The sequence below is a fragment of the Lytechinus variegatus genome, chromosome 8 (genome assembly GCF_018143015.1).
Source record: "Lytechinus variegatus isolate NC3 chromosome 8, Lvar_3.0, whole genome shotgun sequence".
Taxonomy (NCBI): Eukaryota; Metazoa; Echinodermata; class Echinoidea; order Temnopleuroida; family Toxopneustidae; genus Lytechinus; species Lytechinus variegatus.
In genome coordinates this window covers 13,172,091-13,316,269 of record NC_054747.1, presented here as the reverse complement: position 1 = coordinate 13,316,269, position 144,179 = coordinate 13,172,091, and the positions used below count along the sequence as shown (strand labels likewise).

Genomic DNA, 144,179 nt, shown 5'->3' with positions numbered 1-144,179 from the left:
TGATGTGATGATAATCTTGAAGAATCCGCCAGCTTTATATAGTTTGCAGCTATTCTTCTAGAACTCACTATTAAGGAAGGTTCTAGCATTTTCTTTAAAAAAACTTTCTCCTTTCAGGAGCAGTCAAAATCCAGAACACTCTTGAATGACCTCATTGAAATCAAGAGTGTCAATAGCATAGCTAAGCCTATTGTTCCTAATCTCTATTCAGAAATAACAATACAACTCCTTGGCCTTTTAAATAGGCAAGGCCTGCATAATGTAGTAAACTGGGCTTGGGTGGTAGTATGGGTTGGGGGTTGGGTACTCAGTCAGGAAAACCATAGAACCATAGACAAGAAGTAGGGGTGGGTCAGCCATTTATTGACAGCCGGTGGATCATGCAAAACAGGGAAAACAAACCCCTGTAAATAAGGGAACAATGAATATAAAAAATTAATCAATACTGATCCAAGATCACATGATCATCATATCATATCTTGATAAATGGTATATCATTAATCATTAAATTGTATTTCATTAATCAATTGCATGATTATGGATTTAATTCAATAACAATTTAATTCAAGTACCAGAAGAAATTATACAACATAAATTGTATGTAAGTATACATAATTAATTTCTTGCTCATAAGGCTATCACATTACTAAGAAGAATTATTGATCACTTTTCATTCAATGAAGTCTTATGTTCACAAAAAAATATATTCCAATTAACCAATGATAATAATCACAATAATGTAGCACTGATTTTAAATCATTCTTTCTAAGAACATTATATCATAGTATTTAAACAGTTTGTAATTATTATACATGTAAATCACAACAAAATAACCATAACTTGGCCATCCTGACTAACTCACCCTACTATAGGCCAAGAGAGAACAAGGGTACATCCACCAATCACGTACCTCTGGAGACCTCACTCGGCATCACTCATACATGGTAGTACGTCAATTGAAATTCCCTAAAAATGGACATAACAAAATTGGCTAGTATGGTTCCTTAAAACTCATCTAATTCAATCGAGTCTGAATTTCCAAGACTACTACTACCACTCGGCAATTATAATCAAAATAAACAAAGTTCATTCACTTTCTACGTACGGCGAAGGGGGGGGGTATACAAAACTGATCATGGCAAAGTACTGACAAGAATATAAACTTCGTCTAATGTACTCGATCTCATCATAGAAAAGAACATAATATAATTTCATTTTATAAACTGATCATAAGAAATCTTCACCTTGTAATGTGAAATTGACTATAACAATAACATGAAGCATATAACGATCATGTACCAGATATACAAAATTGAATTGACATATTCAACCCTACTCACTGTGATAATTGTTTTCTTAAGAATAATATCAACGTAGTCAGAATCTTAGCTGCTAAATTGATAAAACGATGTAACTTAGAATCAAACTTACATGCCTCCTTGTCGAACTTGACTTGGAAGAACGAACATAGTACCCCTAACGTACACTGTCGTCACAAATCGCTTTCTGATTTATCCTACCGCCGTAACAACATAAACGCTTATTCTTTCGCGCCAACTACACTTGAACGCTATCTGATGTAAATATCCTTCCACAACATCACAATATTTATGACATATCACTAGATTCAGTATAAATGAAAAGTATAATGAAAACAACTATGAATTTAACATAAACATCATTCACATCATGAATTTATGAGAATAATCAGCTATAAATCTGAGGAACTACTTTCACTTCTTTGAGTAATAACATCATTGACGTTACGTAACAGGTGAGTAACCAACGGAACATATCGACCAAAAAGAAATACACTTTCGCTTTAAATTCTCGTACGGTGTCTCCGCTAAGAAAAAATGATTTTGCAATAAAATTCAATTTACCACAATCCATCCTGACAGAATAACATTTTTTTTCCATATTACAAATAATATTCATCCTATTAGAATTTTTTTTTTTCAATTCTTCAAATAGACATACAATTTTTTTTTTTTTTACAAAATTGCATTTTTAACAGATGTATTATGTAAAATGCTCATATTATTATTAAATATTTAAATCTATCCTATACTTCAAGCAAAAAATCCTCATCTGAGTAGTTTTAATATCTCCAAAATGAAAAAATGTAAATATCCAACATCATGGAAAGAAAAATGACAGAAGAGAAATAGGAAAAATCATCTCACTGCCGTCCTGGGCAGGTTATAAGGGTTACTATGCATTCCCTTGGTTACTCTTGTCGAGCGTCGTAGTTGCCTCTGACCTACTTCCTCCCGTACTGGAAGTCTATCATTGAAGTTAGGGAGCATGATATGATTTTCGTCATCTTCATCATTACTAGAGGTGTCTGACATTTCATCATCTTCTACTGGAGGCCATAATTCTGGTGGATCCCCTTCTTCTTCAGGTTCTCTCGGGTACTCCAATAGATATTTCTTGTTTACTGTCTGTACTTTGCCTCCATGTAAAGGCCTGATGCTACACACATCCTCTTCAGGATTGATCCAAACTACGACATACTTGTCTCTATGATAATGATCAGCTAGTTTATGTCTTCCCTTGAATGCGGTCCTTCGCAATAATACATGTTGCCCAATCGTGATCTTCTTTTCCTTCAGCCCAAGATCATGCCTACTTTTGTTATACTCTGCTACCTTCTTCGTGTTGCTCTCTACTATTGCATTCATCTTAGTAAGAGCATCAGCTTGAGCTGCAACATAGTCTTGATCCCAGTCCCCTTGCTGCTGAGATAAGAGTTGATCAAGAGGTATTGATGGGACCCTCCCATACATCAGTCGGTAAGGTGAGTAACCAGTAACTCGGTGTGGTGTACTATTATATATGTACACCAAATGGAATAACATCTCTGGCCAGTGTCTGCGCTCACTAGGTTCCATCGACCTAATCATAGTACACAAGGTGCGGTTGAAGCGCTCAATTTGCCCGTTTCCCTCTGGGTGGTAGGGGGTGGTTCTGGACTTGCTGATATTGTACAACTTACATAACTCCTGTATCAATTTCCCTTCAAAGTCCCTGCCTTGGTCAGAGTGTATTCTCTGTGGTATACCATAATGTGAGAACCATGAGTCACGAAGCACTCTTGCTACTGTCACCGCTGTTTGGTCCTTACATGCAACAGCTTGGGCGTACTTCGTGTAAACATCAGACATGACTAAGATATCTTCATAGCCTCCTCTTCCCTTGTCAACCTTCAAGAAATCTATGGCCAACACTTCCAATGGTCTGAAAGCTATAAGATGCCTCATGGGTGTCTTCACTGTTGGTGATGGAGCTTTGGCCACATTACAATTCAAGCAGTTCCTCACATGACGTCTAACATCACCATGTAGACCAGGCCAGAAGCACCGTTCACGCAACAGGCTCAAGGTTCGTGTCACTCCTTGGTGTCCCCATCTGTCATGAACGGATTCAAGAATTGTCTTCCGAAGCTTCTCAGGAACTAACAATTGTAAGACGTTCTTCCCCATCACTTGGACCTGTCGATATAGTACTCCTTTCTTCTCAGTCAAACTTGTCCACTCTTTCAGCCAACTTCGCACCTCTTTACTATCTTCAGATATCACTTGACCTGGTTGCCATCCTTTCCGATAACAGTCCCAAATCACCCCAAGTGATTCATCCTGCTCTTGGAGTTTCTTCAGTTCTTCGAGGCTGAACGAAGGGAAGATTCCAGGGCCAATTGCTTGCAATGGCTCTTCCTGTAGCTCTTTCCTCTTGTTTTGAGGTTCAGTCGACAACTCCACTGGAAGAACTGAACACCTGCTAAGTGCATCAGCACACCTATTGGAACGCCCTGACCTATATCTGATTTCCAAGTCAAAGGGAGCTAGTTGGGCGATCCACCTCTGCTCCGTTGCTCCTAACTTGGCTGTCTGTAGATGGGCGAGAGGATTGTGATCCGTAAGTATCACAGTGTGGCTCCCAATCAGATAGTCCTTAAACTTCTCTGTGACTGCCCACTTTAGCCCTAACAACTCAATCTTAAAACTAGAATAATCTGAATAATTCTTCTCGGCCTTTCTCAAACCTCTACTAGCAAATGCTAATGGGTGTAACTTCCCATCATCGCCCTGTTGAGAAAGACAGGCTCCTAAGCCCTTCAGAGAAGCGTCGATCTCTACAACAAATTCACGCCCAAATACTGGATAGCTCAAAACTGGTGTCGATGTCAACAATCTTTTGAGTGTGGCAAATGATTTCTCTGCTTCATCTGTCCATTCAAACTTTGCTGATACGTCACCTTTCTTCTTCTGATACCGCCTGGACTTCTTCGATGACTTCTGTGCCTTTCCGACTAAGGCATGTAGAGGGGAGGCAATCTGTGCAAAACCTGTGATAAATCTACGGTAATATGATGCCAAGCCCAAAAATGACCGAAGTTCCTCAGGTGAGTTGGGGGTTGGCCAGTCCCTGATTCGTTCTATCTTCCCTGGATCTACAGATATGCCTTCTGCCGTCACCACATGACCCAGATGATTCACCCTTTCCTGAAGGAACTTGCACTTCTTCCCCTTGAGCTTAAGACCATTGTCAGCCAATCTGGTGAAAACAGCTTGAAGTCTCTCTATATGTTCCTCAAACGTGGTTGAATAGATAAGTATGTCATCTAAGTATATGATTACTTGTGTCATATTCAAATCTCCAAGGACCAATTCCATCACCCTCTGGAAAGTACTGGGACTATTAACTAAGCCTTGTGGCATCCTCTTGAACTCAAACAGGCCCCAAGGAACACGAAACGCCGTCTTGTCTATGGAATCCTTGTCCATGGCTACCTGAAAATATCCGTTAGCCAAATCTAGAGAGGAGAAATATGAAGCTCCTCCTAGGGCCTCAAGGGTTTCCTCTATACGTGGTAAGGGAAAGGAATCCCGAATTGTACGAGCATTCAACTGTCTGTAATCTATACAAAGCCTTAACGAGCCATCTTTCTTTCGCACTGGAACTACCGGACTTGCATACGGACTCCTGGAGCGTTGGATTATCCCTTTATCTAACATTTCTTGCAGTAACTTCTTCATCTCCGCAGCCTGATTAGGAGGAACACGACGGTATGGCAACCGGATAGGTGGACCTTCTGACGTCTGGATTTCATGCGGAATGACTGTACAGCAACCCAAGTCCATCTCCGATTCAGAAAATGCAGCCGCATTCTTGACCAAAAGTGAAGCAATAACATCGGCTTTCTCAGCTTCCAGTCCATCTAAGTTAACGCCCATAGGTAGTTTGAGATTGCGACCATCCAGGCAAGTGTGTGCTCGACTATCAGTATCTGGTCCGTCAACCGCATCACTCATTGGAGCCTCATCATTAACTGCGCCAGGCTCAACTTCTATATCAGTGACCATGACTTCCACTGTATTGTTCTGTTCTTGTAGTACTATTTCACTCTTTCTTTCAATCCTTGTAGCAGATGCCAGTGTCGTATTGGGCTCAATGACAAGTTGCTGCTCACTCCGGTTGGCTACTGTCACATGAAGTCTTTCTCCCTTCACCTGAGTGCAACCATCAAAAAGGTCAATCGAATTCAGTTTTGGACTGTCTTCTGACTCATCGCGTATAACTTGGACAAGAACATCTCGACCATCCCACTGGGCAGCATTGTCCACGTGACACTCTAATCTCCTGACAGTGAGCGGTGGTATCACCTCATCGTTATCTCCTGTCTTCAGCACAGTTGAAGTCTCCGGGTTCGACACAGGCTTAGGAAATGCCTTTAAGACCTCCGCAACCATCTGCCAGGCAGTTTTTCCACTCTGAGACTCATCATCTCCTACAAAGCTATAAAGAGCATTGGAGCCTAATAAAACTGGGTATTCCTTTCTCTTACTAGGGACTACATCCTTAATCACAAGGAATCCTACTTCGTCAGTCTTCCCATTGACTGTAACTGGTGCCCTGAAGTAACCTACGATTGGGACGGCTCCTGAGATGCCAGTCACTGTTAAACCGCTACCAGTGCCTTCGAGATCCCCAATGATCCCCTCTAAACATCTCTCGTAGTAACTCAGTGGAACCAGACTTGATTCGGCACCTGTGTCTAGAATACATCCAGTCTCTACTCCAGCTATCTTGACTATGGCTTTTGGACTTTCTGATACCAGCGATGAAAGATAATTTGAAGGGTTGGATACTGCGAGGACTTCAGCGGATCCTTCACTCAGTTGATTTCCAGGATTACCCCTCACCGTTTCCATAACCTCTGGACAATCTTTCTTGAAGTGACCTGGCTTGTCACAGCCATAACATCTAGGTGGTTTAACACAATTTTTCTGTACATGGCCCTTCTGTTTGCAATTAAAGCAATGTAACTCTCCTTTCTTCTTTGGCCTTTGTCGAAGATGAGGGGGGAGCTGTAGGGCCTGAATTTCCTTGACAACTTCACTAAGTCCCTCTTTAAGAAGAGATATTTCCTCCCTCATTGTTTTTATCTCAGCTGTCTCAGAAGATGCTTCGACCCTAGCAGTCTCTACTTCACATTCTCTCACCCTAGGTCTTGGGACCGTATCTGTGTCTTGAAACAAATTCAGGACTTCTTCTCTCATCGTCAGGAATGTCCCAGATCCGCTAGAAATTAGGATCCTCCTCAGCTCTCTCTGGATCTGTTTGTCCCGCACCCCTCTCACGAATTTTTCCTTGAGGGTCATGTCTCTCAATCTTTGCAGAGCCTCCTTCTCAGGTATGGAAGCGGCTGCTTCCATCCTATCATGCAAACGGATGAGAACACTACTGAAATCCGCAAGTGATTCTCCGTCAAGTTGGACACGGCTGTGAAGTTCACTACTCAAGCTTTGGACGCTCTCTCTTAAGCCAAACCGAGTCATCAGAACCCTTCTCAGGCCGGTCGGATCCTCACGAAGGCTTGCCTCCCTACACATGATTTCATCCTTGGCAGGACCACTTAGATGAGTCACAAGAACTTGTGCCTTCTCTCTCTCCGATAACTGGTAATATTGGCAGTATTCATCGAACTCATCAAACCATTCACGTACAGTCAAATCACCAGGCTTCTGTGGAGTACCCTTAAACTTAGGCAACTTCATCGAGGGCATTGACCTAGCCATGGACATACTTCGAAACGCGCCAGTCATAGAAGCAATCATGTCTTCGAGGCTAGTGCTAGGGGTCGCACCAGCCCCAGTCCCAACATTACCTCCAGGCATCCTGCTGGTTTATTTGGGGAAAGAAATCTATGACAATTCTGAAACAGTACAGCTTCTTACAGAATATAGTTACTATTTCTTAACTTGTTTCAATTATTTCAACCAAATTACCTTTCAACCTTAATATATCTTATATCTAATTGCGTCTTCTTATCCTCTTGACCTGCTGGCGTCCTCTGACGTAGTAGGGGGTTGCATCAATCTCAAACCGGTGATCCCACTTCTGACACCATTGTAGTAAACTGGGCTTGGGTGGTAGTATGGGTTGGGGGTTGGGTACTCAGTCAGGAAAACCATAGAACCATAGACAAGAAGTAGGGGTGGGTCAGCCATTTATTGACAGCCGGTGGATCATGCAAAACAGGGAAAACAAACCCCTGTAAATAAGGGAACAATGAATATAAAAAATTAATCAATACTGATCCAAGATCACATGATCATCATATCATATCTTGATAAATGGTATATCATTAATCATTAAATTGTATTTCATTAATCAATTGCATGATTATGGATTTAATTCAATAACAATTTAATTCAAGTACCAGAAGAAATTATACAACATAAATTGTATGTAAGTATACATAATTCATTTCTTGCTCATAAGGCTATCACATTACTAAGAAGAATTATTGATCACTTTTCATTCAATGAAGTCTTATGTTCACAAAAAAATATATTCCAATTAACCAATGATAATAATCACAATAATGTAGCACTGATTTTAAATCATTCTTTCTAAGAACATTATATCATAGTATTTAAACAGTTTGTAATTATTATACATGTAAATCACAACAAAATAACCATAACTTGGCCATCCTGACTAACTCACCCTACTATAGGCCAAGAGAGAACAAGGGTACATCCACCAATCACGTACCTCTGGAGACCTCACTCGGCATCACTCATACATGGTAGTACGTCAATTGAAATTCCCTAAAAATGGACATAACAAAATTGGCTAGTATGGTTCCTTAAAACTCATCTAATTCAATCGAGTCTGAATTTCCAAGACTACTACTACCACTCGGCAATTATAATCAAAATAAACAAAGTTCATTCACTTTCTACGTACGGCGAAGGGGGGGGTATACAAAACTGATCATGGCAAAGTACTGACAAGAATATAAACTTCGTCTAATGTACTCGATCTCATCATAGAAAAGAACATAATATAATTTCATTTTATAAACTGATCATAAGAAATCTTCACCTTGTAATGTGAAATTGACTATAACAATAACATGAAGCATATAACGATCATGTACCAGATATACAAAATTGAATTGACATATTCAACCCTACTCACTGTGATAATTGTTTTCTTAAGAATAATATCAACGTAGTCAGAATCTTAGCTGCTAAATTGATAAAACGATGTAACTTAGAATCAAACTTACATGCCTCCTTGTCGAACTTGACTTGGAAGAACGAACATAGTACCCCTAACGTACACTGTCGTCACAAATCGCTTTCTGATTTATCCTACCGCCGTAACAACATAAACGCTTATTCTTTCGCGCCAACTACACTTGAACGCTATCTGATGTAAATATCCTTCCACAACATCACAATATTTATGACATATCACTAGATTCAGTATAAATGAAAAGTATAATGAAAACAACTATGAATTTAACATAAACATCATTCACATCATGAATTTATGAGAATAATCAGCTATAAATCTGAGGAACTACTTTCACTTCTTTGAGTAATAACATCATTGACGTTACGTAACAGGTGAGTAACCAACGGAACATATCGACCAAAAAGAAATACACTTTCGCTTTAAATTCTCGTACGGTGTCTCCGCTAAGAAAAAATGATTTTGCAATAAAATTCAATTTACCACATAATAAAAAGACATTCTTGAATGTTCTTTACAATTCTTGGCTATCCTTAAAGGGAAATAACTAATAGATGAATGTAATTGCTTTTAAATTCTTCTACAATTATTCTTATATGTAACATTATCTAATTAAACTCATGTGAATCTGGTATTTATATTGTGGACAGATCTTGAATCCAGATATGCACACTATTCATATCTACAATTTGCATTATAGGATTTGGGCCCTACATTGCATCCATTGTTGAGCTACATATAGGCATGTAGGATGTGTGTAAATCCATAGGGCACTAGACATTAGGAGTAACATTAGAAATGGTCATTACATAACACATCTGTATATTTCATGCATTTCTTTGTGATAAAGTGAGTGTACAGATGTTGAAGAAAAGCCAGGAAGGTAAATTAAAAAGAAACCTTCATGTGCCATACAATACAGGTCTCACGGGCCTAATTACTAGTGGTAGGCCATAGATATTCATTCGAGCCAACCCATTGCTATTTTTTTTTATTTTGATATGGCTGATTGACAAAGTGTATGCATATGATTGTCCATCTAACACTGATTCTATTTTTGGTAATTACTGAACTTCCTTTTCCCTAATTGGGAAGAAATATCACCAATTTTGGACTATATTTTGACTGGCGGAAGGATTAGGGCTATTTTGCTGTTTGAGTTGATGAATCTGCTCCCCCCGACGGTGTCTTCAAACACGCCAATTTATTTTTAAAATGAGCCGGTCGAGGGACCCTTTTCTGGTCAGATATGGATTGCCAGATATAAATCCTATCCACTGGTAGTAAACATTCGATCCCCGAATTTCATCCTTATTTTTAATGAATTTTTAAAGTGCCAATTTAAAGAGAAATTCCAGTAGTTGCAGTTAACACTGATTTCATGAGAAAGTCTGTAAAACAAGGCTTAATTGCAAGTATATCATCGAGGATCTAGATCTGGTACAGTTACATTAACTGGACTTTGTGAAATCTTGAAATCTACGCTGAAAAATGTTCACACCGAAAATCCCCAACACAGATAAGCGCACGTGGGACAATGTATAATTATTGCTCAGGGCGTCGGGCCCGACGCCCTACCCGAATCCCGTGCTTATTTGCTGATTTCTCAGCAATTACACAATTTCTTCCAGAATCCTTTGGCACATGCGTTTTATTTATACAAACAGACACTTTAGTGGTCATTTCATTGGATTCTGTACGAACTCATTTTGATATCGTCACCAAAACTAGCATTTACCTTTAACACATGAGTCTATGGGGAATGAATTAGGCCTGTGAGACCACAAGTCCACTCTAACAAACAAGTTGATCTGAATTTTAACAAAATACAAGCATAACACCGAAAATTTAATCAAAATCCGATGTGAAAAAATAGAATTATGACATTTGAAATTTTGCCTAATTTCACATTTAGTTATATGCACATCAAATGAGGAGACTGATGGCGTCACCCCCTCACTATTTCTTTTATTTCTTATTTTATGAAATATTTTATTTTCCTCATTGTCAAGTGATACAACAATTAATTCCTCCCTGATCATGTGGAATTAGCATTTTCAATACTTTATGCTTCATCCAAGATGGTCCTTATTCAAACAATGAAAAAAAAAGGAAATAGCGAGTGAGTGACACCATCGACTGTCTCATTTGCATGTCACTGAATATTGTGCGTATCAGTGTTTTGTGAAAACTGAATCAGCGAAACTTTAAAATGTCATAACTTTCTTATTTTGCATCCGATTTTGATGAAATTCTCAGCATTATCCTTCTTTGATTTTTCTCTATTTATTCAAATCAACATTTTCTGGGGTGGGACTGGATTTGACCTTTCATTTGTTGTTTGTGTAAAATTTACAAAGATATTCAGATTTTTGTATGAGTTGATGTTCTCGAAAAATGTGATGAAATGGAAGAAATAAATGTTTATTTGAATTGAATTGAAAGACGCCCAAACTCAAACCAAGGTGAATATCACGTCGATTGCATTTATCGCCTTTTTTTGTGGGGTGGGGGGTTTCTAGGGGTTTAAATTAAACCCTGGTTCAAGTTGTGCTTTAACTATCGAGAGCCATGCAATTAGGGCACAAATCTCTAATAGTACACATCAAATTTATCAACTCGTACTATGACACTTTAATTGTCTAGGAATGATAACTGAAGTATTTTGAAGTATTTTTCATCATTATGAAAGCAAAAGGAAACAATATAGTAAACATAAGAAATATACATCATAACAGAATGTTAGAAATTTCGGCTCCCCTTAATGTTAGCACAGACTGAGACCATGGTTTCAGTTAAACCTGACTTCAGAATACGGGCCTTAATTAAGGTTAACAACCCTCTAATTTCGGTGATAGAGCTAATCAAAAATAAGGCTGAATGTATTTATGTACATAACATTTTTCTCACTCTACACATTTCAGTATAAACGCTGTTTAGAATTTTATACAACGCTGTTTACTAAATGAACCTAACAGAAGTTGTTTAACATTTTAAACAACCATGCTTAATATTCATTCAGAATTAAGTATTAAAATTTGAACTTTGTTGTTTAAGATTTTATACACTCGTTTCACAGTGATTACAACGATAATGTGAGGTTCATAAAGTAAACAACGTTGAGTTTAGGAATTTAAACTTGCAGCGTCTTACTGTGGTTGGTTCCTAACTAGGATAAAATTCTAATCGAAGGAATTAAGAGAGAATGCTTTCGGATCTTGTATCATCGAGTGGAAATATTCTTTGTCTTAGTCAAAGGAAATACAAGCTATACGTAATGTACCTGGGTAATCAAATGTTCAGTGGACTGGTGTTCAAGAGCTTATTGTGGCGGTGAAATGAAACTTGCAGAGCGCCATCTAACGGCAAACGCTTCAGCTACTGAAAGTTTAGCGGTAATAATAATGATTGTCAGTTCTGGTAAAGCGCATAACACATTTTGAATAACGTCTCTTTGCGCTTTCAATATACTTGGACATTATTACCCCGGCTGTAGTTCAAGCAGCCTTTCCAGCGCTCGGCATTTCAAGGAATAAATTCCTGCCAGGTACCCATTCACCTCACCTGGGTTGAGTGCAGCACCCTCCCTGTCCCACAGGCTGACGAAAATAAAATGCATTTCATAAAGGACGCAGCGGTCGAGCAAAATTATGGGGGGTGGCTCCATCCGTTTCCATCCGCCCCAGACGATGGACAAAATTTGCGAAAATTTTGCGAAAACATAACGGAAAGAACGGATATAGACGTAGCGCAGATGTTAACGGATGTTCATCGGAAACCTAGCCGATAGATGAGAGCTCCGTAGGGGTTAGGGTTTTGAATACTTTATTTACGATATACATACGTTTACATCATTTCTGTTTACGTGATACTAACGATGTACATGCGTTCCATGTACCTTATCTTTCCTCCCTCTTTCCGCTGTTCTGCTGCTGCAGTGGATCATGTGAGTTGCGAGGATGCCCAGACGATGCAGAGGGGAAACAGCGGACGTTTAACGGATGATAACGGACATGGAACGTTTGTTGCTCGTATATGTCGCGGATTTACATCGTACACGGGGGAAAGTTCACCCATTCTATGAGTTTTGTGCAGCTCAAAACTTCTTGCGCGGGTGAAATCACAATTTTTTTTGTTTGCAATTTCTTTTTCACCCACAGTAGGGTGTTTTATTCAATATATAATCAGTTTATATGTAGATCTGCTTGCACAATCAATATGGCTTCAGTTTACATTTGTTTTCAGTCAATGTACAAAAATAATCAGAAAGTGAGTGTTTAACAGTATAAAAAGCTGATAATACAGTCTTATTACAAAATGAATCATTTACGGTACCAAAAGCAAAAACATAGCTTTAATTTATGTAGAGAACGAAAGAAAAAGATGCAAAATTGTATCTCGCAAACCGTTGAAAATCTTTTCGACATTAGTTGACAATCTTTTCGACATTAGTCGAAAAGATTAATAAAATTTGACCAACACTTTTCAAAAGATGCTTGCTGCATATTTTCACATGAAATAGCTTTTTCGTACAAAAAATAATTCTTTAACTCGTTGAGGATTTTCTGTGACATAAGACGAATTCCAGCTAATTTGATTTTATATATCATCCATTTTATCCAAATAATCAGTGTATTTAAGGCTCTATTATATTTAATGGGAGTAATTCCAAAAAGAACATTTTCCATGGTTAATTTTAATACTAATTTGCATCTTTCAAACAGTCTCCTTTCAAAGTATGCCCATACTTTTTTAACTAAGTGGCATTCAAAGAACAGATGTTCAATAGTTTCAACTTGGGAGGTACAGAAAGTACAAGTACTACTTGCTTTAGCTTGGATTTTGCACAAATACAAATTCGTTGGAATAATACAGTTAATTAAGCAATATTGAAACCACCTGATTGAAACATCTGTCATTACTTGAAACGGTATAGAATTAAAACAACGCCATTTCTCCAGTGAGAATTGTTTTCCGATTCTCTCTTCCCATTTTTTTTTTCTTTGAAAGTTATTACATACCTTTTTTTTCACCAATGGAACATAAATATTTTTACAACCTTTATTTTGCTTCATCAATACAGTAATGACATTTGGTCTCAATGGAGTGGTTAACTTCACAAAATCGTTATCAGGTTGCGAAAAACTCTCTAACTTTTCACTGATCTCTTGTTTTATAATGAAATATGTAAGGTAATCAATGGAAACATTGTACACTTCAATAATTCTTTGTCTACTTAAAACCCGACCATCTGTTCCTATTAAGTCGTTGACAAATCTTAAACCCTTTTGACTCCAGTGCCTAAAGTTAACTAGATTTCTGTTAATAACTATGTCTTCATTATGACATAGGAGTTCAGAAAAGAATTCTCTTCTACTGGAACATCTATTTGCTTTCCGAAAAATACACCATGAGGAAAGTACATCTTTCCAAAAAGGGTTTGTTATTGTATTAACAAACTTTTCTAAATAGCCATGACTATAAAGTAAAAAATTGGAGTCTGAAAAAGGGATGGCATGCAAAAAAGAATTGAAACATATATTATCCATGAATCCATTATGCATTCTTCGTATCCAGGTTAATTTCAACGACATAAAGAAACATTCAATATTTACCATTTTCACACCACCTTCCATATAGGAATTACAAATCTGAATTCTTTTGATACGATCAGGTTTTTTATTCCACAAAAAACTGAACAGAACCCTTTCCAGCTCTTTTATAAACACAGGTGATGGATTTGGTAAAGACAAAATTAAATAATTAAATTGTGACAGAAAAAGAGTTTTAACAAGAGTTACTTTACCTAGTGGGGTTATGTTTCTATTTGACCAGACTTGAATTAGGCGCTTCACCCTGTTTAGGGCAGGTATGTAATTAAGAGATACAATGTTATCTAAATTTAAAGAAAAGTTTATACCTAAACAAGTGAAACAGCCATCATCGACCCACGAGAGTTTCATTTTTGTTTTAATTCTGTATGGGCTATATTTTTTCGATCCAATCCAAACAATTTTAGTTTTACCTTCATTAATTTTCAATCCTGAAAGTGAATAAAAAATCGCAATAACAGAAAGGGCACTGTTCAGAGATTCAACCGAACCATCTAAAAAGAGGGTTGTATCATCTGCATACTGAGTAATTTTCCGAATATTTCCTTTAATATCAATTCCTTTAATACAATCATTTTGACGAAGCATAACTGCTAAAATTTCAGCACATAACAGAAATAAATAAGAGGAAAGGGGATCACCCTGCCTACAGCCTCTATTTATAAAGAAACGTTCTGACAAATGACCATTTATGTATACTGAAGACATATTTTCATTATAAAACGTTTGAATCCACTGATGAATGGAAGGCCCCAAATTAAATGTTTCTAAGACTTTGTATAAAAAATTATGTGAAACTGAATCAAAAGCTTTCTCGAAATCGAGTAATAACAACATCCCAGGAGTATTCAATTCTTCAGTTTCATGGAGAGTATCATAAATAATACGAATATTTTCTCCAATATATCTATTCTTCATGAACCCTTTTTGATCTTCATGGATAATTTCATGCAATATATTTTTAATTCTATTGGCTATAGCAGAAGATGCAATTTTATATGACGTGTTCAAAAGAGTTATAGGTCTCCAGTTTTGTAAATATTGTCTAGGTTTCTCTCCTTTGGGTATTAAAGAAATAATTCCCAATCTTTGTGAATTTGAGAGCTTCTTTGTCTTATAAGAATAGTTAATTGCTCTGACATAAAAATGTCCCAATTCTTTCCAAAAACACTTGAAGAATTCTACTGTAAATCCGTCCGAACCAGGGGCCTTCCCATTCTTCATTTTTTTAAGACTTTCAGTCACTTCTTCATAAGTTTAAGGACCACCTAGTCTTTTCATGTTATGGTCTTTTAATTTGTTTATCTCCAAATTCTTTAACCTGTCATAAAAACTTTCTGTGTCTAAAGTATGATCTTTGTTACAATATAATTTTGAATAAAATTTTTTACATTCATCTGTTATTTCTTTTGGGTTGTCAACAACTGATCCATTGCTCAAAGTTATAGACGACATAGTTTTCTCAACATTTCTTTTCTTCTCCAAATTTAAAAAAAATTTGGAAGGTTTTTCTCCATATGCAATGGCGTTTATACGTGCTCTTATCATTTGACCTTTCAATTTCACATTTCTTATTTCTTGAAGTAGAATACGTTTTTCTAATACTTGTCTTTCTAGATCACTGTTGGGATTAAAGCTCAGTTCACTTTCTAATCTTTGTATATTCTTTTCTAACAAATCCTCTTCTTCAATCATGTCTTTTTTCTTCTTCACAGAATAAGATATTGTTGAACCTCTTATTTCCATTAGTAAGACTTCAAAAAACAACTGGTCATTTATAGTCAGCTGCAGGTCTTGACTTGGTATATCTTGAATTTTCTCTTTTATGTATGGAAATACAGCATATTGTTTTTTAAGATCAATAATTTTTTCAACTACTAAGTTTGCATACGCTTGATCTTCTAAGAGGGAGTTGTTAAATTTCCAGTATCCCTTACCTCTTGCAAAATCAGAGCATCTAAGACTTAAAGTGACCATTGAGTGATCTGTTCGATAACCAGGCAATATATCTGTTTCTTTTAAAATAGACAAAAGCTCTTTTGAACACAAAAAGAAATCTAAACGGGATTGTTTTACTGGAGATGTTCTCCTCCATGTAAAACGTTTAACATATGGATTTTGTTGTCTCCATGGATCAATTAATTCAAATTTATTTTTTAATTCTTCAACCACTCCCTTAGCTCTGGGGTTGTTTATGTTTACATAATTATAGTTATCCATATTTTGATCCTGTGTTAAGTTCCAGTCACCACATATAATGATATGTGGATTATCAAAATCAGTTACAATTTTCCCTATCTTTTCATAAAAATCAGGATTATCTTCGTTTGGTCCGTACAATGATATCAATGTGAATTTCAGTGAAACCATTACCAAATCCAAAATTACCCAGTTTCCTTCAGGATCTATTTTTGTTTGATTTACTGTAAAATCAAGTTTAGGATTGAATAGAATGGCAGTTCCTCTTGATTGTGTATTTCCAAAACTGAAAAATCCTTTTCCATTCCATTCTTGTTTGATTATGTCAGATAATCCTGCATCAAAATGAGTATCTTGTAAACAATAGATTGAGCCATTTTTACGGCATAAGTAATCAAAGACATCCTTCCTTTTATTCTTATCACCTAGTCCTCTACAATTTACCGTTATTATTTTGACATCAGCCATAATAAAACAACATTCTTGTTTCCTTATACAAAACACTCGATAGCTTAACATAAAATGTTTTCTGCAAGACATTTCTTCCTAAAGTTGTAACACATCTACTGTGGGTTTTTTCTTTATACGAACATAGAACAAAGACATCTACAAATTCATGTACGTAGACAATATATCGAACATACATGTGAAATCCTTCCATAAAACTTGACATTGTGACAAGGTATCCAACCCACTTAAAGTCACAACTTTTCATAATACTTTACAGCTGAAATAATAAGTAACTTTCTTAACTTCTCAATTCATAAGACTTTTCCAATTTCATACTGGCCTTCACATTGCAATATGCAGCAAGAAGGAAATGGTATGCATGTGTAGATAGACATGTCTAGAGTAGTTTACGTTTTGTCACTGCACAAGACATGTCATTAGTAATTTCAAATAATGTAAATTACATTAAAAACAGGTGAGGCCTGAAAAAGAATTTGCAAATATAGTATAGTCTCTAATGTCAGACCTGAAATATATTGAATACTTTTCACTGCATGCGTATACCTGTAGGTACTCCTTACCCATGCACCCATGGTTACTCCAATGCATAAGCAAAATAAATGAATAAATTAAAGCTAAAAATAAATTTTTAAACCATTGTTTTTCTTAACTGAAAACATGAAGTTATTTACTTCATACATATTACTTTAATCCTTTCACTAGTTTTAACAACTTGCTTCATACATGACATTGTTACTTTGGTCCTTTGACTAGCTTTAACAATTTTTTTACTTCATGCATGTTACTTTGGTCCTTTGACTAGTTTTAACACTTTTTTTCTTTTCATCTACATGCAGGCACACTGAGATGTACATGAACAGCAATAAGCAAATTTCAGTTTATTTGCATAAGTTTGTATAAAATCCCAGTTTGCTTTATTTTTGACCAAAGAAAGTTGTAATAAACCAGAATACACCATGCATGAGTCACATTTACCCGACCCACCATTAACTGCCCCAGCCAGAGCTTTATACTCTCCGGCCGAAAAGCCAACAGTGAATCAGAAAAAAACATGACCGATTTTTGATGTAATATCAAATGAAAGCAAAATATTATTGATATGGTTTAGAAATAATAAGTTCTTTCACTTTAAAGTGAATAATAGCTGACTTTGAAATTCAACTCAAAAGATATCAATAAATCTTGGTATAGTCTATAAAAAAGCGTCACGAAAATACTATCTATCCAGATGTAGTATGTCAGCTTATCGGTAGGCACAGGCTTGCCATAATTTAGTCAACATGTTTAACCCATGGTGCTTCTTTTTGGCCTTTGTTACGCGTTTCAAGAGAAAGATCAGTTCCTACTAGTCGAATTCTGGTAGATTTTCCTTGTTCTTTCCTAAGCCTATAAGCACTAATCTCCAACTTGTAACGCTTCTCTTTCAATTTGGGAGGAAGATCTGTGCGAAGAGTGAAAGGCATCTTGGTTCCAGGGGGAAGCTTTCGCTGCTGTTCGTAGTATGCTTGGAGTATGGAGTCACGGTCGAACATCGTTACGAATCTTGCGATGATCGGATCCGGTGTTGACGGTGTCGCATCAGATCGAGCCTTCTCAGCTTGAAATCTTCGGGGTATGCGGTGGGCGTTCACTATCGGGATATCCTCCGCTTGCTGGGGCGAAAATCCAAGCTTGGAAATGGCGCTGCGTAATTCGGTGACTGCTTTCCTCTGGGACTTGTTGGTGCTTGTGGTGGGGATTCCGTAAAACAATAGATTCTGTTTACGGTCATGTATTTCCAATGCTGTAATGGCATCAGTCAGTCTCTTGGCAACATCCTTTCCCTCTTTCTCAACATTTGGTATTTTCACTTGCTCTATTTCAGTCACTCTATCTGCTGTATCTTGTACTGAGATTTGTAAATCGGCTAGGGTTGAGTTAATGGTCTTAATCTGCTGTTGAATACTCAAAATGCCGCTACTCAATGTATCTAACTTACTTAGTACTTGCTGAGCGAAACCATCAAGATCTGTACGTAGACTCTTAAGCGCCTCCTCAGTTGTGTTCGTCGACGTTGAAGACATAGTGGTTGAATCTTCAGAACCAGAATCCGACACAACCGCACGATTTCTGAGCAAATATTGTTTACCATGTGAAGGTTGAGAAGAAGCCATTGCTATTATTCATCTTTACAAAATATTATCAGCTGAAATAAATACGATTCGGGTGGATTTTGTCCCGGGTTTGAGGGCCGAAATCAAAACAAGTCCATGCTGCTCTATGGTCGCGAAAAAAAAAAAAAAAAAAAAAAAAAAAAAAAAAAAAAAAAAAAAAAAAAAAAAAAAAATCACAATTAGTACTTAAAGGATTCATAGCGTTTTCCAACGGATGGCAAGATTTTTTCCGCTTTACATCCTCTTTGTATCCGTAAGTAAAGTGGTACTGAGCCTTAAGAACGGTTGGGCCAGCAGCGTTGGTAGTTCGACTGATTGATCAAAATATTGCTTCTGTTGATTGATTAAATCGTTATTTGTTTTATTTGTTTTTCATTCATAAACTGTTATCATACTCATTTAGTAATTATCTTTATTTTTGTTATTATCATTTCCATTAATGTTATTATTATCATCATTATCATTATTATTATTATTATTATCATTATTATTATTTTTATTACTTTTATTCTTATTATTACACTGTTAAAAATGAAGTGCTAATTTAGCACTTACAGTGCTTTTATAGTGACTGCACTGCGAGTGCTGATTTTTTAGTTCAAATTTCAACTAGAAAATCAGCACTCGTATATAGTGCAGTCATTATGCAAGCACTGTTAGTGCTAAATTAGCACTTCATTTTTTACAGTGTATTATTGTATTTATTATTAGTATCATTATTATTATTCTCACCATTATTTTTGTTGTTATTTTGTTTTATTCCATGTGTTTCGGTAGCGACAAAGTCCCGGATCTTGATGAGTGATCTAAAAAATGATTAAACTCGTCATCGAATCGATAAGCGAACCTTTATGTCATATAATAATCTATCACAAACTTGGATATGATCGATTCATTCACTCTATTGTAATGTAACGTCATAATTTCGATTTCCCATGTTTTTTAGTATATGAAGAGTTTAGTTGCAAAAGGGGTTAGGTCCACTTTTTCCCATACCTAGAAAAACCATGTTTTTTATTCTCACTTATTGCAATACTCTCATGAGAAACTAAATTGTCATGATGTACTACCCTATCGTGTAAACATAAAATTGGGTAAAAAAGAAATCTACCTGTCTTCAATTTGTTTCTATATATTCTTTTAAAAATTATCATCGTGGACCTAACCCCTTTTGCAACTAAACTGGAATGAATCCAATCTATTTTGATTAAAAAGGTAATTTAGTTTGCCACTTTTATTCACGTTTTCATGTGAATTTCAAATTTTCGTTGTTTTCATCAGAACTACTAAAAATTTAGAGGATTTGAGACAGAAAACCAAAAAAATTATGAACAATGAACCTTACCTCTTTTGACAAATGAGCTCTTCAGAATAGTTTGTTTGCAAAAGGGGTTAGGTCCACTAAAAAAAAAACATCTTTTTTTTATTCTCCCATATTAATATTCTTTTGCGAACCAATAAATGTTCGTGATACCCTACCATGAGGACATAAAATTGGGTATAAAAGAAATCCACCTGTCTTCATATTCTCTTAATATTATTATTTTATTTAATTATGTGTGGACCTAACCCCTTTTGCAAGTAAACTGAAATGGACCTAACCCCTTTTGAAAAAAAGTGATTTTTCTTTGCAATTTTAGATCACTTTTTAATGGGAATTTCAACTTTTCTTTGGTATTATCTTATAGAGCTACTAAAAATCTGTACATTGAGACAAAAAAAATCAAATTTGATGAAAAATGGACCTAACCCCTTTTGCAAGTGAGCTCTTCATATGTTCGTATGATTGTTGTATGTATATATGTATGTGCAGGGCCCTGATCACTGAACAGACTACCCTTGGTAAACGAGGCAAACAAGTAAATAAATAGATATTCCAATAAGGCATTCATACTACCATTTCTGGAAACTGTTTGTTCTTTGCAATCTTTATGATATGAACTCCATCCAGTGGCGTAGACAGGTCCTTAGACCTGGGGGGATGATCCCTAGCTGGGTCATATATATATATATATATATATATATATATATATATATATATATATATATATATATATATATATATATATATATATATATAATATATTATATATATTATATATTATATTATATATATATATATATATTATATATATTATATATATTTATATATATTTATATATATATACATATATATATATATATATATATATATATATATATATATATATATATATATATATATATAATTAATATATAAATATAAAGAATGAAGGAGATAACGTACTCGATAACAACAAAATATCATGGGCCAAAGCAGACGAGTTAAAGATAACAAAATAACACGATCTGCCTCATGGATTATCTCGTGTGTCTTTTAATCACTTTGCTTTCAGCAATAAACAGGGCATCCAGTAATAAACAAACTTCCTTGCACATTTTTCATGGCAGTAATCTTTTGTTTGATTAATGACAATGAGTAAAGATGATCATAAGAGAAATGTCATTTTTCGGATGTCTAGTTATCATCTTGGTCATGACAGTCCTGCTAAACATGATCTAGAAGATCTAGTATTCCTTATTTTACTAGTATAGTAGTATACTCTTTTAAAAGTAGCGATATTGTTAATGATCAAACGAATGAATCAACAACTAAAGGAATAAACAAATAAACAGCCAAATAACTAAAAAAATATCAATTACAATTATAGTAATAGGGGTAAAATAAAAAAAGCTCAACATTATATTTCTTATCCACGTGCAGATATGCGGACACTAAAATGATAAGCACACTCTGTTTAAAATTACCATGATTACAAAGGCTTGATTGAATTAAGTATGGAAATGAAATAAACTTCACCGGGTTGTCGGAAGTAAACTGTATAGATAATTTTTATCGCGTAAATGCGCGAGATGATTATGTTTTTTGTCCAAGGTCCGACAATGAACACGCTGAGGGTCGAGTTAGGCTTGTTCTGTGATCTTAGACCATAAATTAATCTTATCCATGGATTGATTCAATCTGCCTTCGTGAATTAAGGCATGTCTATATATTGGATGATTCTACCTTCTTTGAAAAGCGCAAAGTACTCTGAAAAAATTAGTGAAATAGTTCACTCTTTAAGGAGTGAATATATGAAAGAGTGAATATTGAGTGAAAAAAAACCTCGGATATCACTGAGGCCATCCAAAATTTGCACTTTCATTCCAAAATCATTAATTTACTAAATGTGTATAGGTAATTTCTTATTAATTCGTTTGAACAGTGTTAATGTGTTATGAAAGCAATTGCTCTGAAAGGGAGTGATTAAGCGACACTTTCTTAAATCTGTAATGAAATATTTTGAACTTATCTCCTTTGCAAATACATAATTATTATAAGGAAATGTACTTGGTGAAACTCTGAATAACGATCCTTAAATGTATATGACGACGCAAGACAGTTGTTATTACTTAAAACTTGCAAGTTGTAAATGCATATAAGATGATTGACTCTGAATAAAAGTCCAATTTTGATCATGTTTGTCATTGCTGTACGTTATGATTATTACTGCTATTATTGATTGATTTTAACTAGCATTCATTGCTTTATTACTGTATAGTTTTGCTTCTTCCCCCACAGAAACCTGGGGGGGATGATTGTACACACCATCCCCCCCACCTAAATTTCTGGGGGGATGCATCCCCATCCCCCCCGCTATCTACGCCCCTGACTCCATCTAGTGAGATGGGGGTAAACTAATGCTTTCAAATTGATCGGAGTGAAGAGACGCAGACGTGTCTGTCAATCAAATTTATGCCCCACCGCCACGGGGCTCCGCAGGCGAAGATGAGTCAAAAAAGGCTGGGGATTCCCCTAGAAACAGCGGATCACATGACCTGAATGACGTCACTAAAGTAATTATGCTTTGGCACGTGTCTTGCGCTCTCCGGACCGAAATCCGGGCAAACTGCGCATAACAATTACATCGACGGTCGGAGCTCGCTATCGAGGTCTTCCCCAGCCTCTCGGCGCGTGAGCTCATCCTCATACACACACTCGTCGCTCGTTCGCTCACCACAGACTTTCAATTCGTGTGTATCAGCAGAAGACGAAACACATAGGGGGTCCCTAGCATTGTGTGTGTTGCAACGCAGACGGTATTTTCTATGTTTTCCTTTTTCGCGATCTGCACAGCTGATTCGTCAACACAAAGACAACACATGACATGCGACGACAAAGAACATGCCAGGATTTCACTAAACCTGATCTCTTCGGCAGAATCAGACCTCCAAATGGTGCAATAGCAAAGGACTATCACTCGTGGATTATTCATTTTTATGCTGGCATATTTTGAATATCCATAACGCAGGTACTATGGCGGAAATCTCCTCTTTAAAATGTAGCTTCATTTCGTGGCGGATGTTTGTTATGATCTACGTCGGAGGTAAGTTATGATGATGATGCTGTTATCCTTTGTTATTGCTGTATCCTGTTTTTGTTAACCTAATTATGAGCTATCACTATTCATTAATTCGCCGTAGCATAGTGTATATGTGCTTATGTATACAACAGCATTTAGTGGATTAATCAAGTTTCAATCAATTAAAGCCTGAAACACAGATCCCGAATAGTATGTTAACAGAGCAGTGCAGTGTCGCCATATAAACAAAGCGCACAAAGAACCTGTGCGCACATGAGTTTCCATCATCAATCCTATATATGTATGTTTTCGGCAATATCTATTTGTTATATTTTCATCGTATATACTAATTCATGTCCGTGTTGTATTGTATTCACTTGTGCATCATTATGGTTGACACATGCATAAGTTGAATGCCTCGGCCTTGTCAGCAGGTCACGCGTACACGTGTGTTAATGACTTTGCCATAAATGTATACTGGGTGCATCCATTTTACATTCGACTGATGTCGTCCCCGGATGTCGCCCATCGGGAATTCGAGCTCAGTATCTGATAACCCCCATGATATCGTACTCTGTAAAAACTGTGGTATTAAAAAACTGACACCAATTGGTGGTAATAGAGGACCACACCCTGAGGTGTTAAAATAACACCCTAGAGATTGAACATAACACCAAAGAGTGTAAATGTAACAACCATAGGTGTTGTAATAACACCTATAGGTGTAAAACTGAGTAACACCACCAATTTAACAACGGTGTAACATAACTGGTGTGGTCCTCTATGTACACCGGTTAACACCGCATATCCCTGGTACAAGCCTATTACTCGAGGTTATGTTTTAAGAAAACGTCGATCACCCAAGAACCGATGTATTTATTTCGTTGTGCTCTCAAGCAGATGCTTGATGGAGCTTTTCTCTTGTTTACACGACTTGGTATTTTATTGTCTATTCATTCCATGTGTTTGTGTTTTTTAACTGCATTGGTAAGGAATCACCCCGGAATCACAGAACGATGTCGTGACTTAAAAGTTAACTGTAATTAACCCCCCTCCCCCTCCCAAAAAATAATAAAAAATAAAGAAAATGGGGACTATTTTTACGCCTATTGCCTAGAGCTTCACTGATGCTGATATAGTGTCCGTTGGTTTCGCAAATCATATTTCCTCAAAATCATATTATGCTGTTAACACTATGAAGATAAATCCGTACAGTGTAAATGTAGCAGGGGCTATATATTAGAGGGTTGTGTAGCTGTTTTAGAAATTGTATTATTGCATCCCAGGAAATTTTAAGACATGGTAAAAAATATGTCATTACCAATGTACCTCATTTGAGCTTTATCACATAATCATGTGATTAAAGGGATGCTCCAGGCTGGCAATATGATTTGAACTGATAAAGAAAAATCAGACAAACGAATCACTGAAAATTTGATGAAAAATCGGACAAGGAATAACAAAGTCATAGCATTTTAAAGATTTGAATTATTCCAGTGAAACAGTTCTAGGCATGTCTTCATGAATATTCAATAGAAAGGCTGATGATCTTTTGTATTTCATTATACGAAATTAGGTTTGAATTTTTACCTTTAAGATCTAAATAAAAGGAATGACAACTGATTTAGTGCATTAGATATTCAATGTTGTAATTAAAATTATTACAAGGGATACATATCATTCATACAATGAAAAAATGAAACTATGATGATTTCATGTAACTAATAACATAAGAAAAGGGAAAGTGGGAATGGTGAAATCATCAGCCGATCTAATGAATATTTATGACGACGTATATATTACTGTTTTCACGATATATTGCTCAATTACTTCGCTATTTGTTAGCAGAATTTGATGAAATTTTCAGCATATTGCTCTGTGAATTTTACTCTATTTATTTAGATATAAATATTGTCAGCCCAGATCCACCCCTTTAAAGCATGTTATTATTCCTGCTCTGACGTCCTTAACAAGTACTGGTTTCGACTTATGAAGTAATAATAATGATTTTCCCTGCTACTGCTAGTCTTGTCTCCAGAAGTATCCATATTTTATTCGAATGAATGCAACCGCAAGCTCAATGCGATTGGAGTGCAGCGAAATTGTGAATGCAATACCGTAAAAAAAATAATAAAATAAAGTAAAAACCTTATAATTATCCTACACAACAACCAGGGCCCGTCTTTCAAAGAGTTGTGATTGTTCCGATCAACGCAACTATGGACGGCCAGCAACGTCAACATCTATGCATGTTTGTTCTAAATATTTTCTAGCTATGATGTATATTAATGCATTCATTGTTTTCTTAGAAATTCACTGCGCTTCTATTTGCATACAGAGGACGTTGTGCTAGTTTATTGTAGAAAAAACAATATGACACTGATGGATGTCCATAGAGTTACGATTAACTGCATTAATCGTAACTCTTTGTATGACGGTTCCGTAACACAAAGGTTAACGATTAATCGTACGCTTGATTTTTAAAGATTAGTTGTACTTACCGTCTACCATGATAAGCTTTGTGTTGCGGACTCCAGATCTAATCACGGAAAAGAATCCAGAACTTATTGTCGAACAAAAATCGACTGCCAATTTCTTTTTTTTAATGTTTATCCTTGAACATCGAATTAGAATATTTTGGTGCCAACATTTCAGGGCTTTCTAACCACAATGTTAGCTACCGTGGGATTGAATACCAATTGGCATGAAGGTACATGAACTTTACACTAACCATGGAGCTAACTTTGTGCTAACAGACATTGCAATGAACATTTTGTCATATTGTAAACAGTATAGAACAGAAAATTAGTGAATTAATGTCAGGTCCACTCCCAGATATTAATGCTATTACGTAAGAAATTTGGCATGAAAGAGACGGAACTTCCATATTTTCCACATTGTAACCATTTTAATTTAGTAGAACTGGATCATGTTATATTATAGTATTGACTTAGCTTCAAAGGGAAAAATTTACATATTTTGTACATAAAGAATCCCCCTCTCCCTCTCTCTTTCTCTCTCTCTTTTAGGTACACATGCACGTTGGTTAGGGTTGAAAATGTATTTCTGTTTTCCGGTTACAAATAAGAATTGATCTTATTTGGAAGATTATTGATTTTTAGTCCAAAGACTTCGGTTACGGTTTCCCAAGAATAATTTATTGTTTCCTCTCCGAATCTTGCCTCAATTTCAACATATTGCGAAAGTCGAGGTATAATACCGTCCACATTGCACTGCAGTGACTCAGACACTCGTGTCATTTTTTTTCTCGTATTTCGCAAATGTAAATGCCCGTTTCGAAATTCAGTAAGCAAATTTACCTACCGCACCAAATGGGAGGACACTTTCACACCCGAACAAAGACACGAACAGCTGTGAGTCTATTGTTTGCTCGGTTGGATAAACTTGTTGATTTTGTGCGCCCACGATGGGTTCACCCAGGACAGCCATTTAGAGAGAACTACTGGACCGAGAATGGGGTAGTCTATAGATGACAGCCCCCTCCCCTTTCTCTCTTTATATCTCTCATGCTCCGCCACCCCCTTCCTCACGTGGGAAAGACTGTTTTTCACGAGTCTGCAGGCACAGACCCTGATTGAAACGTTGACCAACATGTGGGTCTCCACGCGTAGACTAGCACACGACGCCTTCAAGCACACAAGGCAATATAGGCTGCACATTCAGACCCTTCACTCGGGTGAAGGGTTTGTACAGCAGACTAGTTTTTCACAGCTTATACTAAGCAAGGATTCGTGAGTGTTACATAAGATGTAATAATATATGTATTCGCAGGGAGGGAGCCAGTTGAATTACAATCGCCAAACAAAGTGTTATGTTAGAATGGATTGGCGATATTTTGAAGTGTAGTTCAGGTATTGTTCAATAAATACAAGTATATACACGCCAACCATATAAGCCTCCAACTCAAACACTCCAAACAAAATGTTGGGCCTATATACTGAGGAGCTTTAATAGTCAGTGTATTGGTCGTATTCTGCATTATCATCGTTATTATCATTTTCTGCAAAATTGCAGAAACTTTTGATTATTTCCATGCGAAAAAATAACCCTTAATACGCGTGACCCTTTTTTGTGCCTGCATGAACAAACTAACACGTTTTTGTACTTTACCGTTCCTTGTTTTGTTCCATCGTGTTGTCTCCAAGTTTGTTATTTCTGGATGAATAGCGATTACGGTATAACGGACCGGCTATTGTCCTCCACCATTTATTTGCATACAATTACCTCCATCTTTATGCACTCTTTGCGGCCCCTGCATGTAAGTCATCTATTCACCTGGGGGATGTGTAACGAATAGATTGTGTGATTGTTTGCTGTTGTTATTGTTTGGGGATAATTTTGTTTGTCGACATAATAATTGAAACCTTGGTCATCCTTGGAACAAGACTAGACACGCCCGAGATCAACAACTGTAATTATTCGCGCGAAAACATGGAGAAAATAAAATAGGGTAGATTACATACCGTATATTTGTACCATAATAGCCTTGTTGTGAACAAGCAATTTGCAATCACATGATTTGGCTGCTTTTTGGCAGTACCCCTGCTAATGATAATTAACTGAGTAAAAATATGACGTCACATACATTTATGTCGGTGCCAGGTGAAAAAAAGGCAGAGGTAAACAATAGCAGAGGAAAAATCTGACAGGCATAAATAGCATGCAGAGGTAATTACTGCAGAGGTAATAATGGCAGAGGTAAAAATGGCAGGGGTAAAAATGGCAGAGGGTATAAAATGGCAGAGGGAAAAATGGCACAGAGGTAAAAATGGCAGAGGTAATAATGGTAGGGGTTAAAATGGCAGAGGTATAAATGGTAGAAGTAAAAATAGCGGCCAAAAATGACAGATAAAAATGGCAGAGGTAATAATGCCAGATGTAAAAATAGTAGAGGTAAAAATAGCAGAGGTAAATATGACATCGACGAGGAAAAGAGCCTTCTCCGTCATTCAGTTATAATTGACCTTGAACGGATTCTTCTGGACGAAATAGGCTTATGAGCTGATTATTATTATCATTTTAGGTCTATTGCTATATATCAATTGATGTAATTAAACGCGAACCTCTGCCATATTACCTCTGCCACTCTTACCTCTTAACATTTTTACAGCGAATCTTTATGTCACCCCCCCCCCATGCGCATGGGATATAATTTAATGTGATCTTTTTGGTTTTATTTCCGCATTGGTAAACTATAACTTTCATATAATCATTTGTCAATACATGAAATTGATAATAAAGGATCAAAGGTCAACAATAACAGGAAAAGAAAGAATCCACATAATTCATAAAATAATCATATGATAATGATGATTATGATAAGAATAATAAATAATTATAGTAATAATAATAATTATAATTATGATAATATCAATCATAGTTTTATATAAACACACGTTGTTTAAGTATGTCACTCTAGCAACAAGTTGTTCAGACTTTTTTGTACTTTTTAAACAACTTAAAAAGTATAAACAGTTGTTGTTGTTGTTATAGAGTGACGGGCTTAAACAATGGGCTTAACCGTTAAACAGCGTTTTTACAGTGGAGCTCATATTGCAATTAAGTCTCTTAGCGCTCTGCAAAGGAGGAATGATGAAGAAATAAACAAAAAGGAAAACGATCTTTATATAGCATGATATAGTTTTATAAAAATTTATCAAATACTATGTAGACACTACACAGTAAAAACGATGTTTACTATATAAACCTACAGTATTTTGTTTAACCGTTTAAACTATCATGTTTAATTTATTGACAATTAGATATTGAAAATTAAACTTTGTTGCCTAAGATAAACAATTACTGTAAGGTTCATATAGTAAACAGCGTTGTATAATTTTTCTTAACTGTGATATTTGCACATTAGTTATTTTGTAAGAAACTTATACATAGATTATCAAAATACACTTTGACAAGGAAATTTGGATTTGGGTAATAATGCAGAACCCAGAACAGACTAGCCTGCATGGCATGCAGTCATATGGATTTTAAAGGGTTACTGAAAATATCTATAAAGACTAGAGTAAAATTCACCAAGCGAAATGCTGAAATATCATCAAAATCTGAATACGAAGTTATTGAGTTTTATATGTAGCAATATTTTGTGAAAACAGTTATATGCACGTCGTCATATGGATGGACTGATGATGTCAAATCCCCACATTCCAGTTTATTATGTTATTACATGAAATCATAATTGTTTCATTTTTTTATACTGGTGTGAATGATATGTCTCCCTATAATAAGTTGCAACAATGAATATCTTAAGCATTAAATCAGTTGTCAATCCAATTAACATTTATATTTATTGAGAAAAAATGAATACATATAATTTCTCTATAATTAACATAACAGAACAAGTGGGGATATATACATTACGATAGAATAAGTTGCATCAATGAATATCTAATGCATTAAATCAGTTGTCAATCCAACATTGAGGGGGAAAAGTCCATGAATAAACATAATTTCCTATAATACATCACAGCAGAACAAGTGGGGATGTGACATCATCAGTTTACTAATTGAATATTCATGAAAACCTGCACCGAATTGTTTAACCGAAATAATGCATTTTGTTTTAATGCCATAACGTTGTTATTTCTGGTCAGATTTTGATCAAATTGTCAGTGTTTTATTTTGTCTGATTTTCCCCTCATCTGTTCAAATCAAATTTTCAGCCCGGAGTACCCCTTTGAAGGGGAAGTTCAAGGTGACAAAAAGTTTATTGGAAAAAAATAGCAGAAAATATGAAAAAAAATCAAAGATTAAGAAAGTAATTAGAATTTTAGATTTTGGATTTGTGACGTCATATGCGAGCAGCATTCCTATATCTAGCGAATGGTAAAAAAAAATCAATGAAATGTCAGTTTCTCAGAAAAATCGAAAATGGTTTTACTATACCTTTTGTATATCAATAGACAAATCATTTTCACACCGATCGTGAAAAAAAAACAAAAATGTGTCATTAAAAAAAGTCTAATTCATGCGTTTTATATTTCATATTGGGCACCTGCTCGTTTATGACGTCACAAATAAAAAAAAATAGAATTCTAATAACTTTTTGTTTGCGGATTTTCCTCAAACATTCACCAATATATTTATTTGTTGTTGTTGTTTTTGCGACGATCTGTTCTTCAGGGTGAACTTCCCCTTTAAGTCGAATCAAAACCATTATTTTGTCGAAAATGAAAACAGAAGGAAGGACCCTGGAAATACATAATTAAAGCAACGCAATGTGTGCTGTGTACTTATAAATGCCAAAAGTAAAGATGGAATGTGGATGTTGGACATTTAGGCTAAGATTCTGTGGTGTTACCTAATTACTGATATTGAAGGGAAAGTTTACCATGAAAATATGATTATTTCAATAAAAGTGTAGAAAAATAGAAAACATACTGTTGAAGTTTTTATTGAAATCTGCTAAGGAACCACTGAGATAATTATAAACAAAATTGTTCTTTTTTAACATTTAGTTACGCCACTGGTGAGTAGCAAGCTGTATGTCGTGTGATATAAATTTTTCGAAAATCCCATTTTTGAAATGTGAAAGTGATTTCTCTTTTGCGGCACACACACTCCTAAAAACGTAAAGCTAATTTATCTCTTAAAGAGCGTGTATAGTGACTGACTTCGGAGTGCGTATTTGTCTAGTTCATATTTTAACTAGACAAATCAGTACTCCGAAGTGCAGTCACTATACACGCTCTTTAACATGTTTAAGAGCTAAATTAGCTCTTCGGTTTTTAGAGTGCATACATACTCATACAGATAAGAATATAAAAGATCGTATTCCATTTAAAATATGAATTTCGAATTATGTTACATGATATATTTTAAGCTGCTTGCATATTATGACATCACAATAATAAACTTCAAAAATCTCAAACCCCTCTTTTCTTATATTCTTTAAGAATTCAATTAAACCTTCAGTTCACCAATATTTTATCTTATTTTGGTGTTTCTATTTGGACCAACTTGTCGGGGTGCACTTCCCGTATGATGAATTTGCTCATTAGTGGATTATAGTGCCATTTTTATTGGCATTACATAATCTTGTTTTTAAAAAGAGTACAGAGTAATTTACCACGATTCTGGAGATTACCTCCCATTGATTTTCAAAGTGCTGTTATATTCGATAACCACGTGCCTTTATTAAAGGATGTATGCGGGAACGTAATGTCTGAAGATTGACAGATAAGTATACATCCTGATTGATAATATGGATAGGCTAGAAAACTTGGTCACATGCACGGTTCTGAAGGTTATTTCAGGTATCATGACGAGGAAGTCATTTCAAATTAATATTGCCATGGATAAATGTTTGACCGAATTCATGATTCACCGAAATGATATGGGCCTACATATAGCGAGCAAAGGCTACACTGTAAAAACTGTGGTGTTAAAAGTGACACCAATTGGTGTTAATGGGGGACCACACTTAGGTGTTAAAATAACACCCTAGAGATTGAACATAACACCAAAGAGTGTAAATGCAACAACCATAGGTGTTGTAATAATACCTATAGGTGTAAAAATAACACCACCAATTTAACACCGGTGTAAAATAGCTGGTGTGGTCCTCTATGTACACCGCTTAACACCACAGTTTTTGCTGCGTATGAAAGGATGACTCTCAAAGACGGGATCGTCAGTGCATATTGCCAAGCCCCCCCCCCCCCTCCATTCACTCTAATTACAGGGATTTATTTGAAGTAAATCGAGGTATAGACGGCAGTTATGGACCACTCGAATTCTTTATTTAGTTTGTATCCTTCAAAAAATCGCTTGAACTTCGTCTCGAGGATTTGAACACAAAGCTTGAGATTCAAACTGAATCCTGAATTCGATTGGTCCCTAATAACTAGTCCAATATTTATTTCAAATCCTGCAAACAGTATTAATCGCATGCGTATACATTACTCTTCTTAAAGGTATTGTTTATCTTTGTGAGCAGCCGATTTAAAAAAATCTCAAACATAGATGAAACATGTGTACAAGTGCATGTATTAGAACTAATAAACCCTGAAAACAACCATTATTGAGAATGAAAAGCTAAAACTACAAGGCAAACCCCGATTTTGTATAAAGGCGTCTTGTAGACGCCTAAATAGTACACATAAGTGAATGAGATGAAATTAAGATGGTGTTTCCGGTCACTTTATATTTCAATTTTTGAAGCACTAAATAATTATTTTCGAACGCATTTTTTTCTGGGCTTCAGTTTTGTAACATATCACAGACAAGGGTGACAAGTGTGACCTTCTAGCTCAGATTTTTTTTAAATCAAACCAATGTTAACCAATCACTTTAAATGTATAAACACAGATGATAACTTAAATGGATACTCCGGGCTGAAGATGTCTACATTTCTGTTTCTGTTTGTGGTAACTCCCGTATACTCGGCAGGACATCATTTTTTGCTGGTAAACGTCAAGCTGGCATATAACCAATTACCTATGAAACGTTTTTTTCGTCTAGGTTAATGAGTCATAGTGGCTGACGTTATAGACGACAGATATCACTCTCGAGCCTTTTTATCAAAGTGGAGACGATGCCAGAGTTAATTGGGATTCGAACTCACAACCTTCCGATTATGAGTCCAATGCTCTAACCACTGGACCACACGACCCCACACGACCCCAACAATAAATAGAGTAAAATTCACAAAGCAAAATAATGAAGATTTGATCAAAATTGGATAACAAATAGCGAATTATTGAATTCGAATATTTGCATTATTCTGATGAAAAATTTTAGGCATGCCTATATGAATATTCATTAGGTGGGCTGATGATGTCATATCCCCCACTTCTTCTTAATTACGAGGTTACGATTAATATTTCGTTTGAAGGGAGTGGTTCTGTAATGTACTGTTGTCTGTACATTAATTTTGCTGTGCTGGAATAATTAGGTTTTGTGTCGCATATGAAAAAAACGATACTTCAAGTTTGATTAGTAAATCATGAACTCACATATACCAGCATGTCTTTATAGAATTTCGCTATTACCATGTTTATGATTTGATTATACTAAATCGATTTTATACATAGACACGTTGGGCCTGCATCGTGTCGTATACTATATTGCTTTTCCCCCAGAAACCATTAGTTTCTATTTTGCATGTAATATGATAATTGTGAAAACAAGATGTTTTGACGATATTCTATTCACTCGGTCTTCACAATGAATTTCCGGTATTCTCCAACATGTCCAAAGCAAGTGATAGAAAATGAAAGTAAGGAAATGGAGTCTTGTCTACTACCATCTCATGACACATCCGCACATAACAAAAACGCGAATATTTTCCGAATGTATATTAAGTCTTATCACGTAAATTCTTGTGAAATTGATAATTAAAAGTACAATATCACTTTACAATATCGCTCAATATCCTTTGTGCTAAACTACGTGGAATAATGATTGCAAAATTGAATGATGGATTGCACATGAAGTGCTTGTCACCTGGTATTAGTGTGTATAGGTGCGACTTTAGATTCTGTCATCAGTAATTGATGAAATGTAATTACATGGCGTTTTGATGATCACAATATGAAGCTTTCGATGGTCAAGAGAAGGTCCGGCTTTTGCATAAGAAAGGTCAAGTTATTTTAATGAAGTTCATAACCTTTGAATTGCCCATTGTATGGTTATAGCATCATTTGGGTAAAATTATGTATGGTTCAAGTAGGTTTGTTGTTACGGAAGAAATTTGGTCAATCCAGCTAAGTTCTATATGAATTGAGGTCACTTCGGACGGCAATACGAAATGTTGCTATTTGATATAGGAATAGAGTTGCTGCATGATGGTGATGTTGTAGTGTTGGTGATGTTGATGGTGAGGAATTTGAGATCAAGATGATGATGCCATGGTAATGATGAATTTGTGGTGATGATGATGATGATAATGATGATGATGATGATGATAATGATGGTGGTGATGATGATGATGATGATGATGATGATGATGATGTTGGACATGAAGTTGATGATGATGCCATGGTAATGATGAATTTATGGTGATTATGATTAAATTCTTCTTCTTCTGGTGACGATGATGCTGATGATGATGATGATGATGATGATGATGGTCGTGATCTTTTCTATAATACCTCTATAAACAAGAAATCGTTTCCACGTCAATTTTAAACGAACAGAAACACAATTAAAACTCGGCTTCCCTTCTTGACTCATGAAATGGAGGCTTGAAACAAGGCTAGTCAAAACACAGTCAGCCTGGATGCTGTCGTGGATGGCCAAAACAGCAGACGATTGAAAATTCCACTCACGGAGAACAGAACACGGTTGCATTGTTCTGCCAGCAAACTGTGCATATCATTTTCGTCTCGGGCCCCTCGGACAGAAAGCAATTATATTTACGACATACAAGATCGGTAATTCATCACTATATTACATGTATATCGAACTTGACCAGAATACATAATCCATTTACAATATGCTAGGGAAGTATAGGCCTACCCCAATTGAAATAAAGACAAATTCTACAAATAGTTGTACATCTTCAATTAGTAGCATCATTACGTTGTAATAATGGCCGATATACTTCTCAGTTAATGGGGTATAACTTTTTCATTCTATTCCCATATGAGTAGCTATTTTGTACCTTGACTATAGCCAGGCTATGTATGCTCACCTGAATATGAATACATAAATAATATTGAAAACAGCATTGGTTCGAGGATACGTTACCGAATAAGTGCTCGGGTTTATAATAATAATAATGATAACTATATGCAATTTCTGAGGCGCCATATCCACCTCGTAAGAGATGCTCAAGGCGCACAAGTGAAGGGGGGAAGCAAATTACAAGTAACAGAAAATCGCTATAGAGAGTATTCATTTGTCTCGCAGTACTCTCTAGCGATTATTTCAATCCGCAATAATGAACCTATTTAGTATTATTGAACAGAAAATCATTGATAATAATGAGTTATAGACCTGAATTTCATACCTAAATTTTGTTTTACAGTAATTTTCAAATTCATTTCCATCAGCTTTCAGTAGAAGTTCAAAGACAAAGGAGACAGCAGGAAAACAATAATACTAGTATAGTAATTCTGCAAAGTCGCTTGTCATGTATGGCCTAAAAGTTGTTCTATAAAGCGATGTGTGAATTTTTATTGCCCATTATTTCCTTTGCATTGTTTGATGTTATACTCTTGCAACTGTCAATGATGGACATTATCTATTGAAAAGGATACAGGCCTATCACTTAACTTTTTTTATTCAGCGGTATTATAATTATGTTCATGTGCAGTTATCACGATTATACATGTACATAAATCTGAATCTGAATATTGGTTTAGAAATTAGAAGAACAGAAAATGGCATCTTGACAATAATTGTTTTGGTCGTAAAGAACTAACACTGAAAGCTAATAAAGCATACATCAAGGACATTTGGTTGAAATCCAAACTATTTAGGTGGGTAGTTTGTTATATTGCATGTTTTGTCGTGGTTCCGTGTATTAGCAATGCAGTGTGCAGTTTATTAGCATAGTAACAATGACCGCACTTATGTCATGTCTGACCAATGGAGGTGCCACTCTAATGAGTGCTGTGTGCATGATAGAGAGAAACTGAGACAGCGCACAGCTGATGCTAATATTAAAGGGATAATCGCACTTTCAAGATAAAAATGACTAGTTGTCGGGGTTGGTTATGTTTTCTTTCCTTTTTATTCATACAGATTCGTGTTCAGTATGGGAGAGAAAATATGTGTGGTGTGACTGACAAACATCCACACGTTGAATAATCTATATAAAGGCTTCATGTTTCGAACAGGGAGCATAATTTTTTCCCAGCATTTTGCTGGGAAAATATTATAGAAAGCACGTTTTTATATATACTGCCATAAGTAGGAAAACATTACATCAAATTTATACAGTATCTGGCGTTATTTAGTCAAATAAATATGCATTTCCCTACATATAAGTCTTTTATAAAACGTCTACGTTAAAATGAAAAGTCATTGACTATTAATAGTTAAGGTCATTGGAGAATGGAAATTGATAGCACACGTTTTTTATGACAAACGTAAAACGTTTCCACTTCTTCTTCTTCTACTACTACTTCTTTTTGTTCTTCTACTTCTTCTTTTTTTTAACTTGGTCCATATTTGGCCCTCGCATGGCAACCGCAGGGAGCTGCCTGACTCCATGGTTTTCTGTCATTGTAAATGCTAATAAATTGTACATTGTAGGCCTATTGTCAATACTTATACCCACGAAAACCGTTCTATTAGGTCTATAACAAGCTATACACATTTTTCAGCTCGAAATTAAATACCCTTATCATATATAAATATTCTGTTTTACTAGAGAAGTTTGCCTTCCTGTTCCTGTAGGATGAACATAAATTATACTTCTTGAAAACAAAATATCATGCATGATCCATCTGGATACCACACAATTATTTGCCGACGTACTATTTTAACCATTTTTTCATAGCCATAATTTATAACTGCCAAGCCACTTTTTTCTTTTGGCCAAATTGTAGAGTTTTATCCCGTATCCTGAACAATGCTTCAATGAAATAGCACAAGAAACCAACTTGGTTGAAAGGTCGACTCCTGCTTTGCCAATTTATCAGGGCCAACCCCCTGAAGGTATGGCCTGTGAAAAAGAGGAAGACAATAGAAAATATGAAACGAGGTAATTTGATCTATCTCTAAAGTAATTGATAATTAGTTTACATTCTGGGTTGGAAAGATCACGGTGAGAACTATGTCAACGTTGAACAGAGAGAGCAGACATGGATTATGAAAATTCATCATTTCTGGTGTTAAAAGGGTTCCCCCAAAGAAGGCGGGTATGTAGAAATAATTACATTACATGCATTAAGAAGGCAGTTGAGCAAAAACAATACAGGCAATGCACATCAGATGCGGATCCAGGATTTATAAACGGGGGTATTTTTCTGTTAGGAAAATTTCACGAGTAAAAAAGGGGGACTTGACGGTGATTTATGTCACGAGATATTTGACGAAAAGAGATAAAACAGAACATGAAAGATTTTCACTTGCATGTGCCCGACAATTTCCATTACAAATATTTATCATTGGCTTGAAGAGAGGGGAGGGGGGGGCAGGTCGGATGTACCCAGGGGCGTCGATCCATTTTTCAGATTGGGGGGGCAAAATCATTAACGTTCCAAAGGCGCTGGATCGTACAAGACACCTACATATACACACGCGCGCGCACACACACACACACACACACACACACACACACACACACATATATATATATATATATATATATATATATATATATATATATATATATATATATATATATATATATGAATGACTCATGAGACACAGACACGTATCTCACCAACAAATTAATGCGAGCGCGAAGCGCGAGCTGATTTTTTTTTCTATACTGGCAGGAAAGGCGTGCCTGTTTAGAACTGTTTGTACAGGGAGTAGCTCATGAGGAGGATACATATCTCATTACACAGATAGTACGAGTGCCGAGAGTGAGCTAAAATTTCTTTATATTCTAACCTGAAAGCCTGATATTCTAAGCATTTTTGGTACCAATGATTAAGATTGGTATCTAAAAGAAGAATAGATGCGAGCGCGAAGCGCGAGCTGAAAATTTTGATTTTTCGATCTGAAAAAAATGACAGTTTATTGGACGTTTTCGATAAAGAACAAGATATATATCCAAGAAAAGATGAATGCAAATCGAAGCAGTTCTTTTGACTCTTTAAAGTGAAAACGGGACATTTACATTCACCTATTTAATCATGAGAAGTATGGGTTTTTGCTACAGAAATGATGCGAGCGCGAAGCGCGAGCTGAAAATTTTTATATTCCAATCAGAAAAGCAGGCATTTTGAGCACGATTTTAAATAAAGAACGAGTTGTGTATCTCATTCTCGCTTGCTGAACATTACAATCTTTTTTTTTTTGCCATATCCGGAATTATTGGGGGGGCAAAATGATATGTTTGCCCCCCCAATATTTTCATTGGTGGGGCGATCGCCCCCCCTGCCCCCCCCCCCCCAGGATCGACGCCTCTGGATGTACCTTATACCCACCCCCTTTCGACGCATCATTCGTGGATCGTGGACATAGTATAGACGCACAAAGTAACAGTTAGGGGTTACGAAGGATCGGTGGCGAGAGCCCGGTTCTTTTTTTCTCTTTTTTTAGGGGGGTGTATCAGCCTGGGATGTTGTGTTTTATTCATTGAATTTGGGATGAAAATCCAATAAATATGATACAGGGCAATTCGATAATATATGTACGTCAGTCCCCTATGTGGAACCTTTGTGAAATTTTCTGTCACTGCATGATTTCTTGTTCTTTTGACCGTCTGTAATGTTCTCAAAGGACCATGACTTGGTCAGTTAATGAAGTGAAGTTGGACTTGATCAAAATGGGCCCTGGGTCGGACATTCGAAAAGGTTGATCAGCTGCCATAATTATAGCGAATTATCTTTGACAACTTTGTTTTGTATTGAGTATATTGTCATTTCCTTTGAGTAATTTTCGAATGTTTTAATCTCTTTCTAATTCGAGACACGACCTTCCTATTCTCGTATATTCTACATGTAATTGTTCCTATTTTAACTGTTGTATAGATTGGCAAGTGAATTGGTAAATTGCGATGCACTCTATGAATTTGCTTCAGTATATTGTATTGATTCAATGTTGTTCCATGGGCCATCCATTATCTTACATTATGAAATTGGCTCTATGACATTTTTATTTATGGTCAAACTAATACGTGCCAACTTTTGTTGACACGGAATGTTAGTTTTAAGATCATGTCGCTGTCTAATATATTTAAAAAAACATTACAGGCCTATAATGTATATCACTTGGATGTGGCGCACATATATGTATTTCATTATAATTGAAATCGAGTTCAATTTCATGAATGAGACTGGTGACTGTTGTAAATTGAAGATATCATGAAAGATTTTCCACATGGCCTCTAATTTACGTAGGCCCTACTCCCTTTTAATGTTATTATTTCATACAAAATAATACAGAATAACACTAAACGGGGGTCCTAGTTTGAAACAAAAAATGAGCACCAATATGAATAAGAAATTCTAAAGTAAATTTGAAATCGTGTTACCATTGTTATCTCCCTTAATGACATCTATGTAATCCCATTATTGATTAAAATGTTTACAGCCAAATTTATATGATTTCTTTTCTAAGCAAAATTATTAGTTTAATGCCAGGATATTTACAATAGATAACCTAGGATACCTCTTATGTAGGCACAAAGGTACAATGTATACAAACATGTAAGAGATAACATATGTGGGAAAACCTACGAGAGAGAGATAAATGATTTTACAAAAAGAATAGTTATAAATATTGATCATAAAATAAAATAATAATAATGATAAGTGAATTGTAATTTGAAGAGTTTAAATGGGAGAGCAAGAGTCGATGTGAACCCTCCGTTGTGTTTTGCAGTTGTTATAGAGTGCGGTGGCTTCGTTTCAGGGTTGCGGGGTGAAACCTTGATTCTACCTTTAAACATCTCGCGTTCGCTGAAGCGGAGAGCCCCTGGTAACAAGAGTTTTTGAACGTGATAGCCGAGTGATATGCTGCATAACAATGAACGCTGACTTACAAAGCACTTTGTCGCTTTACGCATGCGCAAAAGACAGCCAGCTGCGGTCGGCTGGCTTCGGTGAATAGGGCTTTCCCCTCGATCAGCTGTTTGAGTGAGTCATCCTAGTCTCACTTTCCAGACACACTATCAAAACGTCTTTATCTATAAATTTTTTTTTTTTTTAAATGATGAAACCAGCATTGCGTTTTATTCTACTGAACCCTATTGCAACCCTAACCCTAAGCCTGCATCTTAGACGAAATAAAAGGGATGGTCCAGGCTGAAAGTATGTATAACTTAATAAATAGAGTAGTAATCACTGAGCAAAATGCCGAAAATTTCATCAAAATCGGATAACAAATAATGAAGTTATTGAAGTTTAAAGTTTAGCAGTATTTTGTGAAAAAAATCGTCATGAACATTCATTAGGTGGGCTTATTCATTATATTCATTATGTCACATCTCCACTTTCCGTTTTCTTATGTTATTACATAAAATCATTTTTGTTTCATTATTTCATACTTGTGTGAATAATATGTCTCCCTTGTAATGAAATAAGTTGCAGCAATACATATCTAATGCACTAAATCAGTTGTCAATCAGTTGTCAGTTTTTCTAGTTCTTGGAGGAAAAAGATTGAATAAACCTAATTTCATATAATAAAATACAAAAGAACAATTGGAGATGTGACATCATCAGCCCACCTAATGAATATTAATGACGACTGTTTTCTCAAAATATTGCTAAACTTAAAATTCAATAACTTTGTTATTTGTTATCCGATTTTGATGAAATTTTCGGCATTTTGCTCAGTTAATTCTACTCTATTTATTAAGCTATACATTCTTTCAACCTGCACCACCCCTTTAAAGGTCAAGTCCATCTCAGAAAGATGTTGATTTGAATCAATAGATAAAAATCAGACAAGCCAAATGCTGAAATATCATCAAAATCGGATGTAAAATAAGAAAGTTATGACATTTTTAAACTTTCGCTTATTTTTCACAAATCAGTTATAAAATACAAAATTTAGTCACATTAATGAGAGTATTGATGATGCCCCCCTCTCACTATTTCTTTTGTTCTTTATTGTGTGAATTAAACAATTTTTCAAGTTTAACAGATTTGACAATAAGGACCAACTTGACTGAACCATTAAACAATAGTAATTCCACATGTGCAAAGAGACGTAAAACTTTGTTTCATAGGACAATGAACAGAAAATTAGAATATTAACATAATACAAAACAAATAGTGAGTGATGTCATCAGTTCCCTCAGTTGCATACAGAACGGGATGTGCATAACAATTATTTTGTGAAATTAAGCGAAACTTAAAAAATGTCTTAACTTTCTTATTTTACATTGTCCGATTTTGATGAAATTTCAGTGTTATGCTTGTTGGATTTGTCTATTTTTATTCAAATCAACATTTTGGGGGAGGACTTGTCCTGTAAGCCCCGAGCAATTATCGCAGGAACAAAAAATGTCGTGTCACCCTCGAGGTTACTGTATGGCTTCAGAGCTTTATTTGTATTCCATTTGCATAAACATGGCTTCCGATTTATGAATGTATAAGCGGTTCTTTCTGTGTGTTTTGTGTAAAAAAAACCACCGAAAAACAGTTTCCGAATCGGCCTAATTTCAACGAAATTATTAGGAAATGATTTCAAAGAGAGGAATTTGATTTTGAGCGATATTCCTGGTTTCACCCGTTCCTGTTTCTGTTGTTGCTTTCATTAACATTAAGAAAAGAAATGGTTTAGAAAATATTCATTCAGTTCTAAGAACATGTAGGCCTATAATATATCAGCAAAAAAAACATATTATATTAAATATAACCTCAACGGAATCTTAACGAACTTTGATTTATGTAATATCGTAACAATCAAATGATTGGGAATTTCTCACGAGACAATCACAAGATAATAGCTTCAAACTGGTAAGACCTGGTTATTCTCCCTGATAAAATGTTATCTTCGTCACTTTTCGACTCCAGAGGAAATTGAATCACGAATCGTCACTTACGATAATCGCCAGTACTATTATTCACGAACATGACCTCGCGAGATAACTACATTGTGACGTAATGTGACGTAGACACGATGCGTGATTTCGTTCACGATATACCGTGTCCCCCGTGCCTGGATTACAGAAGGCTGGCTGGGGGGAAGGATCATGTAATTAGATGATGCGACATAATACCGTGAATGTTATGAAAGGGCAGTGGCGGCACCAAGGGGGGGCATGGGGGGCATTTGCCCCCCCACTCAGAAGCTTTGCCCCCCAGTTGCCCCCCCAGAAATTTTGAGGACTTAAAAGAAAATTATACAGTAATTTGTAAATAAGTAGATGCTGTCGTACTACATATTCAAGCTCAGCTGTGAAGTGCTCTAAAATACCATTTTCTGCTCTTCAAAACTTGAAAATTTTCTCACTTAGTCGCTGTTGGCTTCCTCGCACACTATTAGTTTGTAATAAGTTTATATCGCTTGTTATATCTTGCATTAAGGCAGACATTTCAATGTGTGATACACAAGCTAATGTAAGTGTTAAACTACAGTACATGGCGTGTATTCTGTCGTCAGCAATGTTTATTCTTTGGGGGGGGCGTGGAGGACAAATACTCAAAGTCTGCCCCCTTCCTTGAAATAAATATGCATCTACTCATGTAAAATTTGGATTAAACTCATCGATTTGCTTCATTAACAAATAAGAATGCTTGAACTCTTCGTTCATAATTTGTCACCGTCATGGTTTTTAGTGAAAAAGTAAATAGGCTATGTAAAGATGTGCAATCTGCGATGGGTGTTCTGTCCCCTCCCTCTTAAATTTTCGACCTTTCCACGAGGGGAATGTCTGTATCTATTAGGCTATATTCTCATAACAAGACACCCAACTATAGTATATTTGAAAATAAACTTTACCCTGTGTATTAAAAACTTTCCTGTCTTCGGAAGAAAATTATTAGGCCTATGTATGAAAAAAATAAGATATGAAAAAGAGAACAGAAATTAAATATTGAAGTCTTTTACAATGCGATCATGCATTTTTTCTGATGTGATACAAAAATGTAAAAGTAGAATAGGTCTACGCCTTAAGATTACATATATGTAAATGTTCAGTTCATGATCTAGTTTTGATCAATAACTTTGCTCCATTAAGCATTACCTGATTTTACAAAAATTTCTGTTTATATCAAGTGTAACAAAAAAATGTTTATTGGGCCACTAAAACTCGCGCTTCGCGCTCGATTTTTCCACACATGCAAAAAAATTTTTTGACTGCCCTTGCCCCCCCAATATTTTCTTTTGCCCCCCATTTGCCCCCCCCACTTTGAAAATCCTGGTGCCGCCACTGTGAAAGGGGGACGCATGAAGACTTTTGTGCTTAGTAGACAACATTCAAGTTAAATATAGTATTTGCCTGGTGCGAGGGAAGGAATAAAGGAAGGAAAATTTCGACTACACACATGAAGTGCGTGCCCCCCCCCCCCCCCGAATGAAACTGCATCCCAGCGCGTCATAAAACTGAAGACGTCCTACATACACTCGAAAATTACATTTTCCAGATAGTGTTGGATTAAACCCATTTCATTGCTATGCAGAAAATGTTTTATTCCTCTCCGTATAAGTCGGCTTGTATTGTTTCCAGTGATTTTAATTGGCTGATGAATTCCCTTTTATTTTTACCAAAACCCGTAGATTAGCAATATGATTTTCATATAATATTTTATATTCATTATACCCACAATGAATGAACTGGGCTCCGTAACACAAAGATTAGCGATCAATCGCTAAATGAACTGACCAATCAATATTAATGTTACACGTGCATTTGGTTTTAAATACTGGCCAGGAACCAATTAGAAGTGTTCTTTCATATTTGCAGGTGATAGGGAACGGGGAAGAGATGGAGAGGGAGGGGGGAGAAGGGAGATTGATGGAAGGGGGGTACACATGGGCTGCGCAACCAGGGGACAGGGGGGCAGTCTTACCCTCTGATGTTCAAGAAGCAAAAACGAGGGGGGCTGAAGAAGAAAAGAAAACAATAACATGAGGGATAAGAGTGGAGAAAAAGAATATTGGGGTCTGACTTATAACACTTCTTTTATCAGGTTATTTCCAGTTCGTCTACCAATTCTTCCAATTGCCAACTCGTCTACTATGGCCTACCATCAGTTCGTCCACTAACCACACGGTCAACTTTCATTTAGTCTAATGCCATTCCGTCTAATTAACCAGTTGGTCCAATAGCCATTTAGTCCATAAACCATTTGGTCTAATTAAACTAACGTGTCAATAATGTGCAAAGTGCATGAAAAGAAAATGGGTATTAGACCAACTGGTCATTAGACGAAATGGTAATGGACGAACTTGTGATTAGACGGAGTGATGATAGGACCAAATGGCTGTTAGACGGAATGTTGATGGACGGGATGGCATTAGACTAAATGAAGTTAGACCATGTGGTGAGTTGACGAGTTGGCAGTGGACGAATTGGCAATTTACTATATTATCCAGTTGAGAATATATGTTTTAGTCGAACCCCCCCCCCCCCTTCCCATACTAATATACATCTACCAGGGACCTTCCCCGGGAAGACACAAACACACAGGTAATAAAGGCCTTTTTTATACTTTTCTTATATTTGAAGTAATTGATCTTATTCCAAATGACCAGAGGTCCGTTAACTACGACCATGAACCTGAATTCCAAAACAATTAGTATCCTAAGCCCCAAAATATATTGTAATTATCCCCCCCCCCCCTCCCCCGGCCCCCTGATGAAAACTCGCCTCATGCCTATACATAAAAATATCGACTTCTGTATATTGTCACCCGCGTGGTATAAACTATATTCATAACAAGCCATTTTCCTCGAGAGTATATATACCGGCATGTTTCTCCACTGCAAGTTCTTTGTCTCTGGCTCAGAAATACATCAATCAACTTAGGAGTAGAATGTTCTTTGTTCCGCAACCCTCTTCCTCCTTTTTCCAATCCCGATTCAAATTGTATAAGTGGCCAAACAAACGGCATATTGGGGGTTATTTGATATATCTTTACAATTTCAACTTATGCTGATAAAAGGGTAGTCGAGAATCTGTGGACATAAAAAGAAATTTGAGCAAAAAAAAAGGCTGAGCTCAATAGATAGGTGACCTCATGACCTTCCTTTGTAGCTCGTCAGACAAAGACGAACTAGCACATTCTTGGGGAAGTCCGAAAGATTTTATTTGGAAAGGATTTTCCCTTCTGATTTTTGTGAATAAAATGAGAAGGAAAGAAAAGTGGAGGGGGATTAGAAGAGCAAAATAGGCGAAACTTATTTTTTTTTAGTGGTCATGGTTGTTGTTACGAAAGGAGGCACTCGGTTTAGGGGTGGATGTGAGGGTGTGTGCGTGTGTGGGGGTGCACAGCAAAAACTGTGGTGTTAACCGGTGTACATAGAGGACCACACCAGTTATTTTACACCGGTGTTCAATTGGTGGTGTTAGTTTTACACCTATAGGTGTTATTACAACGCCTATGGTTGTTATCATGGAGCTCTATGGTTGTTATATTTACACTCTTTTGTGTTATGTTCAATCTCTAGGTTGTTATTTTAACACCTCAGTGTGTGGTCCTCTATTAACACCAATTGGTGTCAGTTTTAACACCACAGTTTTTACAGTGTGTGTATGGGGGTGTCTAATGAGGTAACTGTCCCTAGAACCTATAATACTCAAACCTCCTTTTAATTGTGTCGGAATATGCGTGTCGGACCAGGGCTGGTGATGTTTCACAAAGATTTAAGTATGACTTAAGTCGCACTTAAATGCCGACGCGTACATGATATGCAACGCGCGATCTTATTGATAGATACGCATTAGTGCGCGTCCTCATGACACGATCTGACCAATGCGGTGAAGTCTTTCATACCGTACGCAACTCGGTATTTAAGTACGACTCTAAGTCATACTTAAATCTTTGTGAAACACCCCCCTGATGTCATTTTGTATCTAGCACTTTGCAATAACCATTTACTTTCATCGTGTTATGGTTGATTAAAAGCTTCCAATACAAAGCGTGAAACGAGTACATGTGATCTTTCAATGATCATAGTTTCGCTTGCTAAAGACTCCAACTTAATTATGACTTGCGAGGATCTGGACTTGACATGTTAATAGAATATTCAGAAAATAATATCATATTTCACCTCCTCTCTTCCCCTTTCTTTCCTGTCCTCCCCTTTTTTCATGATTTTTTTTTGGGGGGAGTGCCCCCAAGGCCCCCATCCCATTGATCGACAGAGGGCTTAACATCCTTTAAAAAATACTAGGATGCTTCTGAAGAGAATTTGGAATATTCTATTAAGTCTCACATTCCCAGGATATAAAAAGTGCCCCAAATATAGTCATTTATTTTCAGCTTCGAAAATATAGGGATGACTATACCCGCCAGAAAAAAAATAATATAATAAGTACACGCTTTTTGAACAAGAATGCTCATAGTATTTTCTTTTATTTCAATATTCAACAAAAGAGCTCAGTTGATTTATTGCCTTGTTAATGGGCAGTGGTTCCGAATAAGCCAGGGATCGGACCCCCTACAAAAACATAATTTTAGGATACATATCCGGTTATCCCCCCCCCCCCTCACGTTGACTTTCATGCCTATAATGATGACGGTCAATTAATATTATTCACCACACTGTTAAAACAACCCTGATTTTACAGAAAAATTAAAGAATATTTTGCAAAAAGCAATAACAGAATCATTCTGTAAATTCATAAAACAGGATTTTTTCTGCAATTTAACAGAAAAGGTCTGTTTAAAAAGGGGAAAAGAGTGTTTTATTACAGGAAATTTGTAAGGTTCCATACACCAAATACGAATTTCCTGTAAGATTACGCAATCTGTTAAGATTACAGGTGTTCTCGAGACTCTGCTGCAGGAACTTCTTTTATTTTAAGGATAAATTTTCTAACAGTGCCATCTTCATCATTCTAAACAGCTTCTTCTTAATCATTAACCACTAACACCCCCCCCCCCCCCCGGTATTCCGAGATCAGCGGCTGGCGGATCAACCTTACACCTTTTGGCCAAAATACCACCAAATCTGACATCTATTTCACCTTTAAGAGCCGCGGCGTAGTATAGTGGTTCTGAATCTCGCCTTGTATATTATCAGAAGGTCGTGTATTCGAATCCCACTTCAGCCTCGCGTCCTTTGGCAAGGCACCAATCCACACTTTGCCACTCTCTACCCAGGTGCTACATAGGTACCCGTTAGAATGTGAAAATCGCTGTATAGCTTGTCCAGTATTCGGTGTGCGCCTCAGTGGCGACCAGTTGGAATACTCCCCCAGGGAGTGGAGGGTGTGCACACATTGTGTGCGGGGAAAGACTGATGGAATCCGATGACCGGGGTAATGATCAATCTGTAAACGCTTAGATGCATACCATGTCTTAACCGTATCATAAAAAGCTGATAATTCATTTATTTTCTGGTCTACCCCCACAGCTTCCTTGATGTGCGAGCGAATATCAGCACTAGAAGTCATCACCCAGGGTACAGTATCTCTATGGCTCCACCAGAAAGACCAATCCATCCCGTGCGATGTACGGCTCGAGGAGGGAGAACGGATATACGCATTCTCCTGGAGCCGCATGGAGCAGAAGGAGGAAGGGGAGGCTCCCTCACTAAAAACCATCGTGAAAGTGTTCAAGGATGCGGTATCGGGATCGGGAATCGAGAGCGGGAATTTCAGTCTTTCAGTGAACAGGTCGTTGGTTCTACACAGGCCCCCGACGATAGAGGACGAGGGGCTATCGTACGTCTGTAAAGTGATTTTATTTGGCGCCCCCAAGGGTCATCAAAATGCCAGTACTATTCGTGTTCTTTGTAAGTATATTCGTAACAAGTCATGTACCTTTTCAGATAAATATTGATAATACAGAGAATGAAATAGCCTGTAATTTTATTTTTATAGAGAAAGTATAAAGTTTTTGAGAGAAAACAACGATAGATCAGACGGACTAATAACGTAGTGAATTATAATGATGTATTAATGTAATGATGTAACGAGGCCGCCACCATTTTCAAGCTTAACCGCTCACGATGGCGGTCTCCTGCATTCGTTTAAACTGTCATTTTCTTTTCATTGAATATTGCTTCTTGTTAATATTTATTTTTCATTGCTTTGCTATGACTATTGCTTGAAATGTTTTGTAAAACTTAATTGTATCGCCTGAATGTCATGTTGCATATTTATGCAACAGAAATAAAATAAAATGAAATCAATCAATCAATCAAATAAATCAATTGTGTAAGAAGAGGATGATGAACAGATAAAGGTAATTAATAATAATTAATGTCCCAGAGTGCACACTCGAATGAAGATTAATTGATCTCATTCTCACACACGCTCTCTTTATTCTTATTGCCTCCTATACAGCCGCTCCAAAGGAGCCATATCCCTTTATTCCAGAATGTGCAAATGGCCATGAATACGTTGAACGTACAAACAACACATGTGTAATCAAACAAGAGGCTGGGACGAGTCTAAACTTAACGTGCAAGATGTCTGGATTTCGACCGTTGGTGGATCTAAGATGGACGAACAATTCTCATAGTGATATTCCAAGTTACAGAACGTTGACAAATAACTCTGATGGAACACAGAGCATGTCTGTGACATTTGAAGTCATAGCTAGCCTTGAGAGACAGGAGTTTTCATGTAATGTTAGCGGAGAAGCCGTCTCGGGGGACAGATGGAGCGTAGTCGCCGTCCAAGGAGTAGAAGGTATTATCATTTCAAAAATGAACGAATGGAGACATTCACCTAAGTATTCACCAAAGTGTACTGTGTTCAAACTGCTTTTAACAATTGCAAGATTAAATCGGTTTGCCTATTTTTATAATATTCTTTTGACAGTTCTTATGCTTTATTCGGTTAAAAAATAAACGAAATTTAGAGCTTAAGAGCAGACATACCCATGATAATGAATAATTTTTCTACAAATTTTCCAATCAAAATTACAAATTTCTTCATGGGTACGCTGAAGAGTGGATATTGGGTGCTATTTCCTTATCCACTCTTACAGAGTACTCCAGGCGCTAGTATACGATAATACACATTACCAAGGTTATTAGTAAGAATTACAAGCACGCGGTGCCATTTGAAGAGTTTGAATGCGCCCGAAGCAAAGCCGAGTGTGTCTGCAATGTTTTAACGTTACCGATTCGGGTAAATTTTCTAATGACCTAGCAAAATAAAGTGCTTGATATCTTTTAGAAGAGTAATGTAGATTCTTGTTAATTGATATTCCATCCTCGTTTAAAACAGAACGAAACAAAATACAAAACATGACCGGTCATTATACTTATGACTGCTCATTACCGGTCATTAGTAAATCTATGTTATGGCAGATAAATGACAGGTCACTTATCATGCACAACCAATCATACCATAAGGATCACTTCGTCCTTAATAATTTAATGGTTATAATCCCATTGTTAAAGTGGAAGATCAGCCTGACAATAAGTTGGTTTTAGTAAAAGCCAAAAAAAAGTTCGGGAAAGGGGGTTTTGATGAAAATCTATCAAAGAATACGAGCGGTATAATTTTTTACAGGTTTTGAGTGTTTTTGCGTCGTATGCGAGCAGCTCCCCGTATATCATGTAATGTGAATTCAATTATTTTCATTTCTTTTTTTAAATGGAGCATGATAAATGAAGCGTTGGGTTTACTTTACTTGTAGAAGTGAGTATGTAACGATGTTTCTGACGATCCCCACACAATTAATAAAATCGCTTTCAACCCTCTGACAGAAAGTGATATTTCTGTACATTTTTATCACACGACCAATCTGCGACGTCACAAAATCGAAATCATCAAAATTTCATAAATTCGTTATTCTTTGACACGGAGTTTCATCAAACCTTCACCAGTATTTCCCGTTATTTTTCGTTTCATCTATTTATTTTTTATTATTTTTTTTGCTTTTCCTGAAGCCATCGTATTGTCTGGTGAACATCCATTTGAAACACTGTTCATTCTCATTCAAACTCTACAGCCGATGGCTCACCACTCGTGGTCATCATCGTCATCGTCGTCGCTATCCTGTTAGTACTCATAGTTCTCCTCATCGTCGTCATACTCGTACTCAAGAGTAGAAAGAGGTCGAGATCGAGAGCGGCATCGAGGGAACAGACGAAGCACGAGCAGCTCACTGACCTGGAGAAAGGTTCAGGTATGCTAGCATTATATCCTTTCCATAAATCAGTCCAACCGCCTACAAATATTTTTCGGCGGGCTGATAAAATCTTGTATCTCCAAGAAAAAAAAACGCGAGGACATTTCAGAAAAAAGTATATTTTATACTTATGACATGAGTCAATAGCGGATCCGGGGGGGGGGGGCACAGCCGGTTAGTGCCCCCCCCCCCCTTGAAAGTTAGGACTTGTTTTTCCTTTCTTTTTCTTTTCAAATTTCCATTGGAAAATGTGCCTTCCTTTTGGAAAATCCTGGATCCGCCCTTGACATGAGTGGCAACCTTCTTATACTTGAGATGAGGGAGTGGGGACCCATCTTATGAAAATAAATCGAGTCTCTTCGGAACTGTCTAACCACTGTTGGACCACTATATAATTTTGAACCACCCTCACACAGCTTCAAAATGCTGGACTACCAGTTTGAAACTGATTCTGTTCTCACATTCATCACGAAATCTTTATCCCAACTCTTCGACCCAAATTAACTAAATAATCATGATAATCATTGGCGCTATATAAATTATGTTATCATTATTATCATTATTATTATTATTATTATTACTATTATTATTATTATTATTATTATTATTAATACTATTATAATTATTATTATCATTATTATTATTAGTACTATTATTATTACTGACTTCCAAAAAAAAAAACGTTGATTTAAAAAAATGCGATACAAATGTGTCCGCTAGTGCCTTAATATGGCGGACTCCGACATATTAGGACACTGGACATTAATAAAGGCGATCCTCTTTTTAATTATTATCTTCCTTGGCGATATCGAAAATGATTCTATATAAATCTGTATTGTTTAAGCTCTTTTTCGTTCAAGGCCTCTTTTCGTGTTAAGTTTGAAAGATGATTTTCGGAATCATTATTGCCGTGTTTTCGAATGAACTTTCTGAAAATCATAACTAATATTTCTTCTTTGAACTTGGTGCCCCGTATATTCCCGAAAAATATGTTATCATTTTGTAGCTTTAGATATGGGGGAAGATGATCAAAATTTATTTGCGAGAATGTCATTTTTGTATATTTTATGATGATTTCTTTATCTCAAGAATATGTGATGTTGTTTTCATTTTCAGTTCTTTTTTTATCATATGACCATGTTTGATGCCGTGTTCTTATTTTCATGTACAGTATTTCTGCATTAAATGATATATTTAATCCCAGTTGTAGTACGTTATCATCCATAAAGCCATGCGGGAGTATAATTTTCATGTCACTATCTTAACCATCCATATGCTAAATTATTAACAATATTGACCATGATTACATATATATATGTATATATATATATATATATTTGTTTATTTATTTATTTATTTATTTATAACTCTTTGAATATTTATGGTATCCCATTCTGGGCCATCCAATATTCATGCACTTGGGACTTAAATGTGATATTACTTGTTGGAAATTCTGTCAAAATCTATCAAAACATGATGCTAACATATTCTGTTGCAAAAGGCCAAAAAGGGAAAAAATCGCTTGCTCGCAATATCCCCCTCCCCTCCCCCCCCCCCCCCCCCGGATCTTTTAGCCAAATAACTGTGTTCACGCTTGAAGGTCATTAACGTGGAAACTATGTTGCAGACTATTGTAACAAACCGGTTGAAATGAAAGACTAGCTTGGTTCAACAAGTTTTAATTTCTTGTCGAAGTTGACTTGGAAACGGTCATTTCTGGCGATGTATATATGGACTCAGCAACACCCCGCTGACCAATAATCTAGTCATTTTGACTAGTTTGATGTTAGAGTGCATCCTTGTATTACCCAAATGTTATCGCTTTGCATTGGATTGGTGACGGAAGTAGACTTTGGTTCGATCTGCATTAGTATTTCCAGAATATTCAATTGTATAGGTTTTGCATCAATAAAGATACAACTTAGCTTCCATCCTTACGAACAATGGGTGAAATATATATATATTTTTTTTTTTGCAGGAGTTTCTGCATTTATTTTAAAGTCAAAATAAATTTTACAATACATAAAACATAATCGTAATATGACATGAAAGTACATTGTAATGTGACAGATTTATAATAGTATCATAACAAAATTTAGACATGAATACAATAAGGATAAGACAAAGTAATGAAAAAAAAACAAATGCAGTGGCACACTATATAAGCAAAAAAATGCTTGAGCAATAGCAGCCATATATATATATGGGTGAAGTATATATATATAAATATATATATATATATATATATATATATATATATATATATATATATATATATGAAATATATATATATATACTCGTCATGAACTATAATGTCATCTAGACCCAGTACACAATTTCAAATGAATTTCAAATGATACACCAGTTCTCATGGAATGATTAATCAATATCATTTATTTATTTATTTATGGGAAAGCTTTGGACATGGGATACCTTTGCTTTAAAATCATGTTTAACACAAATCATTTGACCAATTAGATGACGCCATCTATACAATTGATAATGTAGATGTTGCCAAGTCTAAGGTTCATGTGAAATTGTGAATGTAGTTACTGTTTGCTAATACTAGTATCCAACTTATAGTAGTTATATTGACTGATGGGTAATTTGATTTTTTTTTATCCCATATATATATTTTATATATATATATATATATATATATATATAGATATATATATATGTATATATATTTCATTTGATTTGCTCTGTTTATTATTATTTCTTTTTTTAATATATATTTCTCCATGGGATAATAGTCCGTACTATAGTAGTGATCAAACGCATGCTCAGGGCAATTTGGGCCTGAATTATTTCATCGTCATTAAAGGCAAGCTAATTGGACCCTATATAAATATTCGCTAATAATGCGTACATAGAACATGCATATTAGCTGATTTGTAAACCTTAACAAATTAACCATGTGGTGGAAACGCTTTTATTTTGGAAATTGCATATAGGCAGATTTTAACTTTTAAACCTTTAATTGTGATATTGTAATTCATTTTTCTATTATCTTCCTCGCTAAATACATTAGCATTAAATCACTTCACTCTTTGGTTTCTTATTTCTTATTTAGCGGCATGTTACCGCAGTACATTGCAGACACCATAGTTCATTTCAGCCATGCTTTTACCATCTGACCCTTTATACGAATATCTACTCAAAGCTGATCGATTCATATAAAACTGGCCTATTCTTTAACCTCATAAACATCAAAGCTAAACATCTTATCTTTTAAATGCTGGGTATCTACTTTTTTTCTCTCTCGTTTTAGACATTCGTCCAAAAGAAAACAATCACTACACTTTAGAACCAGGTGAGGCTATCAGCCATTATAAGTGAATCCTTTCCTGTTTCCCGTCATTAAACCTCTAAATGGTTTCAAACTTTTAAGGTGTTTATAAAATCAAAACAAAACAGAGAGAATGAATACCATGTCGGTCAGCTGTGTTCTTTGTATTTTTGGAAAGGAAAGGGAAGTCCTTTCGCCATTATTTAGGTCACGGAAATAAAATGAGTGAGTCGCAAGATTTATTTGGGTATCCTATTAGTAGATATATGCAAATTTCATCCAACTTAGCTATATTGTGACAACTGGCACCTTAAAGGACAAGTCCACCCCAAAACGACATGATTTGAATAAAAAGAGAAAAATCCAATAAGCATAACACTTAAAATTTCATAAAAATCGGATGTAAAATAAGAAAGTTATGACATTTTGAAATTTTGCTTAATTTCACAAAACAGTTATATATGCACATCCTGGTCGGTATGCAAATGAGGGGACTGATGACATCACCCACTCACTATTTCTTTTGTATTCTATTATATGAAATATTCTTATTTTCTCCCCCTTGTCATGTATAATTGAATTTTATTCCTCCATGAACACGTGGATTCACATTTGTTTAACATTATGTGGTTCAGTCAAGTTTCACATTATTGTTAATTCTGTAAAAATAATAATAATAATAGGCATTTATATAGCGCCATCTATCTAGAAATATTCTATTCCGAGGCGCGTTGTTATTATTATTATTATTACCCCGGCTTTAGCTCGAGCTGCCTCTCAGCGCGCATGCATTCAAGGAATTAATCCTGCCGGGTACCCATTCACCTCACCTGGGTCTAGTGCAGCACAATGTGGATAAATTTCTTGCTGAAGGAAATTACGCCATGGCTGGGATTCGAACCCACGACCCTCTGTTTCAAAGTCAGAAGACTTATCCACTGGGCCACAACGCTCCATTTGAAATATTGAAATATTATGTAATTCAAACAATAAAAAACAAAAGAAATAGTGAGTGATGGACATCATCGACTCTCTCATTTGCATAACTGTTTCTAGAAAAATCAGCGAAACTTTAAAATGTCATACCTTTCTTATTTTACATCTGATTTTGATGAAATTTTCAGCGTTATGCTAGTTTTATTTTTTTTATTTATTCAAATCAACATTTTTCTGAGGTGGGCTTGACCTTTAACCAGGGGACTGGCTGGAGCCGTTTCATAAAATGTCATTCTTCGATTTAATACAATAGATAACCCCCCCAAAAAAAAAAATCGCTTTAACATTTAGGAGGGGTTACTTTCATTTAACCTAACTAAAATTTGGACTAGTAATAAACTTTTGATCCACATTCATTTTCACAGCTAGAATTTCACTCCCAAAGGAACGGATTTCAACTGAAGTTAACGGGTTCTTGTTCTGTTTTATGTTATATCACCTTATAGTGCGAAGTTGTAAATATGTTTTGTTTTAATTGGGTTTCAATAAAAAAAAGAATAAAGGATTTCCGTTCGAGGTGAATGAGAATCTAAGCCCCCCCCCCCCCATCCCTCGCCAACAGGTCCCAGATCGTGTTTAATTCATGCGTAACTGAACGACCAGGGCCCGGCCTTCTAACCAAGAGTTGCGATTGATCCAATCAATCTCAAGTCTATGGAAATCTATCAATGTCATATTTTTTTTCTCTAGGAAGTCTGCTCATTGTCCTTTGAAAACAAAGAGAAGCATACTGAATTGTCAATAAAACAGTGAATATACACTCTAAAAATGAAGTGCTAATTCAGCTCTTAAAGAGCGTGTATAGTGACTGCACTTCGGAGTGCTGATTTGTCTAGTTCAAATTTGTACGAGAAAAATCAGCACTCCGAAGTGCAGTCACTATACACGCTCTTTAAGAGCTGAATTAGCACTTCATTTTTTAGAGTGTATGAATTATGATAATTCATGAAAAAAATTTGAAGGAACATGTATGTTAGATATTGACGTGGCTGGCTGTCCATAGTTGCGATTGATCGGATCAGTTGATCACAACTCTTTCTAAGACAGTCACCGTCCCTATGATGATGTAATAGGATGTATGTACGACCAAAAACAAAGACAAACTTTTTTGGCACTGGTTAATATTAAGTTCTCGATTAGCCTTTGTGTAGACAATTTGGAAAACCACAGCAAGTCGTAAAGGTTGTTTACAATGACTGTTAATGAGCCGGGCTAATATGGATTTCCTCTGCATACAAGTGCCTCATTGCGCGTGCTCAAAATGTGGATACATGGCGACAGCATTTCTCTCTTTTGGAACTGACAAGGTTGTTGAACTCGATGTCCATCGATCCTTCTTTTTCTGCATTTTTTTTTTTTAATTTCTAATAAGGGGTATATTGACATTTTGGTTCAAAGTTCCAGTCGTTTTGCTGTCAAACTTTGCCAGGTAGAAAAGAAGGAAACGCTTTCCACGAAGTAAGAAATGTGGATTATTGTCCCTAAATTGTATATTCTATAAACCAACTTTTCCAACTTTTGAGATACAGACTACAACTTAGCAACATATTCTCTGCTGGGTGAAAAAAAAGGTTGTCGCAAGGAGAGTAAAGACTATAATTATTTTTCTTCCTTCTTGTTTGAGAAATAAACGTAGAGGGCGCCAACACTTATCTATGGAAGTGTCGATACCCTCTAACGGTTCTCAGGTTGCATTATAATTTCAGTAGAAAACGTTTTATGTACGCCTCTATCTTCACTTTGTTGATGATAATGATATAAGGGGAAAAAGTCTGATCATTCTCAGTAAATCATATGCCTATGACTACATTTTGCGTTTATTGTTTTTTTTTTTCTTTCTCTCTCTCTCCATCCATCTCAAATCCATCCCCTTCAGTTTCAGTAGTGGTAGAAGAGCCCCCAGTCGAGACCAGACTAAACGAAGGAACACAGACAGATATTCCAGAACCACTCGAAGGTAAGGTCATAGGTCACGGTCATTTGCCCACTTCTTCAAAAGTCTAAAGTCATTTCATGGATATTAAATATTGATTTGTAGCTGTAGAAATTGGGTGACTAATGTTTTCAAAAAAAACATTCATTTGTTTTAAATTATTATGATGGCAGTTTGAATGAATACATTCATCAGGATGATTTTATGTTAGCCAACTCTGTTTTTGTAACCATCTGTAACTGCTGCCTTTTCATTTTCTAAATCAAAGCACGCAACGAGCTAGTATAAGCAGCTTAAATTTCCTGCAGTTCAAGAAACTACATAACAATTTATAGACCATAAATTTTGCTTCAACCAACATTTTTTTAATATGATTATGTATCCACTTTGATTTTATTCATGAATATACCTGCCACTGTTCCTAATAATGAGGAATATTCCTATTTCAGATGAAAGGGGACACATACGTTTTAACCCGTGTGTGTGTTCCTATTTCTGTAAAAAAAAAAAAAGACCATTATTTTAACAGGGACTTTAAGAATGTTCCCGTTTCTCGAAATTTCGTGGTAATTTGTCCATTTCTTTGCTACCAGGGAAGACGGGTATATGCATTTAATTAGTTTTTCATATTTGGGGATCAAGATTGTAAAGTGCCTTCCATTACTATTGTTACGTATTTCAATTAACAGGGTATTTTAATGGGATAAGATTTGATTTTGGCTACTTTCAGATGAAGACCGGATGAGCACCGAAGATGAGGAGCAGTCCCAAGAACTGTTGAGCAAAGATGACAGAGAAGATAGCAAGTCCATCTCGATAGGTATGTTAAACCTTTAAAAAGGGGCCACGGAACCTGGGGGCTGAAGCTCCCCCCCCCCTTTTTTCCAAAACCGTGTAAAAACTGTAAAAATGACCATATGATTGTGATTTTTTTAGCATGGTCAGCCCTCCCCCCCCCCCCCCCACTTTGAAAACCGTTCCGCGGCCCCTGTTAAATCATGTCGTACCTGTTTGGATTTTTTTTCTCTTCAACAATGAAACGTTTCATATACTGCCATATGTAGGAAAACATTACATTAATTTTGCACAGTATTTGACGTTATTTAACCAAATAAACATGCATTTCCCTTTGATGCTGTGTAAATCTTTTTATGAAATGTCTACATTAATATGAAAAGTAGTTGAGCATTATAGTTTAAGGTCATTGGCGAATGGAAATTGATAACAAACGTTTATGACATACGTAAAATGTTTCTTTTTCTTCTACTCCTTCTTCATCTTCTTCTTTTCCTTCTCCTCCACCTCCTTTTCCTTCCCCTTCTTCTCCTCCTTCTTCTTCTTCTTCGTCTTCTTTCTTTTCTTCTTCTTTTTTCTTTCTTCTTCTTCTTCTCCTTCTCCATCTTCTTCTTTTTCTTTTCCCTCCTCTTCCTTCTTTTCCACAATGAAAACTCACGACCGCCACGCATTACTTGTCATCACTAAAACCATTCTATTCCTTTCAACTCCAACCTGTCTCCAGGGCCATCACAGGTCTCGAGCCGATCCGACATCGCCCATGCTGACTTCGGCGAGAGCTGGGTTTGTGTGAGCAACGAAGAGGTGAAGAGACTACGAGCTGCAGCTACAGATGAAGACGGGACCGCGGTTGATGACCCAACTCCAACGGAAGACCCCCCTCAACGTCCGGGCCACTTCCGCGGCATCGCCCAAGGGTTTGGAAACCTTCTCGACACTGTCAACAACTTCCTGCGGCACGAAGCTTGATCCGATGGACACTGATCGTCGCTGTTAGCTTATTTATTGCTCTTGATTTGGCTGCCTCAGCCAATCCTAGTGAAGAGTGTACCGTTAGGGATGTGATTCCTTGTTCACAGACTGTGTGATACAGTAGAAAGGGACGTTAATGGTCAGGAATGACTAAAAAAAAACATCACTTGTACATCTTGCCATCTCTAATCTTGATGGGTATATCCGAAGTATAACCATGAATGTCAAATTACATGAGCACTAACCTATTCGCAAACACCCAAAACATTTGTGCTTTGTAAGCCCGATTATATTTATTCCCCAAATAAGGAACTCGTACAGAAATTTTATCTCATCCCCAGTAACAAATGAGAGCCATGCTGGTTCCTAGAAAATATAGGCCTAAATATTCATTGTAGTTACCAAAGAGGTATAGATAGGGTAATAATATGTGCAAGTCTAAGTCTTTATACACGCTGCAAACTGGTAAATCAAGGCTTTAGTAGTAAGCATGTGCTCTTGAATTATACTATTGAAGTTTTGTCCAGTGTTATCTTGCTGAGAGTCGTGAGTCACGTGATCATGTCAGATGATATTCTTTCAATGCTATTGGATGATGCGGTGCAATAAGGTAAATAGGCAAAATCTAAACATTGCAGCTCTGATGTGATTTTAAGTACCTTCGCACACTTTATTCTGACGAATTGCACTTCCTTCATGTACCTCGGGTTGCCATTGAAATTGATAGAATAGTAATAAAGGTCTTGTTGGGACAGTCGTTGGACATGCTCTCTGGATACGACACCGAAGGTGATGTAGAATAGCGCCATCTACGTTTCGGACGCGTGTTCTTTCCGATAACGTGCCCATACCACTGAGACCAGTCAGCCCAGCATGCTAATATAACCCTAACTTCACGATATATCTGAATAACTGTACATGTACAGCATCATGGTCACAAAATCCATTGACATTCCCATCAATATTGTGGCGTTTGTCGGGAAATGAGTCAACAAATACCTTTATGAGGTTTGTATTATTTGTTAATGATCAATATTAATGTTTACATTGATAGTTTTTGTGATAACTTGTCCAGCTTAAACCATTACCTATTATCATCATTACTACAGCTATGTAATGTTGAAAATATCGTGTTTTCGGAGATAAAAATGAATAATATACGGTTCAGTTTGAGGCGTCGCGTCGTTGAGATGAAATATGAAGGTCATTATGAAAGATTTCTGCCTAAATGAGACAGAAAATCGTGTACAACTCTTGAACGCACACACAGGTCACGGAGTGACCCTGAGTGCAAACAGCTGACTGTGTTACAACTTAGGGGTGATACATTTTCACAATAGGGGTGAGGCAAACTCACTGGAGGGACTTTAATTCACTTATAACAAAGAAATGTGTACTACAGTACTCCTGTTGAATGCTCTGATGGAAATTATATGTGTTTCACATTCATTTGAACGGGAGGACAAGATTATTGTATATATCGAGTGCATTATGCATAAATCATATACCATTGCGACCCCTGCCTGGCCGATGGTCCAGGCATGACGATCCTGAGTGACGTCACCGATAGAGACCTCAAATGCCAGGAGAGCCTATTCGATAACTGACTTCATCTAAAAAACACGTATTGAAGATAACATCCAATGGGGAAATGGCTTTCATTTTCATGAAATATACATTCCATTCTTCAATAAATCTTTAACCCCGTCGTTAACTGCCCATTCATTCTCGAGCAATGGGGGGAATGAATACAGAGTGTCTCAAAGTTTGTGTGAAAAAAGGTGCATTTTCCATAGAACTTCTGCCAAAAAGCAATGCGTAAGGGAAAGATTAGCCACAAAACACGAATAGATGAGTTAATCAAATGGGATGAATCATGAAAATCAGTGAAATATAGTTTCTCCTGTACTCATTACTGAATACCCCAACTTGATATGATTAATTTTTCCCCCTCTCCATCAACTTTTAAGAAAAAAGGTGCATATTTTCATAAAAATATGTGTTATATCGACGGACGCCCGTGCGTACGAGCAGGAGGAAGTCAAATGTCTCGTATTTTTCATAATGAATATTTACAGAACAGGGTCTCTTTACATTGCACACTCTATTTATATTGCATTCTCAGAATGTGTTTTAATCAAACCATGTTGGTTAATAATATTTACCAATTGTTGGTTAAAATATGAAATTATCAACTTTTTATTAAAATAGGAAATTGCCAACTGTTAGATAAAATATAATATTACCAACTGTTGATTGAAATATAAAATTACCAACTGTTGATTGAAATAAGAAATTACCAACTATTGATTAAAATATGAAATTACCAACTGTCAGTGTAACAGAATTTGAAATTACCAACTGTTGATTAAACTATGAAATTACCAACTGTTAATTAAAATAGGAAATTACCAACTATTGATAAAAATATGAAATTACCAACTGTCAGTGTAACAAAATATGAAATTACCAACTGTTGATTAAAATATGAAATTACCAACTGTTGATTAAAATAGGAAATTACCAACTGTTGATTAAAATATGAAATTACCAACTGTTGATTAAACTATGAAATTACCAACTGTTAATTAAAATAGGAAATTACCAACTATTGATTAAAATATGAAATTACCAACTGTCAGTGTAACAAAATATGAAATTTCCAACTGTTGATTAAAATATGAAATTACCAACTGTTGATTAAAATAGGAAATTACCAACTATTGATTAAGATGTAAAATTACCAACTGTCAGTGTAATAAAATATGAAATTACCAACTGTTGATTGAAATAGGAAATTACCAATTGTTGATTAAAATAGGAAATTACCAACTGTTGATTTAAATATGAATTTACCAACTGTTAGTGTAATGAAATTTGAAATTACCAACTGTTAGTGTAATAGAATATGAAATTACCAACTGTTGATTAAAATATCAAAACCACATGTTGTTTAAAATATGAAATATCAAACTGTTGATTAAAAAACTGCCAATTTGTTTTCCAACTGGTAGGTTCTTTTTATAACCAACCTGTTGGTTACAGAATTTCTCCGAGTTTATTATCAGCATTAACACATGGGCTGACATGATAGAAGATGCGGGTTTATTTGATTTAACTTTCTAGTTCAAGATATTCTCTGTCATTTTTTAATCTACTTGTCTATTTAAAATTCCTCTTTTTACGTGTTATTATTTATATCTGTTAATTCATTACGTTTACATGTAGAGGTTACACAACTCACAAATTGAGAAATATTACTTATGCAGTCGAAGTCACCCAGGATTAGTTCGTCGCACATAGCAGAGATCTGGCTTAAAGTACAAGTCTACCCCAACAAAAAGTTTATTCGAATAAAAAGATAAAAATCAAACAAGCATAACACTGACAATTTCATGAAAATCGGATGTGAAATAAGAAGTTATGACATTTTAAAGTTTCGCTTAATTTCACAAAACAGTTATATTCAGATCCTTGTCAGTGTGCAAATGAGGAGAATGATGACATCACTCACTATTTATTTTGTATTTTATTATATGAAATATTCAAATTCTCTTCCCTTTAACCTGTCAAACAACGATTAGTTCCTACCTGAACATGTGGAATTTGCATTGTTTAATACTAGATCTACATGGTTCAATCAAGTTGGTCCTTATTGTCAAATCTGTAAAAAAATATATATATCATATTATATAATTCAAACAAGAAACAAATTAGTGAGTGGGGGACGTCATCGACTGTCTCATTTGCATGTCACTAAGTTGTGCATATCACCGTTTTTGTGAAAAATAAGCGTAACTTTAGAATGTCATAACTTTCTCATTTTACATAATACCATTATTATGTTATGCAGGGCCAGCTGGTAGAGCAGTTTCCTAACTGAAGTGGCTACCCTGGGTAAATAAAACATTATTATTATTATCATTACATCCGATTTTGATGACATTTTCAGCATAATGCTTGTTTGACTTTTCTCTATTTATTCAAATCTACATTTCTCTTGGGTGGACTTGACGTTTTTTTTAACTAGATCGGTGCAGAAAATGATTTAGTCTTTTTTTTCATTTCTGTATAGTTTATCCCAAGTACGTGCCACTAGTGAACTTGATAGAAGTTCACTAGAAATATACCGTAAGGTCCACAAAATATATATACTCTAAATTGTCTTGTGCTTTGAATCATTGAATTAAAGCAAGATTGTTTATACAGTGATAAAGTTACAACACTTCCGATCGTGTGGAACAAGACTGATGAAACATTGTCATGCTAATTATTCATATAGAATTGCAGAAATAATTGTTTGATATGCAATTAAGCGTAAAGAAAGATAGTGTGTGAAGTTTAGAGGCTTTTTGTTCATATTTATAAAGGGAGAAAAATAAAAAGTTTATGATACTTAGAAGTGCCAGTAATTGTAGATATTAATGGACGAGCTCTATTGGCTTTAAATGCTTACATTGCCCTTATCAGACGCTTGAGGGGTCAGATTGATTCGAGAAGCGGGTCAGACTGACCCGGGGACAGAGTCTGTTGGTACCACAGACCGTTCCGGGTCAAAAAGAGTCTAGCTAGGGTCCAATGTAACCATTTTGGGGTCAAATATATTCCTCACTCCGTCACATCGGTCATTGTATTCCGGGTATCAATTTTGAGCCACTTTCTGGGTCATTCTAACCCGGGATTTTTTGTTTAATTATTATTGAAAGAATTCGTATCGATGTTCCAGCGTGAGATCAGCAATGACAGTTTAAAGACACTGTGTATATATATATAATTCATACAAGCACTACAAGCAGTGGCATTGAACATTTATTCCATTACCATATTTTTTTGTTTTAACGTGATGTTATTATGCCCCATTGCATCTTATTTATAGCCAAACTCATTTTTTGTTTACAGTTGTGTTTTTAGTGATTCCGTGCAATAGTATCAGTCAGGTTTATCTTATTTTTTTACGTTGCTGCACGTTGCATATTATTGCCTAGATATATGAACACGATTGCAACTACTGGATAAAAGAATAAACTGTATTTCAAAAAGAGTTTTTGTGACTTACAGGAAACCAAAATACAATGAGAGAATCCATTTTATCACACAGTAAAAACGCTGTTTAAGATTTTATACAACGCTGTTTACTATATGAACCTTACAGTATTTGTTTACCATTTAAACAATCACGTTTAATTTATTGAAAATTAGATATTGAAAATTAAACTTTGTTGCTTAAGATTTAAACAGGTGTTTAAACTGTTTAAACAATTGCTGTAAGGTTCATATATTAAACAGCGTTGTATATTTTTTTACTGTGCAGAAAGAATTAAATAAAACACTGCGTATATTGAGCATTAAATTAAAAAAAAAACTACCTTTGTTGTTTAAGATTTTAAACACTACTGTACTTATATAATGTAAACGTCGTCGTTTATCAATTTCAAACAGCGTTTTAACCGTGTGAGAAAATAATTACTAGTTGCTTTCGTGTTCAATGTAATTCATGCTATTTTACTTTTTGTTGACGATGTCACGTTATTTATAAGGTGTCCACATAAAGAATGTTTCTAAGTATCTTCATAAAACAGTTTCAGGAAGAATGATGATGTCTGACTCAAATGATTGTTGTGTGAGAGTAACGGAGGATAATTTCCTCCAAATTATATTGGTGCATTTACATGAACTTAATAAAGTGTGAATTAAACGCGTATTGCTTGGTGTTAACGCGTGCAAAGAAAGATGTTCACCTAATAACCACAATGCACATTGCTCAAGAGTCTGTACTTATACTGTGATATGAAAAAAATATACCACATCGTGCTGTACATGTATATCATTTGGTATTAAAATAACTATTTATGCAAAATAATGACAAATGTGTTATTTTCATTGGTTTCTTTGTGTTATTCATTTATTATCAATATGAATGTATTTATTGATATGTTTCAATTGCTGGTGTTGCCACCTTATTTACGGCAGGGTACTGCTAAATATCGTCACCTGAATCACCACTGAATACCACTAATGGGGAGTGGTTTTTGAAAGGGGATCTCCAGGTGGTATTTTTGTCCAAGAACTTGTCGGATCGACTTTCCTCGAATGCGATTGGCTGAGAAGCTCTGTTACTATGGCAATTGTTAGAGAAAACATGAATTGTCGGATAAAACGCCCGATATATAGGTCCTTTCACGCAACTCTCTCCCAATGTCTTATGCAACGAGTCATTTTTATGGCTGAGAAGCTCTGTTACTATGGCAATTGTTAGAGAAAACATGAATTGTCGGATAAAACGCCCGATATATAGGTCCTTTCACGCAACTCTCTCCCAATGTCTTATGCAACGAGTCATTTTTATGGCTGAGAAGCTCTGTTACTATGGCAATTGTTAGAGAAAACATGAATTATTGTCGCGATAAAACGCCCGATATATAGGTCCTTTCACGCAACTCTCTCCCAATGTCTTATGCAACGAGTCATTTTTATGGCTGAGAAGCTCTGTTACTATGGCAATTTTTAGAGAAAACATGAATTGTCGGATAAAACGCCCGATATATAGGTCCTTTCACGCAACTCTCTCCCAATGTCTTATGCAACGAGTCATTTTTATGGCTGAGAAGCTCTGTTACTATGGCAATTGTTAGAGAAAACATGAATTATTGTCGGATAAAACGCCCGATATATAGGTCCTTTCACGCAACTCTCTCCCAATGTCTTATGCAACGAGTCATTTTTATGGCTGAGAAGCTCTGTTACTATGGCAATTTTTAGAGAAAACATGAATTGTCGGATAAAACGCCCGATATAATTATAGGTCCTTTCACGCAACTCTCTCCCAAAGTCTTATGCTACGAGTCATTTTTTGTCCATAATGTCCATGGCCGTGTGCGAGATATTTTCTTTTCTTGTGGAGGGGGGGGGCTAAAATTTTTCGAAGAGATTCAAAAGTGACGGCCGGAGAGAAGTGACCGGTCATGTTATTGGGTCGCTTTTGCGCTTTCTGAAGTAAAATGGAAGAATTTCGTGCACACTCTCGGTGAATTCTGTGAAAATTGTCAATAAACAACTGTAAGTTTTAACAATTTCGGGGGGGAGGGGCAGTTACCATAGGAACTGTGCTTCTCAGCCAATCAAATTCAAGGAAAGGGGTCGGATCTGACAACTTGTCAAACAACAAAAATGGATGAAACGCTCCCCTGGAAGGAACACACTTTGACAGTTATTCACTCCATGATATAATGCTCTGATCATAATACTGACGATGATAACTTTGTCGTTTTTTGCAAACCCTTTTCTCACAAGCGAATGAAAAATAAGAGAAATAATCACTCCACCTACAATTATCTTCAATATTTCCGTTTGAAAGCTTTTTTCCGTTTTTTCATCATAACCGAGTCCAAAGATATAAGAGTCTTTTTATAGGAAACAAATCCATTATCCGCTGTGAACGCACAACAATCATTACAGTCTGACTTTACAGATGGTATTATTTACATTGTACTCTTGCATATGCGGCTATAAGGTCAAAAGCAAAGGTCAAGTTTAGAGGGTCATTTCCGGTGCAGTGATTGCTAAAAAAATTGCATTAGACTCGGTAAAGCCATTTTAGGCAGTATACATGGAATATACAATATATAGATATAATATATTCATCTTTCATACATAATATAGGCGCATTGTTGAATTATCTTCTATACAATGTGGCTCCTTTGATCTCCCACAAACATGCATGGTTGTCTATCGAGATAGTGTGTTGTGTTTTCTCTTTCGACAAGGGACCATTTTGCAAATTCTTATAGGCGGGTTAGTAATTCAGTTCCAGTATGAATTTCAGTTTTCGCACGATCTAAGAGATTGATGATTTAAACTAAAAAGGACATAGAATCGATCACTGAGGTACACCACATGAAGGATAAAAACACCTGAAATTATAGATTGATATGATACCATCCAATTATTTTGAATAACTTTCAAACCAAGAGTGTGACTATGACCAACCTCGCATAACATAACATTCTAATTTATGTAATTAAGTGGAGTAAACAATTGAATTACTTGCCTTAGTAAAGTCGAGAAAGGCACCACAGAGAAAAACTAAATCTAAACACGAAACAATTTAACAAGAACGAATCTGACTAATCTGCAAAACAAAACAATGAAGTAACAAAACGATGAAAACGGAGGAGGCAACCTAAAAAAAAAACCAAACGCAGGTTCAGAGTCATCTACTTTGGACCGAAATGATAATAGTTGTGATGTCTAGTCGGGCAACGACTTTGTTCCTACCCTTTTTCCGCCTTGATCATTGGGGGCGCTTTAACAAAGTGCGCTCCACGAAAGGAACTCCATGACGGTTTTTTTTTTTCTTTTCACACCGTCTTTGTGTGGATTCGAGATGAAAGGATGCATGTAGGAATTCTGGGAAGCATTTCATCAACAATTTTGTCCGACAAGTTTTCAGATCTGAAAACTTTCCTTGATGTTGATTGCAGTTTTACTGTGGTAGCTAGCCTAACTGTCGGATAAAACGTCTGACAAGATCCGTTCATGGAACGCTCCCCTTAACGAAAGACGTTGCTCGGTCTTTCGACAAAAGGTCTCATAAAAGGAATGTCGATTCTAGAGTTTGGCCAGCGGCTGTACATCGAATATCAGATGGCTTCTACTGACAACATGACCTTCAACATGAAGTTCAAAATGGATTGTACCCGGACTGTCCTTCGCCTCCCAACAGAGAATCTTAAGCTCTTGTCCTTGATGGATCTCATTAATGTACTCCACAGCGTAGGTCTTCAATCTATAGTGGATCAGCTCACGGTGGAAGGACTTGAGGTACCCCGCCACAGCTGCAGAACTCCCTGCATCGTAGATGAATCGCATGTACGGCATTTGATTGACATGGCCATTGTGGTCCACGTCACTCCACTGAACTGCAGTCTTCCACTTGAAGACATCATCTTTCGCAAACTGCGCTGGCATGAACTGATGCCTCTTTGGGGCCTCCTTCAGCGTGATCTTACCCTCATACTTCTTGATTGATTCCTGGCTAACCGGTAGGAGCTTCTTTTCTTTCAGGTCAATCGTCATGCATTGCATTTGACCCGTCAGGTAAAGCAGGTCGGACTCGTCATCTCGAAGTTCAATGCCGATGTACGTAGATGTCCTACCTAGATAGGCAATGTAGGAATCGTATCTGACTGGCCTGGAAACGAAATTAGTAGAGTGGTATGCAGGGAGGAAGTTGAGACTGAAACAGCGGCCAAAGTAAGAGGTGCTCTTGTCAGGGTCACCATCTGCAGCGGCTGGCGAATGCTGTAGTGCTGCCAGCAGACTGTATCCCACATGGTAATGAGGGTGAATGGCTCCTGTTTAAACAAGAACAAGCAAAGACAAAGGATATGTCTATAAATCGAAGAGACAACGTTACTTTGAACCAGCCCGTTCCATTTCAACAGTTTATAGAACCATTATCAATGGCGTAATTAGCCCCCCAAAATTGTTGGGAAACATGGCGTATGTAAAATTTCTAAAATGCTGCCTGCAAGCGAAGCGAGTGACGAAATTGTTGACGTTTTTAATAAAAACAATATAATATGAAATACATGAAAATACAATACATGTTCATCACACAAAAAGTTAGTGACTGTCTCTACTCTTACCAATTTTGTTGAAATCGTTCCAACCGAACTGCTTCAGATGATATGACTTGGGGTATTTGTCTGGACTTGCCTTCAGGATATCTGTCAAAAACCTTTGAAACTGAGGGTATACGGTATCCATAGTGGTGGTTTCTCGCTGCATATTACAGCTCCTTGTGAAAACTAGACGATTTCTGACGAACAGGGGAAGACAGATACGAAATATTATAAACTTTCTCTTCTTTGCATCGGACCAAGCTTTATGGAACATAATATGCAGGGTAACGTGAGCTAAATTTGTACTCCGCAACATGAGTGCACAGTGATGAAACGAGCCTCTCCCCTCCCCCCCCCCCCCCAAAAAAAAAAACAACCTTAAATGAATAAATAAATAACTAGAAATAAAAATAAATCAAAAATACTGCAGTCTTCCTTACACAGGATCTGTCAAAATTAACTATTCAAAGTATTAAACATTCTATAATTTGTTCACATTCTATTTGACCATATGACTACCCTCCAATAAAAATTGTAACTTTAGCAGTGTGTGAACTTAATCCATTCCTAGATCTGTGATAACCACACATTCCCTAGTCCTGCATAATCAAAAGTATTTGTAATAAATGATAACTATTGATTTTGATGGAGATTGTATTTTTCCTTGTAAATGCTAAAGGAATTTCAAAATAGTGTAAGTGCTTGGATTCTTTTCCCTTAACTAGTTTCAACCAGAAGCCGATCATATGCGACACAAATTAACATAATTATGGTTCATATATCATCATTAGGCCTACTACTATACGACTACAACCCACTCGCTATAATGAGGGCCTGCACAGTGTACGCAGGGGCTATTATACCCCTTTCATAAACCCCATTAAAATGAATTAGGCGGCTAATAGCAGCATAATTTGGTCGTAAAATTGGAGGAGGACAAGAGTTATCCGCATTACTCTGATGCTGCTATTATCCGCATAATAGCAGCATCGGGACAAGATTTTGAGTTTATGAACGCATTTCCAAATTATGCGGATAATTGCCATGGTGCGGTCACAAGGTCACCCTTTTCCAACACAACCGCATCGGAGGGGGCGTGTCCAGTTGTCATGGCGATTATCCCCCTTTTTCAGGACGGGCGCTCGTAAAAATAATGCGGCTTATTTTCGGAGTTTATGAACGCAATTTTTATTGAATTATCCGCATTACTCTTAGGCGGCTAATTGGAGGATAGGTTTATGAAAAGGGTATTAGTCACCACTCATACACCTTCTATACACAGCAAAAACTGTGGTGTTAACCGGTGTAAATAGAGGACCACACCAGTTATTATACACCAGTGTTAAATTGGTGGTGTTAGTTTCACACCTATAGATATACAACACCTTCTATTGTTAAATTTACACTCTTTGGTGTAATGTTTAATCTCTAGGGTGTAATTTTAACACCTCAGGGTGTGGTCCTCTATTAACACCAATTGGTGTCAGTTTTAACACAGCAGTTTTTACAGTGTAACGTTTCCCTTTTTCTATGACTCGTATACGAGTATGATATGTTTCTTCTTGTATTTTTATCACAAAGTGCAGAAAACTACTTGCTGCTTTCGGCCAATGTCTGTGTCTACCCAAACAAATTTTGACGTATACACAGTAAAAACACTTTTTAAGATTTTAGACAACGATGTTTACTATATGAACCTTACAGTATTTGTTTAACCGTTTAATCAATCATGTTCACTTGTTAAAACTGTTTAAACAATTACTGTAAGGTTCATATATTAAACAGCGTGCATAATTTTTTTTTACTGTGTATGGCCTATATGCTGATAAGATCATCCCTATCTATTAAATGCAAATAAGCTTTTCTAAATAAACCTACCTCAAGCATTTTCCAAAATGCTCCGTTGTCGTTCGATAGAATCCCGTGAATAGACGTGTACTGGACACGAAAGACACCATTGTTATTGTAGGTTGATTCAACAATAAAAATGTCCCAGACCATGTAACTGCCTGTGTCGATCAAGCCGGTCTCTAGTATTATACTTTACCATGGAGCTGATGGTACTGCATACTTGGCTTTCGTTGGTTCAACCGTTGTGTTTACTCTGTTCTGGTGAAATTCTCAAAGGCAAATGATCATCTTCTGTTTTTCCTTTTCTCAAAAAGGGCATTCTGTTGGAACCTTTGCGATGACATTATAACCTATTGGCAGTTCACGGGCAGTTCACCAACGCGTTCTGGGTTCACCTACTCAATCCCATGCATGATCGGGTCAGTGTTTCAGAGGAGGGCCGGGGGTGGGGGCGGGGGTAAATCCCGGGGGTAAATAGTGTTTCTTTGGCTTGCTTCGTTCATTTAAGTACAAGTCCACCCCCAACAAAGAGTCGATTTGAATAAAAAGAGAAAAAATCCAACAAGCATAACACTGAAGATTTCACCAAAATCGGTTGTAAAACGAAAAGTTTCGCAAACAGTTTAATATGCACATTGTTTAGTTTTATTACCCAAAGTGTTCATGATCACAAAAAGTGCTTAGAATGTCCATTTTTAGGTCGGAATTAAAAAAAAATAAATCAGCTCGCGCTTCACGCTTGCATTATTGGATTTTTTACATGTGTTAGGGCCTTCAACTTCATATTGGAAAATATTCATATTGAAAACAATTTGTTCGTGCATTGCCCTCGCAGTAATTATTTAGTTACATACACATTTTCTTCAAGAGCACATACATTGCGCCGAATGATCGATTTTCATTACAAAATACATGAAATTCAAAAAAAATGCTCGCACTGAAATATATGTATATCTAAATAGGGCTTATGAGATAAGCTAAGAAGTGAATATTAGGACTAACCCTTCAAAGAAACAAACAAAAATCAATTTTGAGCTGCCGATCGGCGAAAATATGGGTGAAAAATCCCCCCCCCCCCCGGCGAAAGCTGTTCCGAACTACCGGGTACACATTAAAAGTGTGGATTAATTCCTTGCCTAATACAGTCCGGAATCGAGACCACGACCCTTTCACCATCGATAGTCAGAACTGCTACACAACAACTAATAAATAATAGGAGCGCGAAGCGCTACCGGTAAACATTTTTTCTTGATAATCAAACCTAAAGGTATGCTAAAATATAGAGATTGGCCAACTCTTTCTGGGAGCGGAAATATTTTTTTAAGGGAAGAGGGGGGGGGGTCGGATGTTGACGTCTCAGATTTTTTCCCCCTCCTGCCTTAATTTCTTTCATTTTTGAGTGAAGACATTTTTTGGCTATTTGTTTGTTTGGTTTAATTTGGTTTTCAACAAACCAGCTCACGCTACATTGTTCTCATGCAGGCCCCCGTGCTGTGATTTACTTGATGATAGGAAACTCTATAGGCCCCATGGTGACACTTCATAACCAGGGGCCGAACCAGGATTTTCCAAAAGGGGGCAAATTTTTCTGAGGAAAATTCGACTAGCAAAAAAAAAGCAGTTTTTCACCCCAAAATATAGGGTTCATTTCGTTTAAGTATTGGACCCCCCCCCAAAAAAAAGTCATCGAATTTGTTTTTATGACACATTCCCTTTAAAATATATGCTGTGACTTTCAAAGGGGAACAGGGGCTCTCACCAGTCGATAAATCAGAACTGCTACACCACAACTAATAAATAATATGAGCGCGAAGCGCTACCGGGAAAACATTCTTGATAGTCAGAGACTCAGACCTAAAAATTTGATACACCGCACCCTGCACATGGGTATGCTGTAATGTAGAGATTTAATTTGCCCAAATCTCTTTCATCAGGGAGCGAAAATCTTTTTTTAAGGGGTCGGGGGTTGGCTTCTCTTTCTTTATCCTTTTTTTTGCAGGAGTTTCTGCATTTATGGTAAAGTCAAAATAAATTTTACAATACATAAAACATAATCGTAATATGACATGAAAGTACATTGTAATGTGACAGATTTATAATAGTATCATAACAAAATTTAGACATGAATACAATAAGGATAAGACAAAGTAATGAAAAAAAAAAACAAATGCAGTGGCACACTATATATAAAGATATATATATCTTTATCCTTCTACCCTGTTTCCTTTCATTTTTCAGTGAAGACATTAATTGGTTTGATTTGGCTGTCGACAAATCAGCTCACTCTACATTTTTCTCAGGCCCCCCTAAATGCTTTGCTTTATGAAAGGAATTCTGTAGGGAAATGAGCTTCATAATTATAAGCAGGGGCGGATCCGGGATTTTCCAAAGGGAAGGGGCACATTTTCTCGAGGGAAATTTGACATGGGGGAAAAGGTTTTCATCCTACAGTAGGATTTAAATTGTCCAAGTAAAATTGGAAAAGAAAAAAGAAAGAAAGCAACAAAAAAGGGTCCTCATTTCTGTTTCAACGACATATTGCCTTTAAAATATATGCTGTGACTTTCAAAATGGGGCACACTTGAGTAAAAAAAGGCATATTTACATTGAAAATTTGTACTATGGCTCTAAGATAAAGAGGGGCACGGCCCGATGTGCCCCCCCCCCCCCCCCCGGCCTGGATCCGCCACTGCTCAAAACTGATATAAATTGGAAATTAAGCATGGTTAATATTCACTTAGCCGCCCCACAAAGCTTACGTAAAGCAGTAAAGACTTAGCATTGATGGTATTAGACGATTTTAAATTTTCTGCTGGTAGACCCCAACATGGATAAAAATAATAATGCGAACAATTAACGAATTTGCTCCATATAATAGCGTGATGGAGATTTCTCCTTATGACTAGCTTCAAACAGGTGATAGAGGGCGTTCCGATAATCAATTACTTTCGCGCTGAAAATACACCGCGTTGAATTGCTGGTATCGGCGTGCCCTGGAACGAGCATGGGTCCTTAGATTTCATCAGAAACTCGTTTCCTCATATTCACCGATACGGAGTTTCGTGACATAAAGTTCTCCCTCTTTTGCTTGCTATATTCATGTTTCTCGAAGTACATGCGATAAATTACGAAAGAAAATGGGTTTCCTGACTTGAATGCCAAGACATTAGCACGGTGATCGTGATCAGCTGTTTATCACAGAGCTCACGTGTGGTTTGTTTACGATTACGCAAGGCGTGGGAAATTTGCCGGCTGCATGGACAAACTTTGTAGTGAATTGGATTTTACTTTTTTTTTAAATAGATCTCATCAGTCACAAATGAATGTCCATGAGATATATAAACATGCCCATTTCATTTGGTTGGGAAAATATCTTCATCTATATTAAAAAAAAATGTACGTAGTCGTATATAGGCCCCTACTGGAATTATGCAGACTGACTTTGCCAACCTGCCATTTTATTGTTGGGTGCTATTAAAAAATCGGACTGTCCGCCGAATCGCATGCGCTAGGCAGGCCGCGGCTGAGCTGGGTAAAAAAAAATTGGCGGCCGGGTGTGGCTAGTATACAAGAAAATTACAAATTTGAAAGATCCTCTTTTCACGCATCTCGATCCTGTCCCCATTTTAAAAAAATCATTTCTGAAGAAGGCAGGGTCTAAGAACAAATTTTGGTGCTAGCTGCCAAACGCCGAGTACAAGATCGACTGCGAACTGCACTCCCATATTATCCCCGATCAGCAGTGCATGCCGCACCACCGCGACGCGACACAAGCAGGCTGAGCCAGCCGCATACACAATTTTGACTCTCTGATAGCTTCCCAGATGGCCAGCTGAGATTGATTGTCGGAGACGAAGTCAAACGCTGACCAATCTATAAACGTAGCCAGCATTATATTTGCAACGATGTAGGGGAACTTGATTACTTTTTATATGAAAAAAATACCAAGCAGGACAATCATGACGATGCACTTGCGTTATTTTAATGTTAATGATTACATTCTCCAGTCGGCCGGCACAAGAAACTACCGTATTAAAAAATCCGAACGATTGCACGGCATACGGCATGCACCTTATTGCCTATCCCCCTTTATCGTCCGATCCGGCCAGCAAGCGAGCCAGACGACCGAGGTACTATATAGGTGCAGTGCAGAGACCCTTCTCACCCCCAATAACCCGCATCATTCCCGCCAACATCATGGCGAGGATCGGGCTAGAAATTGGCACTTTTTCCCAAAGCAGTATTTGAAATCAACGTCAACAACATCAGGGCGAGAATCGGGGCTAGAAGTTGGCACTTTTTTCCCCAAAGTGCAGCAGCACTTATTTGAAATCAACGTAGTTTTTTTTTTAAATATCACCAAGATCAATATTTCCATTCAACATGTTCAAAGTCTTTCAAGACAAGCTTCTATCACTCTCAGAGTCAAAATATAAGCATATAGTCCTAGGCCTAGTAAAAAAACCTCAAAATGACAATTGAAGGTTATGATTTCGTAATGATTTTTTATATTTTTTTTGTAGGGTAGTCCCTAATTTCTATGAAAATTAATTTCAAATTATGGCTTTTAATGCTCTATCAACAAAGTTTCTGCACAGTAACAAGGGGTAACAAGTAAACAGTCCATCATGTCTGTACAAAGAATGCACTTCGACATAAGAGGAAAAACTGACATGCACCTAGCCTACTCCTCGGAACTTTTCGATGAAAAAATTGAGAGTTTGCAAAAGGGGTTAAATCCACTTTCGACCATTCCTAGAAAATCATGTATTTCATGTTATTCTCCCATGCATATCCTCATGCAAAACTAATTATTGTCATGATTATAGGCCTACTACCCCCTACCGTGTTAAAGGACAAGTCCACCCCAACAAAAACTTGATTTGAATAAAAAGAGAAAAATTCAACAAGCAAAACACTGAAAATTTCATCAAAATCGGATGTAAAATAAGAAAGTTATGGCATTTTAAAGTTTCGCTTATTTTCAACAAAATAGTTATATGAACGAGCCAGTTACATCCAAATGAGAGAGTTGATGACATCACTCACTCACTATTTCTTTTGTATTTTATTATATGAAATATTTTGATTTTCTCATCATTGTCATGTAAAATGAAGTTTCATTCCTCCCTAAACACGTGGAATTTTATTATTTTAACATTTTGTGCTTCAAGCAAGGAGGTCCTAATTGTCAAATTCGTAAAAATTCAAATATTGTATAATTCAAACAGTAAAAAACAAAAGAAATAGTGAGTGAGTGACGACATCGACTCTCTCATTTGGATGTAACTGGCTCGTTCATATAACTATTTTGTTGAAAATAAGCGAAACTTTGAAATGTCATATCTTTCTTATTTTACATCCGATTTTGATGAAATTTTCAGCATTGTGCTTGTCTGATTTTTCTCTATTGATTCAAATCAACATTTTTCTGAGGTGGACTGGACCTTTAACATAACCGTTGGGTATAATTACCTGTCTTCAATATTTTTTAATTACCATTGTGGATCTTAGCCCTTCATTTGCAAACAAAGTAAAAAAAGATCTAACCCCTTTTGAAAAAAGGCTGTTTTATCTTTGCTTTTTTTTCATTTTTTAAAGGAAATTTTAACTTTCCTTTGGTGTCATCAGTCAGTCTGGATACCCAAAAAAATCAAATTTTATGAAAAATGGATCTTGCCCCCTTTGCAAATGAGCTCTTCATAATTATTATATAAGATAAAAGACATCTGCAGGAATATCGTTTTGATCTGTCATTTTGTTATACATGTACATAGTAAAACAAAAAACGCTGTTCAAAAATTGTAAACAACGCTGGTATATATATAATGGTTTAACAGTTTAAATTAAGGGATGGTCAAGGCTGGAAACATTTATATCTCGATAGATTCAAATTCAGAGAGCAAAGTGCATCAAAATCGGAGAATAAAGTTGGTAATATTTTAAAGATTTGCATTCTTCCGGTGAAACATAATATAAATACAAAGGCATGCATGTCTTCATGAATATTCATAAGGTGGGCTGATTATGTCATATCCCCACTTGTTCTTTTGTATTTTATCATATGAAATTAGGTTTATTCAAAAGTGTTCTACCAAGAACTAGAACAATTGTATTGACAACTGATTGAGTGCATTATTTTGTTGCCGCAAATTATTTCAGTGGAGACATATCATTTTACACATGTATCCAAAAATGAAACATTTATGATCTCATGTGATTATAATTCTAAAAAAAAAAGGATGTGGGGATGTGACATCATCAGCCCCAAAGTCGGAAATCTCTCCTCAAATGTAGGGACCAGGGGTTGGAAAAGTTGACAAGCAAAAAAAAAAAAAGTTATCACCCCCAAAATGTAACCGGGTCATTTCAACAAAAATAACTTCGACAAGCAAAAAAAAAAAAAAAAAGGGTTATCACCCCAAAGTAAGGCCATCTCGTCCAAAATACATGTATTATTCAGATTTTGAATGACGTATTTTTTCCATCATAAAAAAAATAAAAATAGTAGGGGGCATTTGATATTGTGTCCCCGGGTATAGGGGGGACGTCGTGCGTCTCCCTGTCCCCCTGGGATTTTCGCCCATGATCAGCCCACCTGATAAATATTCATGATGATGTGCATAACTGTTTTGATAAACTTTAAAATTCAATAACTTCGTTTATCCGATTTTGACGAAATTTTCAGCCTTTTGCGAATTTTACTCTGTTTATTTAGACATAAATATTTTCAGCCCGGACCATCCCTTTACTATGAACATGATGAAACAACCCTTCTTAATTTATTGAAAATTGAAGCTGTTAGATATCAAACTTTGTTGATCGGCTCCTGCACATGGCGAATGTCTATTCAAAATGTCATGCAGAAAAGGGTAAACTTAATTGCCTGTCCCTTTTGCTTTGTTAGCTCTTATAATTTTTTTAAGAGATCATGATTGTTATTAAGAGAGAGAGAGAGAGCTAGGGGGAGGGGAGAGGGAGAGAGGGGGGAGATACAAGGAAAGGGGATACGAAGATGGGAAGAGAAATAACGAAGGGGAATAAAAAGAAGAAAGCAATATAGGAGTATGGTTGTTGGGCTGGCCGAAGAAGAAGAAAAGAAGAAGAAGAAGAAAAGAAGGAGGAAGAAGAAGGAGGAAGAAGAAGAAGGAGGAAGAAGGAGTAGAAAATGAAGAAGAAATATAAAATGCATACATTCATTATTTTTAATGGTCCATGACTATTTTTTTTAAGTTCTTGATCAGGAGCAGAATTTGTTTATGTAGGTACAATGAAAACCAAAATGAAATTTCATTTATATTTCAATGGCACGATATAGAGAAGCTGTTTGCATAATTATGATGTCACAAATCAAAGACCTTGATATTCTATCAACTTTCTTAGTATAGTAGATTTTCGTCGAACCTTCACAAACATTTTTGACTTTTTTTTCCTCCTAATTGCAATTAACTTTTTTGTCAGGTTGCATGAACTTCCCCTGGAGATCATGAATTCCTTTTCTGTTTAATCTCGTTGATAAAACTAGCGCCATATTTTTATCATTTTTTATTATTACCGTTTGTTGATGTTGCTGTTATAGTTGCCTAGTAGTAGTTGTGGTTGTAGCATCACTATCATTATTGTTATTTTTATTATTTCTATTAGAAATAGATCTATTAGAATTATTGACATTATTCTATCATATTGAAAGAAATACAAGGCCCATGCGCACATTTTTTTTTCAATAACTAGCGATTGAATTCGTGGGTGACGAAATTTTCGTCATCGTTACAAACCCTGTATCCTCGTTCAGGGGCTCGTAATAGTTGTACTGCACTGCATGAAATATACTGCGTACAATGCAAAAGGAATGTACTGTGCAAGTCTATGTAGTTCAATATGGCGCGCCTTCGGTTCCCAGGGAGGCCTGGCCACAGATATGGACGATCATTAGTGCGATACCTTCCAGAAAAAGACAGAAATCATCAGCATGCATTCTTTGCACGTACAGCAGCCATCCAGAGAAATCTCAAGTGGTTTTATGATCTGTTTGGCGACTCTGACGAGGTATTTCTTGTGCAATTTTTTTGTCCCCTGTCATGGAAGTCGATGGTTGATCGTTGTTGTGTGTGTATCTCTCAATGAATGAATTCCCATTGCGTGTTGTGTGTTGTAGTTTTACGTTAGAATTAATGGCACTAAAATTGACAGCCTCCATGTTGATCTAAAATCAGATCTAACGTTAATGACGTTAGACACAGTTGTTTTGTACTGTTCTTGACATATCTACTTCTTTACTTGACCTCAAGTCAAATGCTGTTTTAGTTTTAAAAATAATATTGGGGGAACCAAGAGTAAGACTTCTTCTTCTGATAAAGATTAAAAAGTATGGTTGGAACTACCCCTTATCGACCACCTAATCTTCTAAGCATCATATCTGCGAAAATATTCACAAATTTTACCCAGTTTTCGTCTCATTTGTGCAGAAAATTGAGCAGATCAGATTTCCATGTTTTGCTCGACGACTCCGATTCAATTCGCGTATATATCGACGAACAAGGAATGCGACGATTTTACATTTGCTCATTTGCAGCCGTCTTTTGAAACCGACCACCAGCGATACACTAAGTTTACGGTCGATTCGTGTCGCGGTGGCGAAATATTTTTACTCTTTCAAATCAGTTACATGACGTCAACATGCTAAATGATCGCCTCACTACTTCCACTGCGAGCTCCGGCGCATGATTCGACGATTGACGACGGATATTTGTTCTAAAGCCGTTTCCTATCGGATTTCTTGGTTTTTCAGCGGGGATTGGGTTTAGTCAATACAATTTTGATTAATTCTACTACATTTCTACTTTTGTTGCTTCTTTTTTTCTTGTGAAATCGATTTTTACCGTTTCTATGGACACTGCGCCTACTCTCCCGCGCGTATCGTTTGTAATACGCAATAATTTTAACGCGCGCAAGGTGGTCGGTTTCAAAAGAGGTGGTCGATATGTGGTAGTCTCACCATACAGTCCACCGACTGGTGTATTGTACTATATTTGGCAGGTCTGGTGTGGAGTATGTACAGTGCCATTTTAAAATATACTAAAAAGTTTCTACTTGTAAGTGCAGCTAAAAAACCATGCTCCTCTCTTAGCGAAGCGGGGTGCTCTGTACCTCTTGTTTGAAGAGGCTAACAGAGGTGACATTGGGTAGACAGCTATGTGCACAGTCACAGACATGTCATTGTCATATACTAGTTTTTTTCTTTGCTTTTAAAAAACGATATAGAATTATGATGTAGATCTACATGTTGATATACCCAGATAACAATGTTTCGTTGGGCCAACGTTGGGCCAACCTTTGCAGTTACGTCGGGCCTATGTCGGATGTGTAACGTTGGGCCCATTGGGCCAACGTTATTCTTGCCGTCGGGCCAACATTGGCCCAACCTCAAAGGTACGATGTTGGTCCGATGTTGGTCCAACGTTAAGCCAACGTATAGCCAACCACCACGGCCAACCAACCATTTTCAAGCCAATAAAAAAAATAGATCTCCTTATCACTCAATATTTAAAGCATCTTGTATCTGATCCTACTTGCAGACATTAATTTTCTTAGTTTATTATAATACCTATTCCTATGCCTACATGTACACCTACAATCCTATCCTATCCTACCCTGACAACAACGACAATCGGTGAAATATATATATACACATTCTCGTTGCGAGTATGTTTTTCATAGTTAGTGTTTGCAAAAAGATGGATTTTAATTAGATTATGAAATCATTAGCCTTCAAATCATATTCATAACATTACATATAGTTTTTTATTCTTAAATACATTTTATTCAATGACAAGAATATCATAGAAATTTTAAAAATGTAAATCCTTTTAAAAATTGCATTACAAACACGATCATTTATAATCGATCATGTATTCCATGATAATTTAATTTAAGTGGAGGTGCCGTGGCCGAGTGGTCTAAGGCGCCTGGCTATACATGGAAAGTCCGGGGTTCGATCCCCGGCCGTGGCACCTATGCCCATGAGCAAGGCATTTAATCTGCAATGCTCTTTTATCCTGCTTTCAAATGAATGGAAATGCTATATGCATTATTGCTAACTAGGTGTGCACTTGTTTAAAAAAAAAAGAAAAAAAAAATGATAGCAACTTCGTTGGGCAAACGTCGGCAATAGCGATTGCGGAAAAAATTCCGATAAATCATTATTTGATTGGTATTAGTGAATGAAGGGGGCTGCATAAAAAGGTTTTACACCCATATTATCCCAAGTGTCTTAAGGTTGATTTTGATTAAATTGTATTGTTCAATCATATATTGAAAAATCATTTACAAATAACCAGAAATAGCATGTCATGCAAGAAAAACTTACTACCTCTTAAATGTTTTTAAGTATGAGCATTTATGGGTCAATGTTACACAGTAGGCTACAGAAACGAAATTACACAATGTATGGAAACGGAAATGGAAACGTTTACCCAATATTAGCTCGCGACGGTGGCTTTACGACCCCAAAAAACAAAACCAAATGTCGACGTTGGGTAACCGTTAGACAGATGACCATTACCCAACGTCGCACGCACTCAAAATGCCAACGTTGGCTTCACGACCCCAACCATTGCCAACGTTGGGCCAACGTTACATAGCTGCAGTGTTGTAGTCAAGGCTCAAACCTCCAAGGCCAAGGCTTCAATACCCAAGGCCAAGGCTTCAATAACCAAGGCTGAGGCCAAGGCATGGAAACCCAAGGCCAAGGCCAAGGCCTGAAAACCTCAAGGCCAAGGCATTTCAATTGTACAATATATGGAAAAAAAATTAGACAACAATGCTTAGGCGGCATACATGACACAAAGGACCAAATGTATAAAAGGTGTGAGCGAGCAAAATTTTTTACCCTTGTACATTTAAAACGAAAATAATTTCATGATAGATCATGTAGATTTAGACATAAAATTAAAATAAGTATATAGTTACCTTCGTACATTTAATTATTGTTCTAGGCGATTCACATTGCAATAATTATTACTACCAAGGTGATCTGATCCTGGCATGCCCATTCTTAACATACGTCTTTCTCCTCTACCTGGGACAGGGGAGGCAGATTTTTTTTTTTGGGGGGGGAGGGGGTGGGAAGGTCAAAGCCAAAAATGCACTTACAGTATAAGTCAAAATGAGAATTTTGGTGCAAACAGATATTTTAAAATGAGATTATCAACTGTGTGAAGAAGTTGTGTGTTTTGTGGAAATTAAGTTCAGCAAAGCTTTTTTAAGTGATTTCTAATTGATAAGACAGATATTTTGATTTAGGCTTTAATTTCCCGCTATAGAAAGCATAGCGAGCAAGTGGTTTTGAAAAAAAAAAAAATTTTGAAGTTGTAAAACTCGATTTTGGGTCAATTATGGTGCTAATCACTGTTAAAAGGGCATCCTTGCGAGATGTTGTAATAAGATGTAATAAGAAATGAAATTTAAATATTTCGAGCTGTTTTTGTAATCATGGAAAAGGTGTGCATCTTACTAAACAAATTAACGCGAGCACAAAACACAATCTGACTGCATTTAGTGACTCATAAATAGGATACATAACTCACCAATCAAATAATGCGAGCGCAAAGCGCGAGCTCAAAAATTTGTAATATTCCGACCTAAAAACTAGACATTCTAAGCATTTTTTTGGTGTAAATTGAATGCGAACCTTACTTAACAATAATTTATGCAAGCACAATCCATAATTTTTTATTTTGAAACCTAAAATTTTGCTCTGTATGCCATGCTTGGCCCCTCAAAATATTTGGCTCATCATGCCATTGATGCCATAGCCCATTTGGAAATGACGAAATTGAAGTTTGTGTTCAAGTTTACCGAATCTTTTCAGAATATCATTAAGACTTAAAACATTCTTGTTGGTCAAAGAAAATAATGCAAGGAAAACCTAATGGAATAGAAATCAACCTTGTTATTATTCTTTAGAGTAAGCTATTTTTAAAGTACTACTGTATGAAAATTGTTGTCAAAATTGCAGTCAGATCTGTCAGAATTATTCCTGTCATAAAATCACTATAATCAGTGGCGTACCGTGGGTCACGGCATTGGGGGGGGGGGGCACCAGCAAAAACTTGGAATTGCCTAGTGAGCGTGCGAAGCGCGCCCAGTTGCCAGGTATACTGACCTAATAGAGATATTTTTATAAGGACAGTGCCAATAAACGGACATGTATCTCACTAGTCAAATAATGCGAGCGCGAAGCGCGAGCTTAAAATTTTTGATATTCAAACCTAAGAAGGGACATTACAATCAATCTTTTGTAATCATGATACGTACCTGTTTCGCTAAATAATGCGAGCGCGAAGCGCGAACTGAAATTTTTGTAAATATTGACCCCAAACAGGAAGATTTTAAGGACTATATTTTAGGAATCTTTTATCTATTAAGATTATACACATCTCACCATAGTCATCTAATAGGAGTGCCAATAAGCGCTTGCTGATTTTGTTAGAATCACATCTAAACATGCACATAAAGCACTTGTAATCATGATTAACATACCCATCTTACTAATCAAATATTTTGAGCGCGAAGCGCGAGCTGAAAATTTAGGAAATTTAGACCTGAAGAGGGGCATTTTAAGGCTTGTTTGTAGGAATTCAAGAAGACCTTACGTAGTTCACTAACCAAATGATGCGAGCGCGAAGCGCGAGCTGAAAATTTTTGATATTCAGATCAGAAAACAGAAAAAGGGACATTTTAAGGACTCATTCTAGGAATTGATGGAGAGCAGACATCTTTCACCAATCCACTACTGCGAACGTAAGCATGGACAGGAAATGTTTTATATTAAGACCTTAAAATGGGACAATCACTTAAAGTATTCATGAAAAAGAAGCATACTATTGTACATGTAAAAGAATAACTCGAAGTGCGAGGAAATATATTTGGTAGTTTGGTGTATATTGACTTGAAAACGGGAGGTTTTAGTATAACAGGATTATACATGTATAATATATCTCGGTAACCAGAGAATGGGAGCACCAGGAACAATGAAGACATATGCCCTGAGCAAATAATGTTTCATTTATATGAAAAAAATGTTTCTAATGTAATGTAACATAACATAATTATAACATTATAATGAACATTAATGTCTTCTTTCCCACTACGTTTCTCTTCCTTTCTCCCTCTTTTCCTCCTTTTTTTTTTGTCAGCCGATTGGGGGGGGGCACGTGCCCCCATGCCCCCCCCCTGTAGTTACGCCACTGACTATAATCCTTATCATAATTATTATCATTATTATTGATATTGTCATCCTTATTAGTCATGATTACATCATATTACCAATAAATAATATTAATTTTCATCACTTCTCTTTGTTACATAATTATGTGATGATAATTGCAATTGATGGCACTGCTAAGTACACTTACTGCTTCTGCTGCTGCTACTGCTGACTGGTAGTATTTAGTGTCATTAGATATACAGAACAATTGAAACATTTATGATTACTTATATAAAATAAATAAAAGTACAAAATACAAAATGCCTTGAAAAAGCCTTGAAAATGCCTTGAAAATGCCTTGAAATTTCAAGGCTCAAAATCCTCAAGGCCAAGGCCCTCTCAAGGCCAAGGCTTGAATGTTCAAGGCCAAGGCTTTGAAAAAATAGGCCTTAAGGCGCCTTAAGGCCAAGGCCGAGCATCAAGGCACTACAACACTGGATAGTATCGATATCAAGGTACTCTAGTTAGGAAGCCTTTCGTGAAACAGGTTTAGTAAGATTGGAACTAACTCCGTGGTTGGTGGATAAAGATATGACTAACTTGTCCAGGTGTTGAGAAACAGACCCCTGGTGTCTGGTAGAATGTATGGAGGTGGTTTCACTTCATGGTATCAGTGGTCAAGAGTGATGCAAGAATGAAGACCATTACACCAGGATATAAAAACCGGATGCAATCCCACTCTGTGGTATTTAAAGGGAAACCTTCAATCGTGTGGAAGGACGATATTGTGTCCTTTCAAATAATGTAGGAGTAGTAGTAAGGGGAAAAAAAGGTCCCCCTGCTAAAAGTGCAAAGGAAAACTCTTCAGAATCCCATGACATACGGTGTATGCTCCGGCAACAGTTGCTCCGCTGGAATTTCCATATAATGGAATGACCAACTTCAACCCTGGATTTGATACTATACCCTATCCTTCAAGATAAATTCCAGTATTGGTAACGTTCTCAAAATGACTTTTTACAGAATCTAATATAATGACCACCCAATGACCCAAGTGTCTGTTTGTATGAATAAAAAATATGTGCCAAAGGATTCCGGGAGAAATTGTGTAATTGCTGAGAAATAAGCAAAATAAGCGCGGATTCGGTCACTTCCGTCGGGTCTTTATTCCAGCAATAATAATACACTGCCCCACGTGTACCTATCTGTGGTGGTGATCTTCAGTGTGAACATTTTTCAGCGTAGATTTCAAGATTTCACAAAGTTCAGTTTATGTAACTGTACCAGATCTAGATCCTCGATGATATACTGACAATGAAGCCTTGTTTTACAGACTTTCTCATGAAACCAGTGTTTACTGCAACTACTGGCATTTCTCTTTAACCTTCTATTAAAGTTGATAGATCCCTATTGCCACCCTCACCCTAACCCTGTATCTTATACCCCTTTCATAAACCCATCCTCCAATTAGCCGCCTAAGAGTAATGCGGATAATTCAATAAAAATTGCGTTCACAAACTCCGAAAATAATCCTCACTATTTTTACGAACGCCCGTCCTGAAAAAGGCGGATAATCGTCATGGCAACAAGGGTGACCTTGTGACCGCACCATGGCAATTACATGTATCTGCATTATTTGGAAATGCGTTCATAAAGTCAACATCTGGTCCCGATGCCGCTATTATGCGGATAATTGCAGCATCAAAATAATGAGGATAACTCTGGTCCTCCTTCGATTTTACTACCAAATTATGCTGCTATTAGCCGCATAATTGGGTTTATGAAAGGGGTATTAGACAAAGTTAAGTCCCAAGCAATTGTTGCCGGAGCAAATGTCGTTTAACCCCTCTTCAGATCCTCTCATAGTAAAGATCTGGTCGTGTGGTCCAGTGGTTAGAGCATTGGACTCATAATCGCAAGGTTGTGAGTTCGAATCCCAACTCTGCCATTGTCTCCACTTTGATAAAAAGGCCCGAGAGTGATATCTGTCGTCTATAACGTCAGCCACAAGACTTGATTAACCTAGACGTAAAATGTTTCATAGGTAATTGGTTATATACCAGCTTGGCGTTTACCAGCAAAATGCTGTCCTGCCGAGTTCCTACGGGAGTTACCACAAACAGAAACAGAAACAAACAGAAGATAAATATTTAGAGATATTTGTGCTGAATATTCATCTGATATTTTTGTGTGGGGTGGGTCAAGAGGAAGGAAATACTAATAAAAATATATGTAAAACAAGAGAGGGTAAGGCAAGGAGAGAGGCAGAAGGTGATGAATAAAGAGGAGGAATTTTTTTTTTCAAACAAATACATTTTATTGGATTAATGCCAGCATATTGAGAATAAATGACCTGGCAATACCCTCTGTGTATTAGCAGAAATGAACAAGGTATATAAACATGTATCAAAGGAGATAACAAATGTTGGAATACAAGAGAGATACATCATTCAAAACTGTATATGGTAAATTTGATAAGGACGGTATGCATTAGAAGAAAAACTTCCAGTAAACAACAATTAATTAATGAATAAAGTATAAAGCCTGGTACAGGTAAACAGTCACAAGAGAATCCTTTAGTATACGTGATGTAGGAACTATTGGCAATACCAGCAGGTATGTAGAGTTGAAGGTTGATGCAAGTTCAGCAGTGTATTTCATCAACGCTACCCCTATACTATGATACAACTCAAGCTACGATTGTTTCGTGTATGCCTAGAAAGAAGATGCTTAGAAAATTAGAAGAAAGAGAGAAAGAGAGCAGATGAGAAGCAGAAGGATGATCAAGAGTTCAGTTACAGACGAAAGGATATACATTAGGGTGACTGGTGATTTAGCCCTCATGATGACCCAAAATGCCCATAAATTCCCCAAAATGGCATTTATTCGGGTGACTACGTTTTCAGAATCGCCCATAGATCTGCCAAAAACAAGATTCATGAAAATTTAGAAACTCGACATTCCACATATTCACGGTCGAATGATATATGCGTTCACTGCATAATTGCTGGTACTTTATGTGAAAGAAATTGCCCCAAATTCAGTGATCAACCCAAAATGTAGAAAAAACTAGCCCCTGAAAATATTAAATTTTTCATACTCCCAGTTCCTGAGATATTCTGTTCTGTAGAAGAAACATGATTTGGGTAAGGGGGATGATGCAATATCATACAGATATTGCCTACCTAGAGTTTGAATATAACATTTCCTCTCCCAGACAGAGTTATATTTTTCCCAAGGGAAAATATTATCCCGGGGGAAAGATATAGCTTCGGAGGGGAGTTGAAATGTTTTTTATTAAAACAATAGACCAGGCAATATCTGTTATATTGTATAGTGAATGTGGATTCGCCATCAGAGATTGCATTCATCATCTGGTTCTAGATCGAAATTCTTGCTACAGCTCTGTTCCATCTACGTCATAATAGATTTTGTTTTTTGAAAATACATCAAGCACGTTCTTCATGCAATTGATGCGTTAACACTATCGCGTACATCAAATAAACTACCTTGTTGCGCAACTTGTATGCAGCGAGTGACGTCACCTTAGTGCATATAACGCCGCAATTGAAAATACTACGCAGTATATTCCCTGAGGTGACGTCAAAACCTAGAATATAACAAATGCGATCCTCGCAGCTATGGTCACGTGATGGCGTATTGACCTATCACTGATTCGAATCTACATAGCCTATGTAATATACTAGTATAAGGTTATTACATGTGCAGAAGTCCTTAGCAAGGGTATAATCGTGCCTATAAGCGGGGCTCCATACTAACCTTTTTTTCCCTACTGGTCAAAGCTGTTTATGTCGAACCAGTAGATAACCAGTTTAAAAAAAAAAAATTCCCTGGGCAGTCGAACCTAAAATTTACTGTGCCCCCAAAATAGAGAAACACATAAAAAACTCTCGAGTGTATATTGCTGTCTTTTACTGCTTATTGTTACCCCAAAAAAAAAAAATAAATAAAAAAATTTATGTATAAATAGACTAAAGTATAATTATAAAATATAATTCATGAGAGCGTTTTCTCAATTTTAGAGAGCCATTTGTATAATTTACAAAAAGGAAGAAAATTAATCACTAGAGGGTATTCATTTGTCCCGCACTCTACTATGGTCAACAAGGAATTTCGTGATCACTCTTGCAAAAAGTGTTCACTAGCTTACAAGCTCGTGAACTTGTAAGCTAGCGAACACTTTTTGCGAGAGTGATCACGAATTTCCTAGAAAGTTAGTGAACACTTTTTGCGAGAGTGATCACAAATTTCCTTGTTGACCATAGTAGATTGCGGGACAAATGAATACCCTCTAGCGATTATTTCAATCTGCAATAATGAATCTATTTAGTAAGAAGAAAATTAGTTTGATATATCTTTTTTAATGGTCATGTCGGACCAGTAAATCTGGTAAATCTATTTCTGAAAAGTTACTGGCCCAAAAGCAATTTTTTTTTCCGGTCTGGGACTGTCTGACCGATGCCAGTGTCATGCGCTGCTATAAGATTGAGGGGACTTACATTGAGCACATGTGGAGCTACTAAAAATGTGCTTCATTTGTTGAACAATGAAAATTACCAAAGTAATGTACAACCTATGAATATGAATTAAAGAGAAATTCCAGTAATTGCAGTAAACACTGATTTCATGAGAAAGTCTGTAAAACCAGGCTTACTTGTCAGAATATCATCGAGGATCTAGATCTGGTACAGTTACATAAACTGAGCTTTGTGAAATCTTGAAATCTACGCTGAAAAACGTTCACACTGAAGATCACCAACACAGATAGGCACACGTGGGACAGTGTATAATTATTGCTGGAATAAAGACCCGACGGAAGTGACCGAATCCGCGCTTATTTTGCTTATTTCTCAGCAATTACACAATTTCTCCCAGAATCCTTTGGCATATATTTTTTATTCATACGAACAGACACTTGGGTGGTCATTATATTAGATTCTGTAAAAAGCCATTTTGAGATCGTTACTGAAACTGGAATTTATCTTTAAACAACGTATTATTCCTTCATGTGCTTCTAATTCCCTGATTATTCTATGCATTGATTTGTTCTCATCCAACAACCAATGAATTTTACTTTTACAATTTTGAAAATTGGATTGATACATTTACACCATTTGAAAGACTTCATGAGATCTTGGGTGTTTCACAAAGATTTAAGTATGACTTAAGTCGCACTTAAATGCTGATGCGTACAAGATATGTAATGCGCAATTGATCAATAAGCAGTAGTGCGCGTCCTCTTCGCATGATCTGACCGATGCGGTCATGCCTTATCCTGCACACAACTAGGCATTTAAGTGCAACTCTATTACTTAATTGTTTGTGAAACACACCCCCCCCCTGTTCTAATACATGATTTATTTCTGAGGAATAAGAAAAAAATCATAATGGCATGGATCTAATTGACTTCTTGACATTTATTCTAAATTGCCTTATGAAATAATATGTCTCAAACATAAGTTCTAGAAATGTTTGTGGGTGTGTGTTTGTTTTATTGTGGTGTACGAAGGATTTTGTATGTACTATTCATTGTACAGTAGTTTTGCAATTGTCTTGTCTTGTACTTTCGTTATGTGAACTACAAGTACGTTCCTAGTTGATTTATATAATGATATAATTGGAAATGACTATGGTAAAAAAAGATGGACCCTGGAGCAAAGAGGATGTGCCATAAATCATATCAAGTCATAAGTCACTTCAGGAAAAAAATTCTTGATAAGGTGAAATTATGTTTTGATAATGTAGTTCACTAATACCTTTTTTTTTAATTTTCATTTGCAGGAGGATGATTTCCAAGGCTTCACAGCTTCTGAGATCGGTGAATTACGGTCACCTAGACACAAGAAATGGACAAAGAAGGAAGAAGAGTCGCCAAAGATCAAGAACATCAAAGGTTCTTGGCCCATCATGGGACGCAGAGCGGGAAAAGAGAGTCACTATGCCAGAGGAGATTCCTGCGCAGAGATGAGGAGAGGAGAATGGAACACGGCTAAACCGTACAAGATAAAGAAGTCGAGAGTCGTGGGAGGGAGAATACAGAAGCTCAAGAATGGCTCTTTGGGCGGTAACCGTGAAAAGAGATCTGTTGGTCGGCTGTCCTACAGAGATATGGTTAAAGGTTTGGATGTTGTTCGACCGAAGCTTATCCCGCCAAAGGAGCCCAGGCCACCCAGGTCTCCGAAAGCCACTTTTACAAAGGTTGGAGGGAAGGCCGAAGGGAAGATCCGATTGCCGTTTCTGATGCCGAAGCAGAAGGCCAAAAGTGGACTTCAAGGGAAAGAAGCAATGGTACCTTGGCGGGGTAAGACTAAGATGGAGAAGGCCCAACTATTACTGAAGAAAGCAAGAGAAAAGAAATCTGAAACATCTCCCGTCAAGTTTAAGCCTTGGGAGAAGAAGAAATTATTGATGGCTCAAGCTCAAAATGGAACATTTGACAAGGGAGGGAAAGTCATTTGTGTGCCGAAATCCAAACAGGTCAATTTGTCAAAAGCCATGGAGCTTGTGAAAAAGGCGAAGGGCGCTTCGAAAATGAATCAGCAAGTATTTGGGTCGGATACACCTGGTAAGCGATCGGTTAAGTGCTCCAGCAAGCTTGCAGATATGGACATGAAAGGGGTTGACTTGCATTTCCTTCATCGGAAAGTTACCCCTCCATCCAAAAAGGCAAAGCTCTCAAAGAAAAAATTGAAGTTGGTCGAGGAGAAGACTCCAAAACCTCCAAAGCCAAGCTTAGGTTTCGTAATGCCAGTTATGAGCTCTCGTTCCTCCAGAGTAATCAAGCCAACAAAAAGGTTTATTGAGCAAGAGTTTGCTTCCAGTCTGTTTGTGTCACCATCATCAGGTCAAGACAGTGATTGGTCCGATGTTCCTTCAGATTTAGATGGTTCTTTCTTAACGCCACAGGCCTTTCCCACACCAGAGATCCCCACTATCAAGGTTAAGAAACCACCAAAGGCACGCAAGTTGGATGAGAATGAACTATTCATCAAAGACATTGAGAAGAAGAAGAAGGAGAAGAAGAAGAAATCCCAAATTAAGGAGAATAAAGAACAGTTACACTCTTTTCAAGATGAATTTTTGAAATCCATGAATATATCGCCTAAGAAAATTGAGCATGAGATGAAATCTGAAAATGAAAGTGATGCAGAGAGCAAGAGCAGGCAGCGGAAGGAGGCAAACAGGATGTTGAGTATGATCAGTGCAAAGGTCAAGAATGGAATAACCCTGACAGGCTCGCAGGAGAAAGTGTTGTTGAGCACTCCAGAACCAAAGTGGCAGCATTTGAAAGCTGTTTACAAGAAGGTTGTCAAGAAGGAGGCATTGGATGAAGGCGAGACAAGAGCTCTGAGGATATCCCCTCTGGTGTTGTTTCAATCCATGAGGACAGGAGAAGAGCTTATGCATGTCCGAGGGAGGATCGATGGCCTGCCAAGTGTCAACGAGATCCTCGAGAAAGTCAAGTCCGGGATGGAAGTCACCGAAAAGGAGAATGAGAAATTACAGTGTTACAAGAGAATAAGTAACGAACGACAGTTCATCCAACGGTCAAAGCAAAGAGCTGAAAAGAGACTTCAGACAGAGAGCGAAGTTCAGTTAGTAAATGAGGATGGACCGGTTGACGTTAATCCCGCTACTCCATGTAGCACGAGTCCGAGAGGGGATGCTAGCCCGAGGGTGAGTGCAGCAAGCTCCAGTCCCCGGACAAAGAAGAAGCCAGAGGTAAAGCAAGAGGCAAAGCAAGAGGCGAAGCAAGAGGTGAAGCAGGAGTTGACAGAGGAAGAAAAAGCAAAACAGTTAGAACTCAAATGTGAGCGTCTCATGAAAAAATTCTTGTATGAGAAAGAGGAGTATATTAAGAATATCCGAGAGCGTGCGAAGACTCCCGTTGAGAAGGGAATGCCTTCTTTTAGGGCTCTAAAGAGGAGGCTGAAGCAAGGATTGGAGCTATCTGATGCTGATAATGAAAGGATGAAGTTAAATAACAAGATAGTGAACTCGAGATGGAGAATAGCTAAATATAAACGTATGCTACAAAAGGCTTACCAAGATGCTGGGAAAGAGGAAGACCTGGCCCTTCTTGAGGTTAAGGAACCTTCTGGTGTTGAATTAGGGGGTGACAGTCTTAGTCTCTCCCCGAACTCGCGACGGTTGCTCACTATGGGTTCTGCATTGTACGACAGTCAACAGGATGCGTTGAAGAAGAGGAAGAAGAAAAAGAAGAGAAAAACGTCTGTCGAGTTGCAGGTTGGGGGCGTTCCGCTCACAAGGGAGGAGCGGTTGAAGCTAAAAAAGAAAAAGAAAAAGAAGAAATTAAAAGAAGGTGCAAGTGAAGAAGACAAGGCAGGAATCGGCGTGGGAGATTCGGGCAAGAAAGACCAGACATTGCGGAAGAAGAACGCCTCTTCTAAGCTGCTCCTTAAGGCAAAGCAACGGAAGCAGAAAGGCAAGGGCATGAAGCTGAAGAAGTCCGCTGCAAGGAAACTGAAGCTTGGAGATGCTTCCAAGGACGAGAAGGAAAGCCCGTCCAAGCTGAAGAGCATTCTCCATGACAAGCTCATCAGCCCTGCAGACAAAACTTTGCAGGATACAGGTAAGACAATCTATTTTTTTTTTCACTGCAATATTTCTCATGCCCTGTTGCAGGTGGGTGTTTTCAGGAATCGGTTCTCAAAGTTACAATTTCTTGCACCACTGAAACATGTTCTTGGGTGCTAAGTCAGCTACATAGGGATATTAAAGGTACCACAAGGAAGGGTCACCAGTCTTTCGTATAGACTTTCGCAATTTACAAACAGACTTCTGTGGTCCATAATGATTTCAATTCGGGCATTATTCACCTATATTTAGGATCAGTAGTAAATTTCTATAACAGTTGCCATCACTGGCGGATCCGGGGGGGCACATCCGGCTCGTGCCCCCCCCCCCCCCCCATTAGAGGCATAATCAAGGTTTGTTATGAAAATATTCCATTATAACACAATTGTGCCCCCTTTTGAAAGCAAGAACCTTTTTTTTTCTTTTTTTTTCGCTGTCAAATTTTCCTTTGGTAAATGGGCCCCCACCCCTTTGGAAAATCCTGGATCCACCCCAAGTTGCCATTGACTTATACATGTAATTATCTTCAGTTGTACCATTACTACTGATGATCGCTTATTTTACAAGTAGTGTTGAATCATCGTAATACCGGGCCCGGTAACACAAAGCTTACTGATTAATCGCTAATTTGAAAGAGCAATTTTAATTGGTTCCTCATCAGTCTACTTAGCGAACTGCACATACAGCGATAGAGTGTTTCATTTTGCGGTTAAAGATAAATACCAGTTGTGGTAATGATCTCAAAATGAGTTTGAACAGAATCCAATAAAATTACCACCAAATTGTATGTATACAAAAAATAAAAGGAAATATATGCCAAATAGTTCTGGAAGAAAATACATAATTGCTGAGAAATGAGCAAAATAAGCATGGAATTCCATTGAACGACTGTATTTTTTGATGCAATATTAATGCACTGTCCCATATATGCTTTTCTGTGTTAGTGATCATCAGAATTATCAAATTTGAGCGATTAAGATTTCATGATTTTTCAAAGATGTTTCCATTAATGTACCAGATCTAAATGTATGATAGTATCTTGACAATTTTTCATGAAATCATTGCTTGCTGCAACTACTGTCTTTTACCTTTAAAGTGATTGGTTAACATTGGTTAGACTTTTAAAAAATCTGAACTAGAAGGTCACACTTGTCACCTGTGTCTGTGATATGTTACAAAAATGATGCCCAGAAAAAAATTGTGTTCGAAAATAATTATTCAGTGCTTCAAAAATTGAAATATAAAGTGACCGGAAACACCATCTTAATTTCATCCCATACACTTATGTGTACTATTTAGGTGTCTATAAGACGCTTATTTACAAAATCGGGGTACGCCTTGCAGATTTAGCTTTCAATTCCCAATTATGGTTGTTTTCTGGGTTTATTAGTTCTAATACATGCACTTGTACACATGTTTCTTCTTGGTTTGAGAATTTTTTAAATCGGCTGCTCACAAAGTTAAACAATACCTTTAATGGCTAACCTGTGTGTTATGGGACCAAGGTCCCAATGACATTGATCTTGATTTGCTCGTGCCATAGTCTGATCAATTACAATCCTATCAGGCCCTTGACCTTGTATTATTCTTGCTTTTCATTCATCTTTGCCACTTTGCGATCGATGGCGATCGATAAAGTACCTTGACATTGTATTTGTTTGATGATCTGTATTTCAGTGTCCCGTCAGATGGCCGATGCCCTTGAAGCCGATATGTCTCCAGATCAGACGGAAGCTTCTAATGTCAACAAACACCAGGTAGGACTGTACATGATGGTGAATGCAGGGGGAATACAGGGACCATGAGCCACCCCCCTAATCTCCTGCCAGAGCCAAACTGGGCCATGTCTTACAAATACGATTGATCCGATCAATCGTAACTATGGAAATCCATCAATGTCATAACTTTTTTCTGCAGGAAATTTGCACAATGTTTTGTATGCAAAGAGAAAGAAGCACAGTGAATTTTCAAGAAAACAATGAATGCATGAATATACATCATAGCTAGAAAATATTTTGAACAAGCGTGCATAATACATGTTGACGTTGCTGGCCGTCCATAGTTGCTGTTGATCAGATCAATCGTCACTCTTTGTGAGATGGGGCCCAGGATTCATTACCTTGAAGAATCTGACATATTCTTGCAGAGTTTATTTTTCCTAACTCTCTTTTTCTATTTTTCTCCATTACTATTCAAAGGGAGTGGCAAGGTTGGGGAAGCCATGTTCCATTTTATAACTTTTCATAAGCATCTTGTGATAATATCCATAAATCCCTATTAGTTTTGGTAACTTTTGGAGGACAGGGGCCCGTTGCAGAAAGAGTTGCGTTTAAACGCAAGCCAAAAAATCAATCGCAAGTCCCAAATGCGCGCTGTTGATTGGTTGACAATCAAGTTGCGCATGATTTTTTGAGTTGTGATTGATTGCAACTCTTTCTGCAACGGGCCCCTGATCAGAAAAAGCTGTATTGTAGAAGTACAAATATCAAGGATTGAAACCTCATATTATCTTAATCTGACACTTAGACCTGTGGAGGCAAAAGAATGTTGCTGGTTTTGTTATATCTCAAAACTAGAATATTCAAGCTATCCTCTGCATTTTAAACTTTTCATATGCAACTATTAATATCCTTTTGGCAATTTATTGATTTGAGTGTTAGGACAGGGTGCTACATAAGCACTTGCCCGATTGCCTGGGGCAATTAGAAGTTAGAGTCGGGCAAGTGTTTTGAAGTAAAGACCAAATTATTTGCCCGAATTCGGCAAGCAAAATTCTCACAGTACAATGACCAGAATTAGGGTCGATATGAGATGATATTGACCCTAATTTTGGTCATGATAAGATAAAATCACTTTGGAAAAAGAAATACAATAACAAGGTAGATTAGTTCACGTCAAAAGAGAGTAAAAGGTCAATGGTTTTTTATAAAACCGCAAAACTTTCTTTTCAAGAGGTTAAACTTTTTTTTCAAGAATTTTTCCGGGCAAGTGAAATAGAATTTGGGCAAGTATATTCCAACCATTTGAAAATTTACTTGCCCGACTGGGCAAGTGCTTCCAAAAAGTTATGTAGCACCCTGGTTATGAACATTAGTTGACAGTGTTTTCTTCCTTGACTACCTCTCTACATTGAAGGTTGCCAATGAAGTCATAGTAGGCAGCGTTGCTAAGTCAGGCGGACCTCGCATCAAGCATGTATGTAGGAGAGCATCAGTCGCCTTGGGGTACTCACCTGCCCGATTCGAAGGACCGTTGCCTGCCAGCCAAGACAGCCTCAAACTGAGCGCTCTCCCAATCAAGGAGAGGAAAAAGCTGTTTACGAGTGATGGTGAGTTTGCCTCAGGTTCAAGGGTCAAATCCTGTACAGGTTCATTGTCTTGTGATCACATGACAATGATAATAATAGTACGTGAAATTTGTATAGCGCACGTTCCATCTTGATTAGATGCTCAAGGCGCTTCAGAGCAGAACAACAAAAACTATTTACATATAATGTCTGAACAATAAGTCAATGTCTATCAAATAGCACTCTTATACAGGTATGTTTTCAGGTTGCCCTAGAAGGTTGTCACTGAGGTCTTGGTTTTCAACCTCTGTGGAAGAGAATTCCACAGGTTAGGCCCTGCATGAGAAAAGGCCTGTTCCCCGCATTATTTCTTATCAACTGGAAGTTGTAAGAGATATGAAGGTGATGAGGATCGTACATTACTTGGGGGTTGGTAATTATGCATCAAAGGCTTATCGTAACTGGGGGAGTTCTATGACTATATGAAAAATCAAAAGAAGGATTTTAAAGACTGCATTCATTCAGAGGCAACCGGTGAAGAGTTTTCATTATAGGGGTGACATGGCTGTGCTTGCTAGAGAGAGTTACAATATGCGCAGCTGCATTTTGCAACCTTTGCAATTTCCCAAGTTGAGAATCTGATAAGATGTAAAGGAGGCTATCACACAAAGTGCTTTACCAAACGAAGAGAGAAAAAAAATGAAAACAACAGAAGGCGAGTGTACACTTGCCATGAATATCTCTAAAAGCTGAGTGTAAAGATTAGTTATTGCGAACGTTGATATTTCATGGAAATTGAGATTTTTTTTTAAAATGAGTCTTCTAAGTGATGATTCTGCTTTTATTGTGTCTTGTCTAAAATACTACAAGGTAAATGAGGGCCTTGAAATTTTTGTGTGTGCTTGTTTTTTGTGTCCACTATATGTATAAATATTACCCAGCTTGAGAAATTCAATGTACAATTAAAAGCTCACCTCTTTCAGAATGTTTAACTTAGTCACATGTAGGTTAAATCCATGTTTAACATTCTTTGATGTTATGTATAATTATTTATTTGATGTCTAATTCTTAAATTTATAATTCTAACCGCATTTCCCGTTTTCTCATGCATAGAGACATGTAGGTGTTATGCGTATTAAGAACTGTACTATTATTAGTATAAATCCCTTTCAATTTATTTAGCGATGTGTCTTTGACACTGAAATTATTGCTGTTGCCATTCTTTCCATGGCCTATTTAGATGAGAACAGTGAAACAGAATCTGGTTCGGAAGGCGAGTACCCCAGCAATGAAGCGTCTCCTCGACTATCAGCGCGAAAACGGAAGCCGACAGCCAAGAAACGTGCCATGGACGGATTTATCAATGCGGACGAGGAACCCGCCTTCATGGACATGGATGGCGCAGATTTCACCGCCAAGAGAGAGCCGGGGAAAGTTTCGAAGCTGAAGAAGGTTTCTAAGCAGAAACAAGAGATGGGTTTCATGCCAATGCCAATTGTAGAGGAAGCAAACGTGAAAAGACGATCAAGATGTGGGGTGTGCTCGGCATGCTTGCGGAAGACAGATTGTGAGACGTGTTCTAACTGCCTGTAAGTTTATTGATTATAATATTATGGTCAAACATGCATATAAAGACACACAAGGATTTTGTGCATTGACATGCACGTATATCTCAAAATGACTGAAATCATATGCGATTTTCTTAGAAAGATCTGGATGAAGCCACAATAACTTGTTAGTTTACAGCAGGCAATTTCTTACCTTAACAAATCTACCAGATTTACCCATAAGATATGATTTAATATAAGGAGGAAAGAAAGACCCTCGCAGATATGCCTAGATTGCAAGAGAGAGCATCTAGAGCTTGCACTTTTCAAGGGACCCCAGCCGATGGGACTTTGCGCGTGTGTTTCGCACTTGCGTTATGCGCAACGCACGCATAGTCTTCCTTCAAAAAATTCTTGCGAGCCTGGAGCCATATGGCACTGGCATCCTTAAAGGCTATTGCTATAAGCCAGTTCGTAGTTCCTTTCTGCGCATGATCAGACGAAGGTCATTTGTACTAAAGTGACATGGTGGTTTGAAATTTAATGAGATATGCACCAACTTCGATGTCTTGATTATTCATATATTCTTTTGAATTGTGTTTTTCATTCACACCCACAAAAAAAACAATGCGTCCACAAATGACTGGTATATGTTACAGTTTGCCAAGTGCATTGTACAACATCCTCTAATATGCATGCAAAGTAGAAATGCAACAAATACCCTCATACAGTGTTCATTGATGTGCTATTCTAGTCACCGGGGGGGCGTTTCATGAAAGGACTTGTCGGACGTTTTATCCGACAAGTCCCATTTTATACGACAGTTACCATAGGAACAGTGCCTCTCAGCCAATCAAAATCATGGAAAGATGTCAGATCTGACAACTTGTCGGATGAAAATATTGATGAAACGCTCCCCCGGTCTATTCAATTTCTTCATCCTGCTATGTAAGGCATGAATACCTAATATCTTGCTTTGAAATCTGCCTATCTTAATGAAAGAAATGAAAGGCCATTTGACCAAAATTGTCCATGAAGTAACTACAAACTGGTCTATTGTATTGGCTAACAATGACTACTGTTCCTAAGCCATGTTTTGATACTTTCTCATGTACTATTAATATTTTTATCATCTTTGTTCATATTTTATTATTTTCTTCCAGTGACAAACCCAAGTATGGTGGACCCGGTACCAAGAAGCAAGCATGCATGTAAGTACAGGCAAAGATTTCTTGGAGGGGGGGGGGGGTTGAGGGAAGATGCAATGGGAGGGCAATATTATTATAATATGAAGTCCATGTTTTACACGGACTTCAAATTTGACGCTAAACATGGAATCATCATTTGATCTCCAGAGTTTCCTAAAAATAAGTACTTTGTCATGTTTTCTCCACTCTAAATAATGCATTAAATATTCCGCATTCATGATAAGGTGGAATGAACACCCTTTTCACATATCCAGGCTGTTGAAAGTTTACCCTTTTCGCAGATTTTGGCAATTTTGATCCCCTTTTCAATTACAATCTTCCAGCAATGAAAAACAAACCCCTTTTATTTGCTTTTGTGTTTGGTATGGTGTCTACCTTGTAATAGCATTGCATCCCCCTTACCTACCTGTGGGCAAAGATTTCTATGACTAATGCTACAAACACCAGTTTGTTCATCTTGCATTTATAAATGATTTTTAGAAACCACCTACGATATGCTAATCCAGAAAAGATTATATTATTGAAGTTTTGTCTAAGCTTTAGACAGGCTTTTAAGATACAAGTTGCGGTAACGAACTCAATATGAGTTCGAACAGAATCCAATGAAATTACCACCAAAGTGTTTGTATGTAAATTAGAGAAAGTATGTGCCAAACGGCTCTGGAAGAAAATTTGTAATTGCTGAGTAATGAGCAAAATAAGCACAGAATTCAATCAATTGTTGGATTTTTTTCAAAGCAGTATTACCACACTGCCCCATATATGCTTTTCTGTGTTTGTCATCATCAGGATTATCGGTTTGGAGGAAGATTCCATGATTTTACAAAGATAAGTTTACAGTAATGTACCAGATCTAGCTGTATGATAATATTTTGACAATTAACCTTGATTTCAAAGACTCTTTCATGAAATAATTGTTTGCTGCAACTGCAGTCTTTTACCTATAACGGCCATTTCAATTTTGATTGATTTGTTTTCAGACACCGTAAGTGTCACAATCTGGTGAAGATGAAGATGATGAGAATGAAGCAGATGAGAGCCTTGAGCAAAATAACCAATGCTCCTCCTCCCAAGCCAGTTGAGAAACCACAAAAGGGTAAGTCAAACTGTGATGATGACCTGTTTGTAAAGAGCACCCACGGAAACAAAAGTGGTCGTTGTGAAATCAAACTTGTTAACCCTAAATCTCCCGGGGTATTTTGATTCTTGTCATTCCGGGGGGGGGGGGCATTATGTCCCCCCCCCCCCCTTAAGATCTCGGCCACCGGTCGCGCGAGCGACGCAAAAATTTGCACGCTGATAGTGTGCGATGTAATCTACAAGGCTGTATGGAAAGATTTCCCAAAATAATGAGATTTTATTTTATATGAATTAATTATGCTAATTTATGCATAAATCATACTTTTTGCTCTAATTCACTAAATAAAGCTTCTAGAATGCTACTTTTTGGTAAAGATTATCTTTGTAGCATTCTTAACAATCGTAATTCAAAAAAACTTTGGTTTGGAAATAAATTTCTTATGTATTTTATTGTTTTATGAATTTTTATGTATTTCTTGGTTTTTTTACTTTTTGTTTTTTATTGTTTTTTCAATGGAAATTGTTCCAGACATAATTCTGATCATAAACAAGGCAAAATTAATTAAGTTTAATCAGTAAAAGTAGAAATAATGATACATTTATGAATTTTGGCTAAATACGCAATTTGCATTGGATTTGTACATGAAATCACGTTTATGAGCAATTTTGGGTCTGACATGCACTTGCATAATGTTGCGTAATGTCGTAACCGCGTACCCGGGCGTCACAACTTTGGTCTCAAAATTTGCGCGAGACTTGAATGTAAAAAGTCAGTGAGCTGCGAGGTGAAAAAATTTCGCGCAGCAGATATATCGCGAAAATTGCCATTATGCCCCCCCCCCCCGGGAGAATTAGGGTTAACATAAACTGCTGCTCTTTTTCAAGAAGTAGAGAAACTCCGAAAGAATTATTGAAATATATGTGAAGCCTGTAAAGACCGCCTAAGTGAGACAAAAAGTGTATTTTATGGCCCGTATTCTGAGGTCAGGTTTAACGTAGACCATGGTCTAACTCTGTGCTAATATTATGAGGAGCCAAATGTTCAAAAATTCTGTTTATATTGTATATTTCTTATGTTTACTATTTAGTTTCCTTTTGCTTTCATAATGAAAAAAAATACTTCAGTTAATATCATTCCCAGCCATTTTTGTTGTCATACGAGTTAATAAATTGGTTGTGCATTCTTAGGAATTTGTGCCGCACTGGGCTCTCCATAGTTAACCCACAACTTTAAACAAGGGTTTAATTTAAACCCGAGTTCAGAATACGGGCGTATGAAGTCAAACTTGTGAGAATTAGCTGCTGCTCTTTTTCAGCAAAGTGAGACTTGTATATGCAGTGCTTCAAAACTTTTGTATTAACTGCCATATAAACCAAACACAATAGGAATCAATAAAATGTCCTCATAAAATGCACTTTGATGAATTAAATGCTGCCCCTTTTTTTAACAGATTTATGTAGGAAAACTTTTAAAATGTCATTCAAAATGCGGTGAAATCTATATGAGAAGACCACACGAAGGAAGAAAAAAATTTGCTTTTATTAAAATCAAAATTGTTGACATGAACTCCTGCTTCTTCTTTAATAGCAAGTAGAAAAAACTTTTGTGAAACCTGTATATATGCAGTGTTTACAAAAAATTGTGTGAAGATAAATGCCACTTATGGTGATGATATCAAAATGAGATTGAATAGAATCCAACAAAATGACCATCAAAGTGGTTTTTATACGCCGAACAGCTCAGAAAGAATATGTGTAATGCTGAGAAATGAGCAAAATAAGTATGATATTCGATCAAAATGTCAGGTCTTTTTTCAAGCAGTATTGATACACTACCCCACTTATGTTTTCTGTGTTAATGGTCTGATGATATTTGCCTTGATTTGAAAGACTTTTCATGAAATAATTGTTTGCTGCAACTGTGCTCTTTTACCTTTGAATTCAAATATCATCAATGACCATTTTGAAATGTTCAAAATGACCAGATAGTATTGATTTTGTTCTTTTAGCTCCAGCTGTCCCCAAAGTTAGACCAGCTGGAGCAAGGATCAAGAGAGCTGGAGGAGATCTACCCACTGGACTAGCCCTGGTCCCAAAGAACAAAAAAGGCCAAACAGGGGTAAGTTGAACCAAATCTAGATCAGGGGCCCAATTTACAAAGGACTTATGGTAACTTTGCCATCATTGTAATTACAATGGCAACGGCACTTGAAATTAAGTTTTCCTTTTCCCATCCTATTCAAACTGTGCAATCAATCCATTTTACCTTCTCATTAAAACTCCCCTTTTCTGAATGTTTTGAACTCCGGGTCACATAACACAAAGTTTAGTCCTTGAAAGAGTGCTACATGTAGTTCTCAGAAATCTCACTTTACGTTCATTTGCTCTTTGGCCCTACATTATCACCATCATATCCTTTTGGTATGTTAAGCCCGGATCACACTGTGCGAATCATTGCTATCCGAATTTAAAGGGAAAGTTCACCCTGACAAAAATTTTATTGTAAATATAGCAGAAAAAATAATAAAAAATTTTGCCGAAGGTTTGAGAAAAAAATCGTCAAATAATCAAAAAGTTATTAGAATTTCAATTATTTGATTTGTGATGTCATATGCGAGCAGCATTCCTACATAGCAAATGGTAAAAAATCAATGAAATGTCATTTTCTCAGAAAATTGAAAATGGTTTTCACTGCACCTGTTGTATATCAATAAACAAATCATTTCACACCCGATCATGAATAGAAAACAAAATTAAGTCATCAGGAACAATACAAAATTTGAAATTCATGCATTTTATATTACATAACACAAATCCAAAACTTTGAACTCTAATAACTTTCTTACTCTTTAACGGATTTTCCTCAAACCTTCACCATTATTTTTTACTATTTTTTCTGCTTATTTTACAACAAAGTTTTTTTTCAGGGTAAACTTCCCCTTTAAAGGAAATTGTGATAACATTTTATATGGCATTCCAAGTAATAAAGTCTTACAGATCAGAGTTCAGAATAGTGGTAGGACTACTGAAATTGAAATTCAGTCCAGTTCGAGCCTCCCTGAATGAATAAAACCAAATTGAATTCCAAATCGTAATGACTTTACTCCGACCACAGGGCTTGCCGCAAAGTAAAAATATGATTTCAGTATTCCTAGCGTCCTGCCAAACTTTATATGAAATAATTTTACTTTGTGGAACATCTATATTTAATGCAAAATGCGAATTCTTGAAGAAAATCACACCGTACCGGATCACGTAGTGTGAGCAGGGCTTACATGTGACTGAGAGTGTGTGCTATGTTTTCTCTAAATGGTGTTTTTTATGGAGAATAAAACAAATTCAACTTTCACATCAATTTTATCACATAACTTAAATGGACTCTTAAATATATGTGTAAGCTATTAATAAAAGACTCTGAGGTAAATGCTTTTTAATATTGAAGAATGAAATGAATTCAATCCTCATTTCATTCTTAGCACACAACTAAATTGGCCCCTCGATTGTATCTATGTTTATAGGATAAAGATGAGAAGTCTGATGCCAGCTCTAAGCCGCTCCGGACAGTCAAGTTTTCTAAGAAGATTCCTGGCAAACATTTCATCAAGACAGACTTCAAGGTGAGTAGAATAATGGTTATTTCTACTCTGTCCAGTTAGGGCATAAGCTTCAAGCTTCTAGTTTTTGCACACAACTGTTTTTATAAAATTGCCCCATCCTATTTACTCGATTTAGTATCATATTACCAGCCATCCCAAAATCTTAGATCAAGCTCAAAAGCATTATTTGTTGTTCCCTCTGTCTTTACAAAGTCATATGGTGAGCGTGCTTTTACTCATGCCTCTGCTGTCCTCTGGAATGCTTTACCTAATTCAATGAGATATCAAAGTGATTTATGTACATTCAGGAGATCCCTCAAAACATCTTTTCAATGCATAAAATACCAACTTTGAACTAATGATCCAATCTAAATATCTTGATTACTTTATTCTTACCTTTCACTATTTCTTCTTTAAGCGCGTAGGGACCAGCGTTCTCGCCAGTGTATAATACGCATGGTTCAAACACCATGCGTGCGGAAATGGAGACCAAGTGGAACCATGCGTAAAATTTCAGCGACATGCGTGGCGACATGCGTGGAAAAATTAAATGGAAATATTCATAAAAAAATAATACACTCCATGAACTCATCTTAGTGATATCAACTTAATTTATCGGGTTGCGCCGAAGTCCCACCAACTTAAGACCACTTACAGGCCTACTACGGCTAGGAAAGTGGCAAGGCGCCCAGCTAGCTCGCGGCTGCTCGCTACGGTTCTCCTCCCGACTCCCTGGTCCTTTCATTCTCTCCCAGTCATCCATGACCCAACTCACTGCAGACATAAAAACCACACACACAAATTCTCTCCCCATCATCACAAGATCGACTCACTGCAAACATTATACACACACAGGACACAACGCAAGCACATGTTTGACCCTGGTTTGACCCTGGCAATTGTTTCTTCGAAGTGATTGTTTATAATTTTTAGTGCTGTGATGATAGAGTGATTTCCGTGCTTGACTGATATCTGATTTGATTTAATCCAAGTTTGAATGTGTGGTACTTGGTTTACTTGAGGTCTGTATGTTTACTGTTTAGTATTTTTAGCCCATTATTTGTCAAGAAACATCTGCATTCGTGTCCAAATACAATGTAAAAAGATAAAGTTTTTGTAGAACTTTCGTACAATTCTGAGAAAAGTAATTTTATCATACAATATACCTGCAAGCCTGCAAATGTGAAGTTGAAATTATTTAATTGATGCATTAAAAAAAAAAGACTATCCATCATGAATGCCGTCCAAAGCCTCTCTTTGCAATTAAATTTACCCTGACCTAATTTCTCAACACAGGCCATGTAGCAGCCAAACCCAACACAGAATGAAAAGGGCGGCAATCTTGTAACCCCCCCACCGCAAGAATATCAGATTTCCAAACATGTGCTTCTCAAGATTGTGCAATACTAGCGGAGACAAAGAAAGTTATGTAAACAACTCGCGGAGGGTTGGGACTAGTCTTTGTTTTCAGTCACTTAAGAAAATGGCAAACTGGATAAAGGTGAAATACATCATTAAAAAATGATTGTTTGGAATGAAAAGACTAAGATTAAAGGAAATATGACTGAAAAATATCCATAGTTCAATCGCTAATTTTATTACTGACAGAACAATAATATGTGTTTTATTAACTTCTGGTCAATATTCCAATATGACAAGACTCCCATTTAAGACTAGCGAGCAAATGATGGTGGGGGGTTCTGGAATGAAAACCAAAAAAAAAACTTCTCACACAAGTCACACACAAATCCCAATACACTAACTTTGATGATACAATCATCTATCTCAGTGCTTGGATTCGGCGCTGGCTCCCAAGCCTACTGAACGGCAAGTATCTGTGCATTTGTGTGGGCTTAAAAATACGCCACAAAGGGGCTTCCTCAGCGTCTCTATTTGATGAAAAGGCCGTCGCTTCCGCGCTCCGCAAAGGGAGGGGTGAACCCCCCCTCCCGCACCCACCCCCCAGGAGTGGCAGCACAAGTCCCCGACATGCGTGATTTTTTTTCTGGCGAGAACGCTGGTAGGGACATGCTATGCTATGTGTGATGCGCTATACAAGAATTGAGCATTATTATTATTATTATTAAATATGAAAGAATGGATACAAATTCATGTTTTGTTAAAAAGAAAACAAAAAAAATGACATGCACATAGTTGTTTAATCAGTTTACAAAAGCCAGAATATTTAAAAAGACGAAATGTTCAGTTTCGCTTTCAGATAAAGACGAGCAAGCATTCCATGGAAGGACTTGTGAGATGAGTTGAATAGAATCTCTTTCTTTTACCGAATGCGAAATGTCGCACCATTGCACGAATAAGAATATTCGCTATTAATGTTTTACAATTCCTCAGAAATCAGCGAAAAATATGAACAGAAATCTACGTTTTCCAACGTTAATCTATGAAAATAGGAAAGAATTATTGAAAGCGAAAATCAAAATTCTTCAAATGCGCATCTGATCCGCAGCAGCAATGCACATCTACCCAGTGAGCCCTGCGCATATTGCACCTGCATTTCAAAGCGCAATGCATTGGATCGTGATTTTTATAGTGACGTTACCTAGTTCCTGACCGTGCAACGGTACATTTTGGACGGTACGTGTGCAACGGTACGATTATTTGACATCCAGCCTCCCATTTGCTTGTGTACAACAAGCTAAGTAGGCATTTTACAAATTTTTTTTCCTAAGGTTGCTCATTGTAATGCCATGAATTTTTCCCATTGACTTTTGCAGGATGACTATGATATGTCTGTGGCCTGGAATCGTGGAATGGTGATCATTTCTTCAGATCCTATGATCCCGAGGACTATATGCTATCTGTGTGGTAGTAATGGTAAACATGATGTAAGTACACCACACTTCTTTCTTTCTCTTTTTTTTCTCTCTCTCTTTCTATCTCGCTCTCTGATTTACAACCCAATAGTCCATTATTCATAATACGATTTGGGCCCCGTTTCAATAGACTTGTTACAGTAACAAAGTCCCAAACATGCCCCATTTCTATCACAAATTTACCATCAGCCAATGATATAGCAGAATTTCAGTAGCTTTTCAATGTTACAGGCAAATTTGTTATTGTAATAAGTTTTATGAAACGTGGCCGGTGACAAGGGTATTATCACATAGTTTATTGCAAACTTCATCTATCTCTCTTTTAGATAGTTAAAGGGGAATCCAACCCAAATAAAAATTAGTTTTTATAAGGAAAAGAAAAATCAGACAAGTTGATAGATGAAAGTTTGAACAATACTGGACAAACAACAAGAAAGTTATGAATTTTTAAAAGTTGTAAATATTGGTATTCACTATACCCATGGAGACTTCAAATTGGCCGCATATGGGATGTCATAGTGATGTAAGGCAAGGACTACTCTGCCATGTACTCCAATACATATTATGGCTAAAATGTAATTTTTCCACCAAAGTTTTATTTCAAATTATATTTTTCTTTCATGGGGACATAGAACAATATACTACCCAAGTTATATTTAGATTACTGCCCCAGGGGAATGGGTACTTAGGAGAAAACCACAATCCCTGATAATAAAGTACATGGCCTATGGGAAAGTTGTCCTTGCCCCTTGTCATAATTTACTTACCCAGTTGCCAATTTGAAATCTACATAGTATTAGTGATCTCAATTTTAAAGCAGCTATAACTTTCTCATTGCTTGTCCGATTTCTTTCAAACTTTCACCATTCTGTTTAACTTATTTTTCTCCTTCCCAACACAACATTTTATGGCCAAGGCTGGATTCCCCTTTAATCACTTTTATTTCATGTAGAAAATCTAGGTTTTGTTGGTTACATGGGAGGAGACATCTCTTTGTCAAATTTAAATATGTGAAGGTGCTGTGGCCGAGTAGTCAAGGGCGCCTGACAAGACACAAAGTCCAGGGTTCTATCCCCAGCCATGGTACCTCTACCCGTGAGCAAAGCGTTTAATGGACAGTGCTCTTTTATCCTTCATTCAAATAAATGGAAATGTGATACCCAATTTTTTTTTTAAAGCACAATATCCTACATTCTTCTTCCCACAAAATGTATTCATCTGTTCAACATTGTATGACTTAAAGCAGGGCTCCACACTAACCCATTTTTTCTACTGGTCCAACCTATTCATGTCGGACCAGTAGATACCCAGTTTTTCAAATTTTTACTGGTCCGAACCTAAAATCTACTGGTCCCCAAAAATAAAGAAAACATTAAGAAAAGGCGCAAGTTTATTTTTCTAGCCTTTCGTTACCCCCCCCCCCCCAAAAAAAAATGAAGGAAATGAAGGACAAAAAGAAAGCAAGACAGAAACGAAGAAAGACAGAAACGAAAGAAAGAAAGAAAGAAAGGAAGGAAGGAAAAGAAAGAATAAAAGAAAGGAAGGAAGAAAAAAGGTAAAGAAAGGATAGATGTGAAGGAAGAAAAAAAAGAAAGAACTAAAGAAGGAAAGGAAGGAATAAAGAAGGAACAAATATAAGAAAGAAAGAAAGAAAGAAAGAAAGAAAAGAAAAAAAAGAAATGAAGGAAGGAAGGAAGGAAGGAAATGAAGCAAGCAATACAGAAAGAAAGAACAAATACAGAAAGTAGTAAAGGAAAGAAAGAAGAAGCAATAAAAAAGAAAGGGTAAAAGGAGAGATGGAAATACGGACAAAAGAAAGAAAAGAAGGAAGGATTGAAAGAAGGAAGGAAGAAATGAAGGAAAGGTAAAATGATAGATAGAAGGAAAGAAATAAATAAAGGAAGGAAGGGAAGGAAAGAAGCGAGCAATTATAAAAAAAGTAAAGGTAAAAGAATAGATGAAAGGAAGACAAAAAAGACAAAGAAAGGAAGGAATGAAAGAATAAAGGAGAGAAAGGAAGCAAGCAGTCAAAAAAAAAGAAAGGAAAGGTTAAAGGATATAATTAACAAAGGGAAAAGGAAAGAACAAGACAGATAGAAGAAAGGAAGGAATGAATGAATGTAAGAAAGAAATGGCTGAGTAAAGAAATAAAAAAAGAAAGGGTAAATAAATGATGGATGGAAGAAAGAAACAAAGAAAGTAACAAAGAATGAAGAAAGGGGTAAAAAGAAGGAAGGAAAGAAAGGAAGAAGAGAAGAGATTAATAGGATGGATGGACTCAAAAACTAAAGAAAGAAAATATCAAAAGAATGAAAGAGAGAGAAAAGGGAAATAGAAAAAATATTTTATAAAAGGATAGAAAGAAAAAAAAAATGAATTAAAGAAAAAAAGGGAAATTAAAAAAGAAAGACAGTAAAAAAAAAATCAAGGGAAGAAACAAAGAAAGATTAAGAAGGAAAGAAAGATAGGAAGAAAGCTAAAACTATTATAAATAATTTATCAGTTTCTTTTTGGCTCAATTAAAATAGCTACGAAAGAAAGTCAGATACCAAGTGTATCAACACACACATAAATGCATACGTGGGGCTATTATGTATTCAGATGATATGACCCGAAACCTGATCTGTTTGAACCAAAACAGAAGTGAAAATTTCTCCTTTTACTGCTTACAAATGACAGAGTTGCTCCAATTTTTAGGAAATATGGACATTATAAGAGCCTTTCATGAGTATGAACCTTGAATTTTGACAGTTCTGTGAGAGATTTCTGCCAGAGTTTAGCCAGGCTTCGTTCGTGCGGCCAGTGGAGAATTTACCATGTGGGTTGTGTGGCTGACTACATGTACACTGTATGCATGCTGTATAGTACTCTAGTAACACGTGCGATTCATTCTGTGTGTATTCTGTGTGTGAATGGCAGAATTTAACGGGGGGAAATGGTTTGCTGTGAATTTGACCATTTCTGGAAAAGTTATTGGCCCAACAATGGTTTTTATTACTGGTCATGTCGGACCCTTAAATCTTGCTATTTTTGGAAAAATTACTGGCCCGACAATGATATTTTTTACTGGTCATGTCGGACCAGTAAATCTTCCAATTTCTGAAAATCTACTGGCCCGACAGCGATTTTTGTCTCACCTGCGAAGCAAAGTGAGACTATAGGCGCCGCTTTTCCGACGGCGACGGCGGCGGCGGCGGTGGCGTCAACATCAAATCTTAACCTGAGGTTAAGTTTTTGAAATGATGTCATAACTTAGAAAGTATATGGACCTAGTTAATAAAACTTGGCCATAAGGTTAATCAAGTATTACTGAACATCCTATTAGAGTTTCATGTCACATGACCAAGGTCAAAGGTCATTTAGGGTCAATGAACTTAGACCATGTTGGAGGAATCAACATCGAAATCTTAACCTGAGGTTAAGTTTTTGAAATGTCATCATAACTTAGAAAATATATGGACCTAGTTCATGAAACTTGGACATAAGGTTAATCAAGTATCACTGAACATCCTGCATGAGTTTCACATCACATGACCAAGGTCAAAGGTCATTTAGGGTCAATGAACTTTGGCCGAATTGGGGATATCTGTTGAATTCCCATCATAACTTTGAAAGTTTATGGATCTGATTCATGAAACTTGGACATAATAGTAATCAAGCATCACTGAACATTTTGTGCAAGTTTCAGGTCTCATGATTAAGGTCAAAGGTCATTTAGGGTCAATGAACTTTGGCCGAATCGGGGGTATCTGTTGAATTACCATCATAACTTTGTAAGTTTATTGGTCTAGTTCATTAAACTTGGACATTAGAGTAATCAAGTATCACTGAACATCCTGTGCGCGTTTCAGATCACATGACCAAGGTCAAAGGTCAATGAACTTTGGCCGAATTGGGTGTATCTGTTGAATTACCATCATAACTTTGAAAGTTTATGGATCTGATTCATGAAACTTGTACATAAGAGTAATCAAGTATCACTGAACATCCTGTTCGAGTTTCAGGTCACATGATCAAGGTCAAAGGTCATGTAAGGTCAATGAACTTTGGCCATGTTGGGGTTTTTTGTTGAATAACCATCATATCTCTGTAAGTTTATTGGTCTAGTTCATAAAAAAGGGAAATAAGAGTAACCATGTATCACTGAACATCTTGTGCGAGTTAGAGTAGTATTCAAAGTGAGCACTGCTGCTATATTGAACCGCGTGATGCAGGTGAGACGGCCAGAGGCATTCCACTTGTTACTGGTCTGAGACCGTCGGACCGCCGCTAGTGTCGAGCCCTGACTTAAAGATAAATTCCAGTTGTGGTAAAGATTTCAAAATGAGTTGGTACAGAATCCAATGAAATGACCACCAAAGTGTCTGTTTGTTTAAATAAAAAAATATGTGCCAAAGGATTCTGGAAGAAATTGTGTAATTGCGGAGAAATTAGAAAATAAGCACAGGCTTTGGGTCAAGCGTCGGGCCGACATTCAAAGCAATAACAATATACTGTCCCACGTGCGCTTATCTGTGTTGGTGATCTTCAGTGTGAACATTTTTCAGCGTAGATTTCAAGATTTCACAACGTTCAGTTTATGTAACTGTACCAGATCTAGATCCTCGATGATAATAGTGACAATTAAGCTTGGTTTCACACACTTTCTCGTGTAATCAGTGTTTACTGCAACTACTTTCATTTATCTTTAATAAAGATTATGTGAAACATTGTCATCATCATCTCCTTCATATTTCCTTTTTCATTTTGTCTTTTTGTAGCTGGTGTATTGCAATGTGTGCTGTGAGCCTTTCCACGAGTTCTGCCTTGAAGAGGATGAGCGCCCTCTGTCGGGCGAGAAGGAGAACTGGTGCTGTCGGAACTGTCGGTTCTGTCACGTGTGTGACCACCAGGACCAGGTATTTCATGAAAAATTGTTTCTTTCAGTAATATTGCCTCTCTTAGCTTCTTCAAAATCTCGCTTTTCTATGAATTTAGTTGTAACCTATTTTGTAACATGTTCCTTTTATATATATGATATGTTTTACTTGTACTCTGTAGTACAATGTGCCTATATCATGTATATTGAATAATTCACTATTATCATTTCACTTCATGTATTTAGTTTGACTAATCTCCCTTTATGATTACTTTGTAACCATTGTTTGTATCAGTCTCCCGACTGTTTAAACGAGGAAATTATTTGCGATAAACCGAAATGTATCTGAATCTCAATGTGATGTCAAACATTGATCCAACGCGTTGTGAATGGGGGCATTGCTGCGACATTACTAGTTGTAACAGGGCCTCTGTTAGTACATTGTTAAGCACTGACAACATTTCTGTGCGGCAAGTACTGGCTATTCATACAAACTCTCCAAGACATGTCACTCTCATCCCTTCTATTTTACATGTTTCTGTTTCCTTTCTCTACTGTGCCATGATGATGAGGCCAAAAATTATTGTTATATTGTGATCACAAGCCCCAAATGGGAAAGTTTGGTCGATCGGTCAGTAGTAATAGTGGAGTGCCGGGATAGTCATATCTGACGGACTGGTGTGGTTTGAAAACTGACTATTTTTTTGTTAATTGTTTTCCCGTTCGTGATTCTTGTTTTTACCAGCTGCTGACCTGTCATAAATGTCACTGCAGCTATCATGCCGAGTGCCTTGGACCTAACTACCCAACCAAGCCTTCAAAGAAACGGAAGATCTGGGTTTGTTCTCGCTGTGTGAAGTGTAAGAGTTGTGGTGCTACCACTCCGGGTTCTGATCCTAAAGCTCAGTGGATGCATGGTTTCTCACACTGTCAAGAATGCGGGAAGCTCTTCGAGAAAGGTATGTTTCATGCTCATCAATGATTAAAGTGATTGGTTAACATTGGTTTGACTTTAAAAATATCTGAGCTAGAAGGTCACACTTGTCAACTGTGTCTGTGATATGTTACAAAAATGAAGCCCTGAAAAAATTTGCTTTCGAAAATAATTATTTAGTGCTTCAAAAATTGAAATATAAAGTGACCGGAAACACCATCTTAATTTCATCCCATACACTTATGTGTACTATATAGACACCTATTTACAATAATGGTTGTCTTCAGGGTTTATTAGTTCTAATACATGTACCTTGTACACATGTTTCATTGAGAATTTTTTTAATCAGCTGCTCACAAAGTTAAACAATGCCTTTAATTATTAAACATCTCACAGCCCCCCCCCCAGGCAGAATCTGCCCTTTAAGATCTTGTTCATACACTTGAAACTAACATTGGCATGCATGTCACCCACAACTCAATGTAAAAATCTGTGAAGCACAAGATGCATAAACGAGAGAATTGAACAATGTGACAACTGCTTTTCGCATTTTGAACATATTGTGAAAAACATTGATAGCATATTCTGCATTTTCTCCAACACCCTTGGACCTTACAGGAACCTCTTCTAGAAGGCAATGAATTATTAAAGTACCCAAGGGAAACAAAATATGTAACCACGGCTAAAATACGAATTGAGAAGAGAATGTCTAACATTTTCAGTAAATTGACAGTGTTTTTTCTCTTGTTGAAAGGTAACTACTGCCCTGTGTGTAAGAAGTGCTATGAAGACGATGACTTTGAGTCTAAGATGATGCAATGTGCAGACTGCAATAGATGGGTCCATGCTAAGTGTGAAAATCTTTCTGGTAAGTCTGAGTCATTCCTTTTTTAGTCCTTCGCAGTTTTCTCTGTGGTTCACTGAAAAGGTTCATTATTGGTGTGTAGACATGAGAAACAGTCATTTATTCCATAATCATGAAAATCTACCTACTGTTTGGTAAGCTTTAGCTTGTTGGGCTGCAAGCTTCGTCAGACGTTCGTCGTAGCTGTATTAGTTGTAGCTGGCACTGTTGCTGATGCACCACAGCAGAAGCGAATGCTTACCAAAACACAGGTAAATATTCAATGACTGTGGACAGGTGCTTACGGGGGGGGGGGGGGGGGGTTAAAGGGGTTCAATTCCCCGCCCCCTTAGATATTTTTTAAAACCTTTTTTTTGGGGGGGGGGGCTTGTCAAATTTTGGATTAACTTGAACCCCCCCCCTTTCAAAAATCCCGCATACGCTACTGATTGTGGAATAATAATAATAATAATAGGCATTTATATAGCGCCATCTATCTAGAAATATTCTATTCCGAGGCGCGTTGTTATTATTATTATTACCCCGGCTTTAGCTCGAGCTGCCTCTCAGCGCTCATGCATTCAAGGAATTAATCCTGCCGGGTACCCATTCACCTCACCTGGGTCGAGTGCAGCACAATGTGGATAAATTTCTTGCTGAAGGAAATTACGCCATGGCTGGGATTCGAACCCACGACCCTCTGTTTCAAAGTCAGAAGACTTATCCACTGGGCCACAACGCTCCACCATAAGTATGTGGAATAAAGAATGATTTCTCATTTCTCTGTGGGTGACACTGCCACCCCCACAGAAGTAGACGATGTTTCACCACAATGGTTCTCAAACCACCATGAGCCATTCGTTTGCAATGATTGGCTTGGTTGAAGACAGGTCTCCCAGAAAGGCAGGCATAGATGATTCCTAATCAATTTGGTCTCTTTTTTGCAGCTACTTTGTTCTCATCGCTAAAGAAATTGCAGCAGAACAGGGCTTTTGAAATGTTTCTTTGAAGTTCATATTCTCTATTTCGTTTTTGTGAAATCTGTATGAATGCAACTGCGGCTTCAACGAAAATTTTTCAAAACTGCTTCTTCAACTCAAGTTTGCTTATTTGCAATATAATGTTGATTGCAGGACCTAAAATGCACTTCTTCTTTGTTTTTGCGTCTCCCTTGCAGATGATCAGTACCGCATCCTTACCGAGTTGCCAGACTCGGTCCCGTACCGATGCCCACCCTGCGCCAAACACAAACCAACACCATGGAAGGTAGAGGTTGACGAGGAGCTCCAGGCTGGCTTCGTGAATGTCCTCAACGCTCTCTACAACTGCAAGAGTGCCGGTCACCTTATCTGGCCAAATAGAAGGGTAAGCCATCAAATTGACAGATCACCAATAACAATAATTATGTTATATTGGATGGCTCAGAATGAAAAAATAGAGACATTCCAAGAGGGACCACACGAGGGTCGCGTGGTCCAGTGGTTAGAGCATTGCGATGTACAGTCCATTTGAAGGCAAAGTTACTGTAATGGTAACTTTTATGCAAGAGGGCCCTGGCTTCTTTTCAGGCCCAGTGAGTAAAACTGCCAACCACTTTGGTAACACCACTTCATCTATCTTCACACTTCTATCCAAGTATCTTCTCCCTTAGTGAAGGTTAATTTCTACATTGCTACATTTTAACCCTCGTCTCTTGCCATCCTTGGTTTACTCTTGCAGCTTTGGCCAACCCCTGTTCTTGACATTCTACCTCTCTTCTTTCTATCTTACAGTTTTGTGGTTGCTTCAGTAAAGTCTGGCTTCATTGTTTTAATCCTTAAATTCTTGATATATTGAATGCCTTGAGATATGAATGCCTTGAGATATATGTCATACAACGAATAGTTCTTTCTTGTTTAACTAAGTATTACAAAATACTTGAAGATAGCCAACTCTATGTGTGTACTTGAAATCGTATGGGTGGGAATTTCATTGGTCTTTCTCAACAATATCACCATTGTAAGATCAAAATGTGTTTATGCCGAGAAAGGATGAACCTAATCTCATAGCTTTGCCAATGGTTTCCTGGATTGACTATTGTCTTTGTCCTTATTGCAGTTCAAGTACATGAGGAAGATCCATCAAGGGGATTCCCGTCTGTCGTCCACCGGTCCAGAATCCAGAGACAGCGCAGCATCACCGGCTCCAAGTGAAGCATCATCTTTGGAGAGAGAAACACCAACACCGGACAGGGGCTTAGAGGCAAGCGGAGACGGCGGAACATCCTCAGCACAGGATGATGTCGAGGAGACGTACTCATTTAGGAGAGGAAGGACAGTGAGGAGGGTACTGAGGAGGAGACGGCAGCAGAGACACGCCGGAATTGCAGAAGGCGCAGGGAGAGGAGATTCGGAAGGTGTTGATAGGACGTTAAAAGATGAAGATGGGTTGAAAAGTGAAAGTGCTGAAGTTGATCTTGTCATGGAAGGAGGCTCTGAGGCAAGATCAGATGAACAAATTCATCCTGTCTTTGATAGGGATGCAGACAGAACTGATGGTGTCGAGAAGGCACTCCCATTGGTACATGTTCTTGATGCTGATAAATGTGAATCCAATGTTTCGAAAGATGATGCTTTAAGGACTAAGAAAGGAGAGCAGATACCTGATTATGGTTCATTGTCTCTCAGTACTATAGCTAAAGGGAATGTTGCGTCATCCATTGAATCAGTATCAAAACACAAAACTCAAGACAACGTCTCTCCTGACTGCAATGTGCCAAAGGATGATGACAATTCTGAAAGGACTACACAACCTATGTCCTCAAGTTCCGAGGATATTCCTATGACCAGTGATGATACCTTGAAATCACCTGCTGTTGTGTCTACTTCAGCAGCAGTTGAAGATGATCAAACTGTTAGTGAAACCAAAGACAGAACTGATGTGGTTTTGAGTGGTTCTCAATGTGTTGATGACTCCAGTGTGGCTGGCTCTCATGGCACTGCTCACCAGGATGGTTCAGGTGGAATCCTTGGTGAATCCAGGATGGACATCTCCAACCCGGCCAGTGAGGGTGAGACATCGGCTGCAGAAGAAGTTGACATTGACGTGGAGTGTATGGATGTCAAAGAGGAAAAGATGGATGTGGATGAAGCTGATGGTGGGGATCAAATATCCTCTACTGAGGAAAGGACTGAAGATTCCATTACAGCTATTACAGGAGATGCCACAGGAAGCCTTGAAGATACTGCAAAAGTGGCTTCTGATGGTGAGTTGTCTCCGAAGCTGGAGAAGGAAGATGCAGATGCTACGTGTACCCTTGACTTGGAGAGAAAAGATGGTGTTGTTTCTCCTGCAGCTGTTCCTGACATTGACCCAGATATTCCAGATGCAGTGATGGAGGTGACGACATCAACGCAATCCGAGCAGGAGGTTTGTAAGACACCTGCTAAGGTACTCACCATCGCAATAGGGAAAAGAGAGGAAGAGGAAGAGAAGAAAGATGAAGAAATAAAGCCAACCAGTTTCCAGTTTGTCAAAGCTAAGATGATGGCAGGCTACTATAAATCAGTGGTATGTATGTGTTCCAATTTTAATTTTTTGCAACATATCAAAAGTATTTAAGTACTATTTTGTTCATCGAATAGATAGCCAACAGATATCACAAGGATGTTTGAAGGTTTAAATGGTGGGATGGACAGTTTCAGAAGTGGTTTACGGTACACCAGGTGGTGAATCCGAGAAGGTCTAAGAAGAGTCTATAGAGATAGAAATGAAATGAAGAGGCAAAAAGGTGGAATAAAGAGTATTCTGGAAGAAGGACCGTCAATCTGCCTGAGTCCTCTCTTCTGTTCTACAAGTCTATTCATTTATTCTTTCCGGCTTTCTCTCATCTATCTAACTACCCAAGCCTCTAAACTTTTCCATTTTACAATCGTTTTAAGAACTACATTCATTGCAGGTGGGTGTTTAAGTTAAGAGCGACTTTTAGAATGACTGGTGATCTTTTCTTGTGGTAAATGGTATTCACCAACATTGTCGTTGGCGGTTGCTTAGCTTAGAAAAAAGGTTCACCAGTCTTTCTCAAAGTCACTCTTAACTTACGAACAGCTTTATGAAATGGCCTCCAGGAAAGAATACTGTACTACAGTCCTTCACGTTTATAATTTCGTGGAGCTCAATAAATCGCTCTCCTTATTTTTTTGAGGAGCTCAATTGAGCTCCTCAGAATCGCTCTCAGTGAGGAGCTCAAATCAATTCATTACAATACATGTATGATAAATTGTAGATTTTTCTTAACATTGTATATGTGCAATAGCTGTGTTAGCTATTAATTAATCTGTGGTGAAACTAGGCCTGGGTTATGTCAATACGTTTACAAGATGTCGTATGCGCTCCTGCTAACTAAAAAAAAAAAAAAAAATTAAAAAATTTCACATTTTACATTTTCAAATCCATGAAATGGCCTTCTTTTTTCCATAATTCCTTGAAATTACTTTGATTTAGTTGAGAACTATCAGAAAAATGAAGAATATTCACCTCTTTCCAGACTGATTTGAACTTACTTTGGTAAATATTGTAGTCCCACATGTAGACTTCCATGGTGTTGCCATGAAAATCTACATATGGGACTACATGGGACTGCAATATTTACCGGGTTTGAATTAAAATCACAGTCGGGAAAGAGATGAATCTTCTTCATTTCTTGATAGTTTTCAACTAAATCAAAGTAATTTCAAGGAATTGTGGAAAAATGAAGGCCATTTTCATGGATTTGAAGATGTGAAATGTGAAATTTTAGCTTTTTTTTTACAATTTTTTTTTTTTTTTTTTTAGGAGCGTGATTTTTTGCTCTCCTTATTTTTTTTAGGAGCGTGGTATCTTGCCTTCTTAGCATGTGTGCCAACGACTTGAGATAGTGAAAGTACGATGTGATTGTTTGATGATCATCAAATTCCTGGATGTTGTGCCCGGCTTATATTTACCGTTCACTTTGTGCACTGAACTGGAAATTCTACATGTTCAGAGATGCGTGACCCAACAATATCTCTTACACCGTAGCTAGTGCTAGTTTAGTTGCATCCACTTTCTGACCTCGTTCTCAATCTCGTACATTTTGAGGAGGGATCATCGTAAAATTTGCTACTTGTTTTGTCCCTTTTGCTGTACACAATTCTTACCTTCAAGCTACCAGAATTTAATGGGTTGCACAAGTAAACGGCATGAGCTACAGCCAGGAGCTCTTTGTTACTGTCAAAAATTGAATTTTGTAAAAAATTGAATTTAACTTGCAGGAGAAGTTCTGTAAGGACTGCGTGACAATATTCCAGGCTTCATTCAACCAGGAGACGGACCTGATCCCCGGGCTCTCAAAGTCCAACGTGATCGCCAAGGGTGCGTTTCTCAAGATCATGACCCAGATGTTCCCTTGGTTCAACGTTGAAGAGACGAGGATCTGGAACGGCGATGAGGGGTACAAAGAGTGAGTTTGATGTCATCCTATTCTATTGTATTTAATATCTGTGTCAGACATTTGAGTTGGTCATTTACAAGACTGTATTGCCCTAGATTTCATGAATATTGGGAAGGGATAGATATATTATTTGTATTTCGCTCACTCTCTATGCACCTATTAAAAGTTTATTTCTTTTTTTCGTAGGTATGATTCAAAAGGGCTCCTAGAAGAAGATCTTTGTTTATATTGAGATTTGGTATTGTTCATGCACAAGTGTCTTCTTGTGTTGTAATGATGAAGAAAACTATGTCAGTAATAATTCCCGCTCAGTTGGTAAATATTGTCATATGAGCTGACCGATTGAGGTGTCGTGGCTGAGTGGATAAGTCTCCAGACTTTGAACCACAAGGTCCGGGGTTCAAATCCCATTGCAGCACTAGCATCCCTTGCCAAGGTATTTATATACCTTTGCCACTCTCCACCCAGGTGTAGTAAATGGGTACCCAACCAGGGTAGCCGTGCTAAAGCCGGGGGAATAGCATGCAGCGCTTAGAAACATTCGTATTAAGCGATATATAGTTGTTGCATATTATTATCATTATTGAACTTGTTCTGTTAGAGATCCCTGTCACAATTGGCTATCTATAATTCAATCATGACTTAAGACCATAATTTGAATTAAACGCGCGAATATGGCCGTGAAATATTACTTTTCCATTTATTTTTTAACATCAATTTTGTGATTTTTTTCCCCCCAGGAACGGTGTACACCAGGTGGCAGTGGAGCCCCCTCACAAGGACCATGAATACGCTCAATGGAGATATAGAGCCTTGATGCCGTCTATCACCGCTCAGCCCTCGCCATTCAAGAAACTTCCAACTCCAAGGAGGCGACATTCCATCATCGGTAAACTTTCCTGTGCTATTTTATCAAAAAGAAGTAACTAACATGAGAACTTATTTCACAAAAAAATATTGTCAAAGTTACCGAAGAAGGAAATAAGTATGCAAATAAAGAATGACCCAAGTCATTTTCTTGGTTAAATTGAGAGTCACGTATTAGATTGTTGTTTTCGCATGAGCCTATCTTTTGGGTGATTTTCATCAACTTATTGCACCAAGAGAGTGCCCGACTGGATGAAAACTAAACGAAATCCTCATTGGAGGACCTTGAAAATGATTATTGCTTTTCTTGATGTACTTCAAATGAAATAGCATGGGCTTAGGCCGTTCTTATATTCATATACTCATTAAGCATTGCCCTAGATGCTTAGATGTGTAAATACTTTACTGGTTGTCCTATCGATAACCGTTAATGGTTCTATTCTTAACCCTTTGTACTCTATCGATAACCTTTCATGATTCTATTCTTGACCGTTTGTACTGTATCAATAGCCTTTAATGATTCTTTTCTTGACCGTTTGTTCTGTCCAGGCGGTGATGGATGCTCAGAAGATGATTCTCATATTCCTGGTATCGAGGACGTCTCTGATCCTAGAAGATGCTGTCTCTGTGGCGTGATGGGTGATGACGACCCTAACAACGCTGGACGATTGCTATACTGTGGTCAGGTAAGTGATCAGAATCAAGTGTTGAGGCATCTTGATGTAGTGGTTCTGACTCCTGTCTCTCTTTATAAATGAGGCATGGGTTCATCTTATGGATGAATGATATTGGTAGATGATGATGACACTAACAATGCTGGGCTATGCTGTGGTAATAATGAAAATTACTCTACTAATTTTGCTATTGCCTCTACAACTCATACTTCTACTTTGCTTGTACTATTATTACTGCTGCTCCTGCAGCCAATACTTTTATCCTTCTATTTCTACTACTATTACTACTACGACTACTACGACTACTACTGCTACTACTACTACTAGTACTACTACTACTACTATACAATAACTACTAAACTGTCCTTTGACTCTCTTGTTTGTACAGGATGAATGGATCCATATAAACTGTGCCTTATGGTCTGCCGAGGTCTTTGAAGAGGTGGATGGATCCTTGATCAACGTCCATGCAGCCATCTCAAGAGGGAGAATGATGGTAGGAATTACAAACATTCACATCCCGGCTGATATTTCCTGATGGTCATGATGATGCTGTTTACAATATTGATGATTAACGATATCGTGTTCTTGATTAGGATGTTGATGATGGCGATGGTGATCATGACCATGATCATGAACAATGGTGGTGATGGTGATGATGATTGTGATGATGTTTCTGATTGTGATGATGATGATGATGATGATGATGGTGGTGATGATGTTGATGGTGGTGATGAGGATGATGATGATGATGATGATGGTGGTGGTGATGGTGATGGTGGTGATGAGGATGATGATGGTGATGATGATGATGATGATGATGATGATGATCATTGTGATGATGTTTCTGATTGTGATGATGATGATAATGATGATGATGATGGTGGTGATGGTGATGGTGGTGATGATGATGATGATGATGGTGGTGATGATGAACATTGTTGATGATGGTGATGATGATGATGATGATGATGATGATGATGGTGATGATGAACATTGTTGATGATGAACATTGTTGATGATGATGATGATGATGGTGATGATGAACATTGTTGATGATGAACATTGTTGATGATGAACATTGTTGATGATGATGATGATGATGATTGTGATGATGATGATAGTGGTGATGATGAACATTGTTGATGATGATGATGATGATGATGGTGATGATGAACATTGTTGATGATGAACATTGTTGATGATGATGATGATTGTGATGATGTTTCTGATGATGATGAACGCTTTTATGGCGGCTCAGCTACAGCCAGGGTAATAATATGATACCAATTATCAAAGCGCAGTAGAGTATATGCACATAGTAACTGCGCTATATAAATGGACCTATTATTATTATTATGGTGATGATGATGATGATGATGATTATGATAATGATGATTGTGATGTTTCTGATGATGATGGTGATGATGATGATTGTGATGATGTTTCTGATGATGATGATGATGATGATTGTGATGATGTTTCTGATGATGATGATGATTGTGATGATGATGATGAAGATGATGATGATGATTGTGATGATGTTTCTGATGATGATGATGATGTTGATGGTGATGATGATGACGATGGTGATGAGGATGATTACAATTATTTTGATAACAAAGTTGATAGCAATAATGATGTTCTTAACGGCGATGATGATAAAGATGGTGTTGATGACCATGACGAAGATGATGACGATGATCTTGATATAATGATGATGATTGTGGTTATGATGTTAACGGTGATGATGGGTCTAGTTTACCAAATGCAGGACTGTAATTCATCAAATCTTGTGTCCCAAGGTTCACACTTCGTTCCTTCTATAATCATTGACTCTTGTTCTTTCTGTGTCTTTGACAGAGATGTGAAGTGTGCAATAACTTGGGAGCGACGGTTGGATGCTGCAGTAGGGGATGTCCAGCAAACTTTCATTTCATGTGTGCCAGATCCAGGAATGCCATGTTCCAGGAAGACAAGAAGGTCTATTGCTTCCAACATGCTGATAAGATTGATAAAGCAGTAAGTACCCATCGCTAAAAGAATATTTGTAAAATATTAAAACAAAAGTTGGTGGAAATACAAAAATATTCATTGTGAGCTACAGATTATTTCCATTTGTAGAAATTTTGGTGGTGGTGATTTTTTTTTACCTGATTGCTAAGAGAGCTGAATGCTTGTAAGCAAGCAACCAGAGGACCGACAGCTTAAGGTCCTCTCCGAAGGACCTGGTACTGAGGATTAATGCCTTACCAAAGGGCACTAGCGCACCAAGTGGGAATCGAACCCGGGTCACCGGAATACAAATCCCACACTCTGCCGACTGAGCTATCGCGCCTATTATGAAAAAAAAATTGCGCACTGAAAAGGACTGACTGCTCGTCAATTTAGCTCTCGTCTTATGTAGTGGGCAGGGTATGTGACTTTGGATCTAATGGGTCACTTTGTAAAACATTGAAAATATTTCAGAGGTAAAATTGATTCAAGGACATCGTTGGTCAATGCCATGGAAGCCTTTTGACTGGCCTTAGAAATTGTCCCTTTGTGTTGTAACATAGAAATGTGACAGCTAGAAAAGTGACCTTGCTGTAAAAATATCAGAAATTAAATCTGTCTTCCTTGGCCCCGTCTTACAAAGAGTTACGATTGATCCGATCAACCTCAACTAGATGGAAATCCATCAATGTCCTAATTTAAAATTCGCACAATGTACTTTGTGAGTAAAGATAAGCATACTGAATTGTCAAGAAAATGATTATTGTATGAATATACATCATATCAAGAAAATATTTTGAATAAACATGCATTTTAGATGATGACATTGCTGGCTTTCCATACTTGTGGTTGATCGGATCAATCGTAACTTTGTAAGACGGGGGCCCAAGTCATAAATCATTTTAGTACCCGACAACGGGGATGGTCGGATTCACCTTGCACTCACAGAGATCACCCACACCATCTGTAAAGTAATGTTTTTTTAACGGAACCGTTCTTTCTGATGTGCAGATCATGGGTTCTGACTTGTTTGGTGTCCTGCGCCGAGTGTGCGTCAGCCTAGACAGCATGAAACTCAACAGGACATTCTCACAGGGGCTTGAAACCAAGAACATCAATGTGATGATTGGATCCTGGTCATTGGAGTCTCTAGGTCACCTGGGGTTCCTGTCAGACACTGAGAACAATCTCTTCCCATTGGATTTTGCGTGAGTATTAATGGGCTTCTTTTCTTCGCACCCACTTGGCTAAGGATAATTTGTACATGTCATAGAAGAACAAGACGTGTGGAACACCAAACAACTCAGAAAAAAGAGGGTCCCTGTTGTGCTTCCTGAAAATCCTCAATCTGGTGTAGGGGATAAAACCACTGAAAGAACTTGCAAATGTTTTGGTCTACAATTCCTTCTTGAACAATGTGGATGGTAATTCCAGATGGCAAGTCCGCTCATCGCCTATTATTTCCCACATAGTACAAAAAATAATACTCTCATTAAAATGATGAAGAAGGAGGGTTTAAAGGTATTGTGTATCTTTTGCTAAGTATTTTGTACATACCCAAAACCAACAATAAATCACCTGAAATGAACTTGGATATTTTCCTTTAGTTTGAAAAAAAGTACATGCTAATCTTTAACATGATACCAAACTGATCCACACCAATACTCAGTTGAATACAGAGGAAACTAGACGAGAGCTTAAAAAGATAGGAGACAACAATATTTGGATTTCAGGGTTTACACAAGCATGAGATATACACACTGTTCAATCTTCAGTGAAACTGCCAGGTAGTCCACTAAATGGATTGCCAAAAAAACTCTTGTATCCGGTTTTCTATTCAATTTTGCAACTTGAATTTTTACAATATAAAGATCAATAATTACTCTTGGGAATATGTTTGTTTTGAAGATAAAATGACTGATTTTGCTTTTTGCCAAAGAACCTTATTGTTGGTTGGAGGTGGTGGGTCACCTATTGACTTTCAGAGGTGCAAATCTTCAGGCTTTTGCCTAAATTATGTCTCTGGCAACTTCCCATTCCAGGCTTTCCGATGCTTTATATTTGGCTGCATATGTATGGCCCTTCAAAATTGTCCATTCATTTCCGGCTCAGTGAGTAGATCTGACTGACTGACATCCCTTTATTGTCTGTTTAGCAGTTTACATTGATTGAGTATAAAATGCAACAACTTTTCATGTTAGGACTTATATGAACAAGGCAAATTTAACTTTCTGTATGACAAATGTCTATTTTTTCCCCCTTTCTTTGCAGCTGTTCAAGAGTGTACTGGAGTACAATGGATCCATGCAGGCGGTGTATCTATACCATGCGCATCATTGAGGTGAATCCATTGACCTCCCCTACAACCCCTCAGGAGATCAACCATACCACAGAACACAGCCCAGGCAGTTATCCCTTCAGCAGGAAGTCCACCTTACAGGATGAGGATGATACAGACCTCCTCACGGATGCTCTCATGGAAGCCACAAAGGAGAGCAACGAAGCTGCAATGGCTCTTGATCAGGTTGCGGCACTTCTTGCAGGGTCTCAGACGGTCAGTGAGATCCAGAATGCAGCGGATGCACTGGCCGCAACGTCTTCGCTGTTTGAGATGGATGATGGTATCCTAGATTCCTTGAACCTTGATGCGAATCTGAATTCTGGTCTAGACAGCGATGGCATCATGGACATGATGGCTGATCTTGGCAACCTTGATGGTCTGAACTCTGATGGAGACTTGGGCGAGTTATCTGAGGCTGGAGAAAAGCTCCTGCCAACGGATAAACCTGAGTTGCTTCCACCAGGAGATTCTGCAAGTTTGGACATGGTGGATTTAGTTTCAGACACAGCTAAAGATCTGCAAGGAGAAACCAGTACCCCTCCTGTAGAAGCACCTCAAACTGCCAAGTCAGATATGCCATCTGGTTCTAAAGAAATGCATACTCCTGAATTAAACATGGACATGGTTGAAAAATCTGAAGAAGTAGGAGTGGAGGGAAGCATTGACCACAGTGTAGATATCACTGAAACTTTGGCTGATGTAAGAAACAATGATGATATTGAAAAGTCAAGTGATCCAAGCATTTCTGTTACTGTGGATGAGCATGCAGAGGTTAAAAGACCAGATTCACCATTAATCAGCCCCCAAAAGGTGCCATATGTGAAGTTAGTAGACATCAAGGACAAGCAGTTGGCCTCTATTGTCACATCAGATTCTTCAGAATTTTCTGATACTTTAGATGCTTCTCACACCTCTGTGCCAGTAGATGACCAGACTGAGGTAAGAAGACCAGAATCGCCTTTGATTAGCCCAAAGAAGGTGCCCATTTTGAAGTTAGTGAAACTTCCTTTGGAAGAACATGAAAAGAACTATACAGAGTCTGAAGACGGCTCTTCAGAAGCAACCTCAGAAATCTCTAGGAGCACAACACCTTGTTCTAGCAGCAGGAACTCTTTCGATAATCCTCAAACTTCTGGTGTTTTGTCAGAAAGTGTACCCCAAGCACCTGATCAACCGGGAAGTGATCCTGGAACAAGCCAAATTTTGGCACTTCCTTCACTCTCCATCAGTCCAAGTGGTGAGGACTCATCGTCAAGAGATCAACCGTGGGATGAAAGCCCTGAGGTCATGGACTTAAAGGAAAAATGTGATAACTCAAAACTTTCCAGAGAAGGAAATGTTCCTGGTCTTGCCAACTGTGATTCAGAACAAATTCCAGTCACCAAGGATCTTGCAGATGAATCCAATGATGTTAGAACTGTCCAGAATGATGGACTTATAGACCAAATAGATCATTCTTCCCGTACAACTCCAGAGAGAATGGAAGCTTGTTCCACTTCAAGTGTCGTACCTGAAGCATCATGTGAAGAACCTGTCAGGGAGGCAACCTCAGAAATGACTGTTCGTGCCCATCCGGAAATTAGAGAAAGCACCCCTGTAAATGAACAAACAATTACAGAAACTGATGTACTGGAGAGTGTCTGCCAAAAGAAAGAGCCTCTTAAGCTGTCTGAAGGAAAATGTGATGTTCCAGAAAACCCAGAATTCCTTGTGCGACAACAACACATGGACATTGAAATTACTCCTAAAGGTAACTTAACAGATGATGAAGCTGCGACTAACATCCCCAGCTTGAGTATCAACAAAGAGACTCTTGAAGAAGTCAAAACAAGTGAAGATGGCAATAATATACCTGACTGCTCCGCAATCATTCATATTGCCGAGCCAGAAGAACCAAGGGATACTGACAAAGATTGTATAGATGGAGCTCAGGACCAAGTAGATGGGCATGGGTTAAAGATGGACCTTCCGTCTGTGCAGGCTGATGTCGATGGGTCTGAAGAGACGAATGAGGCAGAAATACCTTTAGGAGATGCCAGTCAGTCATCACTGCAAAGTTCTTCCAAAGAGCAGACATTGGAAACAGGGTTGGTTGATTATTCAGAAGAAAAATCTCCAACTGAACAGACAAAATTGATTGAGGAGACCTCCCTTCCGGTACAGCAACAGAATAATGAAGTTGATATAGTTTCATTTGGTGACAAAATAGCTATAGGTGCATTTAATGAGGAGCAGTCCATGTCTAACTTAGATGATACGGTATGTCAACCAGTAGATGGGGTGGAGCCGTCACAGAGTCCAGTCAGAGGAGAAGGTGATTGTACTCGTGATGAAGAAACAAAAGTGGCAAACATTTCCCAAGAGCAAGGACATTCTATTGATGTACTTAGGGAAGATGACTTGCCACCACTTTCTTCAGGAGCAGAGAATGATGGTACTAGTGGCAAAGATGAAAAGTTAGTAAAAATGTCTGGAGAAGAACAAATGCAACACATAGAAATGAATTTTATGGATGATTCTTCAGTAGCCCATTGTGTGGGGATAGCAGCTGCTGCTGAACCAAATGCAGAAGATATGTCTGCTCCATCTTCTGTAGAACTTGATACTGATGCCATGGTAGTCGATCTAGATTCCTGCCACAGCACCGTCAGCAAACAAGGAGATAGCCATACTGAAAGTCCCGAAGGAAGACCTGTATTAGAGGATTTGCAAACTAAATCTCCCATACCAGCACAGTCTCATGCAGAACCTGATAGTGACCTCATTGTAGGCACCTCCACTGGCGGCACCCTCGCTGAACCAGCAGATAAACTTCCAGAAGAAGGAACATTTGTACAAGATCCCCTTCCTCTATCTCCTATTTCATTTCAATCTCCCGCAGCAGATGACAATGATGACATGGTAGTCACATCCACTAGTAGCACCCTCAATGAACGGGCAGATATCCGTACACAGTCTCCTGGAGAAAGTAGTTCCATATCTCCTGTAGAGCTGGAAACAGATGCCGTGGAAGCCACCTCCATAAGCAGCACATGCAGTAAACAGGATGACAGCCTTACCCATTATCCTGAAGATATTACTGTAGGAATTATTTCATCTCAATGTCCTAAACCAGCTCAAACTTTAACAGAACTGGAGACTGATGTTGTCGTAGACACCTCCAGTAGCAGCACACTCACTAAACAGACAGATGCCTTTACTCCTCATTCAGAAGAAGAAACATTTGTGCAAGATTCCAAAACTCAGTCTCCTGCAGCAGTTGACACTGATGCCATGTCAGTCACTCCAACTAGCAGCACCATCAGTAACAATGCAATAACAGCAATCGATTGTACAGTGGAAAGTGCCGCTGTCTCAGATTCAACAACACAGCCTTCTACTAAACTTAGTGCTGATGTTGTATCAATACCTTCCAACTCAACGAGCAGCGCAGATGTTTTGAACCATTCCAGTGGTATCGAGGGGCAAGATTCATATCCAGCATGTTCACCAGGTCCTCATCTGCCTGTCCAAGATGAATATACAACCAAAGAATCTCTACCAGACAGTTCTGACATTTTGACAGGGTTTCCTGATGATGACAGTTTATCAAACCCTGAAGATGGTTGTCATGAGGTACAAGATTTAAGCAGTGATGAGGAGGTTGAACCCATCCCGAGATTAGAAGAACCTGATCCAAGACTTGGAGACTTGACAAGTTCTCAGTCACCATCTCATGCCTTACAGGAAGACACAACTGGACCTGAAGTTGATACACCAACTGATGTTTGCCATGAACTTCCAAAGGACACAATACAGGATCATTTACAAGAAGAGAATGTGAGCGATGTTAAAAATGTAATCTCTAAAGTGACAGATCTTAGAGAGCCATCAAGGGAACTTGATTCTGGTTGCATTCCGGAACAATCTCCAACATCCCTTGTAAATGAGAATAATACATGTTTGCAAATGGCATCAGCAGAACAAAATGAGAAAGTAATGGGAGATGGGCATACTCATATCAGTACTGGTCATATTACGGAATTACCATTAGATGGTGATAGTGATGTTTCAGCTTCTGATCCTGTCAAGCATGTAGAAAGAATATTAGAAGACCTTACTGAACACAAGACAAAACAAAAGGAAACGGGTGATTCATCAGAGACATCTGCAGCTGCCCGATTGGTGCAATCTGAAAAAGGAATCAATATTGATGACGAAGGGCATTATGAAAACCAAGAGCTCTCACTGAACCACCGCGTTGAAGGCAAAGCTGAAGTCCTTGAAGTCGGTCTCAATTCTAAAAACTTGACAGAAGAATTAAGAATGCAGGGGGTAGGGGAAGAAGATATCATGGGGATAGTTGCATCCCAGAGATCACGATCACAGAATGTCTCAGATGGTACCAAACCGGTGGTGGCTGGCATTAGAACACCTCCAAGACGCCTAAGTTCAGACCCAGAACATGAGTCTATCTTCAAGGCACTTGCATCATCGTTATCAAATTCACTGGGAAAGAAAAACAACAATAATCGGAAGAGTCCTAGAACACAGGAAAGAGAACCTATTCTGTCTGCATTCGCTTCTGATCTTAACTATAGATGTCACAGAGATGCTAAAGAAAGTGATCCTGTCAAGATTGAGTCAAAGAAGACTGAAAATATTGTGTCTCCTACCACATCAAGACATCTCTTTAAGAAGTTTGACAGCCCTAAATTCGCTAATGCTTTCAAGTCTTTCATGGAAACAAAGCAAAAATCTCTGGGGAAGGTAGTAGATGATATGTTAGAAGATAAAGATTTAATTCCTGAAGAAAAGACCGATGAGACTAAGAAAAGGAGAAGCAGCAGGCTCGCAGGCCTTGATCTCTCCTCTGAAAGGTTTCACCATGTGCTGCCAAATGGAGACGACTCGCATTTAGCAGGTTCTCTCAAAAACCCTGATCAGATGAAACGGAGGACACGTCACAGTTCTTCAGATGTTGTGGAAAGTGACGATTCATCCTCAAAATTAGATGTTCTGGATGTTGGTCACAGAGGCAGAAAAAAGTATCCCATGCGAACAACTTCTTCAAGATTACTGAGAATTGCTGACAGCGGGGATACAGACAACCAGGTGTTCTCACAAGAAGAGAATACTATCCCTGATCAAGAATTTCTAGAAGGACAAGATGAAAAAGCTGTTATCAGGAAGTATGGTGATGGCAATGATGGTAAAAGACGGCTGTCCTCGGATGAAATTCTAAAAAGCCCAAGATCAAACCAAAGAAAAAGGTCCTATCTTGTAAGTCAGCAAGATGAGTTTGTTGGTGATCAAGAGGAGAAGGAGAATGAGGCTGTCAAAGGCAGGAGAGAACGTCCGAAGAAATCCATTGATTCGATATGGAGCCCTGAAAAGGAATGCGGGACACTGAATCATATCGAGGCTGAAGAGGTTGAAGGGAGACCAATGAGAACAAGGGGACTCTCCAGGAAGTCAAGTTCAAGAATAAAGGAAATCATTGCAGCAGAGCTTGAGGACGATGACGACGAGCAAGAAACAGAGATCGTTCAGAAGAGAGGAAGAGGAAGGCCAAGAAAGTATCCCACTCCAGTAGTTCAAAACAAGAACGTAGTTCAAAACAACAGAGGAAGAGGGAGACCAAGGAAGTCTGAATACAATGCTATAGAACAAGGTCTTTCGAGGGAACAAAGTGAAGCTAGAAAACGCAGTAGAGACAGTTCTGGTGGTGATAGAGTGTCTGAAGAGGGAAAACCTGGAGATGAAGCCATGCCTAAAAGGAAACGCACAATGCTCTCGGATCAGCCAACAGAAAAGGATGAAATTCCTGATCCTAATGAATGTGGTGATGATGACAGCAAGAAGAGAACAAGAAGTGAATTAACAAGTACATCTGATGAGGAGCAACAAGAATCGGAGGAACAGTTTCCAAGATTGAGGACAAGAAGCTCTGCAAAGAGATTAAAACCTGGAGAGCAGCCTATAGAGGGTGAAAGAGAAATGGACAGCAACTCTGATCTTGGCACCCAAGAAAGAGAAATGAATTCCAATAAAGAGTCTGCGGTTACTCCTGGAACCCCTGGAGATGGAATGGAGGGTAGGCACATTGGTGCATCCAAGCAAGACAGTACCATGCCAGACGAGGCAGCAGTGATACAAGGGAAAGTTGCATTGACTGAAGAGCCAGAGCAGTCACAGGAAGTAGATTTCTCCAGTGAGTCTCCGAAGAAGAACCAACATTCTAAAAAAAAGGTGAGAATCTCTGTGAAGATAGATCCTGTGACAGGAGCCATTTCTGATGTTATGACTTGTAGTGATGTTGAGTCAACGGAAGATGATGAGAGCATATCCAATGATCCACCACCACCAAAAACTCTGTCCATTGAAGCTAAATCACCTCAGCCTAAGTTGCCTGTCCAGACACCATGGGATATTTTCAGCAAATCCACTCAGGGAGCTTCTGACCTGCCCAACAGTAATCAGAAGATCTTCTGTGTTCAGACCAAGTCCAATACAGGAACAAAGAAGATGATCATTGGCAAAGACGTTACTACAAATGAAGTCATCTATGGGAATGGTCCAAGAAGTGTCAGGAATCCTACAGTGGGCCCAAGGTTCCGGGGACCAAATTTAAACCGTATCCCTGGTGTGCAGCACAATAACACCAGACAGGCGAGGACAAGAGGACCATTCTCAAGAAGTAGTCCAGTTGTGTGGGAGGGCTATACTCTGAAATCTAGTACTGATGCCAAATTAGTCAATGGTCCGGGTGTTTCACAGCAAACAAGTGCCGGTTTGCAATCCTCGTTTCAACAGAAGATACAAGGTAGTGTTGCGAATGTTGCTGGACAGCCTATGTCAATGACTGGACAACCAATGTCCAACGTCATGCCCGATGCTGCTACTAGTGTCCTTTCATCTCATGGAATGCCAACTTCTCAAGGTTTCCAACATCTACCCCGTACAACAGTAGTGGCAACGACCATTGTTAGCACTTCAGGCTCTGCTGATGTCCTGTCGGTGATCACCTCTACAGCTGCTTCTAGTACTCTTACCAGTTCCGCTCAGGAACAATACCTTTCTATCCTTCAAAGGTCATATCAGGGTGCTCAGATGCAGCAAGCCAGTGTTTTATCTGGAATGATGCAACAGTCCTACCCGCAGACAGGTCTGCTCCAAAACCTTGGTATGCCACATAGAGGTGCTGTCAGTCCAGAAGTGACACCATTCATCAACCAAACGCATCCGGCCATCATGGCATCACCAACCCTCCAGACCTTACAGACGATCCTCCAGCAGGCTGGGGTTCAGTCATCCATGGGCCAGATGACACCAAGTGCTTCCTCGCTCACACCCAGTCCCCCTCGTATCATTCCAGTCAGTCCTCTCGTGCCGACCTCCCCATTGGACAACTCCATCTCAGGGCTCATCACCTCACTTTCTCAACCTTTCCCACAACAGCCTGCAGTAGTTCAACTCGATAGTTATAGCGAATCATCTCCATTCCATATTGAGCACTTGTACGCGAGACAGAAGCCTGGTGGAGCCAGCAAGAGACGGAAAACCCCTCATCAGGTCAAGGTCTGGTTCGATTCCTACGGCAATTTGAAGAATGAAGACGATGAAAACGAGGATACACCAAACAATGTCCATAGTCCGTCTCCTGTCAAATCCCCACTGGCCAAATCGCCGCCTGTCAAGTTGCAGTTGGTCAAACCACCATCGGTCAAGTCACCTGTCAGGATGAAGAATCCAACCAACTCGTCACGGGCACGTGTCAAGAACCCGACCTTCGGTGTGGACGAACCCAGAAGCAGCAAATCTGCGATCAAGATGTCCAAGAAGAAATCCAAAGGTTCTGATGCTTCGTCAAGTTGGAATTCCAGCACCAATTTTGATCCTTTCGCTGGTGAGTAATCCCAGATCATATTTCATACCCTGTGAATTTAGGAAGCCATTACATGTAGGTCATACATCAGCATAGTTTACTGTAATTTACACAGATTGTACAGATTTTGATATGTGTAAACAGGAGAAATAGACAATCTTGTAAATTATATCAGTAGGTTGGTAACACTTTTTTCTAATCATTTCCGGAAAGTCTGTAGCCGTTGCTTTTAAACCTTTATTAACAGTCTTAACAGGTTGATAAATAATATGTTTATGTTGAGCCTCATCTTGAAAAAAAAAGAAGCAACGATATCATCTCTATTGCATAAGCAGCGGCCCCCTCTGCTGCAAATAAATCAGTAAATCCACCCCCTTTAAAAATCTTACATTCTCCTGAATTCACCTTTGAACTAGAATGCAGGAATACCTGCAGTTCAGGACAATATCATAGAAATTAGAATTGACATTTTAAAGGATGGACCTTCTTGTCAGTTTTTATTCATTAATGAATTACATGTGTAGTCAAAGCTGCTTTGGAGAGATCGCCTTTTCATCAGGACACCTGTTTATAAAGACTATAGGTTGAATTTCCCCCCAGAGTGGTATCCCCCATTGAAACTTTTGTGGCAGGAACCTGTTCATAAAGGCCGCCTGCATGTAATGAAAACCTCTATTCTTGTCTGCCACGTGCAGTATTTACTAAATATACAAGGTTGACTTTGTATGTTTCTTTTGGCAAGAAAAATAAAAGAAATTTGAATTTTATTGCATCAAATTTACCAAATACTGCAAGAGCACCATTTGCAAAACATAATTGACTGCGCATGCTCATTTCGGGCTCTCATGTAATTTTTCAGACAAAAAATCATGTATTGAAATAAGTCGAACGTTTTCATCCCTCATTTCCTCCGATAGGACTGTCGGGTGAAGATGCATTCCTCGCCGCCATGCCAAACCTCGGCCAGCCCGATTACCATGACGATAGCCCCTCCCTACTCCTCACCTTGATGGAGCAGGAGAAGAGGCGTGGCCCCAGTACCACGCCCCGCAGGCCGTCCAACCGACCTCATCTGATGTTTGAGATACGGAGCGACGATGGGTTCGAGACGAGGGCTGAGACGATGGAGGAAGCGTGGGGCCGGGTGGTGGAGAGGGTCGGTGAGCTACGCACTAATACAAGGATGAAACATTTGTCCTTCGATGGTAAGTCAAGCTGTCATGGCATAAAATATATCTGCCCACTCAATCAAAACTCAATGGTCTGTATCTGAACTCGTGTTTATTCAAACTCTTGGCTCGGTATCACAAAGATTTAGCCATCAATTGCTAATTGGACTGACCAATCGAGATCATTGTTACTTGCGCATTTAGTTCAAAATACTGACCAGGAACCAATGAAAAGTGTTCTTTCATAGTTGCTATCATCGCTAAGCTTCGTGTTACGGGCCCCTGGTCTAAAGTTGCGTTTATACTATGGAGCGCCAGACAATACAAAAATTTTTAACATTGGACCCTCCATTTTTCAGCTTATTTTATTTATAGCCTGGTGGTTGAGGCGCTGCCCGTAAAGCAGTATTAGATGGCAGTTTCAAATCCCACTGGTTCCCATTATTTGTCTCACCTGCGAAGCAGAGTGAGACTATAGGCGCCGCTTTTCCGACGGCGGCGGCGTCAACATCAAATCTTAACCTGAGGTTAAGTTTTTGAAATGACATCATAACTTAGAAAGTATATGGACCTAGTTCATGAAACTTGGCCATAAGGTTAATCAAGTATTACTGAACATCCTATTAAAGTTTCATGTCACATGACCAAGGTCAAAGGTCATTTAGGGTCAATGAACTTAGACCATGTTGGAGGAATCAACATTGAAATCTTAACCTGAGGTTAAGTTTTTGAAATGTCATCATAACTTAGAAAATATATGGACCTAGTTCATGAAACTTGGACATAAGGTTAATCAAGTATCACTGAACATCCTGCATGAGTTTCACGTCACATGACCAAGGTCAAAGGTCATTTAGGGTCAATGAACTTTGGCCGAATTGGGGATATCTGTTGAATTCCCTTCATAACTTTGAAAGTTTATGGATCTGATTCATGAAACTTGGACATAATAGTAATCAAGCATCACTGAACATTTTGTGCAAGTTTCAGGTCTCATGTTTAAGGTCAAAGGTCATTTAGGGTCAATGAACTTTGGCCGAATCGGGGGTATCTGTTGAATTACCATCATAACTTTGAAAGTTTATTAGTCTAGTTCATTAAACTTGGACATATGAGTAATCAAATATCACTAAGCATCCTGTGCGCGTTTCAGGTCACATGACCAAGGTCAAAGGTCAATGAACTTTGGCCGAAGTGGGTGTATCAGTTGAATTACCATCAAAACTTTGAAAGTTTATGGATCTGATTCATGAAACTTGTACATAAGAGTAATCAAGTATCACTGAACATCCTGTGCGAGTTTCAGGTCACATGATCAAGGTCAAAGGTCATGTAAGGTCAATGAACTTTGGCCATGTTGGTGTTTTTTGTTGAATAACCATCATATCTCTGTAAGTTTATTGGTCTAGTTCATAAAAAGTGGACATAAGAGTAACCATGTATCACTGAACATCTTGTGCGAGTTAGAGTAGTATTCAAAGTCAGCACTGCTGCTATATTGAACCGCGTGATGCAGGTGAGACGGCCAGAGGCATTCCACTTGTTCTGACTTATGATCTTATGATTTTATGATTTTATTACTGATCGAGCATACTGATCTTGTGATTTTCATTACAGATCGAGCATACTGATCTTAAACAAATAGTAGTAATGCCGAAAATTTTTTAAAAGCTTATTTTACTTGTATCATTCATAAATGTCTAGGAATGATAGCTAAATAGTTTTCTTAACGCATGAGGAAACACCATAGTAAATATAAGAAACGTGCAATGTGAACAAAATTCTGAAAATTTCTCAGCTTCCCATAATTTTAGTACATAACTTTAGAAGATACAAGTATGGAAATAGGTTGTTAGAGGGTGGGGGTTGGATCAGGTGCAAATTTCCTTTATATGATGCATTTGCAACTCTTTTTCTTATTGAAAAATTTGAAAAACTTTCTTTTCAACCATCAAACATCTTAATTTAATTTATCCCATCATATTTCCTAATTATTATATGTTTATTTTATCAGTACAAGTCTTGAATTTTATATTTTACTGTCCATAGGGACTGCCTCGACAGAACATTTGCTTTGTTCTTTTGCAGTTTCCCATTTCATGTTCATTTTTTATACATGTACTGTAATTATCCTTATACAATCTTAGCCCTTTTCTAAAATCTTTCTTGCATCTTGCTATGTGTCTTTGTTTCCTTGTTTTTTTTATGTATTTTTGATGTTTTTTGTATGCTCAATGTATTTTAATGGACGTGAATAAATAAATAAATAAAAAAAAAAAAATTAAAAAAATTATTGTTTCTCCATGTTCTCTCCCTCTTTAGGGGTGAAAGGTATGAAGATGCTTGGTATCACACACGAAGCCATTATCTATCTCCTTGAGCAGCTCTACGGAGCAGGGAACTGCCATAATTACAAGTTCAAGTTCCACAAGCATGAGGAAACGCCAGAAGATGATGTAAGTAATGGGGGACTCCTCAAATTGTTTCAAAGCAATCTTAACCCTGTACGGCCGAAGAGCGGGGGATGGGGGGGGTGGGGGGTCATTATCTATATCCTTAAGCAGCTCTACGGGCCAGGTATCCTGATACAAGAAAAAACAATGATACAAGAGAAGAAAAAAAGGGAGCAATAGACTTGGAGTAAGGGCAAATTAGTAAACAGAAGTTGGGAAGCAATGTAAAAGGGAAGAAAAAGGGAGGTGAGAAGATAGGAAAGAAATGAAGAATAAGAAAGCGTCAGAGTAGAAAAGACATACTAGAACAACAGGATAAAATTGTACATGTAAATGGTGCTCAGTGAAATATAAGGGTAGTTTTTTACCGAGTTCATCAGACACATTCTACATTCACTTTTGTTTAATGATATAAGCACTCCATCAATTTACTCTTTCATTATGATTTTGTCTTTGTAATTTTTTTCTCCTATCAGGAGCCTCCAGTTAACCCCCATGGCTGTGCCAGGGCAGAGGTCTTCAAGCGAACTTCGACCTTTGACATCTTTAACTTCCTCGCTTCTCATCATCGTAACCGACCAATCTTCAGTGAGGTTGAGCAGCAGGATGAGTCCTCCGACATCCAGCATAAATCATCGAGGTGAATTTAGATAAAGTCTGCGGATGGGGGGCACTCACATACATCGGTGGTAAAGAGACGTGCCACTTTGATGGCCCCTTTTTCGGAAGGGATACCATGGAAACCTTGATTTTGATTGGCTGCTGAGCTCTGTTACCATGGTAGTTGCCATGATAGCAAAGTTACTGAGGTTGTGACTCTTTATCAAATGCACCCTAATATGCGAAATTGTTCTCACTTTCGAATGACTTAATTGTTCAGAAGCCGCCTGCCCCGCTTACAGGACAACTGTTACGAAATGTCCCCATTCCCCAGCCCTGCCAAAATTGTCCAGGGCAAGCACCGTGAAGCTAGCTGCATGCACAGTTTCACAAATCTCTCCATACATTACCACCCTGCTAGCCATGTGGTATGGCCAGGCACACCCCCATCAAAATGTAATTTGAGTGCCTGTGATCTTACAGTGTTACTAATAGTATTAGACATGCTAACTGTTCCCTTTTTATGCCCCCGCAGATGAAGTCTGTAGGGGGCATTAGGCGTTGCCCCTGTCCATCCGTCCCCCCCCCCTTGGTTTCCGCGCAATAACTTGAAGAATATTTACAAATTTTCTGTGTGTAGGTAGATGACAGCAATATACAGGCTAAGTTCGAATTCGGAGTCTGCAGGTCATAGGTCACAGCCAATTATATATGCGAGTTGGTTCAAACGTCTCAATTTGTTCATTATATATTATGCATATTGGTTTCTACACGATATTAAGTTTAATCATATCGAATGAATTTCTGATCATGTTAAGCTGGGGCATCTGTTTCCTTTGGACACGTCAAATTTCAAGTTAGAGTAGCTGTTCCTCTTTTTTTTTGCTATGAATACGCCATTACTTTGTTTGTGTGATCTGTTACTTTACTTTTTAAATTTCTGATCATGGAGTATGTATCACACACAGAGTGTGACACTAGTGCCGTTCGATGGTCCCAGACCGGTAAAAAATCACTGCCGGGGCCAGTAACTTGTTGCATGAAAAGAACAAGTAAATTCTTGCCTGCGAACACGTTTGAAAGGGTGAATTATCAAGTTTTCAAGTAATCATTTCACATGTTTTTTTCACCGATCTCACTACAACAGGCTTGCAATTGTTACGTTGAGACAAATTTTTAAAAATACTCTCCTTCATTTTTCCTTCTAAGAATACCTTCTTTTTATTTGTAGAAGGTTGGCAAGTCTTTGATATTATGTTCATAGGAGTTATACACAACAAAAGGCAGTCAACACAGCCAACAGACTCTTTGAATTTGAGAAAACTTGGCACAAGCTAAATGCGTCTCAGAGACCGGTATCAAAATCAGGATAATTAATTGCTACTTGTGTCTAAAGTGTAGTTTTCATCCTGTATTGTGATGCGTTTCAGGCTATTTGAGGACAAATACATGCACTCATACACATCACATGTTTCATATTGGTTTGAGAATTTTTAAAATCAGCTGCTTACAAGGTGCCACAATCCCTATCAATTTACTTGCTTTAAATTTTTTATATTAGGAGAGCGACTAGCCTTCAGGATCTGCCTATGGCAATGAGGTTCAGACATCTGAAACAAACAGCTAAGGAAGCCGTCGGTGTATACAGGTAAAATATAAGTGAATATACTTATGGTTGAATGCCAGCATAATTACAATACATAACCTATGATAGGTTCTGTGTGAGCAGAGAGGTCCAAGGTATACTTTCCAGTGCCCTTGGAATGGTTGTTTTCACAGGGGGTGTTGGTTTGAATTTGACAAACCCCCGAAAAAGGATTTTGCTGAAAAATGTTTGTCATTTTGGTCCAGGACAAATTTTGACAAGCAAAAAAAGAAAGAAAGAGAAAAGGGTTTTGTTACAAGATGAACTTGAGTTTGGGTCTATTTCTGCTACTTAGCATACCTACCAGAAATCCAGGGGGTGCTGCGTATGGAGAATAATACATGCGGCACCCCCCCCCCTGGTAATTCTTAGGGATGCTTCAGTGCCCCCTCTTCCGAGGGCCATGATGCATGCACAGACATGTGTAAGCAGGAAATTTCTTTTTTTTATTTTGTGGACTACATTTTGAGTAGACCAGCCCAATCTTGTTACATTGTATAACTGCTTATATTAGACCCTACAGGAATTTCAGAGCTCTTAATTAGATCTCCTGGGATCTGTAGGGCATTTCCAGGGGCAGGGGGGGGGTTAAAGTAAATAGTTAAACATACTGCTACATACCTGTTAATCATCAAAGTAAATAGTTAAACATACTGCTGCATAAGCTACATTTACAATCTAGGTGTCGTGCATGTTAATCTGACCTCTTAACTTGATATTCGCATTAATTGTCCTTTTACTTGTCCCAAAACAGGTCTAGTATCCATGGGCGTGGTCTATATTGTCGCCGCCCCATTGAGGCCGGTGAGATGGTGATTGAGTACAGCGGTACAGTCATCAGGTCAATCCTTACCGATAAGAGAGAGAAATATTACGAGAGCAAGGTAAGAGCTCCGCTCATCACAGTGAAGCCATTCAGCCATGGATACAGATTTTTTTAAAGGGATCTGTTTTTTCCCAAAAATTTTACAATCCTCCTCCCCCCCCCCCTCCTTAAAAAAGAACGGGACGTCATTTACAAATAAAGGGCATTTCGTGCACAAAAATTTTTGACACTCACAATGAAGGCATTTTAGTTTCTGTTTTTGTTTTTTTCTTTGGAAAAAAAACTTCTTGTGTCATCACACTAAATCAGATGAACATTTCAAGCAGGAGACTTTGTCAAAAGACTATGGTGTTTTGAGAAGAATGAAGGAATTTCCCCATAACAGTGTGTATAAAAATTGTGATATCGAAGGCTCATAATAAAAATATACTACATAGGATAACTTGACTTGGATATAAAAAAAAATGTCTGCTTCTCATGGATTATTTATTTGTACCACTAGTGCTGCATTTGGCAGAATAAAATAACTTTTTCTCTCTGTCTCTCCAGGGTATTGGATGTTACATGTTCCGTATTGATGATTTTGATGTCGTTGATGCTACCACCCACGGCAATGCAGCTCGCTTTATCAATCATTCATGTGATGTAAGTACTTTAAACCATTTAATCTGATATACTTAAATTTTCTTGCCCCTAGTTCGCCTGCAAGTCGTTTATTTGGATTCGGGAGACCATTTACATGAGGCAACATTCCGAGCAATATCGTATAGGCCTACTTGAATGATAACATTCTAATTCATTACTCAATATATTCATACCAAATTAATTATGTTACCAAATTGCAACACAAGTACTTTCCTCTAAAAAAATTTAGTTTCTCTATACAAGTGAGAGCATAGACTTGTTCTTTCTCTGTATTATTAATGGCTGTCTCAAAACCTTATTTTCCAAGACTAGCTTTTCATAACACACAGTCAATGAGAGACCACTTTACAGTGTTGGTCAGTTTACACTGCTTTAACCGTATCTAGGCCTGGATAGTGGAGCGTTGTGGCCCAGTGGATTAGTCTTCGGACTTTGAAACAGAGGGTCGTGGGTTCGAATCCCAGCCATGGCGTAATTTCCTTCAGCAAGAAATTTATCCACATTGTGCTGCACTCGACCCAGGTGAGGTAAATGGGTACCGGCAGGAAGTAATTCCTCAAAAAGCTGTGTGCACCGAGAAGGTAGCCTAGCTTAGCCGGGTAATAATAGCAGGGCCCGCTGGGAGAACAGTTTCCGGAACTGAAGTGGCTACCCTGGGTAAATATACCTTTATTATTATTATTATTATTATTATTATATTTTGGGAGATTTTATGGCCGGGGGGTTACTCTCTGACGCACCCTCCCCCCTCCTGCCTAGATAGGGTTGAGGGAAGTATAATTCCTGCAGATGATCATGCCTGTGCCTAAGTTCAGAAAAATAAATGTTTTTCATCCTTGGTTTTTTTCAGCCCAACTGTTTCTCCCGGGTGATCGAGATCGGAGGTCAGAAGCACATCATCATCTTCGCCAGCCGACGCATCGCTAGAGGGGAGGAGCTGACGTATGACTACAAATTCCCAATCGAAGAAGTGAAGATCCCATGCAATTGCGGGGCCAGGAAATGTCGCAAGTACCTGAATTAGTGGGAAAAAAACCTCAGTGTAGGAGCTCCATCTTTCAGAAGTGATGTTAGTACGAAAGGATAGAACTTCTACGATGACTGATTCCTGAACGAAGAGGCAAAAATACCTTGCAATTGTGGTTCCGGGAAATGCTTGAAGTGCCTTAACTAGTGCATACACCTCTGTTGATAAACCACGCCTTGCAGAGATGCTGTGTGTACAAAGGAAAAAAAATTCTCCGACTCCGAATTCTTCCTTGAAGTGGGGTAGAAATCCTGCACTTATGGTTCCAAGAAACATTTGCAGTTTTAAATCTTCTTTGGAAGTTTACTTCAATAAACATTCTCAATGGAAGAGGCCAAGACTCCCTCCAGGTCAAAGGAACCCAACTAGATGAGCAGAACTGAAGCAAGGAAGATGGAAACAAGTTCTGCTACACCTTATGCTGCAGTTGCTTCCAAACAGCTCGACTTTCGGCAGATAGCATTTCCGTGATCTAGTCTGCTAGAGTGTCGGTTGATGTGACACAATACTAGCTATTATGTGATAAAGACCACCATGTACAACTGTGTCTGCAGGAAGCACTTTAAGTCTGTGATGGAGACCGACTTAACTGCAGAATACAGTCAAACTTGTCTATTAAGTCCATCATAGGGATAAAAAGGAAAACGGGCCACTAGAGACAAGGTGGCCTTCCTAGCCAAGCTCTATCACACATACTCATGTCAAGTGGAAGACAATTTTGGTCGCCACTAAAGTAGGCCTACTCTGAAGACATGTTTTGGCTATTGGCAGGTGGCTGCTAAGACAGGTTGACTGTACTCCCAAGTGGTCCAGGACCCCTTCAGGAAATGCCAAAGCTTTATCTTCTTAACCTCTTCCAGCCATTCATCTTGGGCAGAGGTGGTTTTGTTCTTGGTAGTGGGATGCTCCAAACATAACTGTTTTGACATTAACTTGACAACACTACAATGTATGTGAAGCGACTTCCCTTCTTTGAGGTTTCAGTAGCCCAGGAATGCTTGCTCGAATGACACCCAGTTGTTGTCATGATCATTTCAACAACCAAAGAGGAAGGTTATTTGACTCCTACCTTGTGACCTTTGACCTCCAGGTCGCGCAGGAGGCACAAACTCTCAGGACAACGTTAAAAATGAAATATACAGTGCTCATAGATATAATAGTTGTTCACTTTTTATTATTTTTTTAGCAATAAAGCTGTGCTGTTACGAGAGCATTTCTAGCAGAGTCTACAAAGAGTTATATAGAAGTACTATGTGCTAGATATTTTTACCTCAATGCTGAATAGTTCAATTTGCTGTTGTTGTTGTTGTACTTGATGTCTATGCAGCTTTTGTAGTGATATGTTAGTGAACTTACAATTGAGTATACCTAGGTCAAGTCTCCTTTGACCTCAGAGTATGTTGGATTTATGCGAAATTCAACTTAGATACGGTCAATAACATGTTTTGCATAATCTGGGAACCATGACGTAAAGACTGACACCTATGGTAACTTATAATTATGGTATCTACCATGGAAACCTTGATTTTGATTGGCTGCTGAGCCCTGTTACCATGGTATTTACCATGATAGCAAAGTTGCTGTTGAAGTAAATCTTTATGAAGTGCACCCTAATATGCGAAATTGCTCTCACTTCGGTGAGGTTTTTAACTTCCACAAGTTTGACTTAGGCATACTCAACTGTGTCTCATACATGCAGATATTTGAGGCCCCAAGTAATAGGTTCATTTTCTGTTGAATTGTTTGTCATTGAAACCCTCAAACTTGATTGCTTCGATGCACAATTGGAGTAAAACATATTGACATTGCAGAAAGGATTTTGGCTCTCATTTCATGTATATGTATGATATGTTTCACTTTTGATGTTCCTTCGATTAAGCAGGATCAAGGGGGCCCATTTTAGTTTTCATCCGATAGAAATTGAACTTGATTCATGCTTTCCCTACTTTTCAGACTTTGACATTTCTGAGGGAAATTGGGGTCTGCCCGATTTCAAGATATTTCTCATCCTTTGTAGATTTCACTTTGCAAGGTTGATTTAAAACTCAAGCCTGAATCTGAAGCATTTTTATTTTAATTTGTTGGTTTGGAACCCCCCCCCCCTTTTTTTTCTCTCTCTGTTTTCCTCCTTTTTCTTTTCCGGAATGGTGTTCTTTGCTATTACACTGCATTGTTATTGTGAAGGGAACTTGATTGCAGTTTTCTATGTACTTTTTATTTTTCAACATTATTAAGAAAAGGACTAAATCACTAAGCTGAACATAATTTCGATTTTTTTAATTAAATAATTGACTTTGTTTATACAATAAATGAATTTCAACATGCCATGTATTTTTGTTCAGCTGAGACAAGATCACAGTGTTAGAGGTCATTTATAAATTTGATATTTTTAAATTGTTATGTGTACATAGTTATCCTTGTATCTTTTGTAATATTACAAACATTTCAGTTTTCAAAACATTCCTATTGAACAGAAGTCACATTTCTTTGTGTGCATAATCTTGGTATTCATTAAATTCAGTTTGAGCTGTCTGATGGCCAGATCTTTAGTCGTAATATTGCTGTCCCCCTATGTTGCCATTTGTTACCATTTTGCATTGCCTTTATTTAATGTTAAATCATTACAAGATGACCACAGCACCTTCCAAATAACTGTTTGTACTAGTTAGGGTTTTTTAAGACATGTTATAACAAATGCACAATTTCTATAACAAGTTCTTCATCAGCCAATCATATCGAATGATTTTAGTAGCTTTAAACTGTCATTGCGAATTTGTTCTAACAGGTTTTATGAAAAGGAGCCCAGGTTTGGATAAGAATGTACAGTGGCATAAAAGTTGCAATACGGGATCTTTTGCCACCCAACGGGTAATTACCATGGTAATATGCTCAACCATTTCATTAATATGCATGCTGAATTTACCATGCATCGGTTCTTACCTATGCATGGTTGTGAAAAAAAAAAAAATTGCCAAAAAATTCCACCATTCTATAAAACAAATGATACACAGGTTTGTTTGTGCTTCGGTAGGAGTAGGGAGCATGCAGTAACTATGGAAACTAGTCTAAATTCACTCTGCTGCTACTTGTGGGTTCAATAGTTCCATAGTTAACGTATTCTCACGAAATTTACTGATGCACTTACATTTGGGCACCATTTGAGATGGTAAAGTTGCCATAATAGTAACTTATATTTATGTGTTTGATCAGGACTTTTTTTCGTAACCGATCTCATTATACAGAGTTTCCACTAAATTATTTCCCAACTCTGTCCCTGGAAGATTTTAAGCCAGACCACTCTGTGAAATCTGTGTTCAAAAAAATATTAGCGCTTGGTTTTTGAGCGACCCTGGTACCCTCCCCCATCTACATGTGCTGGATGTAGGAAATGTATTCTTCTTATTGTTGTTGTAATTATCATTATGCTTGGTTTTTTTATTGTTTTATTTTATCATTACTACTAAATTAAACTTATGCCCTTATTGGAGTTTGTGCAATTCTTGAAATTTTCTGAATTTTCTCATGAATTTTTCCTTCTTTGTTTTCAGCATTATTAAACTCTCTCAAGTGTTGAAAAGCAGAAAGACAGACTATTTAGAAATTAAAGGAAAAAAATCCTGATAAAGGAAAAAATCCTGAATGCACAAATATTTATGTACAGTGCACTGTATACGATTCTGTAGTTGAAGTTACCTTGGGGAATAGGCTTGTATTCATGCTAAGGACGCAGTTGCCAAATCACCAGACTTTGTATTTTATCAGAATTAATTTCTTTTGTAAGTAACGGATGAACTTTCAAAATTAAAGTGGTTGTCTGGTTTATTTTTGTATTCCTTGTTGTTTCAAGTATTTTAGCGCTTCCTTTAAACCTGATAAAATATGGTATAATGTTAATTTGTGATGAAGTATTTAGTATTTGTTTGTGTTGTTATGCCAGGAGCGAAAGTTTATTCCCTTTCTAAGTTTCCTAATAATAAGATATGTGAATTGTCAATGCAAATGAAGTACTTTTAGAGTTTAGTAGATAAAGAAATGTCTGTATTGCCATAATATGGAGACTGAGATTTAATGTTTATAGAGTGGTGAAACTTCACTCTTGTAAATAATTTGTGTTCCTATTCATTTCTCTACATGATTAGAATATCTCAGTTGTTTGTCTCATATTAATAGATCTCTTTTGTAAGTGCTGTTATTTTCTCTGTTTTTTTTGTGTGAACTGTACTTTTATGTGTATTTTGTCAAAATAGGAATATATTCAAATGAGTTATGATCATATTTATTCTTATTCTGAGGCAAATTAAAAGGTTGATAGTGTTTTTTGAACAATTTACTCTCTTTTGTGTGAGTGTAATTTCTGTGTGTTATAATACTTTTCAAACAATGATAACTTACATTACCCATTCTGGTTTGTCATGTAGCTGTTATGAATTTATGCATGACTTTAAGGTTTTGTCACATTGTTCCGTGCAAGCATTGTGGGTGATTTGAGGGGCAATTTCCCACAGCAAAGTTGTGAGCATTTCCAAAAAAAAATTTCAAGCAAATTAGACTTGCGTGCTCGTCTGTAGGCAACTGCATGCGAGATACTGTCAATGTGGGCGACTTATGTGTGTGAGTGTACTTGAGATTTTCCCAGACATGTATCAATCGCATATGATGATTTACGTTTGGGACCGACATTTAACGTCACTATCCGAAAGACGTGACCAGGGCTTGAACCTCTGCATCAATTTGTAACTTCCCCATATAACTTGGACTACAGGCTCATGCAACACCGACTTCTTCTTGTCTTTAGTGTTGGCAACCAGTCAAAAAATGACTATGTTTGTCACTGCGTTAATTTGGAGCCTTCTTGAGAGGATGAAAAGCTTCTTTCCCTTCATCCTTTTTAAGCAGAGTGA

At 37.6% G+C, this 144,179-nt stretch overlaps 3 protein-coding genes across 5 annotated transcripts; 2 read left to right on the top strand and 1 right to left on the bottom strand.

Annotated features, from left to right (window-relative positions):
* Nucleotides 1-22,924: 22,924 nt before the first annotated feature.
* LOC121420006 lies at nt 22,925-59,432 on the top strand. 3 transcript variants are annotated; one of them, XM_041614517.1, is made up of 8 exons: nt 22,925-23,397; nt 47,511-47,891; nt 48,445-48,792; nt 50,066-50,242; nt 53,520-53,561; nt 56,410-56,490; nt 57,197-57,286; nt 57,986-59,432. In XM_041614517.1, the coding sequence occupies exons 1-8, from the start codon at nt 23,328-23,330 to the stop codon at nt 58,228-58,230; spliced, it is 1,434 nt and encodes a 477-aa protein (XP_041470451.1). In that variant the 5' UTR covers nt 22,925-23,327; the 3' UTR covers nt 58,231-59,432. The 3 variants fall into 3 exon arrangements, with proteins under 3 accessions (XP_041470451.1, XP_041470453.1, XP_041470454.1); XM_041614520.1 differs by lacking the exon at nt 22,925-23,397 and adding an exon at nt 47,116-47,268; XM_041614519.1 differs by lacking the exon at nt 53,520-53,561 and having other exon boundaries at nt 22,927-23,397.
* A 7,034-nt stretch (nt 59,433-66,466) lies between these two features.
* Nucleotides 66,467-69,852, bottom strand: LOC121420005. The gene is made up of 3 exons (XM_041614516.1): nt 69,735-69,852; nt 67,881-68,053; nt 66,467-67,586 (listed from the first exon to the last, which is right to left on the bottom strand). The coding sequence occupies exons 1-3, from the start codon at nt 69,812-69,814 to the stop codon at nt 66,841-66,843; spliced, it is 999 nt and encodes a 332-aa protein (XP_041470450.1). The 5' UTR covers nt 69,815-69,852; the 3' UTR covers nt 66,467-66,840.
* Nucleotides 69,853-77,528: 7,676 nt separating this feature from the next.
* On the top strand, nt 77,529-143,606 carry LOC121420004. The gene is made up of 29 exons (XM_041614515.1): nt 77,529-77,753; nt 88,717-91,528; nt 93,211-93,290; nt 94,669-94,861; nt 96,060-96,408; nt 97,530-97,577; nt 98,555-98,670; nt 100,664-100,773; nt 102,173-102,271; nt 104,986-105,096; nt 109,845-109,982; nt 110,688-110,901; nt 111,631-111,744; nt 112,898-113,085; nt 113,818-115,269; nt 116,991-117,178; nt 117,910-118,058; nt 118,586-118,722; nt 119,099-119,206; nt 120,574-120,732; nt 121,717-121,913; nt 122,977-130,934; nt 131,831-132,118; nt 134,405-134,538; nt 135,012-135,175; nt 136,697-136,783; nt 137,535-137,664; nt 138,156-138,251; nt 139,102-143,606. The coding sequence occupies exons 1-29, from the start codon at nt 77,586-77,588 to the stop codon at nt 139,273-139,275; spliced, it is 16,161 nt and encodes a 5,386-aa protein (XP_041470449.1). The 5' UTR covers nt 77,529-77,585; the 3' UTR covers nt 139,276-143,606.
* Nucleotides 143,607-144,179: the final 573 nt, after the last annotated feature.

Excerpts from the sequence above, each read along its gene's own strand:
- LOC121420006 (XM_041614517.1), top strand. The coding sequence starts at position 23,328 with ATGGCGGAAATCTCCTCTTTAAAATGTAGCTTCATTTCGTGGCGGATG. Across the intron at positions 23,398-47,510 it reads TGTTATGATCTACGTCGGAG|CTTCCTTGATGTGCGAGCGA; the intron begins GTAAGTTATGAT and ends CTACCCCCACAG. Across the intron at positions 47,892-48,444 it reads CAGTACTATTCGTGTTCTTT|CCGCTCCAAAGGAGCCATAT; the intron begins GTAAGTATATTC and ends CCTCCTATACAG.
- LOC121420005 (XM_041614516.1), bottom strand. The coding sequence starts at position 69,814 with ATGGTGTCTTTCGTGTCCAGTACACGTCTATTCACGGGATTCTATCGA. Across the intron at positions 68,054-69,734 it reads CATTTTGGAAAATGCTTGAG|AAATCGTCTAGTTTTCACAA; the intron begins GTAGGTTTATTT and ends CCTGTTCGTCAG. Across the intron at positions 67,587-67,880 it reads GAACGATTTCAACAAAATTG|GAGCCATTCACCCTCATTAC; the intron begins GTAAGAGTAGAG and ends TTGTTTAAACAG.
- LOC121420004 (XM_041614515.1), top strand. The coding sequence starts at position 77,586 with ATGGCGCGCCTTCGGTTCCCAGGGAGGCCTGGCCACAGATATGGACGA. Across the intron at positions 94,862-96,059 it reads AAAGCTGTTTACGAGTGATG|ATGAGAACAGTGAAACAGAA; the intron begins GTGAGTTTGCCT and ends TGGCCTATTTAG. Across the intron at positions 136,784-137,534 it reads GAAGCCGTCGGTGTATACAG|GTCTAGTATCCATGGGCGTG; the intron begins GTAAAATATAAG and ends GTCCCAAAACAG.